This window comes from Salarias fasciatus, chromosome 6 (genome assembly GCF_902148845.1).
Source record: "Salarias fasciatus chromosome 6, fSalaFa1.1, whole genome shotgun sequence".
NCBI lineage: Eukaryota > Metazoa > Chordata > Actinopteri > Blenniiformes > Blenniidae > Salarias > Salarias fasciatus.
This window is the reverse complement of record NC_043750.1, coordinates 11,662,290-11,806,468: the sequence shown is the minus strand read 5'-3', so window position 1 is coordinate 11,806,468 and position 144,179 is coordinate 11,662,290. Positions and strand designations below refer to the sequence as shown.

General features: G+C 41.5%; 2 protein-coding genes across 3 annotated transcripts in view; one reads left to right on the top strand and one right to left on the bottom strand.

The window, feature by feature from the left end:
- Window positions 1-1,744, bottom strand: part of LOC115390601 (uncharacterized) — a 24,851-nt gene extending 23,107 nt beyond the window's left edge. The window contains exon 1 of the mRNA XM_030094516.1: window positions 1,632-1,744. The gene's annotated coding sequence lies outside the window, so the exon portion shown is untranslated. The remainder of the gene's footprint in view (window positions 1-1,631) is intronic.
- A 26,158-nt stretch (window positions 1,745-27,902) lies between these two features.
- On the top strand, window positions 27,903-139,116 carry LOC115389980 (alpha-1,6-mannosylglycoprotein 6-beta-N-acetylglucosaminyltransferase B-like). Of its 2 annotated transcripts, none has more exons than XM_030093600.1 (18): window positions 27,903-28,067; window positions 32,449-32,561; window positions 70,142-70,292; window positions 77,968-78,077; window positions 80,799-80,875; window positions 80,978-81,157; window positions 83,038-83,202; window positions 91,799-91,968; window positions 116,215-116,346; window positions 123,083-123,216; window positions 124,331-124,461; window positions 126,386-126,391; window positions 128,540-128,695; window positions 128,905-129,051; window positions 129,271-129,387; window positions 132,874-132,948; window positions 135,831-136,114; window positions 138,109-139,116. In XM_030093600.1, the coding sequence occupies exons 1-18, from the start codon at window positions 28,000-28,002 to the stop codon at window positions 138,305-138,307; spliced, it is 2,415 nt and encodes an 804-aa protein (XP_029949460.1). In that variant the 5' UTR covers window positions 27,903-27,999; the 3' UTR covers window positions 138,308-139,116. The 2 variants fall into 2 exon arrangements, with proteins under 2 accessions (XP_029949460.1, XP_029949459.1); XM_030093599.1 differs by having other exon boundaries at window positions 128,537-128,695.
- Window positions 139,117-144,179: the final 5,063 nt, after the last annotated feature.

Sequence of the window (144,179 nt, the reverse complement as noted above, 5' to 3'; positions counted from 1 at the left end):
CTTAAGGCACCTTTAAGATTGAATGATTTGAATTGAATGGTTTAAATTACATTAAAAGTCCAACCAGGTCATTACTTGTAATTTATGATTTAATTTAAGATATGATACATGTTCAGTTACCTGTCTTATTGCTAGTGATGCAGGTTTGTGCATCATTAGAAAATGCATACTGTATCATTGAGATAAAAAAGAAAAAATGAGTATAAATATATGTACTTCTAAAGTGCAATAAAGCTGCAGCCAACAGCTATGGCATTACTCTGACCAGAAGTTGCGTTCAGTCAAGAGAAGAGTTTGAAGCCACTTGACCAGCAGACTAAACATCTTCCAAGGCACGAGTCGAGTTGTGATGCTGATTGAATGAGCTGAGGTGGGCGACTGTCTGTCCTTCTGTTTGCTGTATTTCAGACGGGTGATGTGTCCCGTCTGTATCCTGTGTTTATCTGCAGTCAGCCGGGACCAGCTGCACCTCTTAACTCTTATAAATAGACTGAACCGAAGAAGAGAATTATATATAAACTTATGCAGTACATTTTTCTCATGAGAGACTAATGGAGTCAAAGATAGAATGTGGGGAAATGTCACAATGTGTTTGGTCCAAATGTGACGGCAAAAACTTTTACGGTTCACCGAGAAAGATGGATAAGACAGGAGACTCATTCATAATAAACTTCACGCTCTTGTTTATCCAACATAAAATAAATAATTTTCTACCAGAAAATATATTAATATGACTGAATGAAAATGAGGCATTTCAGAAAGCACACACTGGAATTTACTGGAACAAATCTTTTTCATCTCAGGTTTATCTGTGAGACAAAGCTGCTATCTTATTAGCAGGAATAATAGAGTTTACATTTCGAGGGAAAGAGAGGTGGGAAGTTAACAAGAAAGTTGAGCTCAAAGTCACATTCCACATTCACGAAGCGGCTTCCTGTTTCCTGTAAAATCACTTGTTGCCACAGAGGTGCCCGTTTCTATTTCTGTCCGTGTTTGCCAGAGAGGACTTCCAGCCGCTTCGCTTCATGCGGAGCTTCTCCATTTGATCACCTTTTAAAGAAACTTGATGCAAGTCTGGAGCGAATACAAAGCTAAAGTTACCGGCGCATAAAGCCGGAGCGTCCCCTGCTGAGGCAGTCACTTTAGGAAGAGTCCACTATATTGCTTAAGTGTCAAGGGAGTCGTTCTGTAGCAATCTGGGCAAAACAAACCCATCAGCAACATCTTTTTAATCCGGTTGGCAAAAAAAAAAAAATGCTCACAAGGCTTCAGGGCTTAATGAGTTTGCCAACAAACAATATGTAAAGCTTCTCCCACATTGCTGCTGTACTTTAACCCTGGTGCTTCAAACTAAACAACACACTAGAAAATGACAGTTTTGCTGATACTTTTGCCAGTTATGAGATTAAACTGCTGTTTCAAACTAATTAGTTTCTGGTTAACTTTTGACTGCATAAAGTCTTTTCTTCCTTGTAATCCAGTTACATTCCTCCCTTGTATTTTGACTGCTGCCAGTTTTTGAACTTGGCTTGTTACATTTCAATACACTTCAGTCCATATCTTTCTGTCTTCAGTATCTCATCTGCTGCATTGATCGCCTTTTATTATTAAAAAAGTATCTATGCTCTTACCTCCTGCCTCTTCTGTCTGCTGCTTCTTCAGTGATGTCCACCGTTTAAAGCACGTTTCTCTCCTGGACTGTTTATCTCCCCCCACCATCAAGTGATCCACCACTTCAGTCTGGAGCAGCACTGAGGTGGAGTGCTGCTGACTTATTTCCCTTTGTAAAGGAAGAACAAGAAGAAAAAAAAAAGGCTCTTACATACTTGCCTTGACTTTTCATTCTGAGTGTAGAGATAAATTCTAACATTTCTCTGACCTCATGGCTTTACAGAGTTTAGCATTATCCTTTTACTTCTCTTCAGATTACCAAGTTTGTTCTGCTAAAAAGCATCTCTCTCTCTCTCTCTCTCTCTCTCTGTTCATTTTGCAATTTGTTGAAGAAACTACATAATATTGTATAATAATGAAATACACAGCTAGAGCCTGCCCATATTGCAAATCCTTTTTTAATTTTCTTATTATGCATAGCTAAACTGAGGCACTCAGAGGTGTGGACATTTGTTCTCTAGTTCTAAGGTCTTTTTTTTTTTTTTTTTTTTTGCAGAGTTTGCATGTTTTCTTTTTGTGTGCATGACTTTCCTGTAATTTATTTAGATTTACCAAAAATTTCAATAAAAGAAAATATAGAATTTCAAAACTGGGAATTTGACATTTCTATTTTCTATGTCTTTTTTGTTTGTTTTTTTTGTCCACTACTTTAAACAACGCAATAATTAAAAACTGTACTGGACTCAGTGAATCGTTTTTCAATCACAACATGGCGTTTATGTTGACTCTGTCTCTGAGATTTGAACGACACACGCTGAGACCCATTAAGTCTCATTTCCAGACACATTAGCCTCTGAATGGGCTGAGATGTATAGACAAAACTACGCTCGCTGACTTTAATTTCCTGTTGGTCTTGAAAGGTTTTTAAGATTTTCCATTATGCTCGCAACCACACCAACAAGCTCCAGCACCATTTACTTGGCCACAGAGCACTGCTGTTACAGTACGCCTGGAAATATAATGAGCTTTTAATGGGCTTCTGTCAATAACATTTTGCCACAGTTTGTAGCAGAATGACGGAGAGCTGCTCTAATAGCCATGGTGAACTTTGAGGAACATTAAGTACAGATCAACTCTCAGCTATGGCTGATGCAGCATTTTGTAAGCGGTTGACTATAGATTCAGCAAACAATGTTTTTTTTTTTTTTTTTTCTTAATTGATTGGTAACTGAAAGGCTGATTTTTTTTTTTATGTACTAAAACACACCTATGTTGCGATTACTTTTTTATTCCATGGTGGACAGTGTATTGGAATAGATGCTTTGATTTCTTTACATGTGCTATGATCACTTTTAATCACCTATACTTGGCATGTGATGGATGAAATTGGCTTATTTACAATGGATACAAATGTAGTGAGAAAAAGAATTGGCCAACTTCAATCCAAGGACACGAGTGGTCTCCAACAAATCTGCTACCTTTTCAAAGTAAAGGTTTGTGTGAATAATAAAACACAGTGTTGTAATAGAATAAATGTTCCAAGTTCGAGATTCACAAAAAAAAAAACAATGATTTAATATCAGTGGCAGACACTCCTTTTCATTGGTTTGAGCCACATTAGCTGTTCCTTCAGAGCTGTGAGATTCACAAGTAAAATAATTGCACTTACTTTTTAGTTATCTCCTGAATATTTGAAGAATTTGGCGCTGTTGCCCATTAAACGCACTGAGTGACACATCATTTCTGAGATGGAGGAGAGACTGCAGCAGGCGGCCATTTCTCTCCTCTCTCCTCTTACCTTCTGCTCCTCCGACTCTCTCCGGCTGTCTTCAGTCGCCCACATGAGACCTTGTGGCTAAAATGAAGGGATTTCCATGCAAGTTGAGTTTGATGTCATCAATCCCGTTTTCCATGCTTCAGTCCCTGCCTGTCACCCCCTCCCCTCCTCACCCTGTCCATCCATCCTTCAGCACACCCCTTCACATCCATCCCTCCTTTTTTTTTTAGAATTGATTGCTTGGAGCTTTACCAGAGAAAAAAAAAAAGAAGCAGTCCCTGGGGGGTCAAGTGCTGAAGCACCAGTCTGCAAAGACTTCTGTTTTAATGAAAAGTCATGGCAATCATACGTTCATGTGTGGCGCCGCTGACACACGTACATGTGCAAACTGTTCTAAAGCAGTCGGCGGCTCAGGGTACATACTGTAATTACCTCCGCTCTGCATTGAACAACAGAAGCTGCCATCTAATTTTCCTGCTGAAAACGGGATTTATTAATAGTACACCACAGTGATTCTACCTCACCTCGAAAGTAGGCATCAGATTCCATTTCCATTACATACATGTACATAAGTTTATATCAGAGTTTTTTTGTCCTCAGTCTCTCATGTTGACGACGCCTTGGTTTGACAAAACTCTAACATCGCCAGGGTCAGGCAGACTGGGGGACTGAAGAAGAGCCTCATGTCTTACAAGCTGCCGTCTAGGAGCGAATCGATGCATCATATTGATTGTCTCTTAGACAGCAGCTGGGGATAAAGGGTTATTGCTAACGTGTGTTGCATGCACTGTAAAATGGGCCTGTTTTGCTGCAGCAGGTGATCGTGTGTGTGTGTGGATTCACTCGTCACCTCGGTAATGTTTAAAAACTGTGTAATGGTAGTAGTACAAACATACCATGATACAGTGTGCAGCACAAGAACTTGCTCAGTATTTCCTCCTGGAACTCCGATGCAATTCAAAGACATGCATGTTCAGCTGATTGATTTCTCTAAATTGTGAAAGGATGTGTGTGTGTGTCCAGCTGCTGTATCTGTGTCCGGCCCTGTCCAGAACACAGCCCAGCTCAATGGGCTGCGACAGGCTCCAGGCCTCCTTGATAAAGTGAGTATGGAATGAGGACCAGTGGTTGGTAAATACACAAAACAGACAATAAAGCAAATCATATTTACAAATCATTTGATTTTCCTAAAACAGCATAAAAAATAAATAAATAAATAAATTAAATCTCTTGTCTTGTGTAGACCAGCTATTGTTCCTGTTGTGCATCTGTCAACTTGGATTTCTGCATTCTGCATGTTTATTTGAGTAATCTCGTCGATTCAGATTAGATTTTATGAACACAGCAAATTGTTTGCCTCAAACTAAACACACTGCTTTAGCTTTAAAATCATTAAAGACGTGCTGAGACGTTCACTTCTAATAACCCTACATTATGTCAAACTAAAGAATAAACCTTCAGGTTAAAGTCCAAGCATGCATCCTCTCCACTAATTCTAACTTGATTCAGAATGTCTCATTGATCTCTCGTGAGTGATTTCCAATGCAATGCCTGGTCTGATTCAAATTAACTGAGCCTCATCTGACTTTGCTGCAGCCCGGACATTCACCTCCTCAATGAGCTGTGTGGTTTTCCTCACACTCACATGTCTGCAGATGCCTCCCGTCTGTCCAGGAAAATGCTTATTTGTTTGTGTGTGTGTGTGTGTGTGTGTGTGTGTGTGTGTGTGTGTCTGCCCTCACCTGTGCTCCTCCCGTCTTTTTTCTTTCTTGACTGAGAGCCAGTCAGAGAGGGCCTGTTTATTTTAGGAGTTGATTTTTCTTTCTTCCTCATTTTTGCGCTCCTCCCCGGCCTGTCATGCCGCCGCATCCGGCCGATCAATAATGTAATTCTTAACCAGCGCTGCTGCTGTGCGCTGGAGTAATTACCTCCTCCATTATCTGACCACATCTCTCATTATTCTCTAAGCAGCCTTCATTAGGACCACAGGCAGGAAGGCATAAGGGGGGCATGGAGCACACACGCGATCACACACGTGCACAGAGAGGGGCTGCATAAACACCCTCTATGTAACAGTACACTGGAGTGTCGAGGAAGACAAACGGATAGACAGGCCTGTCACCTTTCTGAGCTCTCCACCTTCACTTCCCCGCCCGTCTCCCTCTCTTTGCCCAGTCAATCAGATAGCCATTAGCCAGGATTGGTCCCGAGGGCTGTTCTCTCACACGCCGCACATCTATGGGAGCATTTTCATTCAGCAAGATGGCTCACCTCCTCGCCTCGCTGTGATAGCAGCGCAGCCCAGGGGAAATAAAGACAGTCACAGCCAAATCAAATCCCGAGCACAGTCGGGAAGACGGCGGCACAGATCAGCATGTTACTGGCCTGTTTAGGCTCCTTCTTTGGGACTCCTTGAGCCAGCCCGGGGGACGGTGTAATGCCCTGATATTGTTAATACAGAGAGGCAGCAGATGGTCTTTCCATTCTGGGTAACTGCAGAGAGCTCTTGAAGGGAAAGTGTCAAAAAAAAAAAAAAAAAAGATAATTCGGCGAATATAAAGCATATTTATGCACAATTTATCAACAGGGCACCTTCAGGTACCATCATGCCATCTCATTCTCCTGACTCTCTTGTGATACACATTTTCAGCAAATGTATGCTTGTTGCCCCTCTCGGCAGAGGCAGCAGTCGCAGTGCATTAGCATGGGTCACAGAGATAAAGGCCAGTGCGTGATGGGAGCTCGCAGGTCACTATTTAGTGACCTTTGTAGATAGCAGGGGTCACGGCTTGGTCTGAAGTGCAGCGTTTATCCAGTGGAAGAGCTGAGTTGAACCAGTAAAGGGGTGATCTTGAAGAAGTCAGAAATGTTGAATGAGATGGATAAATGAGTATTAATATTACTGATTTCTGTATAATCAAGTCAAATAAATATTAGATTAGCCTTCCACCTTTTTGATTGGTTATTTGAGATGAATGTTTTCTGTTTCATATATGTTTGGCTTCAAATAATGAACTATATTCTACTGATGTGCTAACCAGGCATAGATAAACAGAATATTACTTTATGTCAACAGAAATAATAGATAGCTCAACAATTGTTTATATTTATGTCCAATTATATGCATTTTAATTTGAAACAAATCTCTTCACATCAGTATATTTAGCTTTTCTAAAGAGACTCGGCTGTGCTTTAATGTCGTGATATGAAAGTCGTCCAAAACACAGGTCCAAAAGCCGCCTCAGTTTTTCATGTGCCTACACATTCCTATGCAAAGCCTACCCATGCTTTTGTTCTCCCTTGTCCTCAATATAAGGTAACCCATATTTCATAATCTCTTGCATTAGCATATGTAAATAAAATGTGTGGGTCTTGTTCTGCAGTGTGAAACGGGTGAGTCTCAACAAACATGACAACGCATGATGGCCACCTGCTGTTAGAGAGTGTCATCAGACAGCGACTCATGTCTGGGTCCAACTTCCAACCCTCACTGCTTAGCTCTGTTTGAATTCTGTTAAACTCCAACCCTTTGACGGATTTTAAGCGTTGGACTGATGTTCGACAAATTGAATATATTAATACTCTGCACCCTGCTGAAGCATTCCATTGTAAGAGAGTTCATGCTTGAATGTATTTGAAATGGAAAATCATTGGTAATATAACATAATAATAATAACAACTGTGTGACTGGGTGCGCTCCATCCTTGCGTGTGCATTCATGCATGTTCCTGCTCGGCTGCCCCTGAACCCGCCCCTCTGCCTTCCTGCTTGTTACGGACTGACATGGTCTGACCTGCGAGAAAGAAATCTCTGTTGTTTTCCTCCGTCAGTTGTCTCTCCGTGCCTTTTCTTGAGCCGTCAGCCTCTTGTTATATGACTGTTTATCAGCCCGATGGCACTTTGCTAATGGTGTCGGCGGACTTCAATTAGCTCTCCGCCACGCTCCGTCGCACCGTCCGTTCTGCTGGAGAGAGACTTTAAATTGTCTGAAATACCAGATGCCATTAAGTGCAAATGGTTAATAGAAGCTAAACCAGAGCGGGGAAAAAAAGACGAAGCGGGAGACGGGGGCACAGCAGCGACATGCAAGTGGGCAGTTTCTGTCGTTCAAGACGATGGTGATGAACTAATTATGTCCACAGAGGGAATGACCTCTTCTGACAGGACAGCGCAAAGTGACTTTCTTCCTACTGTAACTTTTTGACAATAGGCATGTTTTATTTCTGTGCATTTATTAATGTCAAAGTAGTCTGTGGACAAAAACACAAACTAACTCATGCTTCACTGGATTTGATAGTCGACACTTTTTTCTTACATGAAACAGTTGTGGAGCTGCAGAGCTGCCGTGTTTCTCTGTAGAGTTTGCATGTTCTCCCTGTGCGTACATGGATTTCCTCCAATTTTCCTCCCACAGTCCAAAAATAAGCTTGTGTTGGTCATTGATGATGGTGTAAATATGTGTGTGTGTGTATCTGGTTCTCTGTGTCTCTGTGTGTGACCTTGGACCTCTGCATGTTTGCAGTTTATCTAGTGTGTTGTTGCTGTTCCGTCTCTCTCGTTAGTTCTAGTTTCATTCCAGAACTGCTAACATCCAGATTTCAGAGCATCTTCCTAAACGTACCTATGTATCACAGAAATATGACAACAATCTGCAATATGCACATCTTTAGGATGTCCTAATTCAGATGCACTAAAGTAATGCAACAAATAATTCCTCCAGTAACTTTGTGTTTTTAACTAGTAAAATCCATGAACTATTTCAAATAAGTCACTAGTAACTGCAGTCAAACTCCAATTTTCAGTTTGATGCACTTAAAAACAAAACCCTGTCAGTATGAAAACTTCATGGTTCAACTATTTAATACAATCCAGTGGTTCAACAATAGTTTACTACTGAATTTTAACATTGAACTAAAGAATAAATGAATCAGTTAAATGTGTTAGTTTTTATGAGCTCATTAAAATGGTTAATCTTTCTTTCTTTTCTCTTGCTCCTTTAAAGAACAGCAGTAAAACTGGAACATGTTTAAATCTGCACTGACAGCACCATCCATCGAGGGAGATGTCAGACGCAGACGTCTCCTGTGGGAGCATGCGAGACGAACACGAGGACACTTTCTTTCTAATCGCTGAAAGGCAAACTTAAGGTAAGAGGATAACTGTGAGAGAAGAGACTTGCAAAGTCTGTGCAGGGCAGCAGGTGCTATATTCCAACTTCACACACAATGAAAGTCTCTTATGTAAGTGTGTGTAACTGTGTGAGTATTTCTGGCTCAGCTGAAGGACTTTTTTTCAGCCAGACAGAGTGGAAGGTTTTTCCTTAACAGCCTACTTTTTAAAAAAGCCTTTTTCTTCTCTCCCCTTTTGTTTTTTAAACATCATCAAACAAACCAGCTGCATTAAGTGTCTTCCCATGTGTGCTTAAGCACCATTTTTCACGGCCAGTGGACTCTTTCAGCCACAAACGCTGCCTGTGATATGGTGCCACGTCAAGTTATTGGCGTATTTAGGTTGTCTAGACGCAGCAAGTGTCTCAAAATAGAATCCATTTATTTCTGTCTCCTCAAAAGTTTCTGCTTTTCAGCAGACCACTGTTCACTGCCAAACATTACTGAGCCATAAAAGAGACAGTCAAATAAAAAATAAGTGTATTCAAAAAAAAAAAAAAAAAAAAACCTTATGGTTGTTTTCATTGTTGTCTACTTAAATCAAACAAATTATGCATTTAAAATTGATTATATAATCATCTGCAGAATCCAGACAACGTCAGTAAACATGATCAGTTGTTATTGTAGCGAAAACACGGCACACTGTTTCACCTCGTCAGTGTCGGCGTCTGATGGGCGGCCCTACAGTGATCGATCACGGTGTGACAGAGTCCCTCCCCCATAAGGCAGCGAAAAACTGTGTGAAGTGATGGAAAGAATGATCTTGAATGTACAGCTGTTTCCTTAATGCTGCGCTCATGAAGCAAGGCTGGACACAGTGTTGGATTACACAGTTGAATCCATCCATCTTCTGTGCCGTTTTATTTAATTTCCATGTGTAATCCACTTGTCCGTTCAACAAAACTGAATTTCCAAGCAAAAGAACAAAAAAAAAAATAAAAATAAAAAAAAATCACTCCTTGTGCACAAACCTGGACAATAATATATGAGTTAAATCAGAAATGGCTTCATCAACAATCCATCCATCCATCTTCTATAACATTTATTCAATTGTCGTGGAGGGCTGGAGTCGATCCCAACTGCAGGTGAGGCTGGCGAACATCCTGGACAGGACGCCACTCCATCAAACACACACACCTTCTGTCAGACATCTAAACTCCAGACAGGAAGGTTTCCATGCCGGAAAAAGCAGCTGGGATGTTCTCGCTTCTGAGCTGAGCTAACCAGTTGGTTTCTTGGGTCGTCTTTGCCTTTTCAAGCAGGAGGATAAGTTCAGTCGGCTTGAGTTGCAAACTAACGTGATTAAAAAGTAACAAGTTAAATATTTCGCAACAATATAGAATGACCAGCTCTTAATAGCACGAGGAAAATATAAATGCTTTTCATGTTGAGGCGCCAGGCTAGAAACACACAGTCGCTCCTCGGTAATCAACCACATTTTATTAAAATACCATCAGACATGAGCATGAAATCTGAAGTTCTGTCCTGATGCTTTGGCGCTGATATTACTTTAGTTCATATTAATGTAAGGAGTATAAGTTCATTGTCACATTTTCAAACGTATCTGACACATTTAACTCAAAGATGAGAGGTTTTATCATATGGAGCTTTAGCCTATAGAGCTTGTGTGAGGTAATGAGATTTCTGTGGTTAGCAGAAGCCTTCAGAAAAAGCTTCAGCTCAGCAACAATGCTTGAAAGACCAGATTGGCTAAACAGTACCGTGGATCTAAAGTGGTGAATTTCCCTCTATTTCCATAATGACTTTCCTTGATCATGCCCTATTCAGAAACTATTAAAAAGTGCTTAGAGTGCCTGTGAACTTTAAAGAGCAGTCTTGACACACAAACACATGTCAAAACTGTCCAACATCGGCCGCTGGGCTGGACCCTGAAAGGCAAATGTGGGGTGTGGATTGTTTTCATTTTGAGTCTTGAGTAATCAGCTTTGGTTTCATTCCATCAGTCGCTCTGTTCTTCTGCTGCTTTGTGCTTGCCTGCCTTTTATGTTACGACTCCTCTCCAGAAAAATTCACTCATGCTGTTTTCCCTCCACACGACAGCAGCAGGGTCCGAATGTTCCCACAGATATGTCTCCAGTATCTCCGTCCAGTTTGCTTTCATAATAATTGCAAAATCAACAAAGCAGTCGTAACGCTTTTATTTTCACAGTCGTCTATTTTCAAGCTGCTCCGCGGAGCCGTTTGACTGTGATTTTGAGCATCAGGAATACCAGGATGTGGTGCTGAAACAAAATGGGCTTGGCTTCAGTTCACAGCTCAGTTACTCTCTGATCCCCTCTCCTTCTGGGCTTATCATCAAAATAAACTTACAACCTGCCAACAGTCTGATGCCTGTGACCAGTGCTTCCAAGCCACGGCGCAAACTGGTATCTGACCGCGGTCCACAATTCATCACTACAGCTTCTTCGAGGTAATAATTACTCTAATTCAGACATCTAATGGTGAAATATTGAAATGCCCAAACTGGACCCAGATTTAATATTATTCAAAGTGACCTCCACCTGAGCGGTCAGGTCATATTTCATCTGGCTTTTGTTCCACTGCAGTGAGAAATGCTTCAAAATTCTGCAGGAAGGCAAGAAGGCGTTCATACAGTGGACGAAACGCCACATCGCAAAATTCTTCCAGTACAGTAAAGGCTTTCTTTATGATCTCATGCTTTCTTTTTCTTAATTTACTCCCTCACTTAATGATTTGGTCAATATTTTCCTGCTCCAGTCACAATAATGAAGCCATTCGAACATGTAGCGTCCATATTTATGCAGTGTTTGAGGTGGTGCAGCTCGGATGCAAATCGTTGATTTGCTTTGTTTAAGTCAAAATCATCTTTAAAACAACGTGATGGAGAAACTCCTGTACCTGCGCTGCATGTGATTTACCCGTCCGTGGTCACCAGAGGTCAGCTCCCCTGTGTCCGACCGCAGCTGCTGTTAGCTTTGTTATTACTGCCCCGTCAATTAACATCAAGTGTGGTGCTGGTGTGGGGAGCGACTGAGGCGGCTTCATCCATCACTTTTCTTATAGTTAAATATTGCCTCTGACACTTCATCGAATGGAATAAATGATGTAAACAGAGCCGTGAAATGAAAGACAAAGATAAACTGGCTTTAGTTTGAAACAATGTGGCAAACAAAGCAATTGTGCGTTTTTTTTTCCATTAATCCGGAATTTTTGTTGTTTTTTTCTTACAAGATCTGAGTATTATGTTAGTTCAATATATTCTCCAATCTGTTTAGATTTTTGTAGTGTCGGCAGGTGAACAATGTCTCAATTTGTTTCACTTGAAGAAAAATTACCTGAAAAAGCAAAAGTGGACCTAATGGCTGATATTCTAAAACATTACAGTCAATCCAAACTCCTGCAGACACACCCTCAGACACAAACATACAGAAACAGGAGCCTTCAAAGTGAAAGCCACTGGCGATTTTCTCTGCTTTAGACTTTAAAAAAAAAAAAAAAGTCTTTTCATGTCTTTTATCCTTGACATGTGCAAATCGAATTTTAACAAAGAAGATGCAGGCAAGCCGTCGGGCTGCTCTGTGATCCCCGGTGCCCTTCAAGGGGATCCTGGACCCCATGTTGACATCTTTGTTGTATAATACTTGAAACTGGGTTGTAGGGACTGAGAATTGTATTTTATGACAGCGGGCCATCTCAGATCTCAGATCTCACACCAATTAACTTAATGAGTTTCGGGTGACTCATGCGGTATAGTGAGCTGTTTGATTCCCCCGTCTGGCCCTCGCCATATGTCGTGGAACGTGAAAATGTGCTTTATGAATGAAGCTCGTTTGACAGGGAACAAGCAACTTGTTAGCATTTTCACAAAACAACATCGCGCCTTCTGCCAGTGCCTCTTAATAAACAGACATACGCTGCTCTTCTGCCATTAGGACTGATCGACCCTTTTCTGTCGGTCCAGTTGGTTGTGTAACAGGCCACATATTTCCTGTGCTACACACCAATAGAAGCAATCTGCTGCGTTAATTGTTCATTTTGTCTTTGTTGATCACTCAACCACTGTAATCTTGTGGTGAAAAACCCTCTGTTGACCTTTGATGCCTCTTACAAACTAACTGAACTTTAAGCTGAAAAACAGCTTTTCTAATCCTGCTTTCAGCTGGCTTGGACCTAAGATAGCTACTTGGAAGGTATGTTTAACACTTTGCTAGGTTCACAGGACAATATCAAGGCTGCCTCCAGCAGTATCGCTTCTTATTGCTGTCAGAGTCTAAAAAAAGAGACAAATAAGCTCAACGTGGCAAATATCAGCCAAGGTGGGGGATGCCAGGAAGCTCAGGAGGGGTGATCCATTTCCATCTACATTTATGCTCATTTCAGTCATTATTTAATTTTCCGCCGTTGACATTTCGAGTAATCATTATAAAGTTGCTCCTAAGCTCCTTAGCCACTGAAGGAAAGTCTTTGTCAATGTCAAAGTGGTAAAAGTGTACCAGCAAGAATCAGAGTTTGATGATCTGTACATGCTGGATTTAGGACAGAGGTTAAAAAAAATCAAGTTTAAACAAAAAAGGAGAGAAGAAAAGAACATTTTTTTTTTTATCTGAAAAAGCTTTTCTTGTGACGGCGTTCCATGACTTTGCAAATAATTATATTGATGTTTTGATTTGCTTTTAGTTTTACCAGCAGCGAGGAGCTTATATTCGCCTTCGGTTTTGCCACATCTTCTAATTTTGTTTTTGACTTTGGTTCCCAGCAAGCCTTTTGTCACAGCTTCAGTTTATATTTAGAATAAATCAAATAAGACCAAATCTGAGCTGTGTTCAGCATAAAACCAGAAAGACTTTGCTCCACTTGAACACCCACCTGCACCTAACACCTCACCTCATTTGCTGGCAGTGTCACCAAGTGACTGTGGCTCCCCGTGCACATCTGCTTTCTGGATTTATGAGTCCTGTTCCAGCTTGCGCGGAATGGGAATGAAATTGGACACATTTATACAGTGCTGTATAAACAACAGAGTGAAAACCAATGTCTCTTCATCAATACGTCACGTGACTGCGAATCCTTTACTTTCAGCGAGGAATTTCTCTTGCCGCCGACGGGCGCCCCAAAATTACCAAGTTGCGTGTGAAATGACGCCAGCAGCTGAGACCTCCCTGCTGGTGATTCATGGCTTTAATCACTCTGGCTCTCTAACCTCTTACCAACCAGAGCAGGGTTTGACACACCACTGCCTTCTCAGAGCCTCGGCACCATTTGTCCTATTTAGAGCACTGCCTCCATCCCTGTCGACAATTAGATATTGGAGGTGCTGTGTTGGGCCGAGCTGGTAAAACACGGCACAGCTGCTACAGGTTGAATTGCAGTGTGAATTGGTGTCAGGCTTTCCTCAGTCCACCTGAGATGTGGATGTTTTCTGCACACCTTCAAAGTCATTATCCCTTCTTAGCTGTCGCTTGCAAAGCAAAGCTGGAGTGATTATCGCTCCACATTTTGATGTGAAATCTGGTTTGTGTGTCTCTTAAGCTGCCTGTTGGTGTCCCGTTGCTCTGCTTTCATTCAGCTCGGTGGTCATAACATTATATCCACAGCACAGGAGCAACCTTTATAAGCCTCCATTGATTTCACCAATGTCTGCCTTTTTATAGCTGCGCGAGGCGGAAAGTGGATGTGATCAATCAGTCCTCTTTTCTCCATTTGCCACCTAAAGGCAGAGATTGAGACACATCAGTGGATGAAAGATTCCATAATATACCGAATATGTGGCTACTTACTGTGAGGCAACAGTGAAGATTGCAGCCGGGAAGCGAAACCTTATTGTGTACTCAATTCTGTCAAGATTGTGAATCACATAAAGAAATGGGATTTAGTCTGGATAGGGTGCCTCTATTCGGTGATGCCTGTGAGAAACTAAAGGGACAGAAGCCTCACAGATGGCAGTGATTCACTGTCTGCGAGCACACGGGGACACTGACTTGTACTCTATGTGGCAAGAAGGATGATTGTTGGCGGAGGATGTCATCCTGGGACTCGGCTCACACAGAGATAAGAGGTTCATCTAAAGTCAGCTCCAGAATGTGACTTCTCTCTCTCTCACTTCCACTCCTGAAGCTCCTTGTTTGCTCTCTTCACTTTTCTCATTCACTCCAGGTAATCCCTGAATGTCCGGAATCGCTCCTTTCCGCTTGCTTTTATTCAACAAAAAAAAAAAAACAGGAGGACAGTAAACACCGTTGTGGAGCTGGGTTATAATGAGTCTTTGCGCAGCTGCCGAGACGTTTCCCCAGAGGAGCTGAAACTCATTGTAAGTAGGGCAGACAGAGAGGAGTGGCTTCATGTGCACGATGTGGGACATGGATGTTACGCTCCCAGTGTGAGGAGACCAAAGAGGACTCAGTCTCTGCAAAAACCAGCCAGGAAATTCAGTCAAGTCCGGAAAGTTCACTTCCGTCTTCTTGCCGCTTCCTTTCATGCAGTTTCATCCATTCATCTCGTGTGCCTGCTTGCTACAGTAGGGTCACAGAGGCTGGAGCCCATCTCAGCTGACATCTGCAAGAAGCAGGAGCAGCCTGGAAAGATGACAGACCAGAGACTGCCGCACCCGCTACGTGCCACTGTGTCAGTTTCTCCCAGAGACTGAGCCAGAAATGCCGAAGATAGCTGCTCAACCATATGCAAAAAAAAAAAAAAAAAAAAAAAAAAAACCCTCATGATTAATTCAGTAATTAACACAGTGTGACTTTGATAGGTGGCTTCACATTTCTCAAATGGGATTGTACTCATACAGCAATATCATGGTGGAAATGGAATGGGATGAGAAACCGGTACAGACGAAGGCAGAGAGTACTAATGAAAAGGGCCAGGGTCGGATTCAAACCGGAACCTTATCACACTGCCACACTGCCATATGCATTCTCATAATAACCTGAGCAAATAATCCTGATAAATCTTTGGAGTGAGTCTTTGCTGCTGCAAATATCAGGCAGTACCAACCGCCACATGCATCTAACATAGTTTCAAATCTCATTACAGGGCCACGGACCTCAGCATGCTGGGATGAATTTGAAGCTGTCTGCTGGAATTTATACCCCTTCAGATACATGTTTGTGTTGTGTGTTGATGCCAAACACACACTCAGTGTTGTAATACATCCTGAAAGTGGTGATAGTTCAGAATTTTTTCCTGTAACATTCTTTAGTCCATAAATTCAAAGTATTTAATTTGAGTTTTTGTGGAAAGAAATAAAGCACTGAGCCTAAATCAGACTCCAAACTGAAACTAAACTGAGGTAAAAAGAACAGTTCTGCGAACAGCTGCGTTTAATGACAGTTTGTGTGTGAATTCAGTCTTTTAACGTTGAGTTTTATCACTGCTGCATGTTGATGAAGGCCAGAGAGGAATTAGTCAGAGACGTGGCGTGTGTCCAAATACACTTAAGAATCTAATTTAAGTCTGTTATGTACCATCACAAGTCTTTCTGTGATGCGGATCCTTGTCTGTTGTTGAAATGATGGCACAGCCAAAGGTGATGATGATGTTGAGTTGATTTATTTCACCAAACGTAATCCCAAAGTGCAGAAAAACCAAGGAGCTCCAAAAACTATTTACAGAAAAGAATAGGAAGGAAAAAGAAAATTCTTACAAAGTTCACTGGCTTTCTGTCACCTCCACTGTAACAACGCAAAACCAACACTGGCAGGCTCCCACTCTCTCTCAGTCAGAGGGAAGTCTGACTCTCACTCTCTCACAGGTGGAGATGGGCCTCCTTTTAACACCACAGGCCCCTCCCCTCAGGTAATTAACAAGGGAATCACAGTTTTCTTCCACAAAACATAATAAATCCCCATAATAAATTAATGGTAATTTGTTCAGAAATATACAGAAACAAACAGTCGAACCACTGCATCTCAAAATAGGCCCGAAACAAAAATAAATTATTTTCATGCCGAACTTTGCACCTTTCGGTGACGTCATCATGACGTCACTTCCGGGTTTCCCCATCTGACGGCTATAAACAGGAAGTGAACTCGGCGCTCGGTTTGGCTGTGGGAGGACGTGAATGGGACATGAATACTGGTGAAAAAGTTTGCAGGGTGATAGATTATGGCAGGAGGATGATTTGGCAGCGGTCGAGTGTGCACCCACGACTACTGCGGTGAATAACAATGTCCAACTATGCGGGGAACGGAGCCGACAAACGGAGAAAAGACACAGGTGAGTGTAATGTGTGTTTTAATGAGCTCCAGCGCTGCGCCGCGGCCACCGTCAGAGTGACTCCGTCACACTTTCTCTCCAAAACTAAATGTGTGTGTGTGACTGGCTGTGAACTACCCAGTGTGTTTTGTGTGAAACAATCAGAGAGCCAGAAACAATATTTTTTTTTTCCCAACTCAATATGAGGATCAGCTTTTTATTTCTTCGTCCCCAGAAAGAAGCATTTGGGAGCTTGTTGTTGTCTCTGTGTATTTCATCCTTGCCCTGCTGTCACAGCATTAAGCTGCAGGTCTGTCACTCACAGTGTCAGCATTAGGGCCCTCAGTGGCCCCCGAAGCCCTTTCCCCTTCGGCGTGGCTCAGCGACGCTCCACTCAGATGACTGTTAGTTTCAGTCTGAAGCCTGTCAGAACAGCCTGCTCAATGAAAGTCACTGTGTGCAGAGACATGAGTATGTGTGTGTGTGTGTGTGTGTGTGTGTGTGTGTGTGTGTCCTGCCTGCATTGTGGAGACCCAACGCATGAAATAAAGAAAAGCCTTTACATTGTAGTCAAACACATATTTTACTAAATTTATTTGTGACTGAACGTCATACATTTAAGTTTCTCCATCTTCTGAAGCTTTATCTGGAACCTGTTCCGGTCAGTATTAGACATGTTGCATTTGCATCACAGGACTAGCCGAGTGCCGATCGCCCACATTACAGACATTTAAGTAGTGAAAGGACATCTTTGTAACAGAGGCATCAAACACATTTTAGTTCAGGAGCCACATGCAGCCTGATTTTATCTTCAGTGGGTTGGACTGGTAAGAAAGTGTCATCAAAACTTTTGATTTAAACTTATACATTTTTCTTTGTTTCAAATATTTTTGAAAAACCAAAATTAACTTTAATCTCAGCATAAAGCAGATTTTAACGATACCATCTGGTGCATAATACAGTGGAATGTCTTATCGTATTGCAGTTGCACTATACATGCACTGTGCCAGCATGGTTTTGAAGCTAACGCTAGTTTGGTAGAAATACAGTCCCTCGTTTTCATGGCAGCATCAGAAATATCTTAGATCAGGTCAAAACATCTGAGTCAAAAAAATAAATAAATCTTTGAAATTTTTACAACTTAATGGTTTGGGGCCAGATTGAAGCCTCTTGTGAAGCGATTTTGGCCACCTGAACTTATTCCTCCACTGGGAGCAATTTGAGGTTCTGTGTCTTGTTCTAGGACATTTTGACATAAGGACACCCTGAAGCAGTAACGTTAATCACTGCACCACTGTGTCACTCATGTTAATTGGACTGCTATACTGAGTATTGAAAAACTGGCTGGATATTAATGATAACTTCATCTGATGAATTTGTTGTCATGACGTGTGCTCAAAGCAGAATGTAGACTCAAAACCATCGACAGCTTATTGAACGCTTCAGTACTGATGAGCTTCACATGCAAGACAATAAAAAAATGCCATCATTCTACTCATGCTAGTAAACTAACTTTCTTCATTTCCTCTTGAGTTCATGATGAAATCAGGTATGCTTTGATCTCTGCCTGGAAGATCCCAAAGGATTCATCAAGGAGTTCCTACAGGGAGAATCCCACCTTCCACTGGGTCAGGAGGAGGAAAGCTCTCCAGCAGGCAGCGATTGTTAAGTCTGAGCATTATAAACAGAATCAGGATACAGGAAATGGCCGGTTTCCCAAGAAAGTCCCAGAGTCTGGCCAGTGTCTGTTTTTGAAGAAGTCGCAGAAAGTTCTTGATGGTCATCCTGCAGTCCCGGTTTTACTGAAGGAGAGGAGGAAGAGGAAGGAAAAGCCTTCCTCCCCTATATGACCTTCTTCAGCAAACTTTATAAATAAATCGAAGCTTTTTTTTTTCTCCCACAGATGCCTTGCTGCAATATTTTCCAAGTCCCACATTAACTTAGGGAGGTCCGCCGAGCAGATGTCACTGACACAGCAGTGACACCGAGGCTCGGGGAGCGCTGTAATCTCTGCAAGTGTCCATGACTGCAAGTGTGGATATGTGTGCACGTGTGAGCACGTGTGAGTGTCAAACCGCAGGAGAAAGAAGTCAATCTCCGATGTAATGAAAATGCAAATCGTCTCTCCCGTGTCAACCTGCGCTGTCAATCAGCATCACAATACCTCATCGCCTTTCTGCTGCTCACAAAACAGCCAGACGTGACTGGGACAAATCACTCCGCCGAGCCACTTCCATCATTCATTACAGATAAATCAATCTCCCTCATTGTTATCTCCTCTCCTCATGTCTATCCCCCATTCCCTCATTGATTCCTGTCATCCTTTTATTTGTCTCAACTGTTTTGTCTTTATCCCCCTTTTCAGTAGTTTCTATCCCATCCAGAGGGAGTTTTTTTTTTTTTCAATTTGTATTTTAAAATGTTGATTGAATAAAAAAATGATAAAGCAGTAGGTGAAAAGGGATGATTAACAATCAGCAATTAACTCTTGGCTTGGCTTTCAATTACAGTTCAGAGGTAATAGATTTTTTTTTTCTTACCTGACTCAGATTAGTTTGTCTTTGTTTTAGAAGCCTCTGGGAAACAGGGAATGACGATACTGCAAAAAAACCAAGATGGTCTAAATGAACAAAGAGAAGCTTATTTAATGGCTTGGTCTAATTTTATCCCTTTTGTTCCTGTAAATGTCATCCATTAAGTACAGATCAATACTGTTGTGAAACGGCAATCCAAAGCAATTTTCAAATGTATCTCAGTAATTGTCCAGAAGCAGAACCTACATTATAGCAAAGGAGTGAATCCACAGTGTTGGTGTTGTTTTCACTTGTTTGGTCTCTCAGGCTCTGATTCAACAACAATGACAAATCCGTCTTTGATCCAAGAAGGCAGAGTCTGACTGAAAAACTTTCTGAAGTTCTGGGCTTTGAATCCTGTAATAAACTGATTTTTAATGGCCACCTGTGGGCTGCAGAGATGAGCTGCACCCATGATACAAACAAGGCCCAGCTTCCCATCTATGAGGACCTAAAGTGCCAAAATTAAATAAGTAAATACACCATTAGATGTGTTTGAGGGGCGAGTCTCAGAATACAGGATTTCTGGTTGAGGCGGAAGATTATGGCCAATGACTCCGTTCAGAGAGTCAGGAAACAGGACAGAGAGATCAGATTGTCTTCTTCTTTTTTATTCTTTATCCTCCATCCTTAACAGCAGCAGTATGTGTGTTTATGCATGTGTGTATGTGTGTGTATATTTGTATGTGTATGTGGTCTGAAAAAACAAGGAATAATCAGCATGTCACAAAATGATCTAAACAATAGTGAGCAGTGAATCAATTAACAGCTGAACATGGATAACATAAACCAGTCTTGGTCACAATAATAAAAAAGTTGCAATACTGATGTACAATAGCTCACAACAGGCATGTGAACCTGCCTGCAGAATCAACAAATCACAAGCAGGACTAACTTATATTCAAATAGGACTAATTAGCAAAGTCAAACACAACATATGTCCATGAAACAAAAAAAAAACTTCAATAAACATCAAATATTCTTAAGTGAAAAGTGGAAAATGACTTACATTTCATCATGAACACACACAAAAAAATCAGAAAAGCACACATAAAATCCACACAGCTCCATGAAGTCCTCCAGATTCGGCCTGCAGCTGTAGTGTGACTGGGCATGCCCAGGCCAGTTCAGGCTGCATTTATCCAGTCGCCAGCAGGCGGTGCTGTTGGATCTGTAGGGCTTTCTCACAAGATGATTATTTTAAAATGTCATGAATGTATTAAAATAAGTCATTTTAAGTACATATAAACAATCATACTAAATAATGTCATTGTTTATTTAGTCATTCATTTTTTAAAATTTATTAGCAGTGCTTTATGAATTTACTTTATTCATCAAACTCACCCGTCAGAGTTGGAGTCTTTACACCTGATTGGCTGCTCATCAAGTCAAGACAGATCAGTCCGAATAATGAACATAATCCAGTACACCGGGTGGCGCTATTCTCCATATTGCACCTAATTTATGGAGCGTTCTCAGTGAAAACAAGAGCATGAAGTCCCTGCATATGAAGGACGATTAGATTAAAAAAAAAAAAAAATAATTATTGAGGTGAGAAAGATTGTTCCTAATTCTGTTACCTTTGGTTGTTCAAAACAATGAACAAGGGTCGTATTTTCTGTCAGGTCTTTCCAAAGGACAGTAAATGAAGGGATTACAGTCAAGTCGGCATCAAGCCAAGTCGGCCTCGTGGGGGGGCTCTCAAGTGGCCGAATTGGCCGGTGCCGACTTGACTGTAAGCTGCTTACCAACTCGGCCAAAAGCCTCTTTTTTTTTTTTTTTTAATCACGATGCCGGCTGCGGTGCGACGATTTGCACAGTTTTTTGAAGATCTGTTTGAACCGAGTAGCTTAGCTACGAGCGCGCAGCGCGAGCGGCTGTCCGGTCATGTGACCAGATCATGTGACCAGGCGGCGTTTGATCAAACCAGTCGCCTGCATTATAATTATAACTGTGCAAATCCTGGAGCTGATGCCGGCTGCGGCGCGACGATTTGCACAGTTATAATTATAATGCAGGCGACTGGTTTGATCAAACGCCGCCTGGTCACATGATCTGGTCACATGACCAGACAGCTGCTCGCGCTGCGTGCTCGTAGCTAAGCTACTCGGTTCAATCAGAAAGTCAAACATGAAGCTCCAGGTACATTATCCACCTCTAACCTGTCAGTCACCATAATCACACAGTTTGTCCTCCAGTCCCCCGCCTGCTACGTGAGGAGAAGTGGCACAGCCGGCATGAAAAAAACTGTGCAAATCGTTGCGCCACAGCCGGCATCGTGATTAAACAAAAAAAGAGGCAGTCGCGCCACAGCCATCGTGATTTTTTAAAAAAAGAGGCTTTTGGCCGAGTTGGTAGGCAGCTTACAGTCAAGTCGGCACCGACCAACTCAGCCACTTGAGAGAGAGATTGAACAGTCACAATCAATCCTCAGGGAAAAGCTCTGTTTTTATGCACTAAGGTAGTTTATTTCTGTATATCTATATATTTACTGTATATTTATGCTAGAAGTGTTATTGTAACAATTGATTGTGTATTTGTATATGTAACACAACTGTAACAAGAAGCATGCTAATAACTAAAGATCATGAATTTAAACTGAATGGCAGCTGTATAAATTGAAGCAGTTTCAGGGATTTTCTCACACATTACTTATGTTGTACCTGAAAATGGAGCTGCTGAACTGCTGTTTCTCTTTGTTTCGCTTGCCGTTCTGTCGGGTTTAGGGTCAGCTGAAGCTCATAGTTACTGTTTTACTAAGCTCCTGTTTAATGGAGGAGAGCCTCATTCATTCCAAACTAACGCAGTCTTCCCAGCAGCAGCATGTATTATTATTATCTGCTTTCCTCCCACAGTTTGCAAGCATTCGAAGCTCATGAGTTGCAGATGTGAACGTGGCTGTCTGTCTTGGTCTTTGTCCTATGATGGACTTGTGATCCGTCCAGGATTCGCTCTGAGCTGGATCGACTCCCATTTTAGCAAACACTGCAGATTGTACAAGGTGAACTTCTCCAGGTAAAGCCCTGCTTTAGCGTAAGTTAAATCTTTCAAACGAGCTGCTTCTGAGTCCGAAATATTACAGCAGACTGTATTTTTAATGAGTGAAGGAGAAAAAAAGACAACCCTCATTGTTATGTGGTTTATTTCATTGTCCTCATTTGTAAAGCTGCCTTCAAGAGTTCAGAAAATATTCTGTCAAAACTTTGCAGTGATGTGAAAAGCTTGTTTGCATGCATTGTTAGGCTTTCTTGATCTGTTTTTCAGTTTGGTTGCTGTCTTTGTGATTTCTTTTTACTTCTTGAAACATTTAGGACCTACAACAGTAACATTGTTTTCTTTTTTTTTTCCCTCTCCCTGCACTGCCATGAAAATTAAATTACATTGTCCGTCAGGGTTTGTAGCGTGACGCTGATATGTGATTTGTCTACGTGATCGGAGTCCAGAGCTGGATCTGTTGTCCCCGCCTCAACTCCTCCTGCGACATCAACTTACCTGAGTAATTACTCACATAAATCACTTGATTAGAATCGCTTTTTTGGTGATCTAAATCTTCTCTGTTTCAATGAGATGCATTTACAAATGAGAAAGTGACTCTGACCTTTTCCAGATCCCAAAAAAGAAAAATCGATTAATGCTGCTGACTGAATAAACTAGATGAGCTTAGAAAGGACAATAACAACATTTATTATCATGCTTGTTACATCAGTCAGGCAGAGATCTCATTATTGTGTAATGTTCCATATAATTTGTTGATTTTAGTCATAAAAGTCATGCATGGACTTTCCAGTAATAATCCTAGTCAACACCCACCAAAAAGTTTAAGATGTGGCTGATATTTTTTCTTAATGAGGAGTTTACTTGTCATTTCATTACAGAGCTAAAGGATACTATTCACAAATGAATGTCGCAGACTAATGAAGATTAAGTGGGACTCACATTATTTTACATGAGACTGAGTGTTGATTAGTTTTGTAATCACCAATCAAAATGTTTATTTTTTTTTCTTGCACAAATCAAATCTTCAGTATGTTCTGGCTAATCTGATTTGTTTAAAATGATTGTGAAAATTATGCCTGAGATAATCCCTAAGTGCTGTGCTCTGTCATTTTAGAGCAAGGGGATTCTTTAGGCCTCATAAACTACAAGATTATCCGTACCAATCATCCAGTGCATGTCTGCTCAGACTGCCTGGTGCTAAATACAGTTTAGAGGCTTCGGGCAGACGGCCATGCTGCTGGCCTGAGGCATTAACCAGTGGATGTGTTCGTGTATTTGAAAGCCTGGGGTGTCAAAAACATTTTAGCTCAGGATCCACCTCCAGCCCCTTTTGATTTCAGCTGAAAAGAACAAAGAACAACAGCATGCCTTACAAAAACCAGACGTTTCCTTCTGTTTTACAGCAAAATGTGAGAAGCTTCTGAAAATGTTCTTGTTTAATCTGCTTTATTCGTAACTGCTGAATATCTAAAAACAACTTAAAAAATATGCTCTCTCAGTGCATATCTTCATAGAGTCACCCAAATGTTATGGCAAACTAGAGATACATGACGTAAAGGTTTTGGAAAAGCTACTGTATTAAAGAACTATAGATAACACCCAGTTATCGTTAATCAGATTTGCATGTCTTACATCTGCTTTCAGTTGAATCAACAGCTTTTCTGACTTGCTTTCTTTTTTTCTTTTCATTTCAACTCTTTTTTTTCCATTTTTTTTCTGACAGTCTTGATTAAAGCTTGTGTACCGTGACCAGTAACTAACCACATGAAATTCCATTCGAGATGGGTTTACGGTTTTATTTTCAAAGCCACCCCCCCCCCCACCCCCCCACCCTCTCTCTGCGAGAGCTGGTTGAGACAGAAATCTGATAACAACTGCGGCAAAGATGAAAGCGGCTCTTGTGAAATAGTAGAAACAAATGTCCCTGCATGCTGTACTCTCTTTGTCCTTGTCTGTAGATAGACGGATAGTCTTCCCTTTCTAGTTTAGTCATCCATCCCTCAAAAAAAGTTCCTCTCTTTATGAGCGTGTTTGTCTGAGGATTCAGGTTTTACAGCTCTCCTCATAGTCCGCAGGAATAAATTACATGATAATAAAAGCTCATCCTTCACAGACATGAGCAGATTTTAAGTTCCCTTGGACGACCTTGTGGTATAATTTTATGCTGCTATTTAAAGTATTCTTAATAATTTAATTTTTAATTTACTGACACACTGCGGCAAAGGGCAGCCATAATTATAATGTGATGTTCTTGCCATCTTGTGCGGTCAGAAAGGTCACTATAAAACCTTCAGAAACTGGGAACAGTTTTTGCTTTGGGTCGTTAAATTATTGGACACGGATTTTCAAATGTCAGGTTTATCAATATAATTTGTGAATGACAGATAACACAGTGCACATTTAAAATGGATTAGTTTAGTTACAGTAATTTAGCAGGCAGAGAGTATAATTTCTGAGTTAAATGTTAGGATGCATTGAAAGTTTTGTTGTAGACTCTGTTTTCCTGTAAACATGAGTTTTGAAAATTAACTATTTCATGGCATTACTAAGATAAGTTATATATTATATTTATGCAATAACTAAGTGACCTGAAATGGACTTGACAATTATTTTCACATTTTTTTCTATCGATCATTTGCGAATCTCAGTGGGAAAGTCATTTAAAATCTCAACAACTACAATAAATAATGTAAAAATGACTAAAAGTATAGAAATAAAGTCAGATGATAACCATATTGGACTCCTGGATGGTCTTTTGTTTTCAGTAGCGATCGACATCTGTGGCTGTTGTGGCTTTGCAGATGCTTTTGGTTAGCTCAGCCTCAGGCAAATTTGTTTTCCAATGTCGACAGCTCATTAACAATAGTGGCAAGTGCTGCTGGGAAATCTTAACCAACTGAAGGGAAAGAGCAGTGGACTACCAAAAGCTGCATATTATGGCTGTGACAGGGGTTGCAGCACTCTGGAGTTTGACTTAATACTTGTTTTGCTTCCACTGAAACAATTCAGCTTACTGCTGCAGAGAGGGAAGGATTGACTTTTTCAAAATAACCTACAGAATCTATTGTCTGAATGAGTCCCTGAAATTGAGGCAGACATTTGATTCATAAGAGCCTGAAGTGAGGCGAAGCCTCTCCGGGTGTTTTGGTATTCAGATTCTGACAGTCTCCTTTTTAAATTTCACTGATTTATTTTCACTGTTGTGTCTGCATTTATATAAATAAGCGTGTGTGTTCATGAAAATGTATTCTATGGCACGCACGCGCGCAAACACACTCACTCACACACACACACACACACACAAAAGAACAAACAAACAAAAGGTGTAAAAATCCTGTGTTTGCCCAGTGGATTCCCGCTGATAGAGCAGAACTATTCCCACAACCTGCTGTGAGGGACAGCCTGTGTGGGCGGTGGGCTGTCAGTCATATCCACATGTACAAGTGCAAGTGATGCATGAAGGGAGTTGGAGATTTCTCTGTCATCTCCAGTCTGGTCCCCTGCAGATTTCCCCTCTTCTGCCTCTATTTCTGCTCCAATGCTCTGCTGGCCACAAAGACTGTATAATCTGTGCTTCAACTTAAACTGACTGCAAAGTGAACAAATAATGTGGCAGTGAGTTGGAGCTGGAGAACCGCCCCATTTGTTAGAGCCTGCTCTGCATAACACCATAACACCTGCTTGGCCATAAAACGTTGAGCTGTGTTGCTGGTGAAAAGATGCAATCAGTGATGTGCTCTACCATGGCCTGCAAAGGTGTATGTATTTTTTCCCCCCACAACAATATAATAATAGATATCATTGCGACCCTGAGCTGTTGGTGCCTTCGCTGTTGCTGTTCCTCCTGTAGTACCGCGACCTGCCGCTGGATGCCGCTGATGCGCACCAATGGTCTTCGCTGTCCGTGGTGCTGAAATGCTTCCTACTGCGGTCCACGGAGGTACAGAGGTCCATGTCATCCACAGATACACACTTACATCTTAACCTGTCCTTCAAATTATTATTATTATTTTTAAGTCGTTGAACAGTTGCATTACATGAAACCATAGTTGTAACCTAATGTGCCTCTGAAAAAGTTCATTTTGGCAGGTTTTATTAAAAATGTTGGACATTCTAGAAGCCACCTGAGACTGTAAGTGACAGCTCCCCAAAGAAACAACATTTGGAAAGGGCTGCATGCGGGACAGGTGCACTATAGTGAACTGGTTAATGCCTCATTCAGAGTGAAGGACGATCACACAAACTTGAGGTTTTGAGTGCAGCTTGAGTGCTTTTCATGTCACAACAGCGGCTGCAACTTAACAGCCTCAGAAGGCTTCATGCAGAGGTGTGTGCAACTGCGGAGACTCCCGACCCTCAGGATCTGTCTATCACGGTGTCGGCTGGTCCAGAGTCAAGTCAGCCAGAGGGAGCTGGGTGCGTGCAGGAAACCACGGGACTGTGCCTTCCAAATAAAAGTTTGATTTGAGGAGCGCCAATACCAAAGTAGTTATCTCAGTTGATCTTATAAAAATAAATAAATAAAAAAATAAAAAATAAAAATTGTGAAAAAACATTGATCCGGTACATGGGCAATATTGGCAACAAAAAAAGGGGACAAACAAGTCATTCACTGCAAGCAGGTTTTTTCGACTTGGAATATTTTAACATACAGGACACGTGGCCCTTGGAGGCAAGAAAACCTTAGCATGGCCATATTTTCAAAATGAAATGCAAGACACATTTTAATGATAATATTTTGGAGCAAATTCTGTTTATATAACAATATTGTACTAGCAAATCATTACTACTGGAAAGCATTTGAAACATTCTGAAAATATTACAGTAATATCAGTTATTTCTATTGCCCACTTGCAGAAATTAAAAAAAAAAAAAAATCCTGCACTGGGTTGTCCATCTAACAGTGTTTGTTCTGAATTGGCAAGCCTCTGACCAACGACCTTGTGCCGTAAAATGACGTCATATTAAGGAATTATGATTATGAGAAAAGGCAAAAAACTAAATCCATCTACGTGTTTGTTTGTATTTCTAAACACTGCTTCCTCGGACGGTAGTGTCCATCATGTTTGAAATGATTTGACCGGCTGGTATTTGATCCTCGCGGGGTCTTTTGGCGGAAACGTGTCGGTGAAGTGTGTCCGTTGTGAGACTGGCTCGGTGACTTGTACTGTGAAGGGACGCAGCGGACGCGCCGCGCGTCATGAGCGCAGCCAGCCTGTCCTCCGGAGAAGTGAGCGAGCACGAGACACTGCCGGGACTCGCCACAGTCGCGCTGGCTCCTCTGTGAAGTTAAAACGTCCACAAACTCGACTCTCCTCTTAAAATCCTCCGGAGGAAAAAAAACGCCTATTTTACGCGACTCGCACTTTTTACGCACATATGTGAGCAAAACGCGGTTTTTTCCTCATCGGATTTGACTCCAGCGGTCGCCACAACCGGCAGCGACTTCTCCCACCCCGATTCTCTTTTTATTTATCGATGGAATAAGGCTTTAAATGACATTTCCGTGCTTCTGAATGAAACTTTCAGCCTGTTCTCCGGGAGGACCGCAGGAGCGCCAGCGGGAGTCCTCTCCCGTGTGAGACCACCGAGTTGACGGCCGCTGTGGACCGGCTGGATGGGACGCGGATAAAATGTTTGGTCACCTGAAGTTCCGGGGGTTAACAACCATGTCAGGGGTCGCTCGTTTTAGAAAATGATTGCTGGCAGCATCGACGGTAAAATAATGGTCAGAAGATGTCTAGTAACGTTCAAGCCGTTCAGGTAAGAGACAAAGAGCTGATGCAGTTCACACTTTCCCGTCACCCTCCGGCATTGTGGCGGCTTTGTGTGCATGCCCCTTCACTCACTACATCTCCACCAACACACCGAAGCGGATTACTATTGGTAAACTGCATCATATATATATATCTAATGTGTGTATGCACGTGTGCTGTTACTCAACAAAGCACCCACACACACCACATGTTTTGTCTTAGCCTCCCAGATGAATGAGATCCGGATAAAGAGGCAGCGCGCATCTGTAAATGCTGAAAGAGCCATGGTAAATAACTCCACCAGCCAACCGAGCTCTAACTTAGTTTCCCACTGCATGGATGGCTCCATTATCACTGCGCAGCCCTGCTTTGTTTGAGGATATAAATTGGAGACTTTAGGGGATTTCTTACACATGTTAACCACAGTAAGGGCTGATACCTTCCACTCCATTGAGCCATGCTCAGTCAGCCTGCATTATTTGATTTACTGTGACAGAGGAAGAGTAATGGCAGACTTTAAATTATTACTGTAATTAATCTTTTTCCTTTTCCCTGGAGGGCTGAGATTAAATGAGTTGAGGCTGAGATTTTTGCTCCATCCAGAGGACCACTACACCGGTCACCACCAGGTTTCACCTGCTAGCACCACTAGATTTTATAAAGTGTTTTTCTTTCACCTTTTGAAAAGGCTTGTTAATGATTTGACAGCACAAACAAACTTCAAAATGAAGCCAAGTCTCTGGCTTAGAGCTTTGTTTTCACTATATTTACTTTTCATTAAAGAGAAAAACTAAGAGTATTTCCTAGAAATATGTCTGTGCACTTCAAATAACAGCAGAGGTGTTGACTTTTAGGCATTAAACCCAGATAACGATGTACACATTTTTCAACAGGAATGTTAATTAGCACATCTTAAGCCAAAGCACAACACTGCTGAAATGCGGCTTGTTACAGAGCAGAAAAATTCACACTTCGCATGAAGCACATTAGATTAAAATCTTATCCAGAATTTCTGATAGTTTTGGTGCCAGGGAAAAAAAAGAAAAAAAAAGTTTCTTGGAAACACCACAACTAACAGCTAACACCTACACCCGAGCGCCAGTGTGTCTGGCAGTAATACTCTCTCTTCAAAAATCATCTACCTCGAGGCAAAATCAGATAAGTCCATATGTGTGAGGAAGCCAGTTAGCTGATAGCACATCTCTCCCTCTGATCCAATTAGAAGGAGCAGAGCATTTACTTTAAGCCTGTTAATTAAAGACTCGTCAGGCAGGACCGGGGCCTAATCCTCTAATATCACCCACCTAACGCCACTTTGGAAAAACGGCTAAATGATAAGAGAGGAAACGATTGCCCCAGGACAACATCAGGCCAACTTCTACACACCCACACGAGCTGCAAATCTCATTTCCCTCTGTTTCCCTCTCCATCACTCCACTTCGGACTCATATTCCTGCCTCTGCCTCAGTTCTGTGTGTACATAAACACACAAGATTATTAATTCCTTGGTCAGTGAAAAGAAGAGATGAAGTGGATTAAAAATGCTGTAAAATGAACCAGTTTTCTCCTCTGTCCTCTGGGTAACCTCTTTATCTCTTCAAGCCCATCACGGCTGTCTTCCCTTGTTCTTTTCTCCCTGCATTAATACAAGCGATTGAATCAGGCAATGAAATGCAAATAGCGGGTCAGCTCAAGTAAACACTTCCAGATCAGGTCATTGATTTGGATTTTCTTCCTCCTCCTACTTGGCAGGCTGACCAGATGGCTGTACTGTAGTAAGTGAAAAATCTCTGGATCACACTCTCATATTAATGTAAAATAATCCCTCGATCAGGATAATTTCATGTGATTGTATTCACGTTTTGCTACTCTCAGACTATTGAACTGTTTTAGTACAATCCACAATATGCCTGGAACAGATGGAGAGAATATGTAATTTAATAGTATGACATTTTGTCGGAGATACATAGAGGTAAATGAGGAGGAGTGGATGACAGGCGTCACTGTGAAACACTGTGTCTCATGTCTCCATGTTCACTGTAGAAATTGATAGTGCAATGCTGCACACAAGAGCGCTCATTGACAAGTTGGCACCTCATTTTGAAGCCACTTGCAGTAATCCTGATGGTCATAGTAATGCGGAAAATGCTATTTGATTACCGGCTTCTGCCACCAGAGGATGGAGTTATTATGAAGAGTTGAGCAGCCTAATTTCAATACTCACAAATTACTGTTCTCCTTCTTCCAAGTACGTCCTCTACTGTAATTAATTCCATAAAACTATGGCTCAAATTCTAATCTAACCTCTCACTTCAAAAGTGCATCGCAAACAATGATCACGCTTTCCTTTTTGGGGTAATTTCACAGCATTTATCAGTGTAATCTGTTAGACTCAAGCCTTCATTCTGACGATCATCAACGCCGTCTATGTTTGACGTGTTGGGAAATTTCCTCTTCGAGGAGATTTCCTCTATCCTGTTGGCCGTCCTTGAAGCCTCCCGAGTGTATCATGGCTCAGAACAAGACACATTGGCTCTATCCGGGAATATAAACTCACCCTGGGGGCTTGCCAAACCACCATGCTCTATACTTAACAAATTATTCGACATCATCTTGATCCATTTGGGTCAATCACATCAGTTCAACAAATGTCCTTTTAAGTGGCCATTCTTTCTCGCTGTTGATAGAAACTCATTTCTTACGGTTTCATCAATATTAAGAGGTTACATTCAAAAGTGTGCGTGACAGGAGCTACTTACCATTTGAAAAAAGGGCCATCAGATTCCCCACTGGCCAGGCATTCAAGCAAACAACTCCTGCCTTTCCTTTGGAGGGAAAGCAACAGCTATGAATAATTCATTTATTTGTTATGCTAAGATTAAATTTTCCAACCTCTACTCTGCGAGTTAAAACTTTAAAGGTTACCTGCACGGCTGCCTTTAAATCACATTTAGGTGAATTTAGATCATTACATTGTCCCAGAAGGATTTTTTTTTTCATCACATATGCTTTCTGGATATGATGAGAACATCACATGAAAAAAAATCTTTCAGCTGCTTAAATCCGAGTTGGATTGTTTGTTGTCACATACTGTCAGTTTGTCTTTGTGCTGCACTATTTCTCCAAAATGGCTCAGGAAATCTCCTCTGGGAGTGAGCAGGGGAGCAGAAAGCTTTTTGAAAGCAGGACTTGACTTGTTAGTCGTGGAGGCCAACTGGTATTTTGTCCACTGGATGAAAATCACAGGCGACTTTTCCTCCCTGTTTCCTCAAAGAGCCTCGACGTAATAAGATAACCTCTGATCCACATGCACTGAAGATAGGAACTTAACTGGGGCAGGATTTACATGGACACAAAGACCCGATTTTCAACTCTTTTAAGTGAGAGATCTGCCTCTCTCATGACTGTCTAACAAGAGGGAATCGACGCTGAGTCGCTATTTATTTTTTCCCTTTGAGGTATGGTAGCGTCTCAAACATCTGTGCCAGAAAGCAGAAGCACATGTCACAAAACCAGGCCCGCTCTTCACATCTCAGTCTGCTTTCGAGGTGTTTTTCAACATTTAATGACCTAAAACCTCAATGCTGAGTCATCGATTTACACAGAACACAGCTGTGACCCAAGAAGTGCCCTCTGAAAACGTCCGTACTTAATAACTGAGGATGACACAATGTAGACGGTGTTGCATAACCAGCTGACCTGCTTTTATGTGGCTCAGGACAGAGGGGTGACTCGGACTGATCTGCGCTTTCGAAACCATATACTCCACCATTTTCCTCCAAAATGTCTGGATGCTACCTGTCCTCGCTGCACCTTTTCTTATCCCTCAGTGCACCGTCTCATATTACACGTTTCCTTTCACTGTGGCTGCACTCAGGGAGAACTGCTCTGCCGTCTGTTGACACTTGTCCCCCATGTTCGGCAAGTGAAATCATCACAACACGAGTTTGTTTCAAGTGCCCTCTGGCTTCGAGATTCCACTCTTCTATGTGCGATCATTGCTCTATTTATGCTCTGCCTCCAGGAAGTGATACTTCTTGGCTTTTCTTTGCAGTCTTCATTTCTCACCTCTCCACTTTTCTCATCCTCTCATCTTTGCATCTGTATTTTCCCTCTTTTTCCGGCTGTCAATCACTTTGTCTTGCAGAGCCTGTCTTTTTCTATTTCTCATGGTTTTCAACTGCCTGCATTTCTAATTTTGCTTTTCACTTATCACTCATTCATTTATCCACTCCTCTGTCTGCCTCCACCTATCTCCCCTTCTACCTCTCTTCATTTATTCCAGCTACTCACCCGAAGCATCTATTTACCTGCCCTTCCCGATGAATTTGTCTATCCGTCTCAACTCTCCTTTCATCCATAGCCTCTCTCCTCCCTCTGTGTTGCAGGATATTCGTGGTGGGAATAGGCTTTTTCAGCCTGTGCTTTCTAATGACCTCTCTTGGGGGCCAGTTTTCAGCGAAGAGACTCGGGGACTCCCCCTTCACCATCCGCACAGAAGGTACTGACATGTTTTGTGTGTGAGACAGACTGCATCTCCGTCTGTTTGTATGCAAACGCCTCTTCCCCGCGTCTTTAAAGTGCTGTGATGCCACTGTGAATTGCGTTGCTGTAACTCTCCATGGTACGGTGGATTACCTGCCTCTGGAAACCACGTTAGGTTGGTTTGCTGTGTCAAGGTCGAGCACGGAAACTGTAAAGCAGAACTCAAAATAGAATTTAAAAAAAAAAAAAAAAAAAAATCACTTTGTTCTAGCCTTTTCATAAAAAAAAATACTTTGTAAAATAATTAGTTTTGTCAAGTTGATTTTCCATGTTATTGAGTTTTAGTATAAAATATCTAAGTAACAGTTTTTGACCTGCCTGAGGCTCATTAATGGCTCACATCTACTGAAATGACGCCATCAAACATTGAGAGGTCGGGAAAAGTGACCCAGTATTACATCTTAATATTTTGAAAATAATGAGTTCCAAACATGAATGTTGAGATCTTTATTTCAGATAACATTATAGCAGTTTTATTACAGTGCTGGTTAGTCAGTCTATTTTTAAATGCTATTTCAATATCACAGCTTTTCATACTGGAGATATAATATTCTCAATCATAGATAAAAAAACATGACTAATGTGATTGTATTCTAACTGAAGGATTCAGCCTTATTCTATCATGGGGCTTGAGCTGGTTTCCATTATGAGAGGCATTTTGCAGGGAGTTTGCATGTTCTCCATGTGCCTGTGAGGTTTTCTGCAGGAAATCAAGCGTCATGTTTGAATGTGAATGTGGCCGATTGTCTCTGTGTTCACCCAGCGATGAACTGACAGCTTGTCCTTGCTGCAGCTCTTCCCTGTATTTTTGCACTGTGTTGCTGGGACTAGATCTCATCCCGCTGACTGATTTGGATGAAGCAAGTATTGAGAAATAAATGAACGTATTTATGAATGCTCTAATATATTCAAATTGAAGAAATGTTTTTCATATCCAGCTTGATACCTTTGAGGTCCACACTCAATCTGCCAGCAGAGGTGAAGTGTTCATCAACCTTCGACTGTGGCACATTTTCCAAATCCACCCTTCTGCTCTACATCCTTGGTCTTTGCAAGCAATCAATCTGAGAGGCCAACAGGCTCTCAAGCTGCTGCATGCACAGCCCACATGGTCCATCCCACTGGGACCCGCAACCCTTATTATCCGTAGTATTCCACATTGAGGAATCGCATGCTTGACCCATATGAGGGTTCACTATATAATCTCTCCGTCAATAGCTGGAGAAATGCCTGAGGGACTGTATCCAATTAGTATCCCTGGTCATGAGAGCATTTTGTTATTTTTAAAACCTGAATAGGTCGAACCAGTGAGTTTAAAACAGTCTTGTTTGTTTACTCAGGTATTGCAAGAATCACACCGTCTGAATTTAGTGTTGTGAGTAAACTTCTTCAGAGCTTCGATATTCCCTCCTGCAACAGGGACAGAAAAAAAAACAGGAACATCCAGTGGATATTTGTTTTTATCCAGGAGGCATGCAATCCAGCCAGCCCCGCCTTCTCATTCAGTGTTTCCAGCGTCTCTGTGTGAACCCCGCCCCCTGCTGTCTCTCCAAAGATCACAGTGTTGTTGGTGAGGTCCGGCTCGGTGATTGAATGACAGACCCTCCTGCCACGCACTTCATAGTCCAGCCACTATCAAGCGACAGGACCAGCACACGTCTGTGTCTCGCTGCTGTAATATCTGGGAAGAAGTCTGAGATGGTGTCACCACACTTCACATAGAGCCCTCTTCAAAAACAGAAATGAAATGAGATGGCCGAACCGCAGGAGGATCGCATGTTGCCGGAGAAGCCTCCACAGTGTGTTAATACTAACTCAGTTCAATGATCTCCTCAAGTGACTGCAATCAGAAGAGCTTCTCCATTGTCTTGGAAGCCAGATATATATTAAAAACAATACAGAGATGTGGAGTGGAGGGAAAAATAAAGTGAAATAAAATAAAAGCCTGTTATCATTGCCTGGGTTCCCTCACTAAATGTGATCAGGCTTTATTTGAAAGCAGTAAATCTTATCTTTATGGAGGCACCGTGGTTCCTGTAAACACACACACACACCCAGACTTTAGTTTAGTCGACTTCATGAATTCCCTCCAGCCATTAACTCTTCATGTGCTGCTCTTTGTTCCCTCACGGAGCATTTTTCATCCTGTTTTTGGACTCATATTTGTCGAGCGCCAGAGTGAAAGTCCACAGTACTAATGTGTCTCTATTTAGTTCGCCTGTGTGTGTGTGTGTGTGCGTGCGTGCGTGCGTGCGTGCGTGCGTGTGTGTGTGTGTGTGAAATAGAAGAACTTTGCCATTTTTTTTCTGACATGACCCAGTCTTTTTTTTTTTCCATTAATTGTACTTGTTCCCTATTACTTGATTGTTTGATGTAATTAACATCGGCTTTAAAACATTTCTCCGACCTCTGATCTAAATGTGTTAAAAGTTCCCAGATTTAGAACAAAAAGTGGGAATTCTGTCTTCGATAAATCTGATGCCATAATTAATAAATCCCCACGTCGTTGCCCCAGAACATTGGCTGCTGCACGGACACTCACACACGTCTGGGGAAGCCATATCTCACCAGTGAACTGTCATTATTACACTGACCACCCAGCAGTGTCACATGACACAGTGTGTAGGCTGAGCGCCAATGGCAAGGCAGGGGGAAAAGAAAAAAGAAGGCCTTTGTAATCTCCTGCTGTACAAGATGTGAAGATTGAAAGCCAGAGGTCATTTTGCAGAGGCCAACCACTTCCCACTCCCGCTAGAGTTAAAATAAGAAATCCTGTGATGTGAAAGCATTTTCATGTGTGTAGCGTGTGTGTGTGTGTGTGCCAGTCTGTGTGGGTGTGCAAGCAAGTGAATGCCAAAGCATGAGTTACAGGAAGTGTGAATCACTCAGGTGCACAATTGTGGATTTTCCAAAGGGAAAAAATGAGCTTGTGAAAATGGAAAACTTAAATGAAGTAAGAGATACAGAGAGATATAGAGAGTAGAGCTGTGTGTCAGGGATAATGGGGCGGGGAGGGGGTCGTATGAGACCGTGTGTGTGTGATAAATTAGGATTTGTGTGTATGTGTTAGTGTTTCGTAGTAAAATGCACTTGATTAATCAAGTGCTCATGTGCTGCAGCCAGGGAAGACATCTGGAGCAAGCTCATTAAAAACTGTATGGTGTCCAACTGTGCTTACACAGAGGACTTAACTTCGTGTGTGTGTGTGTGTGTGTGTGTGTGTGTGTGTGTCTGTGTGGCTGCATGTCTTTTGCATTGTTTGTATCTTTTATGTGTTTAAATATCTTTCTGCTTGTCTTGCATAAAACACACCCCTATCGCTATCATCTCCGCTAGCTCCACTGGCCTTTCTCCCCTTCATGCACATCTCCCTGCTCCGTTACCTCACACTGTTTTTGCTGCCTATTCCCTCTGTGTGTATTTGTGCACGTGTTTATGTGTGTTTGTGATGAGCTGGCAGGAAATTGGCTGTTAAATGGGGCGACAGCGGCAATGTGGGACAAGATTGAAACCAGAGAGACTGAGAGACCGATCCATCTGCTCTCTGCAAAATCAGCCCCGCAAAACAACTGGCCCTTTCATTAAGCCTCCACTCACCACCTGCAGGGAGCACACGCACGCACGCACACACACACACACACACACACACACACACACACACACACACACACACACACACACACACACACACACACACAGTTTCAGAAAATGTGCAAAGTCGTGAAATTCAAACTTTCCTATTTGATATTGGACACAATTATTTTGAATGCACAGCAGAACTGCTACTATATATTCATGGTGTATTTGGTGGAGGTTATAACATATTACTTTTTATTACTTTTTTAAGGCCTATATAACCATTTCGAGGGTGATTAAAGTTGTTTTGAACCAAATTTGAAAAACTTCAGATGAAAATACTGTGATTTGATTCAAAGACTGCACAGTGATGAAGTAGTGACTCTAAAGTACATGTGCACGGTTTGTCTCTGGTGTTGGCCTTGTAGTTGACTGTTTACCTAATAGTTTCGACATGTGGAGAGTTTAATTAAACGAAAACAAGGAAACACTAACAGAACACTTTTTTAATACTTTCACTGCTCGACTGAATTTTACCCAGCTCTAAATAGTGCTGATATTGTTGAATTCCTTAAATTCTCAGTGATTTAAGAGTATCGAGGAGTAAGCTCAGTTACTTATTTTAGCTCACGTTTGGCTCCTCAGATTTATTGTAGCTGAAGTTTATCGCCAAAAGTTATCAAACGGTACGTGTTAAATAAGTGATGCAGAAAACATGTGGAATTTTTTATGTTACGTGGCAAAACGGATTTCTACAAAACATTTAGAAGTTTAAAATGCAAAAATAATCTGATATTTATAACATTTCACTATTTACATTAAATAGCTAAGAGAATAACAAAAAAAAAAAAACGCTTAATGCAATTCATGAGACGAGTGCCACGGTGCGAGGATGGAAGGACCCACGTGCAGGCAGCCAGGCAGAGTTGAACTTGTTTATTACAGGAACGCAAGGAAACAGGAACACAAGGCAAGCTGAGCTGAGGTGCAGGCAGGGACACAGAGCACACGGACAACCCACAATGCACCGACAAGGACAAGCTAGGGATGCAGGCTTAAATAGGGTAGACACAGGTGAGGCACATTAAGACACTGGGTGCGTTTACATGCAGTCAATAACCCTTTCTTAACCAGAATATTCGCAATAACCCGGTTGCGCACAACCATGTAAACACGTGCAAAAACCTGAATATGCTCATATTCCGGTTTTTAAAAACCTGAATATTACCCCTGGGTTACTCCTTTTCTAACCTGAATTTCTGGTCATATAAACGCGCATCGGAATATCCCGATCGAAAGGGACATGAAGTACTGCTCTGCGCATGTTCTACAAGCAAGGAATCTTGGTCATTTGAGTCCAGGAACGACTTGTGACACAGTTTAACTGCTACTAAGTAAATAAAATGTGCCAAAACTATAGTTCAGTTCTTCTCTTTTACTGAAAAAAAACGGTGCATCGCATTATTAAACATATTACCACGTCTCGCTGGCTTACTTTTATTCTAACATGCAGAGAGAGCCTGCAGCGGCTGCAGCGCCCTTCTTCTTCTGTGGTGTCTCTGTAAAATAAGGTTGAACATGCAAACAGCACACCCAGTGGCATAAAGTGCAAATGCAGTCATGGCATCGTCTGTGCTCCGCGGTTTGAATGGGGATATCCCTGATCATGTAAACAGGAGTAACTCTGTCTGTTTAAGCATGTAAACGGGTTATTCCAAATGATTCAGAAACCGGAATATTGACCATAACCTGAATATTGAGTGCATGTAAACGTAGTCACTGATGAGGGAGGAGACCAGGCAGGAGAACATGAGGAACAGACAATCAGGAGAGACAGGGCATGCAAAAATGAGAAAACAATACCAAAACCAGCCCAGAGCGCCCCCACATGGCCGGAGGGGCACAGGGCGTGACAACGAGAATGAAAGCAAACATAAAAAGGAAAAAGAAGATGATCGGATGAATGAGAGAGCGAGAGAGAGAGAGAGAGATCACCAGAGGCATATATTTTAGGTCTTGAACGCATTTTCTTTTATTTTGCCCAACACAGCTGCAGTAACCAACTGTGCACTGGGCTCTTAGCTTTTCTAAAATGTGGATAAGCTAACGCTCAGTCCCTTCTCTGAACGCCCTGCAGCTGCTGCTGCTCACACTATGATGCTAAAACACTGAGAGGACCTTTCTGCAAAATCACTTCTTCAAATAGACATCTATCAAAGTCTTTGACACTGTCAGTCTTCTTTCGCTGTCACTGTTGCCTGCACAATAAAAGCTTCAAATCTTTACATTTTGCCATTGTGCTTCAGAGATATCTGCCTTTTTCCGACAGTGCATCTATCCTGTTACCGCCTTTCTGTTGGGATATTATGCGAGAGAGTAGGAGAGCGAGGGAGAGTAGGGAGACAGCAAAAGGAAGGAGAATATTGGTATTCCTGTGTTAACTTGGAAAAAATACGGAAAAACAAAAAAGCAAAAAAAAAAGAACAAAAAACCCCATAACACTGGAGAAGTACTTTAAAATCTGATAGTCTGCTAGTAATATTCTGGACATGGCTGCTCTAGAAACCAATACAAACTTTTTAAATTATGTTTGATTTTGATTGTCTGATTGGGTCTTCAGTTTAACCGAATGATGAAGCAGAGCAGCTTTCATGTATCTGCCGTCGTCTCACCATCCTGCAGCGTCGTTACCACAGCAGCAGAGGGATTCATCAGTGTTGATGGCACTGACAATTTTCAATTCTCTAAAGAAGTTCTTTTGAAATGTTTCGATCAGGAAAGCTCTATCCAACTTTCTACAGACCAAGTCATGGTAGAAAGCAAACAGTTCATTCAGCTAATGTCACTTTTGGTACCAAAGACATGCTATATGATGGCACATAATGAATCAAACACACACATTCACAAACTCATTCATGTTTGAGACAGCTGTCATCTAAAGTTAAAGTAAAATCACTGTTTTTTTTTTCCTGTATGAAACAAGCTCAAGAGAACTCATCCTGCTTTGTGTTCCAGTCATCTGTGCACAAAAATTAGCCTTGCTGTTTGCGCACAATAACAGCCCAGATTCATGTAAGTCTTTGTCACCTTCCTGAGAGCTGCACTGATAGCAATTGTTTGGGTATTAGCCGGATTCTAGCACCACCTCTCGCCTTGCGGATTATCAGCTTCCACTGGAGGTTCAGAGCGGAGGGTTTTCACTCAAATCCCCGTCTCCTCAAACTCTCTCTGACTCATCAAGGTCTGAGAGCCAAAGATGGAGGGAGAGTTACGGGCTGCATGGTGAAAATGAAAAATTGGGGGACGGAGTAGGAGGTGAAAGAAGATTAGGGATTTTATGTGCAGTGTGGGGGTCTGATTAAGCAAGAAGAATTAGATTTACAGAGATGGTATTCCTCACCAAAGAAACTGATGAAAAAGGAGGATAAAAAGGTACACAGCCAGCGTTTTGTCCCTCTAGATTAAAATAAATCACAGAAAAGGGGAGGGGAGCTTTATCAAAGGTCCTCCCTGTGGGGTTTGATCATTTTCTTTTTGTCTTTTGCTGTTCGGGGGGATCAGTTACCGTCTTAGTGGGTCCTAAAGCAACAGAGAATGTCACTTAAAACTTCCTCTGTCATTTTTTAATTGTACAGCTTATTTTTTTCCTTTAATGTGTGTGAGTTTAAAAACTGCCTGTTTGAAAAATGTATTTTTTACACCACACAAATGGGACACTTAGAATTGTCTAGAGGAGAGCGCACAGTTTGGAAACGCCGCTGCGCTCAGATCCAAGCAGGGGCCGAGACTAATGGTTGTTTGACTCGCATTAAACTGAGTTCAGTCATGTTTGCCTGAAAGTTTTCAGGCCATCAGTCAGTTAGAAAAAGACTCATCCCAATGTGTCACATTCCCCAAAGATGTTTTTTTTTTTTTTTTTTTTTTCACTTGCGACCTAAAAGGACCTCAGACTTGATTTTTGCCGTTGGAAAAATAACTTCAGCTCGCACCGATATTTGCTCTAATTATGCTAAAGTCTGTGATTCAATGAGTGAATATTTCAGCACATCAGTGCACAGTAGCCGGTGCTAGTTAAGCACATCACACACCCCCGCTCTGCGCGCCCCTTTCATGTTTTTTTTCCTCGTTGGATGTTCGTCTCTATCATACATTCCCTGCAGTTATGTTTCCTTCCCATTGCTTCATGTTGAACAAATCTGGCATGACAATCTTCTGCACGTCGCTGGTGCTAGGTGCAGCTGGGAAATCAGTCAGGGAGTACACTTTATCGCTGCACTCGTAGCCTGTGGAGTTTAAATGGACCGCGTGTGTGTTTGCATGGGTTGGTGAATCTCTCTGGATAACACCATCAAGCAAGTGCCAAAAATATAAAATGCTTTGGAAATGGGTGAGTGAGTGTGTTAGTGACATACTCATTTGATCTGAGTGTGTGCGCCAGTGTGGAATTATTTGCCAGTTTTTATATTTGCAGTCATCCCTGAACATAAAATAATTAATTTAATCAATAGGTTTTCAGGGCGAACTGTCAGCTGCACATGGACACGTCTCTGTATTTGTGTAATTCATGCGCTATATATCAAAACAGGGAGTATCAATATGAAGCATCTGTCCCACTCGTGATTCAACACATTACTTGTCAGCATAAATCTATAAACTCCAAATGTATAAGCAGAAATACTCAGTATCCTGTGGCAGCAGCAAAGTATAAATCACAAGTTTGAAATCAATCTCTTTTATGCAAATTGGTGACTTAACAAATGTGTAAATCCCAATTTTAAGACTACTTAATGCCATCACAGAAGATTTATGAGTGTATTTTTGTGGAACGAGGAACGCCATCCATACACAGAGCTCAGAGAAGCTTCGGTAAATGTTCAGCGTAGACTCAAACTGCACCAAGGGATATGAGAAAGGCAAGCATTGTTTTTTTTTAGTGGTAACGTGGAAAACCAAACAACTGCTTCATATTTAGATAAATGGGATGTTGAAGGGTGAGGACTCGTGGGTTGTGGAGTGGTACAAGAGCATCAAGTACTGTCAGATTATGACTGTGAGGCAGGCGCGTGTCAGGGGGGCCATTCAGGCTCACATGTTGAGCAGTGAGCTAATGTAGGTGTAATAACATACATGTGAGCAGCTGGATGCTGAAGACCGAGGCAGCCAGTGTGATGCACGGTGGTGAAACTGTGATTTGAATCCCGCATGCATGAATTCCTTTGCAGACTTAACTGGATAGAAAACTGGAGAATGGGCGCTTACTAATATCCACCACCTTCTGCAGAGTGTCTTTGAGAAACGCTAAGAACCTGCAGCTGCACTTATAAAACGGCACTGTGGGGAGGAATATGATATTGTGTTTTGTACTCAACGGCTTTGAGGTTTGAATATGACAAATAACTGCGAGTGAAGAAAACTGCTGAAATGGGGGCAAGGGTGCTTGGTTAATATTACAGAGATACACAGAGTTGATTTCAAATAGATAGCATTTTTTGCCATTCACAGTTTTATTGCAGGATGGATAAACAAAGTGGACCAAATAGCTTCCACATCATTATTTTTTATGTTCGACTTGTGACTTGTGAAGGAACTGACCATTCTTCATTGAAAAAAACTTGGTTGAGTGGCTAGCACCAACTGTGATATATATGTGTGTGTGTATATATGAACCCACATCCTTCCCATAATTTTTCATAATATTGAAATTATTATGTTAATAATACTAAGCCATGTGCTTTGCTGCCAACTCTGAAGCATTGGCCAAGAGACTCACGCATTTCATCAGAGTCACACGCTGTCATGCCACCCCCCCTCTGAAGGCCAATGCGTGAGAGTTGGCAGCCGTGCATGTGCACTCTGCAGACATGAATATTCCAGCAGGGTATTATCTGTTCAGTATTTTTAGCCAGAAGCAGAGATTAACACTTGAATTATATTCAAACATCTTCACCGCTGTCAGTTTTGCCACAAAAACACACCCAGAAAACTGGTGAAATATTAGGTTTTCTAGCTGTTTTCATGTATACAATGATAAATGTCATCTTTAACTGAACAGGACACTTGTTTTTACATTTTTATTTCAGAAAAGTTTTGCGTTTACAGGATAGAGATACTTGGAGACAATGTAGTTAGTATGCCAGGCCACAAGGTGGCACAATAGGTTGGTTTGGTAATGAAACCACACATGCATGCATTCAGAGAACAAAACGCTGTAAATGTTAACAATCAAAAGTGGCCAGCGTTCGTATGGACCAATGATGAACTGGATGCTATTAGGCAAGAATCTATAAAACCGCCAGTATGGACTCCAACGCTAGAATGTGGGCGGGGAGTCACGCCACTCCGAGGCCAGCAGCGTTCCTGCTGTCTCTGGTGATCCTCTGGAGGATCTCAGAAAAGTTCCATCTTCAGTGTGTGTTTCAGAAAGTGATGGTTTCAGTGGCTCTGGGCACCGTTGTCATGGAAACAAACAACCAAAGTGCAACAAAAGTTTCGTGTTTTCTTGATCTGTCCATCGACCTAAATCCTTTAATTAAACTGAAAATTTGGCTCTGAATCCATCTCGTTTTGTTCGAAATGTTGAAGTCAGTACAGACAACCGTTTTAAACTTTAATTATCGAGAAAGTTTGAAGAAAGCTTTTTATTATTTGGCTCTATTAAAGCAGTTTCCAAAAGGGCTACTGTATGTTTATCTCAGACAGAACATGGCAGAAGAATAGTTGAGAAGAAACTTTCTCAGTTTTCCTAAAAACGACACAATGCACAGACTACATCTATTCAACATGCAAGCTGCACTGATGAGACCAATGCTCAACTTTGTTTTCTCTTCTCTGCAAACTTCTGGCCGTCCGCTGTTATTCCATCCTCTAACACCAATACATATTAATGAAAACGCCTGTCCAATTTCCAAGTAAAGAGGGCCATTGTTCTGACCTAAGTGCTATTACCCTGCAGTAAATGAGAAATTTCTCTACAGCACATGATATTATGGTTGTATCTCAGGGAAGGTTACTCTGCTGCAATACGCTGTCTCAATTACCCAGCGTGCATCATGCTTTGTCTATAGGTCGCTAGCTCATCATTTCCACTGCCACAGGCTGGTTATTTCCCCAACTCCCGATAATGTCACACTCAAGTGTGCTCATGGTTTCTCTCTGCGGAGTCGCAGCCCCTGTTACCTGACAGTTATGGGAAGATGACCAAATGTATTGTGTGTGTTTTTGACAAGAAAGCCTGCATTTTGTCTCATTTCCTTACTGGTGCAGGCTGATAACAACAAGCATTGTTCAAGATTGCCTCTTAAGAAAATGAGCAAAAACAGAGACGGCTCCATTTTTCTTTCACATTCTCATTCCCTCCCTTCAGAAATGACTGTATTACTTCTTCAGTGTGAGGCTTAATAATTGCATGGCACCTGTAACTTTTTCCATCTTATTTCCACTTCTGCCATTTTTTCAGTCTCCCCATTTCTTCCTGCGCTTGACATGCTTGTGTTGATTGCAGTTAGACTCCTTATCCACAGCCAAAAATAGACTCCCCTATTGTCTGGAAGGTGTCAGTAATGATCCTCTGTGTGCAAAGAAGTTATTCTATTCAATGCAAAGTGTCCTTCAGCCTTTGAGATTTGACTGGAACACCTGTAATTATCTCATTGTGTTTGCAGTTTCTTAACCAGCCTGGAAAATGGGCGGCCCCCGACTATTTATCTTGACAGATCATCTGTTCATGCTTACATAACTCCTACCTTGTGCTGGTAAAATCTCTTCACTGACGTGTTCTCAAGATGAAATAATGGATAAAGGTATTCATTAAAAGTAGATCTTTTTGGAGTCCTGGGCTTTATGTTCCATGTCCAGGAAAATAAAAGCACAATACTATAGATAAGTCCAAATGATTTTTGTTTTTATGCAATTAGGAAGATTAAATGCAACGTGAGGAAGATTAAATATTTTAAGAATACTATGTGCAATTTCAGCATTGCGCTATTTTTCACAATACCTTCTGGTGAACAAAACAGTGAAATGCTTAAAAAATCATGTCCTCCAATTGCATTTCTTTTTCACCATGGTATTGCTTTTTTATGAATCATTTTCTCAGGCAGCCTCTCAGATTTCTGCAGGCTTCATAGAGCATTTTGAAAAAACTTCACCCTCACGGTGGAGCATCAATTGGCTTTAATGAGAAGGGTCAGTTTCATGTGGCTGAGCACACAGTCAACTAGCAATTAAATTACTTTGACAAAAATAACCAGTTTTCGCACTGTTCAAATTATAAACCTTACGAAAAAAACTAGTAGGTGCAAAAATATAAGCAAAGTATATGAATATTAAAATGTAGTATCTAGACTGTAAACAACCTGAATAATTTGTTTATGTTTGTAAAGTCCAGAATTGAAAAGAAGGATGTAAACATTTGGAAAGTTTGTGTATGAATAAAAATGAGGTGCAGTGTTGCAGTGTATGTTTATTCAGGTGAATTAAGGCCCTACAGCTGATAAAAGCTGTTGTTCGCTATTAAAGTAATTCTACTGTTATATTTCGGTATGTCTGCTGCTCTCACTTGAAAAGGGCAATTATTGTTGAATAAATTCATGATGACAGTTCATTTTGTTTCTAAATCACTGTTTTCTTTGTAATTTGTCACATTTTGCACAAGAGCATTGTATATTTAATGTATATTTATTTCTATGAAACAAGGAAAATGTCCGTTTTGGCTGCAATATATAGCTCAGCCTGGAATATCTCGAAGCACACAGCTTCAATGTTTACCTTCTCGTCGGAAACAATCGCTTTAATGGTAATGTTAAAGATAAAGCTACATTAGCAGCGTTGCATACTGGCAGTCATTGTCTACTTTGTCTCACAGGCATTATGGCAACTTCTTAATCTTCAATAATTCAATAATGTCCTGACAGTGTAAAATGCAAACTGTCTGTAAGGGCCAGCAAGAAGGGTAAGTGCTTCATTAATGCACATTATTGTCCTTTTCACAAAATGGAGGAAAAAAAAAAAGCAGCCTTTAAGGGATTCATTGACCTATAATGCTGACATACATGCCACGCTGTAACTTTATGTGAAACAAAGATAAAAGTGGGCCGAGGAGTGGAAATGGGTAGAAAAGCAGAACTAAGCTGATGTGATAAATGCAGGCATAAGCTACCATAAATAAATGATGTGCCCAACACAGATTTTAGATTAGAGGCACAGTAAATCCCACACACTGTATGCACTGTATCTAAAACGCTTTGCTGGGTGCTGTGCCTGTGTAGCAGTTCAACGCCTATCAGGGCACTATTGCTATTTCAGGAACCGCTGCGAGGAGGAAGTGACACGTCTCTCAGGGCAGCAGAGATGCAGTATAGATAGACGGGTGAGGAGAAAACAAAGGGATGAGAGACATTGCTCAAATACCAGCTAACTGGGCTTGCCTCCCCTTGTTTGTTTCGGCATGTAATACACGCTCGTTAGCTTTGCGCCAGTTGTTTGATTCACACGGCGGCGTTCTTTTCATCTCTGCCTCCGTCCCTTTCTTTCTCTCCTTCTTCTTCTTCTTTTTTTTGCTTGCAGTTGGAGAGCATGAGCTGTTAGTCAGCAGCCTGAAATTAGTGTGGAAGTCTGAATAAAAACGTCAGCCGAGGAGATTGATTAAATATAATTAGCTGCAGCGCTTGTCCTCTAAGTTAGTTACCACGAAAATATCGTTGTTTCAAATCAGTAAAGTTTCAGACGGTCAATGGCTTCTTTCCTTTTTTTTGAAACCAGCAACTTTCCCAGAAACATGTCAGATTGGATAACCCAGTGGTGGTGTGGCAGTTTGCATGTTCTCCCTGTGCTTGCATTACTTTTCTGCAGCTATTGTGGTTTTTTGTCACTATCTGAGCACATTTTAGATGTCGATGCCAGTCTTTGTCTCTTTCTGTGTTAACTTTATTTATATTTCGACTAGTGACCTCTCCGTGGTGTTTTCTGACCTTTGATCATTGTTCATTAAAATGGGCTGAAACACTGATTCCAATTATTAAAAATTCTCCATAAATCTGAAAGGTTGGAACAGAGAATGAAGGGGTGGAGCTCGTCTGTTTCTCGCCACACACTCTTGAGGCGGGTCTAACATCAGCCTGATGTCTGTGCATGTGTGTGTGTGTGTGTGTGTGTGTGTGTGTGTGTTCTCGTATTTCTATCCTTGTTGGGGCCAAATGTCCCCACAAGGATAGCAAAACGTGGAACGACGTGCCTTGTGGGGACCTTTTTCCGGTCCTAAGTAGGAGAAACAGTGTTTTCTTGACCATGTTGTTGTTACTGAAAAAAGTAAAAGTGCAAAAACATTTCTTTAGGGTTAGGCTTTGTTGTGGTGTGGGTTAGGGTTAGGGTAAGGGTCAGGGTTAGGGGCTAGACATGAATGGGAGTCAATGGAAGGTCCCCACAAGGATAGAAATACGAGACTGTGTGTGTGTGTGTGTGTGTGTGTTCTCGTATTTCTATCCTTGTTGGGGCCAAATGTCCCCACAAGGATAGCAAAACGTGAAACGACGTGCCTTGTGGGGACCTTTTTCCGGTCCTAAGTAGGAGAAACAGTGTTTTCTTGACCATGTTGTTGTTACTGAAAAAAGTAAAAGTGCAAAAACATTTCTTTAGGGTTAGGCTATGTTGTGGTGTGGGTTAGGGTTAGGGTAAGGGTCAGGGTTAGGGGCTAGACATGAATGGGAGTCAATGGACGGTCCCCACAAGGATAGAAATACAAGACTGTGTGTGTGTGTGTGTGTGTGTGTGTGAAGGCTCTGTGTGCAACTCTGAAACTGATGAACTGTCTGGACTGAGCTGTAAAGCAGAGCTCAAATAAAGAAATAAGAGATGGGGAATGTCAGAGTTGAGGAAAGAAGGCAAACACTGAATGTTTTCTATTTTTAGCATAGATACATCAGGACGATGTCTGCCAACAAACACAAACACGGTGACTGTAAAGGCATTTGTTCTCTTGTTGCAGTTTAAATTACATTCTTCTTCTTTCTTCTGTGCTTCATTCATTTTCTGTTTACCCCAGAACTAGAAGATAAAACGAATCATCCAACCTTTCGGTGGATAATTATGTGCCAGCAACATTTACATCCAGCAGCATTGATATTAAATGTTGCTGCAAAGCGCTCGGCAGTTTAATGTCGTTCAACAAAAACACCAGAAAAAATCCATCCTGATCGTTATCAACATGAGCACCGAGTCGCCGAAGCTCGGCCCAATTTTGTTGAATGTTACACCTTGAAGGAAGAGAAATTTCTACCTTAATTCAGGTATTTTGTCTTTATCTTTTTCTTCTTGTCAGAGCAGAAGATAAGAAATCACCTAAATTCTCTTTTCAAGCCACTGGTTTCATCCCAGGAATCTGGCTGATACTTAACAATACACTCAGAGTAGACTGTCAGCTCCCAAATTTATATCAAAATTAAAAAAAGTATTAGTTAAAAGTGAGAAAATTTAAAAGAAAAAAATGGATAAAGAAAGAATATCTGTCCTTCTAGTCATTGAGTTTACAGGATACGGCTTCATTAGAGCTGAAGGCATCTTCTGTGGAGAAAGAACTGGCGAATGGAATCTTGAAACTGTGCAAGCTGAAGTGGAACCAGTCCAACAAATTCCCTGAGACAGCGTGCAAACCCAAAATGTTTATCCTCAGAGGAAATGAACTCATTGTTACAGAATATAAAAAAAGAAAGTGTATTTCACACATGGTGTGTTATGAGGCGCCTTCAACTTTATATTTTGAAGAGGCACTAATGGCCCGACAGTGAGTTAGTGTCGAGGCCAGTCACTATGTTTCCAACTGATCTGTATCTGAACTGCAGAATGATGTTTTACAGGGGAAACTGGATGCAATACAATCTCATTAACTCAAAGAATACATACAGTTCAACATTCTAATATCAAACACGAAGCGGCTTCGCCTAGCGCGCATGTTTTCTGCTGACAGCTTTCTTCCAGTCAAGTATTTATTTAGAAGCCTACTGTGCAGATTTCGTAGCGTACGTGTTATACTGCCAAGCCTTGGGCTCTTCCCCTCTCTCTGAGAAAGTATAAATGGCATTACCTGTCAGCTCGGATGATAGGGCCCATCCATTTCTCAGTAAATAAAAGACACACTGAAGCACAACAGTAAAAGCAATTTCTAAAAGGTTTTCCCAATTCTCTCATTCTTTGTTTGATGTCATGTAACATTCAGTGGATTTGTCTGCTGAGAAATATATCACGTTTAAATGAGCGCAGCTTCAACAAGCGCATCCATTTTTTTTTTTTTTTTCTTTTCCTGTCGGAAGAGCTCACTCCTGCAATCGATGCAGTTTAGTACAATCTCTTTCCCGGGATTTCTCAGGCGAGCGCTGGAGTTTACTCCTGTTCTCCTGACTTCAAACACAAGATGTTTTGCAGTCAACCAAAGCAATGACACATCAGTTATCTGTGCCATCTTGCTCAGAGTTCTATCCTTTAAAACTTTGTTCGCTGTGAAGAACAAAAAAGTTGAACTGACATTTAAGAATTGGGGGAAAGTTAGCGGAAAACTGGATTTTTCAATGAAGAAAAAAAATCTCAATTCAATCTAATGGAGTAAAATCCTTCTGGACAGTGTATAATAGGTTAATAACCTGGTTTATGTAAAAAATAAACAAAAAAGATACTCATTACAGTACAGCATATTTAAAATGAAAACAATAATAATTACACACAAATGCAAATGTGTTCATTTCTGGTTAAACTGTTCAAGTTTCTTGCCTTGTAACTTACTAATAATTTTATTGTTAAAGTAATTCATTGGTCCAGCAATGCAATTGAAAATCAATCTTTAATAGTTGCATTCTGGGTGCAGTTTCAGAGCCATTTTGTTTGATTGAACTTAAGAAGGTTTCCCTGCATGCAGTTCTTCTGATTACCTTTAAAGATATTATTTGAATCACAGGGAATTCTGAACAAAAGTCTACCGACCTAAACATGATACACTGCAATGTCAGTGTTATTTGGGTCAGTAATGAAAACCCAGCATGATGACAGCCCTCCTGCACAGCTCTCATTGTCTTTTAGGAGCAACTTGGGGTTCAATGTATTGCCCATGGGCACTAATGAATACAGTGGGTGGGTGAAGCCAGGGCTTGAAAACCAACCTCATAAGCAGCCCCTGTTCCACTGGGTTGAAAGTACATCATGGCTTTTGATCAGTCCTCTCATTTCCCTTCTTTAGTAGCTCCAAGCCCTTGATAATTAGCACCATGCTGCTCCAGCCCTGCTGTACTGTGCATGTCTGAATATATAGTGCATGCTATAGGGGAGTGCGGGTATGCATCTAAGAATGCCAGTCCTGATTTGAATTTCTTTACTTGCCTTGCGGCCTGTGACAGAGCGGTGAACCGTCCAGGAGGCGACCCTGCCCTCGCCCGTATGAAGCTGGGATTGGCTCCAGCCCCCCGCGACCCTGGAAAAGGACAAGCGACTCAGAAAGTGAATGAATGAATGAATGAATATTTGCCTTGAGAGATCAAACTGAATTAATCTGTTTTGAGCGATCGCTCTCATTTCGTTAATGGAAGCTCTCAAGGCGGCGCCGGCCTCTGCGGCTCCCACCGGGCCGTCAGTCAGGGAAGAATGAAATGTGTCCGACTCAGCAGCCAGTATACATCTGGCAACTCACAATAACCCCTGGGCCTTATTGCAGCTTGTAAACAGATCCAAAGAATTTCGGCTATGTGCGTTGGATATCTATAAGCAACAGCCACCGCTGTCTTCCTCACACACGTCTAAATGCACCCACAAGCTTTCGTTAACGGCTGCACTCAGACAGTTTAGCAAGTCAGAGGAGAAAATTGCCTCATACTCCTCAGCGCAGTTCTGCTCAAATGAAATCCATGTTACAGCCATATCTGCAATGAATGGCTCCAGCAATTACACGTATTTTACATCTGCATTTAAGGGCACCCAGCTGTCGAGTGGTTTCTACATCTCCTTCCATAATCCCTCGCGATTGTTTTGCCACCAGAAATTATACATCTATTTAATGGTAGCTCCCCCCTCGTGTCCATGAAGTCCGTATTTATTCTCTTAAAAGTCAGTACGAGTCACTTTCATTAAGAGACCTTAACTGTGTAAATGCTTGTCTGGTTCTGCTGCTCTCTTGAAGAATTAGTGCTACATTTTTTTTTAACACAACTTTAACATTTTTTTATCACACAAACCTTGTTGAAGTATCATAAAAATAATCGCACTTATTACAGTGTCTCAAACATTCCTTTTATTTAATCGTTGTTTCTTCCATCACAACGGAGGAGAAAGCTGCGGCTGTGAAGTGGACCAGTGTGTTCTGTCTGCAGCTCAGCAGATCAATACTATACAATCTGTACCAAACCGATCAGTGTCACCGCCCTTAATGACAGAACCATAATTGTTGTCGCGAAGCAGAGTCATGTTTGTCTCAGTCGAACTCATGGTGTGAAAGACATTATCCGCTCAATTTGTGTGTTGGTTTTGTGATGTATTTCAGTAATTTTTGGGGACAGACTGATGCATTTTTTTGTGAGATTATTGTAAAATCAAGGACAAACAACCGAGACAGAGTTGGAACATAGATATACTGTATATGCAGCAGGCCGACAGTGGGGTCATGGTTAGAACTCATAACGATAACGTTGTTCAAGTCAAATCAAGTTTGATTCAACTGGTGAGTGTCACTGTAGCTTGCCAGACACGTTTAGGAGGCCATGGTGACCTTGAGATTGGTGAAGTATCTGTAACGTTGCTGGTTTAAATTCCTGGAACAGCGAGAGATTCTGGTGTGGAAAGTAAAGGCTTTGTCCTCGTCTTAATGCCACTGAGGAACGGAGCAAGGCTCCTAAACCCCCAAATTCTCCCTGAACACCACACAGAGGCTGCTGGCTGCTTTTTTTAGGGATTGGTAAAAGCAGAGGAAAACCTTCACTGTACTACTGTGTACACATGACTTTAAAAAATATATTTTCTTTTCCCTTTCTGCACCAATGAAAGCAAGCCAAACAAAAGCCATGCCTTCCCTTTAATGTCTTCCCTTTACTTTAATGAATTACTACAAGCAGGAGGAGTAAAAAATTAATTCAAGCCTAAGTCACACATGTTATTCTTTGTTTATGTTGTGCAGCAAAAAGAAAAAAAAAATGCAAGCAAAATTTTTTAAATGTGCCACATACAAGAAACTGGTAAGACAATTATATATTTATTGGCCTTTGCCTTTGCACATGTTAGAATAACACAAACTCAGTTGGCACCGTCTCGTTGCTGTCATCAATATTTCAACAGAACATCATCATCGGCACTGGGGAATAAATAAATAATTGATCGGCGGTCCTGTGGGATTTAATATGTGTGTTGTTTTCATGCGTGGTGTCAGAATCCCGCATGCTGTGTTCCGGCCTTGGCTGTGACTGCGCCGTGCACGGTTTCGGTTTTTACACTCGCTCACCGTTTCCTCCCAGTGCCCAGCGCTGGTTGTCAACGTAGGATTATGCTTTGAGTTTCCTCCCTGTGATAACTAACATCGTCTCCCCGCATCACATCATCAGCAATATGAAACACAGCGGCGTCTCAGGTAGCGCCGCCATAATGCAATTAGGGGGCGACCGCAGAGCCTCAGCTGCAAACAGAAGCTTACCCAGGCTGACATGACTGTCAGATTAAGCAGGGAGGGAGACAGATCGGAGGCTGAGCTTCAGTGTGTCTGTGTGTGTGTGTGAGAGACAAAGAGCGAGCGGGCAGACGCTGCAGATTACACAACACAGTGTCAATTGAGAACAGAGGTCAGTCTTGTCGTAGTCGGCTTGAACACACACCTATTAGGGCCTCTGTCATTTGGCCTCATTTCTGCTTCATGGTTTCTTTTGCCTCTTCAGATTTTTTTTTTTTTTCGTTTACTGTGAATGTTTTTGGGTTTTTTTCATGTCCGTACCTGTAACCACAGAGGATGCACTGCAACCCCCGATTAGTTTATTTTACAAATCAGCGAAACATGATGAAGATGAAAAATCAGTCCAATACAAAACCCATTTGAACGCAAGTGCTCACTGGAACCTTTACTTATTAATCAACAGAAAGAGTATTTACAGCCTCAACTGGTCAAATCCTATATTTGTCATGATGGAGTGGAATATAAAGGGATGAGTGTTGGTTCAGCTATGCATGAAATCAGCTTTTGAGACTTTCAGGCTACTGTGAGGCGTGTTTCCTAAAAGTTTAAACAATGTGCTCTGTTTTCTGTTTTACTTGCCTTTGAGAAAAAACATTTGCTGCTTTAAAATTCCATCAGTGACTAAAACATTGGAAGTTGGCGCGAGCAAAAATCAGCCATGGCTGTTTCAGCAGTCTTTATTTTTGGGAGTGCAACGAAAGCTGAGTGTTCACAAGTCGGGTGGGAGCTCTTTAAAAAGAATTTGGGAAGTTCACATAAAAAAGGAGTACAAAATGTGCACTTGGAAAGTCTCTTTCAACCATGAGAGGGAAACAATTAATTTTTAACTTGCATTTCTCCTTTTCTTTTCCTCTCCAGCTGTTTTCCCATAATCCTCAGTTGACTGAAAGCCTTCAACCTTGTGTTGCAGTGTTGACCTGCTCCAGCTGTTCATTTTTGACTGCAAACATTCAAATGTCCCCAGTTTACCACCGAGTATCACAAGGCCAGATGTCCATTCTGGCTGCAAGGGTGGCGTGTCTCCCCCCCCCCTTACACACCATTTCACCAGTCCTTTGCTTCATTACCTGTGAGTCAGAGTAAATAACAGGATGAGCAAAGGTGCCAGGGAAGTGAAGTGTGCCATCCAGCAAGAAAAGGAGAGAGCAGCTTTCTGCCAGAGCCTTGACAGATGCTAATTTATCTGCCGAAGGCTGATATAGAGACAAACATTAAAGGTCCGGAGAGGGAAAGAGTTGTACGCTGTTGGATAAGAATTTAAGGCAGTAAGACGTGAAGGATAGCAGAAGAATGAGAGAGGAAGAGGGAGTCGGAGAGCAGCAAAATGTGAAGGAAAGGGAGAAAATGAAGACAAAGAAGAGGTCACAGTGACATTAGAGAGTGAATATCCTCAAACTATCTGTCCCTCTATTGAATTGTGCAGAATGAAGAGGTTGAATGTGAAACTAATAGGCTTTTTTTAAATAAAAACTGATGCAAGTTGACCAAAATATGTAGTCATGCAGGACAAAGCAGGACCAAAAAGGGAACGAATCACTGTAATTTATTAACATGAAGTCAGAGTTCATCCGCTGGCTGAAAGATTCTGATTAAGACCAATTTTACAGATAATTTTCCGCCTTAGCTGCTTGACAATAGTAAATGTGACATTGTTCTCTCGAATGTTTCTCTTTTTTTTTTTTTTCCTCAAATACCAAAGTCTGACCACTGGAATCCACTCATCCTGGAACGCTCCCACCGCTGTCTTTCTCTTTCTCTTCCATCTTTTCCTTATCCCTCCCTCGGGGCTGCAGAGCAACAATGTTTCACTGTGATGCTGATTGATGGGACGCCTTCAGGTGATGTAGTGAAAGATAATGGAGAGGCCAAGAAGACACAGCTCGTACAATAACTGCCTACGGCTTGGACATCATCTTCTATTGCACAACCGCTGTATACGCCGTGTCCCTAACATGAACAGCTTTACTTTTTTCCTCGCATTTTATTCTTTATTACATCCACTTAATGTGATGATTCCACCTTATGGAGATTTTTTTGCTTCACTTCATGAGGCAAGTAGATGCAACTTTAAATATTTGACTTCGATGGTTTGATGTGTACAATCAGTTGTAGCAAAACTCATATGATGCAGATTCTCACTGAGGGAGTTGGGCAGACCTACCATGGACGAGTTACAGAAGAACAGACGGACTGTGCAGTTTTTAGGAGGGTGTGTTTCTCACTGGGTGTTTTGCAGTGTCGTAAAATGTTCTTTCCTTCCACCCAGCCATGTCTTGGAAGTCAGTTTGATGCAGACCAATGCAGTTACACAATCAAAGTATGAATAGTTTGCCATGTCAGCCATTAGTGTAGGAAGGTAAACACACTCCAAAAATAACTTGCTGAAAGTTTTTTTTAATATTTTATAGAATAATTATATCATTAAAATGCTCGCATTGTTTTCAGTATTGTCTTCAATTTATAAGATAACATGCCACCCAAATCATATGCTTAAAGTAACAGTGATCAGTGGATTTTCTTCCATATACAGAAGTCTGATTAATCTGAATCAAGTAATGTGAAGCTGACTCATGATTATTTCTGCAAAGACACGCAGGACTATAAACACTCACTGAGGACTCAAAACAGCTATCATGAAACAGTTCAGAGCAGTCACTGGGCACATTTTAGCATTTTAGAGCAGCAGTAAGTTTTGATGACAGTTTGCAGTTTGCTAAAGTGACTGTAACTGAGGAGCTCAAGAAAATAAAAGCACCAATTGACTCAAAACAGCACAGCAAAAACCGACACGAACCAGATGTTCCACACTGTCTGGCAGCTCAAAGGAAGCACCCCACAGTTTTGGAAGGATGCGAGTCGCCTCCATTATTTCCTCCTCTGTCTAAAGAAACAGAGGCATCACAACTGTTTTGGAAAATGATGAAACTAGTTTCAATCAAAAAGTGAATTTACCCACAGCCTCCATCGTGTACACCAGTAGCCCCCTCCTTCATGAAATACTTTGAGTGTGTGGCGGCCTGGAGCTGCTGGTCCTGCAGCTGGCCCACAACCTGCTCCATGGACCTCTGCAGACGCAAACCACACATGCATCAACGTCAAGGTTTCAATCTGTGTGAGGTTAACACAGAAAACCCAACTGAGCCAATAAATAATGTCACTGAGTCCAAGAGCAAATGAGCATCAGTTTAAGCCCAACTCTTCTAATTCTATGAGATGTGAAGTGATAAAAAGAGACTGTAAACAGGAAAATCAAGTTCTGAAGAAAGAGAACTGAGCTCAGTATCTTCTGATGTTTGAGCTGCTTGAGGCTCCAGAATATTCAGCAGCTGTACTTCATCCCTTAACAAGTTATTTGTGCCTGAACATGAACAAAATGCTCAGGATTGTCAAACTTGACATAATATAGAATAAGAACTCTTCAGCACCATGATGGGAATCAAGGCTTGCAACAGTGTGTATTCGATTTACTGAGTTAACCAAATACTCAAAATTTTTGAACTGTGTTTTCTTTGGGTGGAATGATGACTGGAAATATGTATTCCAGTACTGTCGCATCGTTTTCATTCCCAACTCACAATTCGCATTTAGTTTCACGTGCATACATCGTTTTTAACCTTCGTTTTCTGATGTTACATAAATACCATAAGCCCAAGTTTTTAATGGTAGATAATCCAGACATAAAATGACTATTTAGGAACAGAATCACTGAGGTTCTAAATTATTTGAAGGCCAATGAATCAACATCCATAGCAGTACTAGTTCTTACTCACAAAACAATGAGAACAGAAGACAAACACACGACCATGTATTTAAAAATGTTTATTTGCATCAATCAGAAAAATCATTGTTAAATCAAAGTAAAATCTTTAGATTTGCTTCAAAAAAACTGTTTTTCTTCACACAGTAATAATGAAAACAACTATAAATTCATTTAATTCTAGAAAATATCACACTGTTTTCAGCTGTTTTGTGTAAATACTAGCATGTGATTTTGCTCTAAATGAACTCTGCTATATATTTTTGTAGTGAACCAGACTTGCTTCATTTGTTCCCTCTCTGTTGCACTGGAGGCATGTTGGGAATGGATCTTTTAATTCCCATTGTGAAAAGGAGGAGTGATCACAGCAATCAAAATGCCCTTCACTGTACCCAGAGGCCGATCATCCTCACATTTTCATGTTGGTTTTATAAACTCATTCTACCTTTTAATTAATGTAGTTTAATTTCAACAGTGTGCTGTCTCTTCAGCCTTTTTTTTTCTTTTTCTCGACCAACTGGGAAGTTTTACATACTTCATCAAATCAAAACGGAGAAACAGGAATCTGGTTTTGTCTGTCCTATGCCCATCCTCCACCGCCGGAATTTTGCAATTAATCTAGTCGACATTCGTAGACACTGTGTAATCAAATATACCCTCGCGGGCATGCAGAAAGAGCTCATGTTGAACATATTTTCCATATAAATTCTATTATGTCTCCTCAGTCACTCGCCCACTGAAAACTGAGCGTCTCCATCTGAGTGCACAGCAGAATGGTCTGTCCCTCTAACACAAATTGACGTGGCGGTGGTGAAAGCGGTCCCCGCAGCTGCATGCATGTGTGCTCCTAACAGCTCCGCCGCGCTGTAACAGGGGGAATCAACAGAGAAATGCTGTCTGGGAGAAAGCGGCTTCGCTCAGGAGTGGAAATGATCAGGAGGGCCGCAGCCTGTGCCCGTCTGGCCGGTGAATGAAGATCGGTGTCGCTGTGGATTTTCAAAGAGTCAGGACTAATTGTTTCAAAACTCACACAATATTTGTTTGTTTACTTTGCTCATTACTTGTTCATGAGGTTGATGAAGCGGATCCGCTTCCAGTGCCGAGATTGGTGGTTTGGTCCCTCCAACTCGCCCTGTCAACATGTCACAGTGCATTTGGGCAAAACACTGAAACCAAAACATCTCCCAGACAGTAGAGGTTGGACACCATGCATGGCAGTCTTCGCCAGACAAATAGTGTGAATAGCTGCAGTGATAGAAATCAAAATTATGTCAATTTATCATTTATTTTAGGCTTCATTTTAGGATGGCACGGATTCTAACCCAAATATCAGTTAGATTTCATGATTATAGGGCATCTGGTCCAATGCCTTCATGCCACAAATGACTGAAACCAACATGAACAATATTTGCAAACTGCTAAAGTTTACTCAAATTTTGAATATAAACTGGATTCATACACAAGTAAAGACTTGCTTGTCATGACTTTGACATTCACAATGAAAAAAAAAAATCAGCTGAAATCTAAGACACAGAAAGCAGAAAGTACAGAGGTGAAAAAACAAAAGAAAAACAACAACCCTAGAACCTAAAATACCAACCCATCTGTCAAACATGGCGGTCATTCACTCTCGGTTTATGCAGCTTTCTGCACGTCGGCATTTATTGACGATCTCGCTGTTCGCAGTTGTAAGATGAATGCAGAAGTATGAAGGAGGTTTCGTGTGCTCTGAGTGAAATGCATCAAAAGTCACCGACCAGCATTTCATCATTCCCCCCCCACACGCACACACACACACAACACACACAGCTAAAACAACCAAACGGCCTTCCAGAGTAAATAGGTGGAATATTTTTCACATTTCAGGCTGATCAGCAGCCGGGATACATCTTACTTGATGTAAACCACTGAAAGCAGAGAAAATCTCAGCTGAAGGTGTTTGTAGGTCTAATATCTAGGTTGAGCTTTATCCACAAAGGATTTTTCATATACCTTTTGCCCATTTCTCCTCTTGTCGAGAAAAACCGACCTATTATTGCACCTTGTATTGAATCTGCTGGAGCACAGAGCCCCAACACAGAAAAACATGCGACTGCCAAACACTTTATGTCTAGACTCTGTTTGCGTGCATGTGTCCTGGAAAAGGAGGTCATCCCTTGACAATGTCACCCTCCAGTCCAGCAGATAAATACGGCATTTTTCCTCTGTAATTTCAGTCACAGTCATGATATCTGATGAAGAAATTCATTGTTTTGTACTTCATTTGAAATTGTGGTCTGAAAAATGGATCCCTATCGCACCATTTCATCGCAGTTTCATCAAGAAACAAATGCATGCGCTCACACACACACGTGCACACACACACACACAGTCTGTCAAAAGATTAGCCTTTCATGCTGCACATACGCGTATGCAATTTAGTCTCTATTCAAATATTGTTTTTCATTTGTCTGTGTGTGTTTGTGTGTGTGCGTGCGTGTGCGTGCACGTGCGTTCTAGCAAGCTCACTCATCCTGTTTTTCATCTTATGTCATCATCATGAGATAAACTACGATAAATCAAGATGACAGAAAGAGGGGGAAAAAAGAGAAAATTAAACAATAGTTAATGCAGAAAGATATGAGAGAGAATGCAACAAAGATGCTGCCAAAGGAAGGGCGGAAAATACAGAGAGACAAAAAGATCTTGTCCACTTTGAATGTGACATCTTCAAAACAAAAAGTGAAAATCAAATGAAACAGCAGCTTACAAACTCTGTGAGGAGATTAAAAAAATGGCGAACAGCGAAGAAGACGAACAAAAGAACTGAGGCCGAACTGTTGAGACACAAAGAGATGGATTGCAGCTATACAGCAAAGTCTTTCTTCATCCTCTCCTTGATCACTTTAAAACAGAGAAGTACTCAAAAGTGAAGTGGCAGAATCTGTCAGTGTTAATAGCATTGTAGCCTATTCCGTCTTTCTTTCTTTCTGTCTTTTAATATCTGTTCAATCTTCCTTCATGAAATCCAATTTGCTTTGACATGGCAAGATAAATGGAGAGAAAATGTCAAAACCAAATGAACAATAAATATTTCAGAAGCTCTACCATGAGGTGGAATTAAAGGGGAGGATAGTATTTTCAGTAATTTATTCCACTATTGCCCATTGGTTTTATTCTATTAAACTCAGTTCTCTTCTGTTCTGTAGGGTACAAAATAGTTTATTGATCATTCCATCATTTGTGGTCTTACATCTTATTAAATTGTCTTTTAGATCATTGGTATTCATTGTGTTTACTTTATTGCCATTGCAATATTTCACTTCCTTCATGCTTCATTTACTGCATTTTCATTTGGCTGAGCTCTGCTTTCACCCTGTACCTCATCGTGCTGCTAAAGGGAAAAAAAAAAAAAAAAGAGCGTCCCACTCCTTTCTGTCCGCACTCAGTCCCAGTGTTCTTTAGCTAATGAACAGTAGATCTTCTACGCCATAATAATTAAACTGCATGTAATTTGTAGTAATTGAATGTGGGTGTGGAAATGCGGAGCGGAGATGGACTGGAAATGGGAGCGGCAGCGGCGCATTAAGCACGAGCCTCGCTGTCTGTCTTTACGTCTGTCTGAGGGAAGTTCGAGGGTCTTCTTTTGGTGACTGTTGTTGTTTTTCCTCCTTCCTGCTGCAGCAGTGGAGACGGAGGGTGCAGCGGAGGGGTGGGTGAAGAATTAAGTGAAGGAGGGAGAGTAAGGCAAGAGGAGGGGGAGGTTTGTGTAAAAAAAAAAAAAAAAACTGATGGAGGAAAAGGTGGAAAGGAATAAAAGAAATGAATGTGCAATAGAAATGAATACTTTATGTATATGCATCACTGAGCATTGTTAGATTTCACTGGTATTGTGTAAAACTGCTCTATACTGTAGTGGTGAGCACGAGGACAGCACAATATATTTAAAATTCATTGTCAACATTCATAATGTACATATCATGCGTCCACGATGCATTCAGGCGCTGCGTGTGAACACACGTGGTCAATCAGATGGAACCTTGCTGCCCTGGACAGCAAGGTCAGCAACTGCTTTTCAAATACGGCTGGTGGGAACTGGAGGCTGCTGTGTGATAGAAAAAATTGAAAAAAAAAATTAAAAGGATCACATCTACATTATACTAGTGGTTTTTTTTTTTCTCCTTTCAAGTCATATATGCTATCATTTGCTATACAGCACATTATCGCAGCTCGCACTGTTTTTAATCAATATCCTGGCGCCCTAGTGAGCATGTTTCCTTCACGGGGAGAAGACCCTGGTGTGAATCCACTCTGGTTGTTTCCTTGTGGAGCAGTTTTCATCAATACATCAGCTTTCTCCCACAATTTAACGACATGTTTTGGTTAAGTAATCTCTCTATATTGGCTGGATATGTCAATGTAACTGCTTTGTGATGCACTTCAGACCTGTCCAGATTGTACAAAGCTAGACTTGATGAAGTGGTCACACTGCCTTGCCCGATCCCATCAGATCTTGGAAGCTAAACGCGGTAAGGCCTGGTCAGTACCTGGGTGAATGCAGTGTGTGGGTGAGTGGTTGGTGGTGGTCGGAGGGTCCGATGGCGAAGATTGGCAGCCTTGCTTCTGTCAGTCTACCCCAGAGCAGCTGTAGCTTACCACTATTGAATATGGAGTGAGTTTTTAATGTAGTTGCAAACAACCTTGAGTACCCTGAAGAAATGCTGCATGCGTTATAAAGAGGATGAATTGATAGCTTAGCGCGTCTTAGTTTCTTCTGTGCAGGTTACGTCTGTGTAACCCCAGGTGTGGAGACAGGCTTTAGCAGTGACGTCGTCTTCAGATGAATCAGGGAGCTGACAGTGAATAATGGGGAACAACAGGCAGGACACAGTCGCGGCACCCATGGCGATGCTGGGATGTGGCTGCTTTCTGAGTCGCAGCTGGACACGCTGTTCTCAAATTATACTCAGTGGGATGGAATATCTCACACGTAGCACTTACCAGGCTGCAAGTTACTTGGCGCTGATGAAATGTCTTCATAATGGATCCTGCATCATCTTTAATTCAGGCCTTAATGCTCTTTTTGTTGTCTTTAAAGATGGGAAACGATAATCTAACTTTGGTTCAAGGTAGATTTTCTTGTTAAAGTCTGTCTTACATGACATACTGTGTGTGTGTGTGTGTGTGTGTGTGTGTGTGTGTGGGTCTGTGACAAAATGACATCGGTTTCCAGTTAATTTAGCTGTGTCAACTCCCATCCAGCAGGCCCCTCTGTCAGCATTCATCAAACCACAAATGCTTTTCTTCTCATGAATATGCAAACACCCCTCGAGCCAATCAAAACGCCATCCCGTTCTGGCACTCATAATTGTGTTTGTGTGTGTGTGTGTGTGTGTGTGTGTCTGTTTATACACAACACATATGTGTGTTTGTGACCATGTGCACTTCAATGTTGAATCAGTCAACTGTTATGAGAAATGAGGGGTTCTCACACTTTCACGGTATTGCGGTATATATGGCACACACACACATGCACGCACGCACGCACGCGATTGCATGACTCACCAAAGGAAGGATGACAGTTCAGAGCTGTCTTCCAGATCCATCACATATTAAATGATGGAGATTTTGTTCAAGACGGTTTAATTTTCAGAAACAAAGCTCAACCATGCTTGAGATGCTGAGATATTTTTACCTCCGCCAGGAGGTTATGTAATCATATTGGTCTGTTGGTTTGTTGGTTGGTTGGTTGGTCTGTTAGCAACATTATGGAAAAAGTAATGGACGGATTGCAATGAAACTTTGTGGAAAGGTGGGTTTTGGGCTAACTCAGAAGCCATTAAATTTTGTTGATGATCCGGATCACTGTCTGGATCCAGGAATTTTTTAAAAGGATTCTTTATCATTGAGAGATAGGGCAGTCTTTCACATAGTTGGGCTGGCCCGCCGACAGGGGGCGCGGCGCAGCTTGGTGACTGATTTGACCTGTGGCGGAGGTCTGCGCTCTCTGACCGCCAAATTCTAGTTCCTTCTGCAACTGATCTAACTGGCTGAAAAACAGATAATGCTCGATTTTATTCGTCGTGAACTCAGCATAGAGCACACATTTCCCTCCCTGTTCTGGTGGATGTTCTGCCTCCACGAGGTGCAGACTTTATTTCTAGCTGCATTCAGTTATCTTCAAGAGAAAAGATAAATCCTCTTCCATGCCCGGCTTCAGAGTGCCCTCTCTATGACCTCTGTCCTTTGTAAAGCATAAACACACACTCATACAGGTGATAGAGCCCCTCGAGGCACAATCATAGTGTTTTAATGGAGGCTGCCCATCTGTTTTCAAAGCGTTTTTCCTTTCGCGCTTCCGTCTGTTTGTGTGTTTTTGCTGAGCGTTCAGCTGTAATTGAGGGCTCCATCGTTTGCTGCCCTGCACTGGTTATAGTGCATGCTTCACTACCTTATTTTTCTGTCAGTGCAGTGATCAGTGCCAGCAATGCCATGACTGTTGTAATTATGGTCCGTGTTGGAATTGGCAATGTGCACGTCTGTGGTACATCTAGGAAAATATTTACAAACACGAGGGTCTATCGAAATGACACATCGTATCGCCGCTTGCTCGAGCTTCATTTTAAAACATTCTTTACAAGGGTAAAAAAAAAAAAAAAAACAGAAAACAACTGTGCGTAGTCGAGTTGACCCAGCCCTGTATCACTTCACACATCCCAGTGTACGTAGTTATCTTTATTAAATCACATGGAAATAACACGAGCTGCTTGCGGTAACTCCAAACAGGTCTACGCGGGTCACACTGCTGTGTTTGAATCAGTATTCTGTCTTCTATCTCTTATTGTTGATAATCCTGCTTGTCACAGTCTTGTTTCCCACTTCCTCCTCTGCATAAATGCACTTCAAGTTTTATTGTTGAAATGCATTATCGTGAAAATGCAGTTGTGACACCTTAAATGATATTTTTTTTGACCGTTAATGGCTTGAGATAAAATAAAAATGAAATGAAATGACTCCATTGTATAAATTACTGCATCAACATTCGTTTCTAATATGATTGTGCACTATCTGCCTCTGGCTGCAGATCTGAGGAGTCGTGTTATCAGTTTGTACCATTCGGCTGCATTCAGACACTAATAAGATTTCCTTGAGAAAGCATTTCCATTTGTTGACTCGTTGTTGTCATAAATCACTGTGATTGGCACAGCTGTCTGAAAGTGATGAGACGAGCCGTGTGACTGGCCAAAACCGAATTTATTACTCACCATGCCATCCAATCTGAATTCTATTTCAGTCAGCTTGTTTTCACTTAGTGCAGCTATATTTACCGAATATGTATCTGTTTAATTAACAAGTGTGTTTGGAGCCTGGGCATGCAAGCAGAGCTTGTAGTGATAAGTGTGATAAGTCAATAAAATAATAACCATGCAGATGTACTTAGTTTTCTTTTACGTCCCAAAAAAGTGATTTTCAGACTGAGGCACGGTTTACATGGCATTTCAAGGTAAAACCACATTGTTCGTGTTTTCGTTTCAGAGCAGTTTCATGTTTATATGGTGACATTTGGAAAATGGTGTCTGTTACGCAGAAAAGACAAATGCTGAAAATTGTGTAGCTTTCATGTTTGGCCAGTAGTGGGTGCCGTTATTTGTTTCTTGTCATGATACCAAAGTCAGCTATAAGCATTAACACTGGAGTATACAGATATATTTACCACAGCTGTGGTGCACTTGTGCTGCAGAATCATTTCAGAAAAGTTTAATTTCCCCCCGTTTCCATGGAGACGGAGTTGGAGCGTGTTCCGCACATGGAACTGTTTTCAATAAGTCCAGTATATGTGATCATCGTCATCGTTCAAACACACACCCAAAACGCAATGAATTTTTCTGTTTTCTCATGAAAAGTTGGTGTTTAAATGTAGCATTGTTGGTGATTCTAAGTTACCCGAAACAGTGAGTGCGTCCGTCCCTTTCTCTGTTTGTACTGTGACACACTGGCAATCTGCTCAGGTAGTTCCTCACGATCACCTATAGCCAGCTGGATAAAGCAGTAAAGAAGATGGATGGACTGATGAAATATTGGCCTTCACAATTAATTTTAAGTCGGATCACAACTCTTTGGTATTCCTCGGTCTTTGTTTTTGTTTTTTTGTTTTTTTTTGGCACCATGTATCAACCTGAGCAGATGTCTCTTAAACAACAATCTGATGCCACAAATAATCAAATGCATAATAAATAATGCACTAATATAACATTAGACCTTCAAAACCTTTCACTGGGGTCAGCTTCTGTTACTCAGTACCTTCTTGTTCTTCCATTATCAAGCAAACTGTTGCTGACAGCATTTCAGGGACTCTGGTAATTACAAAATACAAAGCAGATAAAAGTATGTTGTAAGTAACCAACTAAGTGGAGCATTACAATGATGAAGAATTGCATTATTCATGGAGCTTCTATTGAGACGGTGAGGTCGACCCATATTGACATGATAAAGCGAGTACATCTACAGGCGGCCTTGCTTAATCTTCCAGCAGCATCAGTGCCTCCAAAAATGTGGCGTTCAAGAGCTGCATCTCTACTGCCTGCAGCCTGCCAAGACTCCTCATTGCCGCATCCTCTAGTAACATGGTGTGCTGGTTAAATACTAAGATTAAATGTTTGAACATTGAACTATAATGAATCAGGACATTTTCCAAGCAGTTGCATACTTTTTAGGCTCAATATTTGTATTGTAGCCACTCGGTTTTGTGCAGATATGCGACACAGACGCAACCGCTGTAGTCTGTTTGCAGTTTAAGAAGAAGTTCTGTTTGGGAGCAGTTTAACATCCCAACATTGACTTGATCTTGAAGTCAGCGGCAGCAATTTAACTGATCTTTTATGGACGTATATTTAAATTGACATGCTGGTTCTGTCAGTCGGCTGCCAACAGCCAGTTTTGGCGAACAAAATTACTCACTTGCTCTTCACACTATTCTCGCATACAGCTATTCAAAAAGTAGCTGGCGGACCGCAGGATGCTCACTTACTGATTGTAATCATGCAGTTCTCAGCGTGTCGCAGTCCACTACAAATCCCCTGAACCCCTGTCACTCGGCTGCTCGGTGCAAGGCTCGGCTTTTTCAGTCTGCCGTGAAGTCGCCACATCTCCTCCCTCTGGTTTATTAGCAGACGTGTTGAAGGTTTGTGTCTCGGAATGTGAAGGATGGTCTCAGACTGCCTCATGCTTCCTCCATGGAGAAACAGTGCACGTGTGCTCCTGCAGCCTTGGAAACGATATCAGTCTTTAAGCATGTGAAATTGGAGCGAAGTGGATAGTGGGTGTGAAAAGGGAATATAACTGAATTCTCTGCTTGTTTTCTTTTAGAAGTGAAAAATCTAAGGATTAGTTGATGAAGAGCCAGTTTCTCAGGGGATTTGGGAGAGTGCACATACATATGCACATTTTATTGTTTGCCTCAAATCCACACTGATGTCTGGACGTTGATGTGAAACATTTGACAGTGAATATATTTCACACGTGTGTCATTGCTTTGTTGTGCTTGCAGTCTGTTTTTGTCCTTATAGCTGACAGATTGTTTGTACTCAGTGTGCGTAATGTAGTCAGTGATATATAATATTTCCATCATGGCTGAGAGACAATAGATATCTGAGATTTACAACTACTAAAAAGACACCATGAAGGGGAAGTCAGGTCTATTTTTAACTGTGTGACACTCTCCATGATTCTTATTATCTTTAAATCTGGCAGATAGACGGACAGTGGCTATTTGACCTCATTTAAACAGCAGCCTCCGGGTATTCCTCGTAGCACCCTGCAGAGCTTCCAAGTCAAGTTACAGACTGAATTTTAACTCATCCCAATTTCATGTGCAAAGAAGGTGGAGTTGGTCAGGCTTCACATGCACACATGTAGAACACCGAGCAAGTCTCCATCTTAGTCACTGGTGGGTGTACTATTTAGAGATACTAACAAGGATTGTGTTCATGCTTCACGGATTTCAGTCCTCAGGAGGAATGTGATGTGCTGTGACACTAAATATTCAGCTCAATATGGTGGCTAAAGCAGGGCACGGAGTAGTTGTGTGTGTGTGTGTGTGTGTGTGTGTGTGTTTGTGTATGTGCTGATTTTTTTTCCACCTGACACCCACGAGGGAACAGGGTCAGCATGTAATCTCATGCCACAAACAAAGTCACGTTGGCTAACGAACTGCTTTTAGTATCATTTATTAATCTTCTTCACAAACACGTTTTCAGTTGTTTAATCAAGGTTTTATACATATTTGATCTCTTGTTATTCTGTCATATCAGTTAAATAGATACATAAGTTGTAGCCTGGTAGAAACAAATACCTGATTTGATGCCAGTTTAGGCATCTGCATTTTCTGAATTCTAATTTTCTGTATTCAAGCTTTTAATTGGTGCATCTTTTCTGCATGATTTGAACTGGTATGCAGTGAAACGACATTCAGCTTTTATTAGGTCTGTGCATGCATTGATTAGGTGGCATTTTCATCAGGGTGTCATTCATTTTAAGAATGTCAGGAGTCACGTCAGTCATAACTTGTCCAATTGAAAGATATAATTAACTTACTGCTGCACGCGGTGTTTCCTGTCATTCTTTTCCTGATGCACTTGAGGAATCTCAAAACTGGTTAATATGTGCTATCTAATATAATTTCTGTCAATCTTTGCGTTTGCCTAAAAAACTGAAGTCACAATGTGTAATATTGCAAATGAGATGTTTATCTTCAAATACATTTGTGATTACTGCATGTATTCTTTTCCAAAATTAAGCCCATTGTCTGTTTATTATTCTTATTTGAAATGATTGTGATAATTTCGATGCACTAATCCTTTACACGAAAGGTAAATTATATTTCTTCCCACCACTCCACCAGTCTTAAAGATCTCTGCACTCTTAGTTACGTTCACTCTTTTACTGACATACCAATGGAGACGGCTGATTTGGAAGGTGCTCAGCCTCCATTCAGTATCTTACCTAAAGACACTTTGACACATGGGTAGGGCGTCTCGGGGTATCAAACTACCAACCCACTGAGTCACAGCACTCCATACATACCCTTCTTTAGATTTGAAGGTTTCTTCTGATGATAGATGGCAGCAGGTATAATTGTGCAAGTGACACTGACATTCTTTTTTTTCATTGAGAGGATAATTAGAAAACGTACAGCCTGTTAGATTTGTCAGGCACATTATAAAAAGATATTATAACTCCTATTAGTTCTTTCAATATTAAGAAACCATATAAAGCTGCAACAAGGATTAGGTTTTCCGAGGGAGTCTTAATTTATTCCGCTTGGTCATTTGCCCTCGATGGGAGTGCAACTTGAATGACTATTCCTGACACTGAGATTTGTCAAGAAACAGACTCACTGTGAACAATTAGCCCCCTGACTTGAAATGTCATTTGATGCATTAGACTGTGGGGACGTGTGAAAGATCTATTCATTAACTTTTTTGATCTTTTATACCTTAAGGCTTTGTTGAATCGTTCCCATTTGCTCCCTGTGCAGCGTTGCTGAACGTTCCAGCAATTTGTGGCTAATATCAGAAAGAGCCCCATAATACAGCTTGCTGGAATTTACATGGTCTCATTTTGTATTTCATTACTGGCTAAGACCAAAAGGAATGAGCAATTTAAGACTAATTTACAATAATTTTTGTAATCCAAATCAAGTGGGAGGAGCCTGGATTAACTTATCGAAGCTCTGTCAACACTATAAATGTCTGAGGATTGTTCGATATACAGGCTCTCATTAATTTAAGTCTTATCTTGATTTGGCGTGTGGGATGATGGATCACAGCGATATGGACGTTATCCATTATCAGCCAATCACAAAGATGCCACTAGAGCAACCCCACCAGCAAACTCTGACACGGGAATCTATCATCGGCAGAGGACGTGACACTGTCAGTCTCAGATGAATACATCTGTCGCTGTGACGATAACTCACTGAACTTAAGATTCCTCCTGCTGCTGCGAGAAATCGAGGCAGACAATGACCTTGTGTCTGGGCTTTTTGCGCTGCAGCCCATTGGCTGTAATTGCTTGTCAAGCAGGAGACATGAGGTTTGACAGAGTGGTCGGAGAGCATAATCCAGGTGTTTGCAGCATCAGTGTGAGCTCTGCTAAACACCCTGACTGGAGGCTCGGAGGCGACACGAATACGCCGTGACCTCTGTGCTTTTTCCTTCTTTTTTAAACAAACTGCGTCGTGATTCCTGTCACATTTTAACTTTGCAATACAATTTGTTGAATAGTCGAGTTTTATGCTAGCATGAATGAGCAGTGAAATACTACTGCTCTGTTTTTCATCACCAGAACTCTGATGGTGAATCATTTCTCTCTCAAACAACAGCAACAACAACAACAACAAAAAAGTGTTTTATGCTCGAAAGAATCCGGGGAACCTTTGTTTCATTTTATATTATTTGTAATGCTTTCTTTTTATCCTGACAACATTATTCAGCACACAACTTCAAAACCTGCTAGTTCTACAATTTCAGTTTCTTTAATGCAATTTTTCACCTGACCTTGATTTAGTTTGAGTTTTTGACAGAAATACTCAGTAGGAAGCTTTTCATAAGACCGGAGGCAGTTCGAGACTACATCCTATTTTTTTTAAATGTGATGTCTTAAAAATGCCATGACAGAATTTTTACTGCGTTTTTCACTCAGACATGGACTGATTAGGGTTTGTGACTGATTACAAACTTCCGGTGTCTCATAATTATAAATGTTAAGTCCCAAAACCAAGTAATTTACCTCAGAACACCACAAAAATCACTTTAAATTCAGCACACGTCGTTTATTCAAGACGGCTTTTGTTGTGTTTTGAGGGAAAAAGGTCCTCGTGATTATCCCATTTTTATGAACAACTTGCATGAGATTGAACATATAATGAGACATAGCTGATATACAACAGCGTACAAACATGAGGCGAAAACATCTTCTTGGCCTTCTTGCAGTCTTTTCATTTTTATACTACAAGATAATAAAACCATTTATTGCAATCGTTGAGGGAAAAACGGAAAGTTGTTACCATATTTGAATCCATGAAAGGGGTTGCCATTTACTTTTACTTTTCATTTACAATCATCTTATGACCGTTTACCATAAATGAAGCAAAAACTCCATATTTGGTCATCTTTTCTTCTTTCGTTTGCCCCACAATTGTTTCCTTTTTGTTGAAATACTTCAAGACGATGAGAATAACGAGACACACAAACACACAGGAGCATGAAATGAGCAGAGCTCCATGTGTCTCCAGCTTTCATTTGCAGTTTTCAGACAGTCTGACCAAATTCAAACAGTGACGGTGACACTATCAGAGTAATTATCCTAATGAGGTCTGGTCAAAGTTTTAATGCAGTCAGTCAATATTATACCTCTGCCCTCGCCCTCTGTGTGTGTGGGTGCATGTAGGCGCGTGCCCATTTATCATTGTGTTATGACTCACTTTTCAACACTGACGGCGGGTTATTCACCTTTTTGTACAGGAATTCACATGCACAGGCCCTCCTTTATATTCCCCTCCGACTGTGCGTGCTATAGGTGAAATAAATAAATTGGCCTTCATGCACACACTGCCTGAGAGAGAAGGAGGAAAATAAAAGAGACAGAGCACTGCAGCATAATTAGTTCCTGGCTTTTCATAACTCATATCTTGGTGGAAGGCTCACGCTCGCATCATCATATCAAAGGGTATCAAAGGATATAAAGATAAGTCTGCATTCAGACATCGCACTCCAGAGCGTCTGGGTGTCTGGCCTGAACAAAACCCAGTTAATGACAGGAGATCACAGTACGACGCTAGTTAATGTGCTCTGCTGTAGGCAGAGACGAGAGGATCAAGCTAGAGATATACAGGTTAAAGACTGAGATCATCACAGCGTTGGCTTTCAAACTTTAGTATGAGAAATAACACACAGTCTCCAGTGAAGAGGCAATGCTCTCATAAGACCATGGTATAAGGAGGATGCAGCATGAAATGGATGGGCTTACAGAAAACAAGGGCTGTTAATCTAACGATCACTTTCTCTTTAACACGGAATTGCATATTTGCTGCCTGTAGAGTTAAAAATGACAAAGGGAGGTCTGATTTAATAAGTGAAGTACCACCATAGTCTGCTGTGAACACACAATACATGGTGATAAGCAACAAAGGCAAAAGATCTCAGTGTTATGACACTAATTGACTATTCACTCACCGATTTCCCAATAAACCTGGTGAAGTGGCAAACACGATTCAAGGTTTAGCACAAAACACATCAGGACAGGTGAAATGCTTCCTCACAAATGTAGAACAAGCAGAAGAGTCTTTCCTTTTGATCTTGATGAGTGCACAGAGACAGTCGTCTAAAACAAGGGCGCAGCCAAAATCTTCTGCAGCGTGGAGAGCCCGAAGTGCCGCCGGCTTTCTGATTAATGTGCATGCTGCTCTGCAACTTTCACTCGTCTCTCCGTGTCCGGCTTTCCCCATTCATCCCCTTCATGTTTCTGTCTTCCCGCTCAGTGCTGGGAGGTGTGGAGTCACGCGGCGTGCTGAGGAAGATCAGTGACATGTTGGAGGTGATTCTGAAGAGGATGGACAGCCTGTCCAAACTCGACAACACCTCCTCCACGGACGCCAAGCGCCTGGATGAGCTCAGCTCTGCCATCAACAGGTACGCTGAGAGTTCAGCTGATCTACACTTGTTGGAAGTGTCTTTTCAGTTGTATGTGTTTGTTTGGTTAACCTGATATTTCATGAACTTCTCTTGAAAAAAACGATTGAGGATAAATGACATTGTTGCCACCTAATAGGGATATATTCTATTTTTGTCGGATTTAAGTAGCTGATGTTCTTAAAAGTGCAAAAATATGTATTTGTGTTGGGTGTTTGATGTTACAGTAAGACTGTGAGATTAAAAGAATAGAGTCGCAATTTGTTTTGCATGGAAATATGTATGCAGTTGTATTTATTTATGTGAATTTCCTAAAATACATAATAATCACACTATAGTGGCTTGATTACAGCGTCAGAGTACAATGGCTACACCTGTACAATGATTGCAGTTCTTGATTTTCGCTGAGCCCAAATGGTTCAGATAAAATTCAGACACAAAGCGAAGCATCAAATATGTAGATTGGTATTGAACAATATCAAAAAATAGATTTTTTAACAAGCTTGTTTGATGGGTAACTACCTTTGTAAAAAAATATGATACATTTCATAAGTGAAAATGACTAAATGTTCAATATAGTAACATCCAGTTTGCTTCTGACCTAAATAAAACCTTAAGTATAGACTTTCCCATTTAAACACTTCATCATTTTGCCAAAGAAAAAAGGTTTTCTGACAAGGCATGAGCACATTTGATGATATCTAGCCACATGAGATATTTTTCACCTCTTAAGTAAAAATAAAAAAAAAGTTATAGAGCAGAAAAGCTCAGGTGTGTAAACAGAAAGCCGCTGGTAAAGCTTTGTAACATAACTCTTCTTTTATGGCAGATAACCCTGACGCGCTGTAATGGCACTCCGGGTGAAGATGTGTTGCTCAATGCCATTCCGCCTCTGCGTTACCTTTTCCATCCACACCAAAATCTTTTCTCCTTTTGACTCCTTGCAATATTGTATTTTCCTCTCATCCTCACCCCTTTTCCATCCTTTCCTTTTACACTCGCTTGTGGAAATTGCTGCCTATTACCTCAAAATCGCTGCTGCACACAGACAAGTCTTGTATGACCTTGCTGCTACAGCTTTTATCAAGCTGCTCCTTTCTGCGCCCCTTTAGCACCAAAACATCCAATTTGTCTTTTCTATCCAACCTTCTCTTCATTCAAACTTTCATTTTCAAACAGGACTGACTAAACTCAGCGGGAGTGATGTGATACACACTGACAGAAATCCCCTCACTTCCTCAAACCTTGTTAAATGATCCCAGATAAGCGCTCAGGTTCTGATCTCTGCAGAGGCACTAGAGCGGAAGGATGGAACGATTAATACGGTCTGACGTCGGTGTTAACTGCAATCAATGTCTAGTAATGGGCTCTTTAATGTGGAGGAAGGCGCTCTTCGGCCATTACCGAGGATCGCCCTGCTAAGAGCGTAGCTGTGTTTCATGAATGACTCAAACAGGGATGATGCATTCGTTTACTGCACGGGATTGTTTGTGGGAAGGGGGCATTAAGGATATGGTGAGAGAGCAATTTGCTTTAAACATGAGTCAAAATCTCTTTTTTGTGCCTGCATTCCTATTAAAATGCTGAGTGTACGATTTTCCTTACACCATTACACATGTCAATTCACAGATTTACAAAAGGACGGTAATGAAATGTGCAGCAGTGTCTATTAATTTGAAGTTTCAACATGCATTCATCATTAGATGTTTATGAAATATACAGTAACCGTGATCCTCTGAGCATCATTTAATCTCCATGCTAATAAATGTGACGTGCATGTCGGCAATTAGTGCATATTAGTTCCAGTTTTGTGTTGTTTTGATGGACACTAAGCATTAAAACCTCCAAAATAAGCTCGAATCGAGATCAGAGTTTAGCACGAAAACATTCAGACACAAGCTGTGCACCTTGTTTGTGCCTCCTTTCAGTGGCAGTGCTCAGTGAACAATATGAAATCAAAATCAGAGCACAGTGCAAAAAAAAAAAAAATCCATTTAGTTCTGAGTATGGTGTTCTTTGGTTTGGACTGAATAGATCCTCGGAGCAAAGCTGCCATGATAACCAGGATAAAAGACTTGATTCAGCACACAGAATTAAGGAATGAATGGATACTGACAAAGAGAACTGTGGTGGGGACATAAAAATGCATGCAGGCAGACAAACAGCGAGTCTCCTTAATGATGTTCCCCTGGTGGAGCAAGGAATGTGTTCAACAGCACATGAGTGTGCTGTTTTAAGATGTAATTACACGTGTGTGCGTGTGTGTGTGCGTGTGTGTATGTGAGTGTGTGTGTGTGTGTGTGTGTGTGTGTGTGTAGGTGTGTGTGTGTGTGTGTGTGAGAGAGAGAATCTATGAACATCAGTTCATTCAAGGTGGCACTTCTTACTTCTGGTGTGGGTCTGAGATGAGAACATGTCCCTCTGGTGGAACACATAGCCTGCAGGAATTCAGTACACACACACACACACACACACACACACACACACACACACACACACACACACACACACACACACACACACACACACACACACACACACACACACAGAATGTCATAATGGAGATGACTTCAGTGCCTCTTTGGCAGAGTGATTTTTCCTTTGTCACTATTTCTTCTTTCCCATATTTTTTTTCTCTTTTTTCAATCTCTGTCCCTCTAATTTCTTTTTTGTCTTTTACTCTTTTTCATGCATATATAAACAGAGTGTGAGTGTAAGAGGCAGCAGCGTATGAATGACATGGGGAAGTGTGATTTTTGCCAGTGGGGAGACGAGCAAATGGAAAGAGAGAGCTTTATGAAAACATAACCCAAAATCCAGGCCGGTCATCCACGCATTTACAGAGGGACACACACACACACACACACACACACACACACACACACACACACACACACACACACACACACACACAAACTGGGCGGCAGCCTCATCTCTGTGTGAGCCTCATTGGTGCTGACACACTCCCATGTAGCAGTGAATGGGACTTGATGTCTGAGGCCCCGGCCTGCGATTCGCCCACGAGGCAGCCACTCGTTAGAGCAGAAAACGGAGGGAAATAACAAGGGAAGGAGAGAGAGGGACGGCAAAGCCCAAGAAAATGAGAGGGCGAGTTGAGGGAGGGGAAGAACGATGCAGAGTTGATTCACCCCGTTTTACTGTGCTGTGGATAAGAGAGGAGATTGGTAAGTCTCCCCCGAAGGCATATGCTCTCTGAAGATCAGTGCTCTGCCTTGGCTTTACCTATTTCTCCTCCCTTAAGCACCCATCTAAGCTCTGTCAGGAACAACACTTATCCCAGGGGTCCTTCTTTCCACAGTCAATGTCATCGCCTTCCTGAAAGCAGGCAGTGCAGGATACATGTAGATTCTTATTTTATGTCTTTTATGTGTGTTTTTTTTAGAACTGTGTTGCACTGTGGAGAGTAATATGCGGCAATGAAAATGCTCTTCTAAGTGGAAATGTGTTTGTACGGTGTGATGAAATATTCTGCAGGTAACAATAACAACAGCAGTTTCGTTTTACTGTGATTGCTTTCATCACGAGCGTAGTGCAGGCCTCCTGTGTTATTGAGTAGCCAGAAGAGAAGGAGAAGAAGAGAGTGCCCGTGTGTTGGTCAAGCAGCCACAAAACAAAATGAGTAGACAGGAGAAAGCTGGAGAGGAGAAAATAGCCAGAAAGAAGATTTCATTTGGTCATCTCTGCCTATTTTCACTTTCAGTCATTGGTCAGCTCCTGATTTATATAAATACTCAGGTTTGTTTGAGTGTTTTAATGGAGTTTGCTCATTTTCCCGGATTGTTAGTTTTCTTCAAGTTTATAGCTTTAACCACAACCCCAAGTCAGATAGAGCCGCTGTGTGGGATGGATGGACGGCCGATCCTGTCTGTGCCGATCACTCCTTATTTTATTCAAGCCAGATTTCAGTAGAAGATGAATTCATTACATTCTTCCTCCATAAATGTCAACTGTCTTCTGATTGGCCTAACGGGTTTTATAACACACTGCGTGGGAGGGAAGGTCTACATCTGGGCAGTTTGAAAAAAATAAAATAAATTAAAAAAAATCCACCAACTGAAAATATGAAAGTTTTGAGTGTGAACATTTCTCCAGAAGCCATTACTTTAACTTGTGGGTGTGTGTAATTTTGTGCGCTTCTGTTGCTCTGTGACGAACACGTGAGCTGTCCGAGGTGTGCAGTCGATCGGCTGGACCCCGGTCTGCTCCAGTGCCCTTCTGCTGATTAAAGCTGTATGGAAAATGGATAGATTCCCCAATTCAATTCGATTTTATTTATATAGCACCATTTACAACAAAGCACTGCTGAGGCACTTTGACAAAAACAAACAAAAACTTTCTTTCTGATTTTCAATATTATGATGGAAATGTTCATATTTTCATCAACATGATGAAAAGTGTGTATATAAAGTGTGAGTATTGGGAATAACTGTTGGAAAGCTAAATATGTGACCTTGGTGTATGTGACTTGGTGGAATGAGTCACACATGAAAGAAACAGAGAAGCTCTCACATTGACACCTTGCAGTGTGCTTCTCTTACACACTTAGCTTTGGTTGATTGAAATCTACCAAAGCTCTCCTCTTCCTGAAAGAGGATGAATTCATTAAGAAAAGGGGAGAGAGAAGTAAAAACATGAAAACACATTTTTATTTGTATCCTTAGAAAGTCTTCCCCTCGTTATCACTGATTTTCTCTGACTGCTTCTTTTCAAAGCGCTCCACTTCCATTTGGCTTCTGTCTGTGGGTTTCCTCTTGTTCTTTCTTCACCCTCCACATTTCCCTCCCATTTTGTCTTCTCTTTGCTCTCCCTCGCTTCTGTTTTGTTCCTCTGGTTTGTAAAAGAGCCAACTGTCGACATTCATCAAAAGGGAGGAAGCTTCATTGTGAGCAGCCCGCAACAGTAGACCATCAAATATGTATATCCTTGTACTTCTTTGATCATAATCATCGTTTAATGTTTTAGTCAAGCTGTTTTGTTGGCTTCTACAAGAATGTAGAGGAACTCTTTATCCCGTCGGTAATGCTGAGGTCCCCCACGGTACACTTGGGATGTTCTTCTTTCTATTCTGTATTTCCTGACTGTTTGCATTCCAGTTTTTCCCGAAGCTTTCCAGTGGGTGTTTCTCCTCATCTCAATATTTGAACTTCGCTGTGCAATCCCTCCGTCTTCCATACATCTCCGCCTTCTGTCGTTCTGTCTTTCTCTGAACGTCTCCTTTCTCCTTCCCTATAGGCTCGTCTCTGGGGATGAGTTCACATTGTATCAGGCATTAAAGCTGAGATTAGAAGCTGGAGCTCTATAGAACGCAGCCCTCATACAGGAGGCTTTACCGTGCCGGGGGTGACTCACATGATGAAGGAAAAAATGTCCTTGTTGCCAAATGCAGTTCAACTTTTTTTTTTTAGACCATTTTCATAGAGGTACTGATCCTCTGAAATGTGAACTACGCTCCATGTTATGATGTTAATGTTTTAATGGAAATTCATTGCCTAATATGATGCTGGCTCTAATTATCAGACAACACAAAGTAATAGGTCTCCCTGATGCGCAGGCTGCATTTGCCTCAAGTCCATGCTTAGATGAGAAGTTCTAATTAGGTTGTATGTTTTTATTGAGATAACAGTTTTAGGGTGCTTGCACAGCCAGCGCATTCAAAGTGCTTTATTTACATGGAAGAGATAGTATTTTTATTTTTTGTTCCATGTAGTTTTGCCAGTCGAATGAAGGATATTTATGTCATTAAATAACCTGACAGGGATTAAAAAAAAAAATCATGACTGAACAGTGAAATGACGTCAATGTGTAAAGGTGCAAATAACTTCTCTTATTTGATAGAAAGTCTTGGAAACAAAACAGTGAAACACTTTCCAGCCTATTGGTTTAAAATTATAGCTTATTTTTGGAGTTTTCGCTTCAAGTTGAGGAGTATGAGGTGAGAGCTCGCTGACTGGCACTGCTGATTTGCTGTTAACCCTCTCGACTCGCGGTGAGAAGAGCTTTTTCTGTTATTGAGAGGTTTCGTGGAAATCGTTGCCTTTCTCTGCGCGTTAGCGCTGTACTCTGCAGCGTTGGGACGTAAAGCCCCCAGAGTCTTGACTTGTGAAGAAGACGGATGGAGGCATTGTTGAATTAGCTCCTTTGTAGGAACAGTGTTGATATGCGATACTGTCGGAATATGAACATCTTTATTTTTCAAAAGAAAAACAGCCATGTTGAACAAAGCTTGATCTTCATTATGTTCCGGATCAGTCTTTCTCCAGTCTGGGAACAGCTGTTAGCCCTGAAATCAACACGCACTTGAGAATAATGTCTCTGGTGTCGTAAACATATTAAAGAGGATGCAAACACATGTAGAAAAGCTTGCAAGCGACGCTCACAAGCTGCTAATGGAGCATGGGGACCTCCTCAATACGCAATATGTTGTTTACACGCTGTAAAGCAACTGAAACCGTTTCTCCGTGCATTTCTTCAGTCTTCCTTTTATTCATGTTTTTCTTTTTGTTTTTTTGTTTTTAATTTGTTTTCATGCAGCTGCTGTTCGCATTTAGCTCGCTGGACACACACACATGCAAACACTCACAATCAATATTTGTGATCGTCCTCTGTGATCCGTGTTTTTGTGCTGCATGCCTCTGGCTCTGATGGGGGTTAAAACTATGTGCTGATTAGACAATATGGTGAGACAGGAGGGCACACACACACACACACACACACACTCACACACATACGGAGGGTCGCAATGCACACAGAAATGGACTCATTTAAATGGACATAATGGGCACAGCAGCATTAGTCAGTGTGTGCAGCTTTGGTTCTGCGTTGCATGATGTGCACCCATGCACTCTGGTATTCACCACAGTGAATGCATGAACACACACACACACACACTTTCCTGGAACGCTGCATTAACTTACATCAACTTAATATAAATTCAGATTTTACTTCTACTACATAATGTTAATTGTGACCGAACCATAAACTTAGTTTGACATGTTTATTTTTAAAAATGTCCCTAATAGAGTCCAACGTTTTGTCCTCACAAAGATAGAAATTCCTTATGATGTGAGAGTGTAAACATATCTGGATCCCACACACACACACACACACACACACACACACACACACACACAACTTATTATGTGAACGGGAAGTCTCTCACCCCGGAGAGGAAGTGGTATTAACAGTGCAGGTCTTTTTCTATTTCACGCTCCAACCAAGTGTCTACCAATTTGCATCTCCTACTAACACTTCTACATCTGTTGAGAAGTAAAAGGGGGAGGAAGGCAGAGCAGAGCAAAAGAGGCAATGAGGAGGAGTTTGGGAGAAGAAGAAAAAGACACAGAATGAGGCACAAGTGGAAGCGAGGGAGCAACAGAAAAGGAGAAATGAGGACAGGGAGGTAGAGTTTTGACAAGGAAAATAAGCCTAAAAAAATCCCATAAAGAGCAGGGAGGAGACACCATCAGGAAAAATGTCAATTGTTGCTTAAGAGATTTTGTTGGTAAAAGGCTTGAATCCCCGATGTGTTTGTATGCAACAGAGATCTGAGGTGCTGGCTTTTTTTTTTTTTAATCCAGACTACTTTTGTTTATTTTTTTGACTTTTATATCATTCCTTCTCTCTTTTGTGTGTGTGTTTTGTGTTTTATGTGCAGGTTTCAACCAGCAGGCCTGGTGGAGAGGATCCAAGCTATCGCCCAAAATGTCTCAAACATGGCCGTCAGGGTGGAGCAGATACTGCAGAACAGCATGGTGCAAGGCAGAGGTACAGAATCATTTCTGTGGTGTGGTCGAAACCTGAAACCAAGACCAGAAACACACACTGCATTAACAGAATCCTGATACACACTATCCAACACTTTGAATCATCTACATGAGCTGTGATAAAGATACCTGACGCAGGCTGGGACCTGTGTCAGATTATATCCTCTGACACAGGCGCAACACTTCAATACACCAATTCCAGCAGTGAATAAAAGTCAACAGTACTGCTTATTGAAGTGGACAAAAGCTTAGTACAAAAAACACATTTTAGTTTAAATCTCCGCAGAAGAAACTCAGAAAAGCGACTAACTGTTCAGTGATGATAAACACAAGGCGCAGCTGGACTCATGCACGGCTGTCAGCTTGTGTTGGAGTGAAATGTTAAGTAGTTAAGAAAGAACAGAGGCGGAAAAACACAACAGATCTGCAGACGCACACATACGACAGCGTGAGAGACAGACAGACAGACAGACGCGCTGTCGCAGGTTTGTGTTATCAGACTGATTTCCTGACACAAATCACTTCTGATCCCTTGTCAAAAAGCAGCGTTTCTGTTTGACATCCTTTTTTCACACAAAAGCCAGCAAATCGTGAAAAACAATGTTAGAACAGTGTGTCATTGTAGCACTCCAGTTAAAAATAGGCTATCAAAAGCATCAACCTAAAATTTGAAACCATGTGAAGAAACTTTGACTCATGTGAAAACTTGAGAATTGACATCGTTCCAGATATCAGAGTGATTTCGCCTTATTTTCAGTCACTCCTCTCTACATCTTATCTTTGTCCAGCGATGTTGCTTCCTGTTGTCGTTTTGCCGCACATTTTTAATCAAAACCTAAATAATACCCAGCATTGTTTTCCTCCTAACTCTCCTTATTCGCTCCAAGTCCTTACACAGAACAAATGAGTGTCTTCTTTTGTTTTTTCGCCGCACTGCATCTGCAGGGACAATGGCACGCGCCAAAATGAAAACATTGCCGCTCTCTCTAATCACAGATGAATTGAAACACTGCCGGCAGACTTTATTATCATACGGCTCGGTGGCGGTTTATTTATCTCGTGGTCAGGCATGTGCGGGAGGAGGCGACAGGAGACAAAGAGTCGGGAAACGTGATTAGAATTTCCTTCCCTTGGAGCTCTGACGAAGCTTTCATGTTCTGTCTTGCGGGCGACAGGAGTCAAGTTTTTATCCAGTTAGATGACCACATTCCCAATTGTTGCTGTAGCACTTGCTCTTATAATCACATTTGTACGCGATGTGTGTCCTCAGTCAATGGAGAGAAGCCCCAGGGAAGAGTTATGTGGAGAAATGTCTCTTTTTCATTAGGCAAATGGAAGCAGACGGGCTCCGAGAGACGGCAAAGTCGCTGGTCCAGAGAGAAAAAGAGAGGGAGAGACGAGGAGGGGATTTAAAAGACGGCAAAACTGCATTGGTTTCCTTATCAGACAGTATGACTCCGGTTCTCCCTCCCTCCGTCACTCTTCTCACTTCAGCAGCGGAGAGGCAGTTAACTAAGTCAGTGGAGCAATTAATGCACTGAGCGCAGCCTAAGTGAGCAGACGTACTCGGCGGTGTAACCCCGGCCGGTTCGGGGCAGCGGGAGACGGACTGCGGAGCTCCGTCGGGCCCGGTCGGTCGTGTGGACTGCAGCGCGGCAGAGGGCGGGGGGGGGGGGGCGACAGGGATCTATGAGCTGCACGCCGTCAGGCGGCGCCTGCGACATGCAGGGTCGTGTAAGTGACATGGTTCGGGGGGGGGGAAAATGGAATTCACTGTCAAGTGACCGCCACTGAATATATATGAAAAAAAAAAAAAAAAAACAGCTGATAATTTCACTGATACTGTTTTCAACTCAGAAGTCATATAAGATCAGGCCTGGACTCATTTTATGTTAATGGACTGATTAAAAAACATAAAATGTGAATTTCGAAGTGACTTTTGTCAGCACCATGTGGTGTTAAATGAGCTGATGGATCAGATTACTGTGTGTGATTGGTAGAATTGTTGGTGGAATTGTGATATTCACTGAGGAGTAAATATCTATATTACATGCAGCTGATTGGAATCGGCTGTGAGCCAGCGTGGCTGGAGCGAGGGCATTAAACTTATATTACTACAAGACTCGCCTGCAAGCTTTATGATCAAAACAACCATTTACCTTCACCTCCAACTGAGAACAGAACATCTGACTTTTTTACCAACTTTTATCATTCATAGTTTGTTTTTGAACATCCATTGGTTGGTTTAGATGTTTTTAGTTATTCTATTTTTCAGCGATTTTAAAGTGGGTTTTGGAATTATTATTTTTCAACTGTTGTAACTTCAGCCAGAATGAAATGCAATGAAACTCTCTACTCTCTGTTTAAAAAAAAAAATCTTCCTTTATTTGAAATGAATCATGGTCCGCTTGCCAAGAGGTTCATTTAGAAACAACACTCATCAACTAGAGTGAAAGGTAGACGACATACAAGGAGCTGACATATAATTTAGTTGACAAACTATTCAGCCATTGCTTGATTCGAACGTCACATTTGTTTCCTTGAACTATAATGTAAGAGCGCTTTGATAAGATTGTTTTGTGGAAGCTTCACGAAGCCAATAAGAGATGTTAAATCGCCGCGTGCGCCCCACCGGTCGCAGACTCCTTCACCCGAACACCGGGCCGTTCATCCATTAACGATTTAAACCACGTCTAAATTTACACTCACTGTCTGTTTTCAGCAATGAGAGACGGGACATCCAGCCAGTGTGAAGTACCCAGAGACCCTCGCTATCCAGAGTGTCCAGGAAAAGTCGATGTGAGTGCTTGCTTTGTTTTTACGGTGAATGAGACGTGCAGGAAAGGTGGAATATTTTAGCAACAGCTGCTCACTAACGCAGTGACTCTGGTTATCTTCCAGTGGATGCGCGCACGCTGGACATCGGACCCTTGCTATGCCTTTTACGGTGTTGACGGCTCTGACTGCTCCTTCCTCATTTACCTGAGTGAGGTTGAGTGGTTCTGCCCTCCACTGGTCTGGAGGAACCACAGCAGTCCCCCCACCCAACACACACACCAGGCGAAGCCCACCAAGAGACAAGTGAGTGCCGCTGCAACAAATTAAAACCAGTTTACTTTGCTGTGTTCCAGGTTATTAATAACTGATGATCTTCAATGAGATTTTTTAGAAATTGGCACCTTGTATTGTTTTCCTGTTACTTTTCTAAGTGACTGCAAACTTCTGAATTTGTAACTGCATTTCTCATTTTAGAATAATCATCAGTCACTGCTACACGGCCAAAAGATGTGGCGCTGCAGTAAATGGTTCCTTCTTAACGTTTCGGTCCGACCACTGATAGTGGAAATACGGTGATAGATGTTCTATTGTGAATGAAATATGGGTTTGCCATATTTGTATTCATTGTCCGATCCTTCTTGAAAGTCGGGTTCGTAATTCTGCTGAGCAAATGCTGCATTGAAATGGTGATTACAGATCTCTTTGTTAAATTTAAAGGGGAGAAAGTTTAAGTTAAGAAGTTAAATAATAGAACGTCAGGGAGGAAAAATGAATTGAATAGAAAACCGTTTTTTATTGGAACTCCAGCTGATACTCAGGAGACATTTGAATTATAATTCTAGTCTTTTCGCTATTAAAAATGTTTTTCCTGCTGTCATTTCCCCGAGTTTGTATAACAGTTTTAAGCAGCATTTAACAACAATGACAGAGAATTAATAGCTGAAGATGGCTGGCAGAGGCCCTCGAGGTGTCAATCAAACCCAGACTGGCAATCAAAAAGAGAAGAACAGTTTGTTTCTCAGAAAATGCTGTTGAGAAGCAGCAGTGTGAGCTGGTAGCCTCCATTTAACTACATCATTTTTAACCTTCACCCGACTCTCTTTGCTTCCTGTTAATTAAAACAGACTTGATCCTCCCCATAATGATCCTCTTTTCTTGACATTGATTTTAAGGTCATAGAGTGGTCCACAAATTATCCTTCTACAGACAGCGTTACACACTGATAGTGTGAGCCCGGCATGACCATCTCTCTGAGCCTAACGGAGGAAAACTCCTCACAGTCTGGCTTTGAGTTCTTAAATATAGTTGATAACTTCTTCGAGAGAAATAAGTCAGGCCTTGACAGCACATGTCTGCTGAATATAAAGGTTACATTAACTGGTCCGAGATTTAGTCTGTAATCTGGAGCGCTCTACAAAGAGGTGCAGACAGAGTCCCACACCAACTTCACCTTTTCTTAATGCTAAAACACCTTTCTTCGTTTTGTTTTTCTACTTTTAATTCTTTTACGTTTAATCGGTTTTTGATGCAGCAGCGGTTGATGGATCGGGTGAAGTAAATTAAGAACAGTTTAAGTAGAGTGACTGCTTGCAACCCTTAATGCAACACAACTGAGCTTTGATGGTTAGGTTTAATATAAGGGGCTTCATGGGAAGACTCAGCAAAGACAGACCTGTGCATGTGCATGTGCATGTTCGTGTGCACGTGCGTGCATTCACCTTGCCTTTATTCCTTTAATAGCCTGAGTAGCAGCAAAACTTTTAGAAGGCAAAGCAGAATGTCAGTGTGGAGGATGACCGATATCTCGATCTTAATATGATTTTATTCTTCCATATTTAATAAAAATAAGAGCAAACCAAGGTGATTTGCCCAGAAGAAAATCCTTGGTGCTCAGAGCATTTGTAAGGAAATACATTACATTTCAAAGTAGCTCCTTTGCTCATATTTCATTTACAGGTAAACCTGGAGATGTGGTTCACTGATGAAACATTTCATTAAATAATTCACAAAATGTGGAAATTATTTTTGCCTTTGACTCGTTGTCTTTGCTTAAATAATACAGATTTTCTTACAGTTTCGGTAGCCTTGTTAGCACTGGTGCCTTACAAACACTGGTGGAGACGGTTCAAGGCTGCTGACCTTCCATCTTTTCCCATGTTTCCCTTCGTCCTTTGCTTTTCCAGGCTGCCTTTCGCACAGACCTCTCTGTGCTGCTCGACCAGGTGGGAACAGGAAAAGAGTCTCTCAGTTTCATGAAGCGTCGCATTCGCCGACTCGCGCTGCAGTGGGGAACGGCTGCCAACCGCCTCGATGCCAAACTGGGACAGCGATGGAGGGACCAAAAGAAGGTGAGGACACTGGGGGATGTTGGATTAAAAATGTGCATTTAGCAAATGAGAAGCATGTTTTGGGTTAGCGTTTAGGACTCCATCACTGTTATCAAGCCCTGATTTAATGGTGAGTCTGAATTGCTCATAGTTGTGTTTGGTGGTGCTCTGATGGGCTGAAGATAGACAGAACATAACCATAACCATCGGTGCTACAACATTTCTTGGCAACACCTCAAGCAAGTTGCAGTCGGTAAACGCTTGAGAGCAAAAGTTTAAAGATAAGATGGTTTAAAATACACAAAGCAATTGGAGAAGAAAAGGGGCAGCAGGAGAACTGTAGGAATACACCAGTACAAACGAACCCTGCAGCAGAGGAGAAGCAAACAAAAGAGCAGCACCTTCATGTGGCAGGCAGTTCGCAGAAATATTCAGGGTCCAAACAGCTTGAGAGTGTAACAATAATGCACAACAGTCAAAGTGAATGTATTTTTTTTTTCTCAAGTAGTTATGCATAAAAACAGGCTTCTTACTGCTGGATCTTGAAGGTTCTCTAGCTGAGTGATAATAGCCGGTGGGAGACAAATGATAGACGATGTAATGATAGGCTGTCGTCCGTCACTGCGATCTGTGTTGTACATCTATAATTGGTATGCATCAGCCTTTATGTGTTTTGAACGCCGTGCTACTGTATTTTTATTGTCATCGGCTGCGCCATACTGTAAAAGTGATGTAGTTTTATCATGTGTTAAAGCCGTCTTCCGCACGCATCTTTGTTTTCTGGGTGCTTTGCATGGGTAAATGTGATAAAAGAATAATAATAAAGGGGTGATTGTAATGGCTGATTGAGATTAAAGCTCACTGTGAAACATGTGCCAATGCAAGAGGGAGAAGAATAAAGTTAGGGAGCCGAGGGGGGGGATGGATCGCACTGTGGAATATGGATTAGGAACAAAAGAGAGAGATTAGAAGCGAATGAAGCACCACTGAGACGACTGAGACATGGCCAAGGTGTGGTTGCAGAGGCACTTATCTAAAAAGTGGTTTACTTTTTCAAATTTCAAAGAAAAGTACAAAAAAAAAATCAAGAGTATGAGAAAACTTGCTGCAGGTTAACGTGTTTGGATTGCTGTGTGAGCCTGCCCACCCTCATCTGAGCAGATACCCACATCTTTCTGCTCAGAAAGTAACAATAAATGAATATTTTAATCTGGGGAGGCAGATTGAACCCAAATTCTGTCTCTGCTTTTCAAAAATATTCTTATTTTCCCTCATCGCTTTCTAAAATAAGTTAACAAGGGCGGAAATAGTCCTCTGTCACGGTGATTGATGTTCCCTTTTCTTGTACTGCGCTGAGGGGATTTGTTATCCTCTATCGTGGTTTCGTGGCTGCTTGAACTGCCTATATAAGCTGTACAAAGTGCTGCTGCCGCTATCTCAACAGCAGATGTCCCGGTGTTTGTAAGTGTTAGCCTTGGCTGTCTAAAGCTGTTTATCACAATAATTAGAAACGGAAGTGGAAACGTGTGTGTTTGTGTTCTCTGTGTCACTGTGAGTGCTTCAGTGTGTATGTTCCACTGCTAATTGCAGACCGTAGCAGCAAACACCAACATTTTTTTAAATTATTATTATTATCTTTTTTTTTAATGAACTCTCGCTCCATACATTATAATTATTGAAAACTACAGTTCAGTTTCCAAAAATTGTTCTGGCACTGATTTCACTCCAGTAATACTCATTTCTTTGTGTTATAGAAATTTCATTCGGTTTGCGAATGCCTTCAAGCAGCTTAAATATTACTACACCTTTGCCTTTATTACCTGCTATCTCTAAATATGTAAACAAGCCTTACATCCACTTCACTGCTCACTTGCAGCCCAGACTTCCTTGAGGCTGGCTCAGTGGCTGTTGAATCACATTCTTTATATATTCTAATATATCAGTCCGTGCAACACCAGAAAAAAAAAATGCAACTGCAGCAAAATACTGTACACCCTGAGACCTGGGCTCAGAGAGGTTTTCACCCTGCATGTTGATTTTATCGGCCTTCCTTTGCGACTTCTTGTGTCAGTTAGCTGAACTGGTGGATTGGGAACGAGGGGATCACAGCCTCCTGCCATCAGGAGATCAGGAGATGCTCTAGGTTGTGTTCTAGTACAGGCAGCTTGACTTATGTTGTTTGTGTGATCTGTCAACTAGAAAAACATTCAGTCATTGTGTTACGATACAGGGTAACATTGATCCATCCATCCATCTTCTGTACCGCTCATATCCTGTTCAGGGTCGTGGGTTTGCCGGAGCCAATCCCTGCTGACTATGTTCGAGGGCAGGATACACCCTGGACAGTTCTCCAGTCCATCGCAGGACAAACACAGAAAGACAGACAACCACACACACTCACATTCACGCCTGGGGGCAATTTAGGGTCAACAATACAACATTTTACACTGAAGTATAATGGACCGCTTGTGTACAAACACTAGAATAGGTGGGGCATCAGTCATTCCAGACAGCGTGGAGTTATTCAAATGAGCATCAGGAGTGATATGCAGTAGAACAGTCCCAGCTAAGCTGAGGAACAACGTGTACAGGTTTAGGTTTAGGGGGGATTTTACAGAACAGAGAGCCAGAGGATGAACTGGATGTTGAGTTTTTACTTTCAAGTGGATGTGTGTATTAGAGGGACGCCTCATGTTGGACAATTTTGGGAGAAAGTGAGAGAGACGAGGTCATATATATAAGGAAGATGACAGCTATGAAACGAAGAGGAGGCTGCAGGTAGAACTAGAAGAGGAGACGAGGAAGTGCGGGAGACTGGAGTAAGGAAAGCGAATTTCAGAGGTGGAGGGTATGGGAACAAAATGACGGCAAATCCAAATTCTGAATGCAAAATGCCTGAACCTGTGTTTTGACTGTCATCACTTCCAAAGAAGTAATACTAGATTGTTACGCTGACCTCTTATTTCATTCCAGACACACTTACTGCTTTATAAAAACAATAAGTAGACACAGTAACCACCCTAAAAACTTAATTTTCTGGAAAGGAGGACTTTAAGATAAGCTTACAGCATAGAGAAGAAGACCAGTGTTTGATCTTAATTAAACCTGACCCCAGAAAAAAAAAACATTGTCTGATGTGAATCGACTAGAATCCTGCACTCACCTAACCTCTGTCTTTGACACAATCCCTGCTTCAAACAACAACTTTAGTATTCTGCTTGAGTGTGCAGTATTTGCCATTCCAATGGGGTTCTGTTGATTTAGTTCTGTTTCCTTGTTTGGCTTTCCCTTTGATTGTAAGCACACTGGATGTTTACTCTGAAAACGAATAAATTACAAGAACAAAAAGTAACAGTGAAGGGAGGAAAGATCAAGAGGAGCAGGAAATGAGGCATAAGCCTTGAATTTTTTTTTATTTTATTTTTTGCTGTCATGGGTCACTACAAGGACACAAATGTGTGTGTGCATCTGTCACGGGGAGCAGAGACACTTAAGAAGTGCTGTTCTCAAGGATTTTACCTGAAAGTCACAGCAAAAGGGATTTCTTTCAGATAAGTATATTTGCAGGTGAGGGATATTTTATATCTGAGTGAATAATGAAGCACTGCCTTGACTTCGATATCCTACAAAATCTCCTGTACTTTGTGGCTAATCTATCAATTTCTTCAGTGCTTGTGAGGTTCAGAAAGAATACAGTCAACCTTTTTTGCTGCACTTCACTTTCAAAGCAGTAATACATTTGGGAGAACCTCTTTTTTTTTTTTTTTCTGGCAACACTATTATCAAACTCAATCAAAAGCCAGGGTCAGCTCATTCAGGCACTGTAACGAAGCGATTTTTCATGAAACAAATTGCTGTTTTCCTTTTTATCCGGACATCAAAGGGAAAAAAAAAAAAAGATATTCAGCCCAGTTGAGGTGGATGGAAAGCTTTTTTTTTTTAAAGGTGATTGTGCAGATTGAAAGAGGCTGACCTTATCCTGTTGACCTGTTACAGTGTATTCACAGCTTGTCTGGTGTCAGTTCTACTATCTGAGCAAGTACCGTAACTCCCTGCCTCTCGGTGTGCGTTCCGGCATGCACATTTAGTGGATTTGTCAGCATATGCTGAAATGTTAATTTCCCTTCTCCCTGGTGTCTGCCCTCTCGAGAGTTAATTGACCTCTGACTGATGAAGTGCAGACAGTGTCGGAGACTAATCGGATATGGGAAGTGAAGTGACGACTGAGGAATCAAAGGTGGGGGCGGGGGGGGGGGGGGGGGGGGGCTGGGTGAAAGAAGGGAAATGAAAAGGGATGTGTTGGAGGTATATGGAAACAAAGAGGGCTATTTTAAATGGAATTTTGATAAAAAAGGACAAAGTATCCTGTGGAGAAGGAGAACGTGAAAATCAGGGGAGAGTCGTGGTCGTTGTCAGCGCCAGCTTGTCTCGCCTCCCGTGGCCCTCCACCGGACAGCTGCGACCTTCTCGAGGGCCACAACGCATGAGAGAGCAGGGTCACACACTCAGACACACATGCTTTCATGAGACGTCGAGCGCTAACAGATGCTGAGGCGAGCATTAGCATTCTTCTGTCGTTAGCCTGTTAGTGACGAGTGGAGCAGAGCAGAGTACAGGAAGCAGTGAGACACACTCGAGAGCCTCTTCTATCCTCCTGCTCTGATATATACGCACCAAGGACTTTCCAAGGATTTCACTTCTATACGCACTCAAAGGATTCCTGATGTCGGTGCTCAAAAGGCAATTGATTGCATTTCCCAAAGTTGGTCCCAAGTTTTTACATCCCTGTTCGGCTGTCTAGGGAACTAAAGGGTGTAACAGAATGGGGAAAAAAAAAATCTATGAAGAAAAGTCACAAACACAAAAAAAGTGACTTTCAAAACTTTGTCAAACCACAAGTAAAGTAAATTTACATTGAGCAATATCCAAGAGAAATCTGCTTAAAAAGAGCAAAGATATAAGAAGCTTTCAGTTGAAAACAATAAATCACTGGGCGAACATTCAATCATGTATACATTCAGCAACTCATTATCGTAGGTCTTTATTCTGTGGGAAGCCTCTGACGTACCTGACAATAACTTTACAGAAACATTACAGTGTCACACCAGAGAGGGAGGGGACTCGCCTCAAAACCAGGAATGAAAGAGAGCAATGGCCTCATTCTCAACATGTCAAAGTGAGCAGGTGTAAGACACATTTAGCCATTTGACAGTATTCAAAACATGAATTATGTGGAAATGTCTCAATTCGCAGTCGATTGAGAGTTTAATGATGTGAGTGATGCATAGCCAGATGTGTGAGCACCTGCAACACTGCAAAGGTGAGTCAGTGATTGTAATCTCTGTTTGGCTCTCTGTGGGATTGGTGAGTATTTATGTTGAGTCCCTGTGGGACGGTAACCGTAGAGAGGAGCTTCAGATCTCCTCCAGGATCCCCGCGCTCGCAGTAACTCAGCGAGCGTTTCTGCAGAACACACACTGAGGATTCTGTCTGGAGTTCATCGACGTGTCAGTGTGACATAAACGCACACAAGCAAACGAAACCAAACAAATTTCAAAATCCATAAGCACATGCACTCTCACACACACACGCGCACGTGCGCACACACACCATCTGGGAGTGCCATACGTCCACTGCATAAAGAGTTACACTCCCTTGTGTGTGTGATCAAACTCCTGAGGGAGGCAGCTGGCCGTGACACCGGAGTTTATGAAGGAGCAGAGCTTTTGCTTGAGATTTAGGGTTCAGTCTGCTGTGTGCTGAACTTTTTTCTTCCTGTTTTGTTACATTTTGGAGCAAGTGTAAGAGCAAAAACACAAGATTGTGTATTTGTGTGTATGAGTGGGTGTGTGTGATTTTCACTAAACCTCCTGAAACACTTGAATCCCCATCATCGATACTTTTAATTGAACTAAAATCACTGCAAAATTCCCACTTATGAAATCAAGTAAATGCTCCCTATTAGAAGGGAAGTGAACTCTGCCCTTGGTAGGTTTGGATCATGAGTATGTTCTCAAAGCAGCGAAGCATTACTTTACTTCTTGACATCTCTGGATTCACATGTCGATCCACCTTTACAGAATCCATTCCACAGTTTCCGCCTCAGTTGCGTCGGTGTGATATCCCTCGTCTTCATTTAGCAGTTCTACTGTGCTGCCAGTACGCCACTTTCTGCTCCTTCTGTCCCCATTTTTTTCATGGTTGCCAGTGTTTGTGTGATACGCCGTATAACCAACACCACCAACATCGTGCCAAGAGAGTGAACAGTATTGGAGCCATGTATTTTCACTCTAGCCATCTGCCACCCAAAACTGTAATTAAATTTCACTTATCTTCTTTTTTATGAAGCCAAAGTTAATAGAGCAGGTTTATTTAATCAGGGGATTTTTCACACCAGCTGGAATCTTACTGAAGCTTGACTCTGCTGCACACGCATCACTCCCCTCTTTCTTATACATACTCTTTACATGTGGCAATTAGCCTGGCGGTTGAACTCAATACCTCGTCGTGTCATGCATGCATTTTGCAACCCTAACCCTAACCTAAGACATTCAAGTAATACAAAATACAATAAATATATTAAAATTCAAGCTGATGAGATATGGACAGCGAACAGTCATGTGCTTTAAAGAAGATACAGTGACGCTCCCCTCCATCCCACTCCCATCCCCCCAACAGAGAGCAAGACATCTCAAACAGACGAGTTTGAGTTTTGATTGAAAGTGACAAGCCAGTCAGTGGTGTAAAGGTCAGGAGGGAATAAATTTTCAGAGTTAGGGGGCAGGATACCTCAACGTTCTGCCCCTCATGGCAGTGACAGTCTGGTCAAAAGATATCGAAGATCTGAGAACGGTTTTGTCATTTTGTAGTGGAAACATACAGGAGTGTTTCCCAACCTTGATTCTGACACCCACTTAGGGGGCTCCGGAGATCACAGGGAGGCCCAAGGCTTCGCCTGCTTTGCGGTTGTCAAAAATAATTTGGTGTCAAAGAGACCCAGAGTGACAATCTACAGCAGAAACCTGAGAAACGGGCTCCTGTACGTTCATAAGGGTGGGTGTGTCTGCCAATGTTTGTCTTCACTTTTTATTTTGAAAAAATCCAAGGGGTTGGTCAGCCAGTCATGAAAAGAATATTATTAAAAGGGAAGATTTAAAGAAGACAGTATGTGGTTCCACTGAAAACTTTCTGGCCAACTTCTCAGTCTTTGGTTTAAGCTCATTATGTATGTTGCTTGGTCGAAGCTGTTGGTTCCATTTGCCAGCAAAAAGCAGCTGGAGGTGTTCATGCTGTGTTAGTTAATCAGGATTACTCAGCAGAGCAACGTTTGGACATGGAAATGTCTAATCCGCTGCGAAAAGTCGTGTGTTGCTCATTTCTCGGTGGGCTATGTGAAATATGATGTAGCTCGGTGGACATGCATGGCAGGACGGTGGCCTCCGTGTTCAAATTTGTATAACAGTACTGCATAGAAACTGCTATAATACCTTTGCGTGTCTCATATGATGTTTTAAGAACAAGAATATTTTCCCATTGGATTTTCCAAAGGAATTTGTTAGAGGGAGTTATCAGTACAGGCATACGGCACACATGAAATTAGTAATGCAATAAAGTGCATAATGCAGGATTGTTTCGTGTGCCCGCTATTCCAGTGGAGCATAGGGGATAACTCAGAGGGGATTTCAAAGAATTACTTTTCAGTTGCTATAATTTCCTTCTTGTAGAGTCTGAAATTGTAATGATTCTAATCCTCAAAGTCATTAAAATGTTTTGCACAGCAGAAGCTTAAATTTCAAAGAGCTTAACTTTATCCAGTCACCTATATAGACAGAGTATACTGTACATCAGATTATGGTAAAATTGCTTTCTAATGTTGCATTTTTTTTTATATGTTCCTGTAAATTACTCCACCATCAATTTACTTATTGCCTGTGAAGTATGTTATTCAGGTAATATGGAGCAGGATAGCGCTCGCGTCTCATAGTGAGAATATTCCTGGATGGCTGTTATTGGCTAAACCATCTGAAAGTCCAGGTCGATTACTTCCTCATGAGTTTAACACTGCCTGATTATATTCATAAGATGTTTTCAGTACACTTTATCAGTAGTTTATTATCAGATTTTAAATACCAGCATGGAATAATAAAAGTGAACATACACATAGATACATGGAAAACTTCCTTTAACACGAAGAAAGAGGAGTCCAGCAACAGATGGTTCATCGCCCACAGAGCTCTGATATCAAAATCATGGAGTCACTTGAAAGAAATTTGGACACTAGGAGATGGAAAAACCCACAAGATTAATGTGGTCTGTTCCCCAAAAGACCAGAACCAGAATGTCAGCCAAAACATGCACAAGTTTGACGGTTTGGGCTGTTTAAAGGCAGCATGGGGGGGTCCTGATAATATTAATTGGTTTGGCTGTTCATCACGTTCAGCATTTTAACTCAGATATCAAAAAAACTCAGACTCATTTATTATCGTCTTTTCAGAGTTGCAACACATTTGAGCAGATAGCTCAAGATAATAAATGTCCTGGTTTCATCTTATATTCACATATTTTTGCAGATATTAATTTGAACTTTTTATGTCAATGTGACTTTGTCCTGTTGCAGATCCTGGTCCATGTCGGCTTCCTAACAGAAGAGTCTGGAGATGTTTTCAGTCCCAAGGTGCTGAAGGGCGGGCCCCTGGGGGAGATGGTCCAGTGGGCCGACATTCTGACGGCTCTTCATGTTCTGGGACACAACCTCAAGATTTCCATGTCTGTCAAGGAGCTTCAGGGGTGAGTTTCTTGTTTGCACAGCCTGACTGTATTGAATGTTTAACTTGCTGTCGGTCCAGAGGAATTTAAAATCCTCATTAACGTCATTCCCGATTCTCCGTTCATCGCATCATCTCTGTGTCTCTCTTCCAATTAGCTGCCTCCTGCTTGCATGCAAACCAAACTGTGCCTGACTTTATAGTCTAGACTGATTTATAAAAGAGGCTACAAGCCTGAAATTGATGAAGGTACGTTTCAGTTATTTAGCTTACCAACAACAATGTGTGGTTACCTTTTTCAGCCTTTTAGCTCTCTGTTCTTCACATTCAACCAAACAGAAACACACACACACACACCAGTGGGGACAGGACAGTATTTTCCCTTAATTTACAAGTTATTTTCAGTTTGGTGCCTTGCCCAAAGACACCTTGACACATGTATAAATGGATTTAGGAATAGAAACATAATGTATAGTGAGGGCCAAAGACTTGGGGATTGTTGGATAATATGGTCTGTTTTCTGAGCCACGGCTGAATAAACATAATTATTTTGAAAATCAAAGGTCACTGACTTGCAAATCAACAGTTAGATTATTTCAACAAAACTGATCTTTGAAACAGCTTCTTTTGTTCTCTGTCTCGTCAGTAACTTGATTAGGTTGAAATCAAAATACTCGCCACACTTTGACCCTTGATGCCAACGTTAAACCCAAACGCGCGACCTTCCGCAATCCTCCTGTGAGCGTCAGGTTTTCCGACATGGAGGAGTTGCGCACTCTGATTATAGCTTGTTCCCACTTAACCTAAAGATTAGACACGAGGGCACTTAGGTCCCGTTGATTTATTTGCTACGGTATCGATCCCGTATTGGCGTGCCCCACCGTTTCCTGTCAGTGGGATTGCGTTGGTGTGTCTTTTTATCCTGTGTCAGCATGCCTGCGTGTTTCTGCTGACAAATGCAACTATAGAGCCAACAAACACACACACAAACACACTCATGCACACACATATACACACACACAGGTGGATGGATGTAAATCTGCCGTGTTGAGAAAGATCCCTTCAGGCTTGTTCTGACCAGTCTCTGCTATCGACTCCTCGGTGGAAACTGTGTAAATCACAATGCTTGTCATCTTTGGAGACGATGAACGGTTAACGTTGTGCCAGAGATCATGAATAGGCATGTTGGGAAGAGACAGCCGAATCATGCGGGGCGATGTCTCTGTTCAGCCTTGATTGGGCCGATGGTCTTTGTCTTCCTGCCGTCGTTGATCACTGCGATGACAGCGGTACAGAATATAGATCAATGTAATGATGCCCACAGAGACCCCCGCTGTTCCCTCCATTTCAGGCGGCGCTCTCGCCGCGACAACTCGCACAAATCATAAAAGAAGTATTGTATTGACGCCCAGCCTTTGGCAGTCATTTTGTAGACATATAACACTTTCACAGGGGGGCGGGAGGGAGTGGAAAAATCCAGAGGAATTCTAAACTTAAAAAATGACTTTGGAGATGGCAGGGACATCCACAAGGCTGACATCGCTTGTCAGATATAAAATGGATGGTGGGATCATTTTTACTACAGATGTGTCATGGTGGCGTTTGGCCAGTCACAATTTGAAAATAGGAGCTCTCCCCACGGATTAGGTGACTGTGCAATCTCCTCAAACATGGATACAGGCATGAACAACCACATTATCCAGCAGGTCACACATGAATTGGCTTTGAAAGGAATAGAAATGTTTGCGTCTCACTGCTTTAAGAGCACTTTGTGAGAAATCAACTTTGGCTCCCGATGTTCATCTTTGCACATGAATCGTTGCAGCAAAACGAAACAGGGAAGGATTATGCAGTTATCATTTTTTTGTTGATGTATCGCACTTTGTTCTCACATTTTTCATTTCCCTCGGTCCCTGCTTCCACCGAGACAAAAAAACATTGAGAGTTAAGGTTGCACTGAGGCGATAAGGCTGTCACAGAGATGTACTGTGAAAATAAAAACGCTCTCCTATACTTTGTAATGCCTCGTACATTTCTTTCAAACCTGGTAATAGTTTTATTGATCTGTGGTTTATCATTCTGTGTGGAAAGGTTTATAGCTACAGTGGGAAGTTTATAGTTTTCTAAGTGAACCTGCTGCTAATATATTACAAATGATAATGTAATTGTAAAGAGTCCATGTTGTTAAACTATCAGGTGAAAATCAATTCCAGTCAAATAAAATCCACTCATAAAGGATGCTTTGTTTGAGCTATGCTGCTAATATGGTGCTGTACCGATACAGAACACTTTACACTGAGCCACCATTTAATACAAGTCATGGCTGAAACAAACAAAACTACACAACAACTCGTGGTTTGAAAATTTGATTATTGATTTTCTGCTTGTTGGCGCTATGGAATACCCATAGATTGAAAACAGTATTTGTAAAAGAATGTCTTTCAAGTAAACTCAAATGTATTTCAGTCTTGTTTCCCTGCTTTCAGATTTGGTGAGATGCCACGATGATGTAAAAAATGGCATATTGTATCTGTATATTTGAATTTCAACATTTTCCATATAGGTAATAGGTCTTCCTGGCGTTACCTTTTACTCTAGCTTTGTGTGTATATTGTCGAAAGGCGCTTCATTTGATTATTTAAATAAATTAGATTTAGCATCTCATGTTTCATCCTTTGATAGACCGTTGGCTAACATGGACAAAACAAGACAGCTGCTCAAGTAAGCCACGTGAGACACTAATAAATAAATCTCGTGAAATGTTTGCTCAGTCCAGACGATCGAGCTGATTGAGGCAAAGGGAAAAGCAACCATTTGGACAACAGTTACCCCAAAGAGGCTGCCGAGTCAAAGTTAAGTCTAAACACAGATTTGGAAACAGCTTTGCTTTCCTTTGGGCAGAATGCTGAGCAAATTTAAAACAAACAAGAACAAAAAAGAAGTGCCCAGGGTCATCCATCTTCCTACTTCTTCAACTCCACCATGGATTCTGTGTGCTCAGGATATGTACACCGCTCAGATAACCACATCAGAGGGCCGTGATTGGCTCAAGAAGAAGCCGGGAGTGGCTGTAATTGGCCACTGTGGGCATGATTAGGTCTGGAGTTGTGTTGCTGTGTATAACATACACCCTGGTTTACAGCTTCTAGTCAGCTCTGCAGCCAGGTGCCGAGACATTATTCACCAGAGACAGACGAGAGAGCGAGAGCGCAGCGAGACTCACAATGGACAAGAACGGCTTCACGCCGGCATAACTCTGGGTGCAATAAAGAGCGCTCCCCTGATATTTAGTGGCCTTCGTCTTGTGGCCCTGGGGTCATAATGCTATAGGACTCGTCCATTTAATTCCGCTCACTGACATCCAGATGTGTCAGTCCAAGGTTGTCATTGTGCCCGTGACAGGATGAAGAGGAAATGTTCATCTCGGGGACTCTCAGGGAAAAAAAAAAAAAAAAAAAAAATAAGTACAGGAAGCACATCAAAGTGCTGAGCTTGTTTCTATTGAATGAGGGCCTCTTTGTATTCAAATATGCAATCATTTTTTGAAGGCTCCCTGATAAATGCCATCCTTTTGTTTTGAATCATGCGCCGCCCTTCATTTATGCATGAAGCTGATTTTTTAGCACCTTTCATTTGCCTACACAGCAGCACACGAACCTGACAGGTTTCTGCATTTCACCTTCTCTGCTGAATGCGCACTCCTCACAATGTATGCCTGCGAAGTTGCTTGTTGGAAATAAAGTTGAAGTTGGAGCCAACTATGCTGGTGAGTTACTGGAAATGTGCGATATGGAGAAAAGACTGGAGACGACGCTGCAGTCAGAGCAGAGTCAGACGGTCAGTGTCACTGTTGATTGTGTTGAGTGATGAATAGAAAGTTTAATAATACTGTAAGATGAAAGAATCCGGCAGAGGTTAGGCAGTAATGGCCTTTTTCAGTGCACAACCTGCAATGCAAGGACAGATTGAATAGTTATTTTACAGTTAAGTTGTCTGAAATCAATGCTGCTTTTCTTGAGCATTATAGAGTTTTGGTATAAAACAACTTGTGTGAGTGTTACAGGAGCGTTGACAGAGGTGACATGCATAAAGGAAGCAAGCTGTAAAAAAAAAAGAAAAAAAAAGAGAAGAATATATATTTCTATGTTTGAAATACACGGGTGCTGCTGTTCAAGAGGTGTTACATTCATCAGATGTCACCGAGTTGTTTCTGAACATCTGTCACTTTGAATTTTCCAGCCTTTCTGCTTTGTGCACTGAAGGGTGCAAAACCACACTGAAGGCTGGCTGCAGGGTCCTTGCTGGTGCTGTTTATTTTATTTCTTACTGAAAAAAAAAAACATTTCAACGAAGGGAAAAAAAAAAAAGAAAAAAGAAAAGAAAACCAAGTTAGTAGTTGGCTGAACGGGTGCAGTGGTGCATATCAATAGGAAATCCAGGTCAAAATAATTCAGTCTTCTTTGACGGTGTTTGTCCTTTTTTTTTGTTTTGTTTGAAATATTAAAGCAAAAAATACGGTGAGCAAAATAGAAAAAAAGGATGTGCACGTTCTCATGAACTTACATTTAGTTCATAGAGCAGAGCCATCATATGAGATGTTAAAAGGAAGACTTACCATTTGTTTGTGTGTCTTTCATTTTTTTAGTTAACAATATCTACACATTAACATTTATTTCCCTCTGTAGCCCACAGGAGTAGCATTTTATATATTATCCCAACCTCTATTAAAACCACTTTGATGTATTCCAGAGTTTTGGTGAGTGGGCAAATGGGTGTTGAATATAAATATATTTTCTTCGAGATATGACTTTCACAATATCTTTAGGTTTGTGCAGTTACATTTGACTCATGATGATATCCACTTGGATTTTATATCAAAGCATATACTGATTTACTACCTCGCCAGAGGCAATAGTCCTCTTCCTACCTCCATCGAACCCAGTTGTCATGAGTGGTTAGGAATCATATTACACTCTGTAGCTGAAGCTTCTCTGGTTTGATTGCAGTCAAGGATCATTATTCTGTGTCATTGCCTCTTTTTCTGCCCATTTGCTTCCTGAAAATTGGTGAATATGATTAGTTATAATAACCAGAAAACTAGCTTCCAATTTTTTTTTTTTTTTTAATCTCCTCACATGTTCATACTTATTTTTCCACATTTGTTATTCAAACTTGAGGCATCAAATCTCATGGTCTTGTCCTAGTTGATGTTTGTTCTTGGAGATCAGGCCGTTGGACTAACTGACGTAGGTGAAAAACACAAATGATCAACATTTCCAGAGCAATAAAGAAGTGATTAGTGTCGCATGTGAATGTTCAACACACAACAAGATAAACAATGAAATCCGGTTCACACTGCAGTCAATGTTTTGTTTGTATAGTTTCTATTGTGTTCATATATATTTATTGGCACCACATTTTGAGCATATCTGTTTCAGAGTCACAGTAAAGCTACCGTGTTTCCTACAGTCTCACAGCTCACTGCTGCTTGATGCGTTTTATCGGGATTCAGTGTTGCTGTTATAAGTTGGTGCTGATGCCATGATTTGATGTTATGAGTCTTATGCTCTTACCTAATCACATTTGTGTTTTACAATATTCTTTAAAGCTGATCTGTCAAGCGGTCCTCTGCCAACAGGAGACGACATAATTGTCACTTTTACTGACAGTTAACAGTTTCTACACCAGCCAGCTGTTCACTAATATTTCACACTTTAAAATCCAGCTGTGCCATAAAACCTCTGTTAGATTTTATGTATGAGTGCAATGCCAGATACATTATGTCTGTATTTAAGTGATTTTTACTTCCATTGTGCTTAGTTTTTGCCTATTCATCCAGATTGAGAAGTCAACTAATCTGGGTATTTTTCACTAGTAGAATACATGATTCTGGTACGAGTAGTGACCGCGCCCTTCATTTGATATTAAGCACAGTTTAAAACAGAAAACTTCATGCAGATAGTGTTATTCAGTGTGGACCGGCTTGTGTGAATGTAAGCTTCTTTGCTGCTTCATCCATTCCCACTGGGACCCCAGTCTTTGAATGTCTCATTTCATCAGCCCTGCTGGTTAGCAACTTTTGACTTTTAGGCTATTAATATTGATGACCTGAACAGGTCATCAATATTAATAAATCTATAAATCCTCTGGTGACAAGTTAAAGTGAACAGGGCAACAAGAACTCACTTTAGGACTCTCACCTTTTAACTCTTCTGCAGGGTGAGTTTTCCCCCACTGTTTGCAGGATGACTTTTAATATCTGTAAGACCTCTAATATTACAATGTGTGTCTTATAGTGTGTCTTATAGTACATTTATGTGTGTGTGTATATATATATATATATATATATATATATATATATATATATATATATATATATATATATATATATATATGTATGTATGTATGTGTATATATATATATGTATGTATGTATGTGTATATATATATATGTATGTATGTGTATATATATATATATATATATATATATATATATATATATATATATATATATATATATATATATATATATATATATATATACAGGGACAGCTGGTATAAATATGCGCTAGTAGGGCTAAGCCCTCCCAGCACTAAAAGACAGCAAATACAAAAAAAGATGAGATAATTATTTTTTAAATAACTTACAACAGATTGTTTAAAGTTTAGATAAATCCAAAGGTAGCAACAGCACCAATCAATCAAAAGGGAAACATAGAATATCTCTAAATTGGCTGATTTTTTTACAGCCCCAGCAGATACATTCATTTTGTTCTTGTAAGTGATTGACAGGTGCCATGGTGCCAAAATAGCCATTCCACTGTTTTTGTAAAAATTAACAGGGGGTTTCTACACATTGATGAATTCCAATATGCTGTCCATGGAACTGATATAGCCAATTGACTGTTGTGGTAAAGATTAATATTCAGTAATTGTTTACAGATAAATCCAAGGAACTGTCCATGATGCTGAAATCGGCAATCCACAATTGTGGTGCAAAGTATCAGTTGGTAACTGTATCATTAAAAATCCAAGGCGCTGTCCATGGCCCTGAAATAGCCAATTGAAAATCGTGGTGCAGATTATCAGCCAGTCAGTCTTTCATGAAAAATTCAAGGCGCTGTCCATGGTGCTGAAATAGCCAATCCACCGTTTTGGTAGAGATGAACAGGGGGTCACTGTTTTGATAAGTCCAAGACGCTGTCCATGGTTCTGAAATATTCAATCCACCATTATGGTGCATAGTGTCAGTTGGTCACTGTATCATGTAAAATCGAAGGCACTTTCCACAGTGCTGAAATAGCCAATCCACCATTGTGGTGTATAGTATCAGTTGGCCACTGTTTTAACACGTTCAAGGCGCTGTCCATGGTGCTGAAATATTCAATCCACCATTATGGTGCATCGTGTCAGTTAGTCACTTTATCATTTAAAATCGAAGGCGCTATCCATGGTGCTGAAATAGCCAATCCACCATTGTGGTGCACAGTATCAGTTGGCCAGTGTTTTAATAAGTCCAAGGCGCTGTCCATGGTGCTGAAATATTCATTCCACCATTATCGTGCATAGTGTCAGTTGGTCACTGTATCACGTAAAATCGAAGGCGCCAGGGACGGCTGGTATAAATGGGCTAGCAGGGCTAAGCCCTCCCAGCACAAAAAGACAGCTAATACAAAAAAGATGAGAAAATTATTTTTTAAATAACTTACAACAGATTGTTTAAAGTTTAGATAAATCCAAAGGTAGCAACAGCACCAATCAGTCAAAAGGGAAACATAGAATATCTCTAAATTGGCTGATTTTTTTACAGCCCCAGCAGATACATTCATTTTGTTCTTATAAGTGATTGACAGGTGTCATGTCCCATTGAAGTTGGGTTGGAACACGTCTGTACTGCGTAAATGTGTGCGCGTGTGTGTGTGACAGAGAGAGAGAGAGACAGAGAGAGAGAGAGAGAGAGTTGATGTAGAGCACTAAAAAATATACTGTACCTGTAATTGATGTAACTGTGTGTCATAGCTGATGTTGCTTTTGCGACTCTGTTAACTATTTAATCTGTAGTATGCAAGCATATATATATGTATATATACTATACATATACATATATATATATATATATATATATATATATATATATATATATATATATATATATATATATATATATACACACACACATTGTTAGTGTAATAGTTGAGGATATGCATGTCAGATCCCAGCAGCCATTACAGTATAGGGAAAAAACCAAAAAACTACCAGTTTGCATCATAAGCTCATGACTCTAAGTCCAGCATTTCAGATCAGAGACGACTTGCATAACAGAAGAGATTATTGCAAACCGTGCTGTCCACTGACGTTACACAACATTTAATAAAACTGGATGGTCCTTCACTTGTGTACTTGTTTGTACTTCTTTCTGCCTTGTGTTTGCTCTTATATGAACATTGTGGTTCAGCGGTCTCTGTGGTTGTTTCACCTTCTTTTAATCAATTTCTTGATCAGATTCGCGTCATTCTTGACCAGGTTGCCGGCAGCAAGAATTTGATAGGTGAAGCTGTGAGAGAAAAGATGTGTTTTTGTGTAAAAGTGATTGTTGTGAGATGTTTTTCCTTTTCCATAAAAGGGTCACGGGGAGTCGCAGTGTTGCTCTGGGTGTCTCTTCCTCGCATCCCGTCTTGATTTCCTCTCTTTCACTTTGTTTCTCTTCATGTGCGACTGTCTCTGCGTGTCTCTCCGTCTTCCGTTGCCCCCCCATCAGCTCCACTCCCTCGCCTTCCTCCATCATTAAGGTGCAGCCTGTAGAGAGACTGAAGTCGGTGACCTCGGTTCAACTCTTCCTCCTTCACAGGCTGACTCTGAACCTCCTGATTACACCTGCCTCCAGCAGATGAGAGTGAGCGCGTGCCCACACGGCCTCTTTGAATCCTCACTCTTGTTTTACTTGCCTCTGTCTCGCAATTAGGCTGTTACCTCTTTCCTTAGATGGCTGCTTTCTCTTATTTTTCATTACCTTTCTGGGTTTTTTTTTATTCCCTCTGACTTTGTTGTGCAAGCAAGACAACTTGTAAAGTCGCTGACTCGAAACTTTATTATACAATAAGCTGGAAATGTAGGGGAGAAGCATTTCCCATTAAAAATATCCAAAGTTTGAGATCTGAAGGGAGCGTGTGTGCCATCTCTTTATTCAAGAGAAGCTGCTGAGGTGACTGAAAATCCTACAGAGACTTTGAATTTGCTTCCTTTTTAAGTGAAACTGTAGCGTATTAACATTAATCAGCTGTGGGAGACCAGATTTTGCATGTGGCGTGTGTTAGAGTGAGCGTCAGCTTGTCTCTTTGTTAAAAAAACTAGAGCGTATAAATGACTGGTGCGCTTCTCTCCGCATCATTTTGTCTGCTAAGTGACCGAGTTAGCAAAAAGAAACTCCTACCTCTCATTCCTTTTCTTTACTCCTTCATCCTATACTCTCCCCTCCTCTCGTGTTTTGTGTCCTCAAGCTTTTCTTCCTTAAACTTGCAGTCTGTATCAGTTGTCGCTCTCTCCCACTGTCTCTTTATCTCTCTGTTTCTTGTCTTTCTCCCTACAGCCGTTCCCCTTTAAACTCAAGTCAATGTGCTTGTTAGCAGCTTCGCAGATTTTTTTTTTTTTTTTTTTTGTGTGTATTTCATCACGTTTACTTGTACATCTGACCCCTAACAGACACACACATCACAGAAACATGCACAGTTGGCAATGATTTCCCATTTTCACTGGCTCAATTCACCAAAACTGAAAAAAAAGAAAGGGAAAAAATACAAAAAAACAATCATGGCCCAAGGGTGACTTCTGTTATTGGTGTAGCTTTGACTCACATCTCATGACATTACCTCTAATTGGTCTGCATGACACAACTGGGGCAGAGTTAAACCAATAAGACAAACTGCCTCTCATGCTTCTTCAGCTGCTTTGGCACCATCCTCGGTGTTTTTACATGAATGTGGGTACACTTATCCTTGTAAAATTGTATTTTTGGAACCACAGCATGGGGACAGTTTTATAACATGAAAAAAAAAAAGAAAGCCTCCCTCTTAAGTCGTGCTTCAAACCGAATGTTGTGATGTGAGGATGAAAATCCTGAAAAATCCTCTCATGTTTCACAAAAACACTCCAACATATAGCAGAAGCGGCTCACGGTCTGCAAAAAGAAGAGTACATTGTTATTTAATCCTGTGAATATACTATTTTATCATTGTTAGATTGTTAAAAAGTATACCATTAACACAGTGAATTGGACGAACTCAGCTGGAGGCCAGTCTCTGTTGGCTGCAGAGCCAAAGCAGTTTGCTGTGGTCGAATAAAGTGAAGAGCAGGACGGACGGATCAGTGTGAGACGAGGTGTGTGTTTGTTCATCCAGACTCAGTCACCGAGGGCTTCTTATTCACTCGTGCTGGGGCATGGGAGCAGAAGAGGAGTGTTCTTCCTCTGAATAGTCTCTACGGCCCGGGGACACATTGAACCCAGCTTCAATAAAAACCCTTCGCCGTCAGCCATTTATCAGCAGCCCGTTCTGCACAGGGCTTTATTCCTCACAAGACATTACCTCAGGCCAGGAGAGACACAAACGAGAAGTTGGACGAAGTGTACTCTCGTTTTATGTACTTATAAATTACGGTAACCTGATCCTGGTGTCTGTCTGACCCATCAGCTCGCTGACACTTAGCCAGGATGACGGTGTTCTCAGAGCTGAGTGGAGGAAATGTTGAGGTTTTTTGTGTCATAATGAGCTCAAACCTTGATAAAAGTGAGGCCAGCATTTAAATATAAACATCTTTGGGTGGCAAATTTTAATGATGAAGATGAATTTGGTGACTTTTCCTTGTAGACTTAAACTGTCCTAAAACAATGTGATCTCGAGAACTGACAGGTAATAATAATTGAAACTACTATAAATCTTACTTGAAATTCATCATGTGTATTTATTTTTTCATGCAGCGCTATATGATCCAACAGTATTAAAGCATTATTAGATGTTAGAAGCTTTTTTCCTACAGTGAACTTTAGTTTCGAAGTTTAATATTGCAAAAGAATATGCATATAAGTGAAAGGTTCTATCTTAGACAGCCTCACATGCATCTTGTATAAGCACACACACACACACACACACACACACCCCCCTTGCCAGACCGACTCTTTTTTAGAGACATGATTAAAATAACATTGTGATACAGCATCGGCTGAAAAATGAAAATGTCCTCGGTGTCGTAGATAGTGTGGGTGCAGCAGAAGAAAAAAAAGTCATTCCATTCTTGGGTTCAGAGAAATAATGAACCTTGGCTTGAAAGATTACGAACCTACGTAATGATTACTAATTGGTTCTCGGTGCAATGGTGCAGCACCGTTGCTGATAAATACGTATGCAGCACCTGCTGGGCAAGCACATAATAATCATCCATTCTGATGTTGGGACAACATGCAGTCATCCATTAAAAAAGTATCAGCAGTTTCTTCATCAGGTATGAACATCATAAAGACTGCATGCTTGTTGGTGTCTCATCGATCATCCCACTCTGTGCACTTCTTATTGTCCTTCATGGAAGTTATTTTATCATGTTCATGCTCACTTGTTCTCTATTCTGGGTCAGCTCTTTATTCTTTACTGATCCATAGAAGATCTTTTATCATTGTTTAAACTTATGCCGAATGACCACAGACACTGATTTATCACATCTTTGCCACGTACTGCTACAATAAGGTCAGGAAGCTTATTTATTTGTTTTATTTTTTTCTGAACATGGCTTGTTAGTTACAGTAAACCCTTTATTGTCTCTGCTTTTGTGCAGAAGCGTGAGGCATGTCCTGAGTTGTTTAGAGTTAACAGGAGAAGTTGATGCTGTCTGTCTCTTCGTTCTAACGTCTTTGGATGTGACGGAAGTGTCACATTCTAGCTCAGACTGCCGTCAGTGCGTCTGATATGTCTGTGCCCTTCTGCAGACAGAAATTGGGCCATTTTAAGGCAGCCAGCCAGCCTTGAAATTAAGATGAGTGAGGGAAGGTGTTGATTTCGCAAAATCTAAATAGATTGCTATCTCTTTCCTCACCTTTACTTTTGTCTTCGATTTTCCACTTTATCTCACTTAAGCCCTTTTTCCTCTAACTTTATCTGTGGTTTATGCAGGAAATTCAAGGTAATAACTGAAGTCAAGGACGGAAAATCACATATAAAATACAGAGACAGGTCTCTTTGTGACTGCAGACGGTGTCACGGCAGACAAATGCTGCTCTAACAGCTTCTTTACTGCTCCAGAAACCGCCATTGTGCTCCGGCTCCATTTGTCTGACGGAGATTTCAGAGTCGAATCTCTATCCTGCAAAACCACTGAAAGACAAATTCATGCATGAAGCCTTAAAACACAAAAAAAATAGTAAAAAATTAATGTGAAGATACTTAATGTTCTGCTGATTGATTAGAAATGGGTTTATTAACTAACCCACCTGATATTATTGAACTATTTGCTCATACCTCGATCATGAATACGTGACAGTTTATTTGTCTCATCTGTGTGACGAATGATCAACCATCTCACAGATGATTGTTGATCAGGAACAGTTAAAAGGTTGATGGAGTCTCCCTCTTCCTGCAATGTATGTAAATACACACAGTGAACCTACAGTATGTGCGTTAAAACATGCCTCTGAATTGTGTAGCTGTCCAACTCTACATAATCAATTTCAGTTCAGCTTTATTTATATCGCGCCAAGTACAACACAGTCATTTCTTGGCACTTTTACAGAGAAAAAACCAACTGTTCCACATGAGCGAGCATAAGCGACCATGGACCGGGAAAATGGAAGAAACCTGCAGAACCAGGCTCAGAGGCGGAGGCGTTCTGCTATTCCGGCTGGATTGAGGAGATAGAAGGAGAGGACAGACAGATCGATTCTCAGATAACGTCAAACAACTTCATAGGACTGAAAACATTTTAGCACATTAGTGCCTTATATTTAATATTTTACTGGTAAAATTTGAAGTTGATAAATAAAAAAAGCACAAACAGCTCCTCATCATGCTGAGTGGTTGTGAATTGATCCAGTTCCTAATCAAGCTTGATGAACTATTCCTCTGTGCTGCGTTGTCAGTGGCTTCTGTATTATCGACAGTACAGTCATTCCTAGTTTCAGTTTACATCACTCTCTTTTTTTGTTCTCATTTTCACAAATAACCAACACTTTTTTTTTTCCCATCATATATGGTAAGCTCTCCTGTTGTCTTTTTACTGTGCGATGTGAGCAGTGGTCTGGTGTTGAGACTTGCTTTCCTACCATCCTGTATAAAATATGCTAAATGTCTTCCTCAAGTAAATAGATGCTTGCATTTTCAAAAACGTTCAAAACAGATGGAATCACAAATAACACAGCATTTTCAGATGTGATGAATTCCACTGCACATTGGAAGTTAATCAAATCATAAACTCCTCCCAGTGTTTTTCTCATTCTGGTACACACACTCGCTATTCTATATTCATTAAAATGCAGCAATAGCAAGTTCTATCCCCACACCTTTAGTGGATCAAGCCACTCGTCAGCTTTTTCACCAATACCTTGTATATTTACAAGTGAAATCTTCATCCTATTTGATGTGAGGCTTGTTCAGGTACGGAGAGAGTCTGAGTGGGAGCCACAGAGAAGTTGCCAACACTAAATTAAGCACAACCGTGCTTAAAGCTAAATGTTAATGCTGCAACGTACAAAGTGAGAATACTAATAAGGGAATGTTCAAGCATGTATAATTGCTTTTGTTACATGCTTATTAGTGTTTCATCCAAAACACAGTGAAAATTGTGACACCGTTGGGATGTTTGAGAGTTGTTGATCAGAGATAGAGAAAAGAAACAAATAAAGCATGACAAACCTGGTACTTACTCATTAAACCACTATAATTTAATCCTCATGGAGGCTTTCAGCTTCACAACAACGGCGCATTTTCTCCTCATTTATAGCTGATAGACAAGAGCAACAATTTCCTTAAATGTAACTTTTTCTGCAAAAGTTCTCTATATAATTTCAGCGTCATTTCATTTCTGTATTCATTTTTCACCCCTGTTTGGCCGTCAGCATCACACCTGTGATACTTGGCCAGCTTCTTATCATACGAGCTTCTCACGTGAGCAAACCAGTCATCAATTAAGGCCCAGATATAGTTAATGAAGAAAAGCGGAGGGACTGGAAGGCTCCCGTCTCTGGTGGCGGTGTGTGTTCGACGGTCTAATTTCAGGTGTGAGCTGGAAGTCAATTCAGGCTGCTGAGTGCTGCTTTAGTTGGTCGATGGCCTCCAACACACTCCGATGAAAATTAGTTCTCAGTCGGTGCTCTGCCCTGTCAGTGGGGTAATACTAATGAGTTCACTTACACTGTGTGTGCGTGTGTGTGTGTGTATAGTGTGATGTGGGATGGCACTCGAAGCCACACTTGACTTGAGATGATTTGTGTGAGAGTTTGTTCCTACGTCTTCATCCGTATGCGCGTGTTCGCCTCACACTTGAGCAAAAAGACATCTGCCTGCTGTATCACTTCAGCGGCTCTCTGCCACCGCCTGATTCCTTCCTGCCTGCCGGTGGCAGGTTGCAAAGTGGATTTATCTGATCTGAGCCATGTGTGAGAGCGTAATTACGTGTACATCAGCAAAAAGTATCTGTTTACACACCCATATCCAGCCATATGCATTTTCATACCGTTGTGTCTGTGCGCGTAAACCTGCCGTGCATTTTCAATTCCCCCGACTTCCTCCATCACAGCCAACGCCGGCGCTTATTCTTCTTGATTTAGTGGGATTAGATCAGAAGTTGCTGACGTTAGGAAAAACAGCGAGCCGCCTGATGTCTTGGGAGACAAAGCAAAAGTGGGCTTTATTAGCAATGGATGCATGAGCATTTTGGGTGCGTGTATGTGCATGCGTGTGTGTGTGTGTGTGTGTGTGTGTGTGTGTGTATGTGCATGTGTGTGTGTGCGTGCGTAAATACATTGATCTGTCAGACCTTGGAGGTCTATTTTCCATTCTACTCGTAAACAACCTCACTGGGACGTCTGAGCGTGCAGAGATACTCAAACTTACACACGTATTCTCCAACACACCCACACACACACACACACACACACACACACACACACACACGCTATCATGACTTACTATACATTTTAGATCAACTGGAGCTACAAGTCAATCTCTGAGCAAACAGGGAAACAATCAGTCACATTCACACTTACAGGAATATTAGAACCACCAAATGCATGTTTTTGGACTGTGGAAGAAACTCAAATAAAGGAGAAAACCCAGGTCCACACAGCCAGAATAAATACTCTGTACATACAGACACTTAAGCATTAATATCTGTTACTCTAAAAACCTGCTGTTAACCAGTGTCGGCATCTTTATCTTTCCATCTACACATGCTCATGTGGTATTGTTGGGTTTTCCTCTGTATAAGCGTCTAGAGATGACTGTGTTGTATTTTGGGTTATCAATAAAATAGTGCTGGGCAACGATTAAATTTCTTAATCGTGATTAATCGCATAATTTTTCTGCGATTAATCGCAAAATACAATAATGAATTCAAAAGTACTCTGTAATGATCATCCTGCCTCCAGTCAGGGACAGGGACTTTGTTTTTGTTTGTTTTTTTTGCTTTTTTTTGCAATGATTCTGTAAGAAGCATGATTCTACAATAATAATTTACAATTCATCGAATGGCAAAACACGCGATTTAAGTTTCACTTTCATTTTTGTCATATTGGCGGTCAATATTTCAGTTTGTGCCTTATACCAGCCTTTTCCTCGTGATTTTTCTGATCATTCGGCCAAGTTCAATATGGCAAATAATGAAGAAAGGACCGTGTTTCACCACTAAAAGTGCTGTGGCCAGTGTGCTTTTTTGGCGCTCGGCTGGAGCGCGGGGTTGAGGGGGTTCCTTAACGCCTGATAAAATGTTTGTCAGCGTTATGGAAGCAGTGCGTTAACGCGTTAATAACGCATTAACGTGCCCAACCCTTAAAATAACGTTTCATTGAAGTGAATTGAATCTAGCATTACCAAGTTGCTCTCCAGCCCACTCTTTCTTCGTTCCTCTCTTCATCTCTCCTCTTGCACACAGCTTTACCTCTTCCTCCCTTTGAATGCCCCGAATGTGATGAACTTATCACTTTTTTCTTCACCTTGCATCCTCATCTCTTCCCCTCTCTCTCTCTCTCTCTCTCCCCCATGTCTCTGATTCTCCCTCCCTTTGCGGAAGCTCTTCATCTGAGAATTTTATCACCTCCGACAAGAGTGTTGAATTTTCCTTCTTCCCTCTTTCATCTCTGATTCATCCTCCCTCTCGCTCTCCCTCTCTCTCCCAGTATTGGTGTTTATGATGCCTTGCGGCGTCCTTATCTCGCGCGCCCTGCATTGGCTGATAAGTAAGGCCTGTCAGCTGTCGCTCCAGTAGCCGCACATGCATGTGTGTTTTGGTGCACATGTGTGTTTGCGAGCAAGATCGTGCTCTTGTGCACGTTGATGTGCACGGGGGGAAGAGATTGAGGAGAAACTTCGCCAACGTGCACACAGATTTTCCATTCCTTGGGTGTAATCAGAAGGAAATGTGGAAAGGAATGTGGAAATAGATGATTACATGGATATTTGAGTGTTTGATTTTGGCATGTGTATGTGTGTGTGTGTGCATGTGCGTGAAAGGCCAGATATTTGCTTTTCAATTTCAGTGTGACACTATCACATGAACGCACAAACCCATGCATTCTCACAGCACAAAGGTAACTTCCTCACATGTAAGTCGTCTTGTCTTTCTGAAATGAGAGTATTCTTCAGCCCACAGCTGCCTCCAGGGGCCACACATAAGAGGATCAGGCTGGTGTTGCGAAATTTTGTCATCATGTCACAGTGATAAACTTAAGGAAATTCAGCCCTGCAAGTTTTGTAAGGCTGAAACTTTTTGATGTCACCTTATGCAACACCAGCGCAACACTCTCATGACGTTCAGTGCTGTGATTTCTTCACAATTTACTATTTTCATTGCCCTGATTTAAAATTGTTTACATGTGGTTACAAACATGCTCACAGTTTCCATACCGAGTGGATTTCTTTGCAAGCTTTGTGTTCATAATACAGGGTACACCAGTACCCAGAGAACTTCCCCACAGACAGAGGGAGAACATGCAAACTCCATGCAGAGCGACTGTGAACCCATCTTCCTATTTGGATTCTCAGTGTTGCACACAGCACCGATCTTCTTTTGTTTATATTTCAGTACATATACGATCTGTATGATCTGTTACATGATATAACAGATCGTAGTCATGATGCCAAACCTGACCATCAGTCAGTTTTTCTTTGTTTGTTTGTTTGTTTGTTTGTTTTCCAAGTTTTCTGAATGTTTTTTGTGTTAGCCTACACATGCTGACACACAAACGCTGCGCACTGCTTCTCTTGGTCTCAGCTGCTACCGACTCTTTGTCACCGCTGACCCTTCCTCGCCCTCTGTCAGCCGGGACAGCGGGGATGGCATTAGCTGACAGCACAGACTGTAATGCCCTTCAACTGCTGTGGCGTGCCGATAAACACACACGCACAGATTGCCGACACACATGAGTACCCTGAAAATGCATGTATCTTCGCAAATTGTATTCACACAGATATGCACACAGTCGGTCTTACATCCCCATAGTCTGTGTGGATGATCTGTTCTCTCAGCTCAGCGCCGGCCGGCTGGGAGGCGTAGTTTCACCTCGATGGGTGCATTCCCATCCAGCTGGTTTCCTACACATTGTAATAGAAACAAACTGAGAATGTTGCACGGAACATTTTGATGCTCGAGTGAGCCGGAAAAGTTTGTGCATCATTTGAAATAGAGTGCAATGGAAGCAGACTGAGTGAATATATTGTGATGTTTAGGTGACTTACTGACGCTTCCACTGCACTGAGCAGACAAAGAAAAACAGCAGATCGATTTGACGTATTGAAGCACGACAACATTGTACCAGTTTCAGTGTGTGTGTGCATGGATAGACAGATAGATGGGTGGTTAGACCGATAGATAGGATATGTATTTCTGTTAATAGAGACAATGTTCTGAACTTTTGTTTTGCTCCCTCAAAAAATAAATAACTTTAGTTCACTACCAAAAACTAGTTTCACATGTTTGATAGATAGTATACGGTATTTTAGTCTGTAATGATGCACAAATCAAATCTTCTACTTTTATTACATTTAATTTTTAATTTTTTTTTTAAGTAGATATTTGGAAATGCTGTCCCTTCATTTTGTTGATTTTTTTCACAGTAATCATGTCATCTCCTTCTATCATCTAATGACACCCAGCTGAAGAAATGAATGGGGATTCTCCTCAGCTGGTTAACACAAAGTTGATGATATTGGCTGTCGCCTCAATGCAGGCGGAGAAGCAGTTTCACCTATACTCTCAAAGGACTGAACCCAAGACAAAAGATATCAGCTGTGACAAAGAGCAGAGATGAAAAGAATGAAATCTTTCTGCTCCACTTGTCTGAGACCTATTGGCCAAATGACAGGCATTAGTTTTCCACAAGCCATACGCAGCGTTACTGCTCACTTTGTGCTTTTGTGCATCTAATAACACCCTCCCAAATTGCTCCTTTGGAGATCAATACAGGCATTTAGTATTGAGCGAAATAACTATATAGCCCCATGCTCAGGAAAACAAAACCAGTAACACCCTCACAGACAAACACGTACACAGAAATTGCACCATGCAGAATTCTCACATATTGAATGAGGATGTTTGAAGGTTTTAAAGCTTTTGATAGATGGGTGGAAAGAAAGCAAGTATTTGGCTATTTGGTGAAATACATGCTGATTTAAAACCACCATTAAGGCCTTTTGTTATATTTGAAACTCCGAAAGGTACAGAAATGAACCCAAGGAAGAAGACTTTCTCATTTTCAGACATGCAAACTCATATTGTTTTGATTCACACTTGATTGTTACAGTTAAAATCTGATCTGAAACAGATGTTGCATTATCAAGTTTATTTTCTAATGTGACTAAATGATTCAGCACAGGTAAAAGGAACCATTGCTTTTTTTTTTTCCAATTTGAAAAATAGCTGCATTTCCCAAGTCTCCCACATGGTCTTGTTTTCACAGGCTTTTCACCTCAATAAAAATGTCTAACAAGTACTGACCTTTGTCACAGTCAAACTGCAGTATGTATTCAACAAAAGCATGAGAAACACTTACGAGGATGAGTCTTTCCTATCTTTATTCATCAATGCAGACTTTGTAGCTCCAGAATACAGTTTGAAACTATCACAGTGTTGCTCTCCTACCTCACCCCCTCTTTGTATGTTAATGCAGGTGTGTATGCGGATGTCCATGCTGTCGGGCATGTATGTGTGTGTTTGTTTGTGTGTGTCGTCATTCAGAGTGCTTGTTGACTACATGCCAGTCCGGAGACAAGAAAACCTTGGGTAATTGGACTCCTGTGTAGCCGTACATGGCAGTAGAATAGTGTCTGGGATGACTGCCATCTCGTGAGTGTGCGTGTGTGTGTGTGTGTGTGTGTGTGTGTGTGTGTGTGTGTGTGTGTGTGTGTGTGTGTGTGTGTGTGTGTGTGTGTGTGTGTGTGTGTGTGTGTGTGTGTGTGTGTGTGTGTGTGTGTGCGGGCACACTGCTTATGTTTGCTTAAAATCAGTGTATTGGGTAATTTGAGGATGTGAAGACTTTCCGAGGTTGGCTGTGATTCTGAAAGTCAAGATCAGGTTTTCTGAAACCTTTTTAACATGAAGTGCTTGTTTTATTTTCTTGTGCCAATTAGGGTGCCGTAATCACCAGCACACGGTAACCCAAAAGCTGGATTGGATTGCTGTATTGCTTATTTTTTGTTTTTTTAAATTACTTTATGAGTTATTAAAAAGTTTGTCTATTGTTTTGCTTTACCCTGCTCATATTAATTTGCTCATGTAGCTGTTGTTGTTTAGGATGTTGATGTGGGTGGTGTTTCTTTTTAAGTTGCAGCTATTTTATTTCTCGCAACATTTTTGAACTTTTTTTTTCACTAGTAGTTTTACCGTCGTACCTCTCTCGCTCTCTCTCGCTCTCTCTCCCTCCCAGTCATGTCAAACAGCAACAGTAGAATCTCAGCCTTCTCTGCCCAGCAAAACTCTTATGAACCTGTAAGCTAATAGTATATACATATATTGTGAAGTAAGTTGCTCTGCAGGGCTTGTGATTGGTCAGATGCTGCAAACCCCGCCCCTTTTATGTATCATACTAAACCACTGTCACACCTTATATAAGCTGTGCCATGAGCAGAAAACTTTGTTTGACTTGGTCTGTTTGTTCTGTGCAAACTGTCACATTCGAGATGAGGAGAGAAGCTTTATAGTTCACCACCTTCCTTCAAAGGGCAGCTTTAATGGACAGCGGCTTCAGTGGAGGTTTGTGAAAACGGAGCAGCCACAGGTCAGGTTTTCTCAGCAACAAAATTTGGCCCTGTGTTCCTAAACAAAAAGAGTGAAAAATTACCCAATCACAAGGATAAATAAATCATTCTCTCTCTTGGCCGATGTGCTGTGGTTCAATAGCTGCCAAAGGAAAGGGATTAAAGGAAAAAGAATGGGAGAAACAGGCTGCTGATGGGAAATGAGGAACCAAGGAGCAGGTTGCATTGTGAGATGCTGCTGTTTTCTCAGCTGCTACATTACGACGCATGTTTTTCTTTCATGTTTCCCCACGATTTCTGACTTTACTTTTCCTCTTTTCATTTGAGTTCCCGCAAGCTTCACTATCTAATCAATTTCCCGGCGCTTCCATTGTCCCTTTTTACTACATTGTGATAGACAGACTGGTAAATGGAGGAGGCTGATAGACATCTGGATGCAAACAAAATCACTGCGTGAGTTTCAGCACTGCTTAATGAAAATGGAGTCTACATATTATCATAATGCTGACTTTCCACAAGGAATAATGTGGTTTGGTATAGAAGTCATCATGATCATCGTGAGTTACAGCTTTTCCAGCTTTTTATGGAACATTAAGTACATTTTGCTACAGTGAGCGTGATGCATTGGCAGAGCTGGATTTCCATTTTGATAGTAGTGACATTAAAAAACTGTGACTGAACCTTTTCTCATTGTCACACTTTGTAACTTTTCAGATCCGGATCATGAGGTTTGAGGACTCTGTGACTGCAGGAGTGTTACTGTCAGAGAGGAGATTTGAGAACAGCCAATCTGTTGAATTTGTCAGTGACACCGATAACAAACCCTCAGCTGCATGTACAGAAACTTTGAAAAACAATTCCTTTATCCAAACTGTAAATCAGTCATTTTCTTTTTTGAGGGATGCAAAGTGGTGTAGTGGTTCACACTGCTTCCTCACTGCAGGACGATCCCAGTCCAGTCCAAGCGTGGGTCTCTCTCTCTCTCTCTCTCTCTCTCTCTCTCTCTCTCTCTCTCTCTCTCTCTCTCTCTCTCTCTCTCTCTCTCTCTCTCTCTCTAGAGTGCATCTTCTCCAATTACATGCATGAGGATTTGTACGGATACTCAGATTTCCTCCCACTCTCAAAAAAAAAAATGGATATGAAGCCAACTGACAACACTATGAGTGACTCTGAGTATGTGTGTGTGTGTGTGTGTGTGTGTGTGTGCGTGTGTGTGTGTGTGAGAGAGAGAGAGAGAGAGAGAGCGAGAGAGAGACTGTCTGCATGTGATGGACTGTTGACCTCTCCAGTGTATAATCTGCCTTTGCCTCAAGTCAGCTGTGATCAGCTCCAATGCATCGCTGGTTGGATAAAGCTGTAAAGAAGACGGATGGATGGATGTTTTGTTTTGTTTTTTTGTTGTTTAACATTGTGACTGAAAGCACATTTAGTGAGGCTGACTCTGAAAACTCACAAATGCCAGAGTGGATGCAACAGACTCGAAGCAGAAACACTAGTCCTGCTACTCTAAATCCGTCTCTTTATTTGAGCCGACTTCTAAAAGTGGAGAAGGATTAAATGATGTGAAACATGGAGGAGCACACTGCAATGTAAAAACGTAAAACCTTTGCAATAAGTGAAAACATTGTTTTGGAGGATTCACTTTTGGGAATGTTGATTGGTTCTAATGAATGGACTCGCGGTCCATTATCCATAAGGACAAAAGTAGACGCATCACTAATGGAAACGGGACTAATTAAGGCTGCCACACTACAGATGGAGTGCACACTTGAATTCCCATCATGCCTTTCTGTAATGTGTTGCCACAGATGATGGGTGCCTGCTTGAATGCCAGCAGTGTTACCTTTGTAATTTTACAAAGTTTTACAAAGGCTTCATCCGCTGCGGCACCTGATAAATGCGACTGACGTGAATTCTTGAAATACTCATGGTTTATTTTCTTGACCTACAACATACCAGACAGGCACATTTATCAACTGCTGAACAATTTTGACTCAACTACAATGCATAACATATATAATTCAAATTTGTACTACAGTTAAACCTCTCAATCAATGCAGGATTCATTTTAACAAATAAAACTGCCCGATTAAAAAAATAACCTTTTGAAAATCTGCTTTAACATTCACGGCTCTTCGATAGTGATCAGGGTCAAAACCACAGCAGGAGTGAGCCTCGTTTTATAGCTTTAAGTCTCATTTAAAGAAAAATCCTGAAAAAAAAAGCTCTTGGCTGATTCAGCCTGCATGGTGGTTTTATTTTTGAATGTATTCAGGCGAAGCACTCCCAACCTATAACACCATGTCACAGCTGCTGCTTTACAGCACGAGTTCCTCTTTCATATTAGTTCAATCACTCCATCAAGCCCTTTCATCTGTGTGTTTTCACTCCTGTCTGATTGTGGTTCGCAGCTGCCAACAAAGCTCCTGCAGCACGATCCAATTACTCTTTAGATAAGCAGCGCAGCCACCGAGACTCCGATGTAAAACCAGCATAGCACCATGAAATTCACTGGGGGTACAAATTGTATTAGAGCATCCATTAGCCTTTAGCGTCATGTGTCACAGAAAGAAGAGCTAAGTAAGAGCAAGCGGACCACTCACAGGTCAGATCTCCAATAGGCAGTCTGTCAGCGTGGCAGAGGAGAGGGCCACAGCTAATCGATGAGCTGAAAAAGAGTCAAACAAGGATGTGAAAGCAGACACACCACACACTTTGATATAATACCTGCAGACCTTAATGTTTACTTGTTACAACTGACTCCTGCAGTTTTGATAATTACCGATAATGGATTCGTTTTTGTTAATGCATGTATGGACAATGTGACGTGTCCTTTACTAAGATACTTTTTACATTTCTAATTCATCATTACGCACTTTAAAATGTGGATTGACTGTTTTTTAATGAAAATGTTCCTTGATTTGCTGTATTGGGGTTGGAGGACATGCTTCTCTGGGCTCAGAGGATGCAAACGGGATGTTTTGTAGTACATTTACCAGATGTGCAGGTAATCCGTGAATCACACCAGGCGGCTGCAGCGCTCTCGGTACGATCCACAGTCGTTCTAAAACAATGTTCGCCTTTCCACCAGATGCCCCGAGGCGTGTTTCTGACTGCTGATTGGTTGACTTTGTGGAACAAATATAACACAGTGCTGCATTGATCAAGTGGGAAAACTGAGGCAGAGAGATGTTTTTACCCTGGACTGATATGCATGATAGAAAGCACAATTTTGATTTTTGTTAATTTAAGTGGTATTGGGGTTTTTTTTTCACCAATAACTTATCCACATAATTTAGTATTATATCATTTCAAAAATGTAATTTATGTTTTGCCAGATGCCTCCCTGGTCCCTCATACCTACGCTTTTCTCAGGACTGCTGTTGGAATATTATACGATAAACAAAGACATATTTTAATTCACATAGCAAGGAGTATTTTAAGATATTGGCTATTATAGGCACCAAAATGTAACTCCTCTGTTGTAGATATGAACTCCTGATGCAGTTTTCATTCAGAAATACTGAATTAGCTCACCGCAACTTAATCCTTTAAAACGACTTTATTTGAAAACAAAACAGCTTTCATCATAAGTAAATAAATGTATGGAAGAAGCATCTTTAAATCACGTTGGTATTCAGACTTCACTCTGAATTAATTTTAACCACTAGCCAACACAAGAAGGATCGTACCCCTTTCCAGCCTGTTACTGTCTACAACATAAAACAAGAACAATATTTCTGTTTGCCTTAATAATGAGCAGAGGAATGCTCGGCTAAGAGCTCTGCCTGTATGAACCGGGTGTTTTGTATGTGTGTGTTGCAGATTCCTCGGCGTGCCTCCAGGCAGAGGCAGTTGCCCACTCACCGGTCCATTGCCCTTTGACCTCATCTACACCGACTACCACGGCCTGCAGCAGATGAAGCAACACATGGGACTCTCGCTGAAGAAACACAAGTGAGTGGCTGAGCGTTGTGTTCGAGAGCTTCTAGGTGTGTGTGTGGCTGTGAGCTGAGGTAGCTACGTAATTAACTGCGTGTGTTGTGTGTTGGTGCGTTAGTGCGTGCGTACCTGTGCGTGCGTGTGTGTGCGTCAGCAATTTTCCAGGCAGTCAATTCAGTTAGTTTATTGGCTGTGTTTATGGATTAATTATTGCTGGTAATAAGGTGTAGATGTCTCCATCCAGATGTCCCACTGTAACTCATTCAGCCTGTAAAATCACACTCTCATTTTGTTGCGCAAACTCATTGTTACACACACACACACACACACACACACACACACACACACACACACACACACACACAGTGCATTAAAATGCCACTAAATACATATGATGTCGAACATGCATGATATTGCTGTTAGGTTGTAATGGGGTTTTGTTACCTGAACACACACCGCCTGCCATGCATCATTACTCTTCACATCAAAAATAAGTGTAATAATAAAAACTACTCCTATTACATGATTGAAGGCATATGAGTTATTGACATCTTAAGATGCTTGCATGTTTTCACACATGTTCTTATCACCTTTCTCAACCCCGTTACCTGCTCAAACACACACACACACACACACACACACACACACACACACACACACACACACACACACACACACACACACACACACACACACACACACACACACACACATCTTCATCCTGTTAAGACCGTACTCCAGCAGCCTGTTATTACTGTTTGAATGCACTCAGAGACTCGCCGCCATCAGAAGCAAGGCGGTTAAATACCGAAATGAAGAAAAACATAAAGGGACAAAACAGAAAACATCTGCCACATGAAAACAAAAAAGGGTTAGGGTTTTTATTTTCCTTTTTTTCCCTGCTGGTACAAAAGTGTGCTTAATGGCCTTTGGCATTGCTACAAAGCTTCAACCACCCTGGAAACTAGGCCATGACAGTCATGAGACCGAGGCAACATAAAATGAAGTAAAAGTCACAAAACAAATTTAAAATACCACAATGCACCTGGAAAAAAAAAAATCAACTATATATTCCTGCAGAAAACGGCAGCATAAACTCATATTATCTGAAGAGGACTTTTTTTTTGTTGTTTTCTCAGAAACAAATAAGGCTGGAACTTCAGCCCTGTGCTCTTCATCCCCTCAAAAACAGCTTGGCACAGCCCCCCTACGTCCCACTTTCATGTTTCCTGGTCCAGTAAATTGGCAGCTTTGTCTGCCGCCCTGTGTGTGATGACATCCATTGACATTTTGCTTTCCTTGTTCCGACTCCCAGCAAAAAACAAAACACAATGAAAGATAAAGGAAGAGGGGGCATGTGTGAGCAGGAGGCCAAATGAAAGTGAAACAGATAGAGGGAAAGAGTAAGCACGAGATAAAACGGTGGCCGTGGCAACAAAGGAGAACGGAGCGAACACAGATTCCGCACAGCGGCCCAGCAGAAGGGATCCGGAGTCAGCCCGACACCACATATAAAGGGCCACTGCGCGTATTTTTAAAATCCAATTATGAGCGAGAGAAATGCATTACTGGTGGGCCAGGGAGCTATTTCCACTGCGCACACACAACATGCCTGCCTGTCTTTCTGTTTCTCACGATTTGTCTCCGTCGCGCACACACACAAGCTCACGTTTCCACCAGACAGTCGGCGGCTAATTGCTCGCTGAGGTCAGCAGTTCTGGGTTCTGTCATTACCCAGCCAAGTCTTGATTTCTGCTTTACCTAACAGGATGCGACTTTTAGTGTTTATAGGCAGCGGGTCTTCGGTTGAAAGTGTTATCAGGATGTTTCAGCAGCGCAGATGAAACTAGGAACATCTATCTTCGCTTCCTCGAGTGGATGCGCTTTAGTGATCTCAGATATATGAAGAAGGATGTTCAGGACGTCCTTTTCCTGCATGGAGCCAGGTGCACGTCTGTTATCAGACCATCAGCTTTAGACTATTCCTTCAAATTTACAGTCAGATTCATCAAATATAACGTGCGCTATTAATTTACATCACTGTGAATATAGAAAAATAGATTGGGTTTTATCTTTCAGCTCTCCTGTTTCCCCCTGAATGCTTAGTTCTTTCATTTGAACCCTCTAATTCCACTTTTCCCCAGAGGATCGGGATAGGTCAATGACTTGCCTATTTCTCTCATCCCTCTCTCTCTCTCTCTCTCTTTCTCTCTCTCTCTCTCTCTCTCTCTCTGTTGCTCTCTCTCCCTCCCACCTTGCCTGCTCTGGTTTAGTCGTATGTGCTGAAAGGAATCATTAATCAACTGCTCTGAGCTTTGGGGCCCTTCATCTCCCTTTAATTACTTTTGTTTTATGTTCCCACCGACATCCACAATCATTTATTATGCCTGAACAACACGACGACGTCCTGTTCGCTGTGTTGCCGTGTTGTGTTACACGTATACCGTGTGCGCACACCTTCGTCTAGATGTCCATGTGAGGTGTGTATCGGTGCGAATGCGCTCCTGCTCAGAGCTGATAGGGAATCCGTCTTAAATCACATGCACGCGTCTCATAATAGGACTAGCATATTGATTTTCTCTGCATACTGAATTTACGGCTTTGATTGAGGCAGACGGGAGGAGCGAGGCCTGCAATGAAACAGAAACGCCCCACAGTAACGGAGCAATGGGAGCTAACGTGGCAGATGGACACGGCTGTGACGTGCACGTCTAAAAGCCTTCGAACACTGAGTTGCAATGGGTGATATATAAAGATTAAAAAAAAAAAAACAAAAGCAAATATCTGTATTTTTCTCTCATCTTTTTATATGAAGTTTACCAAAAAAATCTTCAAGAAACGCTCATGGTTTTTCACTGTGTGTTGTTGCATGTATACCATAACTACGAGGACGAGGCGCTGAAAGAAATGTTAAAACTGTGCACAACAGTTAAAATCATGCATAATTTGTTGACAGGATGTGTTTTGTTTTGAAAATGTGTGTTTACACATGAATTAATGTGATCATGCACATAGAAAAGGTGCAGCTGACAATTGGATACTTTATTTCCTTTGGCAGGGAGCAGTCCAGTATAACATAGAAATGGCCGTGACTGTGTGTTTCTGGGTCGTAAACAAAGAGCGAGGGAGGACAGGCGCTTTGCTGCTGCCATGTTTACCGAACAGCAAATAACTCGCAATGCAAAATGTTCACTCAGGCAGCGATGTGATATCTCCAATGTGACCTTATTCCTGCGTTGGGTGTGGCGTGCAGTTGTGGGCAAATGTGTGATAAATTGTTTGCTGACAAAATGCAGTGCTTCTGTTTTTTTGTTGTTTTTTTTTTTACCACTTTAATCAGGCAAAGAGCCAACTGAACGTTGATGAAAAAAAATGTATTTTAAGTGGAGACATGGAAATATATAGCTCGGCGTGGCGTGCAGCACTGAGAGTGTGTGTGAAGCAGTGGCTTGGTGCAATCGTGACGTGTCAATATTTTATAAGATGGAGGCATTAATTTCAAAACCTGCTTTTTATGCTCGACTCACAAAGAAGCCAGGTCAGAGGTGCTGTGGTTCACTCACATGATCATCAGATCGAGGAGAATCTGCTTTATTCTGTTGCATTTGAACAAAGAGACTGTTTATTTCTAAGTGTCTCAAGGCATCAGGTAACAGCAGCTGAAAATTGAAGTTTAGATTTTTATGCTATTCACAGAAATGTGTTTTCCTCCAAGCCCCCACATTTACATGTCACGATTGCAGATGACAACGCGCCACCCCGCCATATTCCCTTCGCCCCGGAGGAGTGTGGAGTCTCGCTGAGCAGCCGTTTAACCCAGATTAGCCCCGCACTCTGATCTTCCGATAGATATTCAGCTGAGCTACTCCTCCGCTTATCCCCTCTTCCTCCACTTTCTCCCCTCCCTTCGGGACCTCTTATCTGGTTGGCGAAACATTTTCTCTGTTTTACAGCAGGCAATAAGTGATAGCGCACGCAGACAGGGCGAATGTAGCATTTTCTTATTATTAATTCCCTGTCAGTTTCTGTGGCCCTCAAAAAAAGAAAGGACTACACAACATTTTGTGCAGAGCTCATCCTGGAAGACTCTAATAAACACTGCTCTGATAAGTGCCTGTGTTGTTGTCTTCCAGATAAGTCCTTCTTTTAGATGTATCACTGTCACTTTATTGCTTGGCCTCTTGGAGACAGCAGTGACTGACTGAAATATCTGAAAAGTGTCAAACAGGATTGGGGCGTCACCTTGTCTCCAACAAATATGAAATTCCATCAGCAGTGCCTTCTTTTTATTTCCTCCTGCAGTATTAAAAAGCTTCTGAAATGTAATTAATTGCTTGAGTTTTTGCTCAACTGAAGGAATAAGAACGTATCAGACTTTGAATCTGGTGAATGAAACATTAGTGCTCTGTATGTTGACCGAGGGACAGCAGTGGTCAGTGCTTCTAGAAGTAAATATATCCCAGGTTCTAGTCCAATCCTGGGGTCTTTTCTGTGTGAAGTTTGCATGTTCAACAGTGTCATAGGAGATAATGTGGAGCAATGGATATTCACAGGGTCACTGCTGCAAACGATCTGGCAAAATTACATATACTTGAAATGTGCTTGCAGTATTTGCAGAAAAAAACAGATATATCCAAATGCATGAAAACAATGGCAAAACAGGCAGCGGTGGCTTTAAGGATCGGAGAAGTCCATTGTACCTGGAATTGTGCTTGTTTGATACATTTACTTTAGTTTTTCCAAAGCATATATGCAATTTCTTAAATGTTTGACATTCATGTAAAAATGTGAGAACAAAAATCCCTCAACGAGTGTGAGCGGCTCCTATTGACTAGCAAGCAAAGTCAAAATAAATCAAGTTGATTTGAATGGGAAATATGGCTGAAAGCGTTGTTTCATTGGACGGCTGTCCTCGGGCGGCGAGGTGTGAAAGGCAGCGCTCATTCGACAGCTGGAGGCAATACCAGCGTGGCTTTCTGCAGGTAACCTTTCCTGAAACGTTGTTCTTGTTGAAAGCTGTAACAGCGGTCACAGTAAAGCGATCGTGTATTGACAGCATTTTATTTCCTCATCATTTGGCAAAGTCAGCGTTGAGAGTCTGTGTGCAGCTCTGTTGGCCAGAGGAATGTCTAGAAATGAGATGAGCACAGGCATTACCCTTTGAGTGCTCTTCAGATGCTCCCAATGTTTTTATAGGACTGTCTCTTTCACTTCTACACACACACACACACACACACACACAAACACACACACACACTGTTATCTGGGTGGGGTGAGTGTCAGAGCTGAGGATGCTGCCTCTCCCACCTCTCAGTGTTGTTAATCCCCCCTCGGCTCGCAGGCCGGACCGACCGATCGCAGCCGTCAGGTGCAGATGAGCTGAAGCGAGCATGCATGTGTCGGCGTCGCAGATGCTCTTATTTATCTCACAAACCGTTCAGCTATGAACTGTATCAGCGCTGTGCTGTATGTATCTCCAACCTCCGGCTCCAGCATGGAGACCGGGGCCAGCCGGCACAGCGGCCCCGGGCGACCTTTAGCCCTCAGGCGCTGTGTGAGGATCCCAAAGCAGAAGGTTGCGGGGAAGGTGGTTGGTGCAAACGACATGGCTTGAATGTGTAATTGTGTTTAATGATGCAGGACAGGGCTCATGTTGTGTGTTGGAGCAAACTATTTTCATTCACATTAATATGGTGTACACTGCTTTGCTCTATAATGTGTTTTTGTCAAATAATTCCACATCTTTATCTCACAGTCCATCATTTTTGTTTTGTGCTTTTCTGTTATGATGCTTCAAAGCTTAAATCACTCAGTGATACAGAAACGGACCACATGGTGTCCCTATGTATGGAGTATCAGCTTAGAGCCTTTCTGTGTGGGGTTTGCATGTTCTCCTTGTCAACATGAGTTTTTCTTTAGGAACTTTTTTTTCCACCTATAGTTAAAAAAAAACATGCATTTTAAGTTTGTTAGTGTTAATAAAGTTTCCTGTCGGTGTGAATGTGGGTGTGATTCTCTTCACATTTGTGTGTTTTGGCCTTTATTGTGGACCAAACCCTCACCTCCAGCAGTCCTCAACATAAGTGGGCTGAATCAGTGGAGAAGGTAGAGTGATGGATGTAGACAAAAAAAAAAAGAATTCACAAAATTATCATACATAAAAGAGTAAGTTTATGACTGCATTTATTTAGTATTCATAGTAAACTTGCAGTGGATTTGCTATTTGTAATAATACACAAAGGATTTAGCGAGCAATGTAATGTTTAAATTAGACACCAAACTAAGAAGAAATGAAGATAAAATCCAAATTTAAGATGTATCATTTACTTTTTCTTGACTTATATCAGAAGAAATTAGGCCACTGTTTATGAAACTAGACAATTTTACATGTTTCTTTTAGTTATTATTTTTTTTTAAACACTATTGAAATTCCAGAAACGCGCTTAATGATAGCTTCTAAAATCACTGGGTGATACAAATCAGCATTTTATTCTCATGTTTACTATCTACTTTAAGTAGTTAAGCATCCATCACACGTCTGCCAGGACTTTTCACTGTTTACGTGTCACATGCTTCACCACACAGCGTCTTGCCCTGGCAGGCCTGTAGACTGCGATGAGACAGACATATTTTCTGAGCGGTGTGTAAATCTGTCGGCAGCACCTTTGTGATTTACCGCAGCACTGATGTAGATCTTGTGATAAACCATAAAAAAAAAAATCAAGCCTTTGTGTTGTGTGTGTTTTTACAGATGTCACATCCGAGTGATCGACACGTTTGGAACGGAGCCGGCGTACAACCACGAGGAGTACGCCACTCTGCACGGCTACCGCACCAACTGGGGCTACTGGAACCTGAACGCCCGGCAGTACATGACCATGTTCCGTAAGCGCCGACGCACCCTCGCCCGTCACGCCGCTGTACACCGCGTCAGCGTTGCTGTCATCTTTCAGAAACGGGTCACACGTTTCTATTTTCTCCGTTAAAGACATTCACACTTTCAAACACACACACACGCACACACACACACACACACACACACACACACACACACACACACACACACATACACACACAGACTCAGACTTGTCATCGATTGACAGCCAGTCAAAATATGATAAAATGTCTTTGGCTCAGTTTCTTTGACAGGTTTGACTGCATGTTCTCATTAATTTAGAGCAATTTGTTTAAAGCTGCTATTTTCAGCAGCAGCACAGCTTCCAGCTTCCCTTCAAGTCGTATCTGTTCCTCATCTCCTCTGTATTACCTTATTCTTTTATATGCTACACAATATGCCTGATCTGCTTTTTTTCAAAGCCTCACTGCCGTCTGTCTCACTTCCTGGCTGAAACATTGACTACTTAACTCTCTTGTGCTCTCACAGCGAGCTCTCAGCGGTGTCACACTCATTCAGCTATTGTTAGCGCTCAACAGCAGTATCATTATACCATCAATATGCGGCCCGCTGTATTCGCCCACATTTCACTCTGTCCGAAGCGGTAACGAGTGACTCAACCTTTCAGCTGCATCCCGCTTGACGGAGAGCAACGGGAGCTGTTGTTCATCGCACTCCTGCGCCACATGAGAAAGTGCGCCAGTACAAAGTTAAAGAAAGAAATTAGCCGCGACTGCGTGGCAACAGAAATCCTGGTTTGGATATTTCTGCGACATTTCTCATCAGCGTTTATTTCTAACCAAATGGCGTACCTGAATTCACAGCAAGCGCCTCAAAACTGCTTCCAGAAATACTTTTATCAACCGTCTCAGCCAAACGCGGCCACCAGCAGCTGGCTCTGGGACGTTCACTATTTATAATACTTAGAGAAGCAATATTCACGCTGACAGGCCCATTGAGCCGAAACACACAAAGATGTTGGTCTTTTTCTCTGCTTCTTCACTTACAGTGAAACTTTCTTTCTTCCTTCTCTCTTTTTGCATCATTTTCCTCTTCTTTTCATCCTCCCTTTCCGCTCATGCATGCACACAAACACCTATTCAGCTCACACACCAGACAACTCGTTCATGGGCTTCGTATCGGAGGAGCTGAACGAGACGGAGAAGAGAATCATCCAGCAGAATAAAGTCAACAACATGGCTGTAGTTTACGGGAAAGAGGCCAGCATGTGGAAGGTACAGCCGACGGTTCACACACATCAGCTGGTGCTTCACATCCTGTATTTGTCTGTTAAAAAAAAAAAAATCTGTGTTGATACATTATAGCCTGTGAAACTCTTTACATTCAGGTGAAAAGACATCAGATAAAGAAATACCTGTCTTCTATGTGTGTGTATGCAGGGTGCGGTTTGTAATGAAAACTGAAGGAGATCGGTTACTTTTTATCCATTAATGCACGTACCTGAGGTCCACAGTATAATGTGCACAAATATAGCTGCAACAGCCTCAATTAACATTTCCAAACAGCATCCACCCACACATTTTCACACTCTTACGCACTTGGTTAACACACACACACACACCTCCGCTGATGTTGGCTACTAGCAGCTAACTTATACTGGAAATCAAACCATGAGTCGTGCAGTCATGGGTCGCTGTTATACCTTCATACACACTGGTTACTCTCGGTATTTCACTTTTTTTTTTTTTCTAATCAAAGACACATACATACGATCATCCTCGTGCGCTGTAACGTAGCAAATTTCACCTGAAACAAAGAGACAGAGGGACAATGTTAAGCCACCAGTGCATGGGCTGATGTCTGAGGTACACAGAATAATGTGCTGCAGGTGTCTCAGCAGTATCTCAGCTGTGCTTCATGACAGCGTCTGTCCACGGATACATTGTTATTAAAGGTGCAGACAGTGAACAATAAACAACTACAAACATTGATTTTACTTTTTTTTTCTTCCATTCTCCTGGTGACTTAACTATAATGACAATCCATCCCCCCTTTTGGTAAAAGTAAGCAAGCAGAAGTGGGGATATGCAGACACAGTAAATCTATGGATGTGTGTGTGTGTGTGTGTGTGTGTGTGTGTGTGTGTGTGTGTGTGTGTGTGTGTGTGTGTACATACATATGTTGCCATAAAGGATATGTTTACAATGCATCTGCATGCCTTCTCATAAACCAGCAGATAATAAAAAAAGAAAAGAAAACTGCTGTGTGCTGTGCCAATGTTTGAGGCAGCACATTTAAGTAAAGATTCTGTTGTACTGTATTCAGAGAAAACATTTTGGATTACATTCCGCGTCGCCACCTCTTGACTATGAAGCGGCACAGTTGTTTTTTTTATGGTCCTTGACATATATATGCGTTGTTTGGAATGATTTGAAAGACCTCGTCAGATCTTTTGTGGATTTAGACTTTTCTCTGATGCGGCTCTGTCTTGCTGTAATCCCCGGCTGACTCGATGTGGAGATCACGGCTGCGTGGGGGACGAACCATCTGCTGCAAAACTCCTTCATGTGGCTGATGAGAGTTCTTCCTAATTCTAGCTATATATATCTGTTTGTTTCCTTCCCAGCGTATTCAGATCACATAATTCCCTGGTGGCGCTTGGTTGAAGATGAGAATTCAGACATTTTTTTTTTAAGACCTGTACCAAGTACAGAGTAAAACTTTTGCACGGCGCCGGGGTTGACGCTCGCCTTCTGCAGATGAAACCTGTGAGAGCGCTATGGTGCAATTTACTGTTTGCATAAATACAGATTATCGTCATGTGTCTCTACAGACATACTTGCAGTGTTAGAGCTTTAATTTACAGATTTACAGATCTGTTTAATGGTCCAGTGGTGCCTTTATTGATAAAATAACTATAGAGATGGTGTTCAGTGCTCGTCTGTGTTCTGTTTGTTCAGTTCCTTTTTAGCTGTTCCTTTTCAAAGATGTAACCTCAAAGGAGTGATGATGGGTTTAAAAGTACAAAGCATGAATCTTTAAAATCTAAGTGCAAAATTCAAAGTGTTATTTTGTTTTTTTCAGTCGCATTCACCTGTTGCTGTGTTGTTGTTTGTTGAGCTGCGGTTCCGTTTGGATTCATCTTCTTTCTATGTTTCTTTCTTTTGTGCGTCGCCATTAAATCTGGATGCTGTTTAGCTTCAGGTAAGAACCTACTACTTTCACAAAATACTGCTCTTTTGTACATTTCGCAGCCTTTTCATTAGTGAGGAAAAAAAAAAATCCTTGCTATTAACATGCCAAAGTTAAGTGCAGGCTAAATGGGCTAAGCTGCTGCTGGCCTTCTCACCAGTTGGACTTCGTCATTTCCCTGCTGTTCTTTCAACAATTCCAGGCTATTTTCACCGCAGCTATTCAGTAATCGGCAAGTCTTTCAAAGGAATATATAAGCACACTTATTCTCAGAATTGAACATATTCTGAAGTTCTGCATCAAAACAATTATGTTTTAATTTATTGTATAAAAAGTAAATGTCAGGAAGTACAAGGACTGATCAGACATTTGAGGAACTTACTTATCTAACAGAATATTCATTTTCTTCTTGAGTATTTAGATTTAAACATGTACTGAGTGCAAAATTTGTTGCTACTGCAGCAAAAATAAAAAAAAATCCCCTTGGATAATATGTTCACTGAACTCAAGAGTCAATTTTCAAACGTATCATTTTACGTCTGGTATTAATTTGCTCAGGATGCAAACACCTTCAGAATGGTGAATGAGGTTCAGCAGCAATGCTTTGTTTCATTGTATTTTTGTTGTTGTTGTTGTTGTTTTTTACATTACCCTGCAAACAGGAATTGACATGTTAATATCCTGAAAATCCTTTTTAATTCCGCAATATGAAAAATGAGGCGAGGGAGAGAAGCCGGCACAGCAGAACACATTTATTACCGTTCGTAATCGAATACATGTTGAGAGAGGTAGCTCGGGCCCACACACACACACACACACACACACACACACACACACACACACACACACACACACACACACACACACACACACACACACACACACACACACACACACACACACACACACAGTGCCAGACAGCCTTGGAAGTGCAGGTTATGGAATCTGCACTCCTCCACGCCTCTGTTTCTCCTGCTAATTCATTGTCGTTGTCTGCTGCACTTAGCGCTTGAGCTAATCTCCTAATTGGCTGGGAAAATCCTCACAGAGGAAGCTATCGATTGCTACAGCCTCCAATTATGGCCCTGCAGGGCGGGCGTTGACACGGCAGCAGAGGGATACAGTAAGCTGCTTAACACCCACAGGTCAATACTCTGGGCAGGGTTACGCTCTCTTCACATTATTACGTTTTCGTTGTTAACTAATACCAGTTGGTTTTTGTTCCCTCAATTCGCGAGGCTCAACTTTGCCTTTGAGAGTTGAGACACTCACACACAGAACGATCTGTATGATTTTCTCTGGGAAAACAAGCAGAGATGAATGTATAAATGTGTTAGTAATGCCCTTGAGAGCCTCACTGCAGTCATTTTGTAAAGGAGACAACCTTTTATTACAAGCTGCACTGCATTAAAGGCATTTTATTTATCCATTTAAATTGTTGTTTTTTTTTTTTTTTTATATATCTTTTTACAAATAATCTTTTGATTTCATGAATTGATTTTTTTCTCTTCAAATAGATTTTTTAGTTCCGAAGCTATACTTCAGGTCATGAAAGCCTTTTCACGGGTGAAACATAATTTACTGTTGATGGGAAAACAATCTACGTAAAAGCATTTTTTCTTTTTTTTTTTTTTTCTTTTTCTTTTTTGACTGAGCGTCGACATGGAAAATAACAACATCAAAAGCAAACTAACTAATGAAACATATGTTCCACGTTCATATTAAAATGCTTCCTCGTGATCATACATACTCATAAAAGGACCACTTAACACACATTAATTCTCTGGTGCTTTTCAGCTGTACAGGAGCATCAAATCACCTGTACAAACGGTTTGAGTTGACATGAATTACAACTGTTTTCTCCCACCTGATTTGGTGTCAAAAGAACCATACACTGTGCCTATAATGTCAATTTCAGGCAGCATAAATTATTGTATTAGTGTGTTGTATGTATTTATACACACACGTGCTGAAAGACACACACTGTAGCAGCTCACACACAGAAGAGAAAGAAATGTAATTTGCCCCTCAGTGCTCAGATATTAAATCGTTATCTATATTCCAGTCCGTGCTGCTCTCCTCCGGCTCATCCCTCTTCCTCACCACATCCCACGTTCACCCTCGATCTCGCCGACCCATCTTTGCCCCCTCTTCCAGCAGGGCAAGGAGGGCTTCCTGGAGATTCTCCACGGGTACATGGAAGTCCACGGCACGGTGTACTACGAGACCCAGAGACCTCCAGAGGTCCCGGCCTTCGTGAAGAACCACGGCTTGCTGCCGCAGCATGAGCTGCAGCAGCTGCTGCGCAAGGCCAAGGCAAGAGATTGAAAAATATATAAGCTACACGGGAGCTTTGTCTTCTTCACGTCGAGAGCCCACAGGCTCCCCACCCACACCTCAACTCGCTTTTGCTTCAACTCACTGCTTTCTTTTTTTTTTTTTGCAAAGTTTGCTCCTATAAATGGTTGAATTTAAAGCAATGCTGATGTGAATTTCAGTCAATCTGATTTCTTTATTTTCTCCAGCTCTTCATTGGGTTTGGGTTTCCTTATGAAGGCCCGGCGCCTCTCGAAGCAATCGCCAACGGCTGCATCTACCTGCAGCCCAAGTTCAGCCCTCCTCACAGCTCACTCAATCATGAGTTTTTCAGGGGCAAGCCCACATCAAGAGAGGCGAGTTCATGATTTTTCACAAACTTATTGATCTATGTGTTTTGTTTGAGTCATTAGATGATTAGACTTTCAGTCTAGACAGCGGCATTCGTGGGATAAAGAACCATCAAAGACAGCATTCTTGTATTTATGAAGCGATGCTAAAAAACACTAAGTTCCTGTTTGATTGGCAGATGCGGCTGTGTCTCACTCTACTCTTCGCTGGTGTGTGTGTTGCAGGTCTTCTCTCAGCACCCGTATGCAGAGCAATACATCGGCAGGCCTCACGTTATGACTGTGGACTATAACAACTCCCTGGAGTTCGATACCGCGATCAGAGAAATCATGAGGACAAAGGTACGTTCAGCTTATGTGACAACAAGTAATAAGCTTTATATACTGTGGCTTTTAAACATCGGAGCTTTTCGTGCTTGTAGCATCAGCAGTGCGGGAGCAGCAGCTGCTGCTGTGAACTTCAGCATGTCTTCACCACCACGGCTCACAATTCCCTTTCCCTCTCCAGTTTCCAAAACTCACTTTAAGGTTATTTATCTGGTTGGAGTAACATTTATCCCTGAAATGCTTTTGTTGATAACAGTTAAATTGTTACTAATCTTTAATTTCTGTATTGTTTCATGCGTTCAGGAATAATTTATTCCTGGCTCGGTAACATTCCTATAAATCTGGCCCTCTTTGAGACCTTTTTTCATTTTTCGGTATCCACCCTGGATAAACATGTCCACAAGTGCGACTCAGTGCGAGTTCACTCATCTAAAATTATCATGAGAGTTTAGCAATCAGTGAAGTTGTACACATATATTTACATTCAAATGCAGGCCATGATTCCAGACGCATTTTATTCAGCTACTTACAACTATTTAAATAGCATTTATGTTTTACAATAAGATGTCACAAGTTGATTGTTCAGAAAACAACCCCACTCTAACATAACACACAGAGGCTCAAGTCAACAAGTCCACTGAGTTGTGCAGCAACACCATTTGGTGAGTTGGTGGATGTTAATGTTAAATGACTACCAAGAAATCTAAATCCATGTCAAAATGTAGAATGAATGTACAAAGAATGAACAATTCCAGAAGGTAGACTGATGGGCAAAGAGGATTCAAGCAGCTCAATGAGTCAGGGCCTAAATGTTATTTCCTTAAATGAATTCCTACCATCAGAGAGGAAATTAGCAGCTTCAGGAAAGTAAGATCTTGAATCAAGGGATTAGTCAGTGGAACATTAAGTCATTGCATACGCCACATCCCTAATGGATTCAGTGTGTATTGCTGAAGTTATTTTTAGATGTGGTGAAGTGATATATTCACAGCTGAAGACAGCATGCTTAGTGCGCTCTGTATTGTCTTTAAATGTAAAACAGCCCAACATGTCTTTCATATAAAATTCTGTTTCTGTCTGACAACACATCAGTCTGAACTGCATGAAGGGAACCGACAACATGAAGGCAGTTTCCTGCAGGATCCTCTAAACAGTCTGTATAGGGGGTTTGACAAAAGATTAGACAAAGGGTACATTTTCAAAATGCATATGTGTGTGTGTGTGTGTGTGTGTGTGCGTGCGTGGCAGCGTGCATGCATTGTCAACTGTTCATCTAGTCCGCTTTGTCTGACAGACTCCCATTCAGCAGCGCTGTCTCCATCTGCTCTGACAGACCACTGAGAAAGAGCTGATGGACCACTTCACCCTTCACTGGTGGCACAGTGCCGCAGTTAGCAAGCAATGCACTCGGAAAACACACACACACACACACACACACACACACACACACACACACACACACACACACACACAGCGAAAGAGAGAGAGTCAGATAATATCATTCATTTGTCTGAGCAAACACACAACTGAGACACTAAAATTGCATGGATCAGGCATATCAGCTCATAGCCATTTACCTCAAAACACACAAACACACACATTGTGTGTGTGTGTGTGTGTGTGTGTGTGTGTGTGTGTGTGTGTGTGGGTGTGGGTGTGTGTGTGTGTGTGTGTGTGGCAGCGGATCATGCTCACTCATGCAGGACAAAGCAATCTCTGGCTGGCTGACAAGTCCTCATGTTCCAATAAATCCATTCTCCCAGTCTTCTTTCTTCTCTTTCTTTCTCTTCTTTCTTCAAATGCATTAGTATTGTTCTTTGAGAAATGCAGTCACAGGACTAGATTCGACCAGCCGTCAGAAAAGTCTTGATGTGGTTGATCAGAAAGCGAAGTCAAACATCCAGAGAGGAGAAAGCGAGAGAGAGTTAATAAAAACCCAGAGAGAGTCGCAGTCGATGTATGAGGGGAAATTTAAACGGTATTGTGATGATTATTCAGATGTTTTGAGTCTGAAAGCTTATTTTTCCTGGTAGCTAAAGTGTTTCATTATATACATCATCATCTGTCAATTTGAGAAAAACATTTGCAGCAGCAAGAAAATCATGCATTCAACCGTTAAAGAAAGCAAGCTCAGATATAAAGCATGGAGCATCACCATGTTTTCTTCCCACTGTTTGTGAACACTGGGAAACAAGCTGCATTTCACACCATATTCACCATAAAAGTCCAAACCACTAATTAGAAATAAATTGACTACATAAATGTTCATGAAATTTATCATGTTTTTTTTTATTTCTTTAATCTATCCTTACCCCCTCTGTAGAAAAAGCTTCAATAATTTGTTGCGGAACAAATCCGTATTTTCTGTTTTCCAGCTCACTGTGGTAAACAAGTCATCTAAGATCGAGTTCGCCGCTGCACTCATGTCACTCCCTCTGAAGCACATACGCAACACGTCCTTTTAATCCTGGAGGTCATCCTCTGGCTTCCTGCCTACACATTCTGCACGCCTGAAAGCCAAACCGCCACCCGCTGTATTCGAAAAGCTCCGCTCAAAGCCACACCTGTAAATCAGGACGTGCCCTGGGTCACCTTGCCTGGTTAAGTAAAGCTGAACACGTAAAGTGGCAGAAAGGAAAACACTTGTGTACCGAAGTTATTTTTGCGGGGAGTTGTGTGTCTGTCCCTCCTGTTCAAATGTTTACCTTCCATTCAGGCTTACACAGTAGATTAGCATGGGCTTTGATCAGATTTGCAATGTGTGTAACTTTTTTTAAATTGCATCATCTCTGCATACTTGCTTCTCAGCCGTTCCCTCTTGAAATGGGCCAAGTCTGATTTCACACATGGGTGAACATTGGGCGGCTCTGATTTCAGATCGGAAGTGCAATTTAGTGAGTCGTGTATCAGTTACAGAGGTGGGTCTTTTGCGCTGGGGGCATGCCGACAATCCACTTCCATCTACCCAAAGTCTTGTCCCTCTGTGATATGTTGTTGTAGCACAATCCTTCAAGTAAATTTGGAATTAGATCTCAGCAATATAAAACCAGTTTATTAAATCAGCGAATTAATTTTTGATGAATCCTCGCATTGGAACTGAACCCGTCCTAAATGCACTCGGTTTTCTGTCAGACAGTCTGTATTGAACATGTTGGTATTAGTGAGCTGCACAAAAAGATATATGATGTCTTCAGCTCATCTCTAATTAGGCCAATCAAAAGTGTGCTTTAGTTATAAAAGCGGCGTATCACTGCAGGGGGATGATCTATTGGTATGCAAATAAAGCCTAATGAGTTTCCAAGTAATGACATACTGTGATTAGGCCTCGCAGAAACCTGACAATAGAAACATTCATCTGCTGAAATTAACAAGAAGAGACAATTTACTGCAATTAATGTGAAACAATGAACCAAAACACACATGCATTCTCGAATGTGGGGAAAAAAAGTGAGAATAATCCCTTTAATGGGGGTTTTGTGTGGTTGTGTGTGTGATTTTCAGGTTGAGCCGTACCTGCCTTATGAGTACACCTGTGAGGGGATGCTGGAGAGAGTCCATGCCTACATCCAGAATCAGGTGAGGTCAAGTGTATATCAGTAATCCACCAAACACACATTCAAAAACTGTGCCCTTCAGTCTTTCGTCTTCTTCTCAGAAGCTCTCACATCTCCGACACCTCTTAATATTTCATGACTGTGTGCATTGAGCAGCCAGAACAGCATGTATTTCAGCTTGTGTCTGCGAGTGTGAGCCAGAGAGTCGGTGTCTCTGTACTCCATGTGTGGATTTGTGATTAATCTACATGATCGCTCTGGTTACGAGCCACATATCTGCCCGCCGGCTTTAAAACAGAAGGTCTCCTGACACTAATGAGAAGGGATGAGTAAGGAGAAGCAGCACAAGTGTGAAGATGATGATGACAGAAGACCGGGCTGAAAGAAAGTTTTTTTTTTCTTTTTTTTTTTTTTTTTTTTAATGATCCCATCCTAGAAAAACTGCAGAGGGCCTAAACAACTTCCTGCCTCTGACCTGCAGCTGGTTTGTACACTGAGGTTGTTTTCAAGGCTTATCACAACACAGCATAGCATCTCGAACAGCTGTTCCCTAATGACGACTCCACCTCGATGAGCTGGAGCATTTTTTCCCACAAAGAAAAAATTAAACCAGTGTTGTTCGTGCAGGGCCACAGTGACTGGATTAATGGAGTTATCGAGGTAGTATGGGCTTCTCACTGCACCATTCACAGTGTTGGACAGTTCTGTATTGACTACACACACCTGAACACACTAACAACACCACCACCGAAGGCTCGTCTCTCCTAAATGGTCCTGGAGTTGAGCATCATTCATCATCCGGTTCCACAGGACTCTGTTCACACTGAAGTGGTAATCAGTGATGTGACCAAAGGACGTCCACTTCTGTGTTTTTCTGCGACTCTTTTTGTCTGTATCTCTGTTTCAACCTGTTGAGGACGCTCTGTGACACTCAGCTCAGTGGCCACTTCATCTGAGAACATCCTGTGTGAAGCCTTGCAATGGAGAGGAACTGCTGATCAAATGTTAGACATAATCCTGATCTCATAATGTCACAATGTGAAGAGCATAATGATGACTGTCTGAATACCAATTCTTTCTTAGTCAGTTCAAGGATCAAACTGAATTTTGCTGATAAACTCCTCGTCAGAGAACAGCAAGTTGTGCAAAAATGACTGAAACAATAAACAGTTTAACATAACTTTAGAGAATGTCACAATAACAGTTATTGACTAACCTGACCTGTAAAGGTTGTAGTGCGTTTTAGGTTCATTCTGGAATTTGACGAAAACATTCAAAGACAGCCTTTCTCCAAATGGGTGTGTTGGTTCTTGTCTGGCGACCATTTTCCCCTTGGGTGGTGTGAGATCATCCTAATGTTGCAGAGACATGGAAATAAATCTCCCACCGAATAGCGAACTCCTCTTTTTTAGTGAAAATCCTCTTTTTTGTGCGACCCAGCCAGAACGCAGGCTTGAGTTCCGTGGAGGTGCTGTTCAATGACCTCAAGAGAGCCATTCACACTAAACACTCTGGATCAGCCGAAGCATTTCTGTCAGGAACAATTGCCAACATTTCCTCCTGAGTATTGTGCACCTCTGATCAGCAGCAGCCTGAAATGCTGTGTTTGCCACCCAAAGAAGGATCTACTTATTAAAGACAAGGATTGTCTGAGTGGTATTAGGGCCATGATTTCGCTTTTGTGCGTGTGCGTGCGTGTGTGTGTGCGTTACTTGTTACTTCAGTGGAAACTGGATCACATTTAATTGCCAATTAATACAAAAAAATAGAATAAAATACATTGCAATAGATTGCCTTTACAGTACGATGATTCTCGTGTGTTAAATTTCTCAAACATTTGCTCCAGATAAAAATAGCTTCATACCTTGACGGGTAACGGAAATATACTATTATTAGTTTCCGTTATACCTCAGATGGAGAAAGGGCATCTGTACTTTTTTCGATGTATTTTGGTTTACCACCATGAAATGCCAAGGCGATCAACTGTTACCATGACAACCACAACAATCAAACCAAAGCACGCTGTGTGGAGGGAAAGTTTCACAGTTATTTGAGGTTTCTTGGTTATGTGTTGCTTCCACCTCCACACCAGCAGCGGATAAACTTAACATGATGGTTCTGGTCAAAGTGCAGGTCATTCAAACTGAATAAAACACTCACAGTAGGCTTTTTCTTCACCGCTACAGTTTCAATTGCGGTACTACTTTCAGACTGGTGAATTTCTTTTCAGATGCAATTCACTCTGCCTTAATTCAGCCGTGTTTCTGTTACCTGTCTCTCTTCTCTGACGAGTTCACACGTTTTGGTTTCATATTTAATTATGTGCAGTATTTCTGCTACATTTGGGAGGTTTGCATGTCAGTTACCTGTCACTCTGATTATAACCTTCTGAAATTATAACCTGTCTCTCCAGAGATGCATAAATCTGCATTTACTTGCACGTTTCACCACAAGTCAGTTCAGCTCGGTTTTACACATGTTACTGCATGTTACAACATTGTGTGTTGACTGAAGCAGATGTCTGAATGCCTTTGGGCGTCGTACTGAGTGACCCACTCCCAACACTGTGCCTGCAGGCATCTTGGTGAGACACAAAAGAAGGGTTGAAACCAACGCCGCTCCACTAATGAGCTGCTTATGCTTTATTTATGGTATGGGCACAGTTTTAATGCAGTTGGTTTGTAACTGCAACCTACAGCATAATGATGCACCTGCTGGTTATGGCCTGGAGCGTATTGGGTCGCAAATTTAAAAGCCTTGAGCTTCTCCAGAATCCAGGAGGTAGAAGATTGCTTTGCTGTTGAAAGGAATTGCAGTGGGACCTGTCACTAGCCGTGCAAAGACGGCGCTGGATATTCGAGTAATGCACAAAAACTAACTTCAACAATGAATTTCACTTTTCAGGATTTCTGTGCCCCAGAGCCTCCCTTCATCGCAGCCAACCTCTCCAGACAGGGGTCTGCCGGTGGCAGCAGGATGACAGGCCCTCTCTTTGTGCCCCTGCCCAACTCCACAGCTCTTGGCTGGGCATCCAACGTGACGGCTCCAGCTGCCTGGCCCCCGCTCAGCTCCCTCAGGCTGCTCGTATCTCAGGAGGGCCAGTCGTGTGTGGACGCCTGTCAGTCAGCCGGCTTCATCTGCGAACCTGCACACTTCCGCTTCATCAACAACAAGGAGGCGCTGCGCTGGTAGGTCAGCCAAACGTAAAGAAATGGGATGAAACTGCAGGCTTAATGCCTGCCGACCAGAGGCAGAAGGCAGCATGTTATATGTAATACTGCTCAAAGCCTCAGTACAGATTTGCAGTGTTCGTCTTTCTGTCTGCTCGCCACTTTAGATTCAGCCCAACATCACATGCTGATCTGATCTAGTCTGATCGAGTCTAAAGTCTCTATCAAAAAACCAGATCTGAAGGTGATCCACCGTAGACACAGAGTCAAAGGGGTTTTTGAAGTTATCAGTCTTTAAATTGAGAAACAGAGTCTGCAGATCCATACATTCCTAAAACATCTGCACTTTTACCCAGTGTACTCAGTCTGCATTTCAGTCAGCAATGCAGCCAGCTTTATCCTTATTTTCTTTTTCAACACAGTCCACTCCTGGAACTTCACTAAGCGGCGTCCCCTGTGAGCTCTGTGTGTTTGAATCAGTCTTTCATGTTATGACATGAAAAATACCGAACTGGAAATTAATGAGCAACATGTTGAGGTTTTTTTTTTTTTTTCTTTCAGATCTGAAATATAAACTATATACAAAAAGAAAGGAAGTTTTCTTTCTTTTTTCTTTTTCTTTTTTACTATAAGAATGCTTCCTGGCAATAAGTTTTGTACCCATGGGAAGTCTGATCATTTGCCTTGTAAATGATGCCATATTTGCATGAAATATGCATCTCTGGGATAAACAGCTGAGCCAAATTTGTGGTTTGTTCCCATTAAAAATGGCCATATTCTCTCTGCCAACGCTGGACAGCTTTTCTCTAATGTTCACTCTCGCTTGGTATTCATTGATGGATTGAGTGATTGAAGTGTGATGAAACAAGACATATTGGCAATTTAATAATCCCTTTAGCGAACAAATAGGAACCTCAGGAAAACATCCCAACAGCCTGGCACCTCCTCCTCATGGAGGTCACCAGCCTGCTCACAGACGACTCTGGGACAGAATGTCATTCCTCAAACAGTATTTGTCGCAGGTCGTTCTGACACCATGTGATCAACGGTCATTCCACCGTTTCCTCTCTAAACATCTGGAGGTGAACTCTGATAAACCCCGCTCTGTGGGGGTGAGGGTCTTCCTCTTGGAGGGTAAATTTTGATCCCAGCCTTTGGAGATATGGGATTTACTACGAGTTTCAAAATGTCATCTCAACATCTCTTTTTTTTTTTTTTTTGAGATCTGAAAATCACATGTCTGATTGTTAACACCAGGAGAAACCAGAAGCTCAAAACAAAGTCAATGGCAGCAACAAATAAAAGGTGAACTCAACGTAATCGCCTGATGTTCATCCCACAAATGCTTGTCCTGAGAATTGTGGCCAAAAATGTAAAAGAAAAGGAGAGCATATTGTAATCCAGTGTGGAAGTGAGTCTAACGGCTCCAGGTGTTTCGTGCGCTGTGCCAGCTTCTGGTTGTTTACTCTGAATCTTCAGTTTGTTTTTCTGAAGCACTGAGACTTCCAGCCTGCTGCTGCTGGAGTTTCCTCTCCAAACAGCCCACTGCTGAATTATCTTTAGGTTTGCCTCCCGTTCTTTGCTCTTAATCTATCTTCAAGTATCTGTTGTGCTGTACTTTTTTCTGTCTCTCTCTCAGTTTACAGTCCCGCTTTCCTTTGTTTCTGTTCTGTTAATCCCTCCTCGCAGCTCTATTCTCTGACAAAAGTTATCCTTTTCATGCTGACATCTTATGCCTGTCTCATAATTTTTCAAACTTCCCCGTTGCTTCTGCTCCCTCACCGGTTCCGCACTTCACTCATTCTTTTCTCAAATTGGGATTTGTAGCGATAAGAAAGCATCGACATATCTCCCTTTTCCTCGCCTACACTTTTCAGTTTTTCAGGGGAATCTGTGCCGATTCCCTTTCCTTTCACTTTCCTGTAAATGAAATATAGATGTGATCACAGCAGTTTTGCTACAATGAAACCCAGGAAGCTGTTATTTTACGGTGCTCTGCTTTCACCCTTCAGGTTGGAGGTGCAGTGCGAGGTGGTCGACTCGGAGATCAACCACATCCTCCCGGCCTTCTCCGTGATGCGGCGGGAGTGCGGCCTTCAGCGGGAGCCGCTGCTCTTCAGCTGTGCAGGACACTCCCCTAAATACAGGCGTCTGTGCCCCTGCAGGGACTTCCGCCGTGGACAGGTGGCACTGTGCAGAGACTGTCTATAATGACGGGACGACTGAAGGACGGAAGGAGAAACCGACACAGATTGGTGGGGAGGAAAGGGACACTGGAAGGCAGCCACAGGCCACAACAAGCGCAGGGTTGTGACAAATTACACAATGGTGAAAAGGCAGTCCCTCCCCCAAAACAGTAAATGTAGACTGAGGAGGAACAGGCATGCATGAATATGGAGAGCTAAGACATGTATAAGTGAGAACTGCGAATGATTGTAGATTGATGTAACAGCTGCACGAAGCTGGAGACGCAAATCGGTCCGATTTTCTGCCCCGATCCCCTCTGGGGGTCATATTGGTGACCACAAGACGGTTTTCTTGAGATTTTGACAGGTGACGATGTCCACAATATTCCAGGTTTTAAACTGCGGTCCCCCCAAAACTGGTTTTAAGTTCGGAATCACACACTTTAAAAACCGTGACTGCAGAGAAAGAGAGTATTGGGTTTCCAGAGTCATTTCATGATAGAGTCTTCAAATATCTTGGTTTGGAGAAGGCAACCTTGGGTCAATATCCAATCTCCTCCCTGCACTTGGACAAAGGATGATGGACAACCAGGTTATCTCCTGAGCTTTTTCTCCCCTCCTCCAATGATGGACAGAGTCATTTATCAGACTGAAACCCAAGTCTGAGGTAACATCAGTCAATGCAATCATCTTTGGTCAAAGAAGGAAAGAGGAGACGAGAGGACAAAGATAAAGGGCACAAGATTATTTTTCAATAAATAAGCCTTTAGAGTGCTCAACCTGATTTTTAAAGAGTCCTCTGGGCTTTGTGATGGAAAAATCATGAAATAAAAAAAAATCTGAATGGTTCAAAGTGTCTGATCTTAAGTCAGTTTCTTATCATCTTTTTAGGTTTGAGAATTGCTCCTATTCCTGTCTGTTAAAATACTCCCACTTTTCACATTCATCTATATTTCTATCAATCTCGCCACCTCCGGGGAGAGACATTTGATCTTTTTCACATGGAGTTGACAGGCAGCACCGCTCGAAGCTGTCGAAATGAAGTGAGGTTAAAAGTGACAGGAGTGCTGGGGGGGGGGGGGGGGGGGGGGGGGGGGACTGAATTTAAGTCAGTTTGCTTGATTAATTCAAGAATGAAATAATGATAGCGTCAATTTGGCAACAGTTGAAGTATATGTGAGGCAGTGTACCAACGCCGACATGTCTCACACATACTGCACAGAAGTTTATTCAGCATCAACTAGTACACTAGTTAAGCTGCAACCACTTCCATGAAATACAAGAACAGAGTAATGGTATCATCAGTTCTGGCACAGCGAGACTCAGAATCAAATGTTATTAATTGACCGTTTTTCAATATGCTGTGAGCAACAGCAATCGACACACGACACAAGCACTTTTCCAAACAGCAGCAGGGATCAGTGAAGCAGCGACCGCTCTGCCGAGGAGTTGGTGTTGTGCCGCCTGTCGCCTGGAGCTCATCTAACAGCTCACAGTAGCTGCCATTTGATTCCAGGGCTCCCTGCGATATTGAGAGACGATCTGCAAAGAAAAAAAGAAAAAAGGACGGTTCTCCTATTTGATAGAGCCATTTTGAGCGACAGATACTCACTTGAAAAAATGTGCAAACATGTAAATTTCCTTAATTTTCTGCATCAGGTAGTCATTAGCTTGATCATATTTCCATGAAATTCCTGCTGAAACTGTCTTGTTTCCTCACATTTTTTTTTATTTTCAATTAGAGAAATTTGAAGTTGAAACATGATTTACAAATAGCTTTGTGAACCACAGCTTCTCACATGTCAACTTCAACTCAGCCGCACTTCTGGGACGCCGCTGAGTCTCGCTTTAAGCCATTCAGACGCATCCCCGTCGGGTTAAGGTCAGGTGTCTGACTGGGCTGCTCCACAAGCTGAGTTTTCTTTGAAGCTCCTCTGCTGCAGATTAACTTTGATGTTTAGGGTCAGTTTCCACTGCGGCCACTGAACAGCCGCCTCCACATTATCCTGTAATGCACCTCGATATACTTAGAAACTCATTTTCACTTCATTGATGGGAGGCAGACAGCAAAACCGCCCCAAATCAAATTTTCCTCACTGTATTTCACCAGATTTTCAAATTATAACCCGGTGCTCAGTCAAGGTTAGAGGTGCTACAAAGCAAGAATGCAGTGTTCACAGCTTATACGTTCCTCCTTGTGCATGTGTGCATACATTTTTTTTTTTTACGTTTACAAATTGAATTGATCAGCATTCCCAGGTGTTAATCTACTTTCAGACAAGACAAGGACTTGGAAAAAAAAAAGTCTTTGCATAATCACATTGTATCACCTACGCACTAACAGCTGTTTGCTGTTTAGAGGTTGTGCCTGATAACAAAGAGCGGCAACAGATTGCTGCCAATAAATTTTCTAACTGATCAGTCTCAGCACAAGAAACTTGATGTCTTGTTCCAAATCGAATTTGACCAAACTAATTGATATTCAATACATGATATTCTCCAGCATTAATCAGAAGTTTGTGGCAGAGAAACGGATCCAAGCATCTGTCAATGAGTCAGCGTGTATTAAGTCAACAACTTGGCATTTAATGCACAACTTTCTTTTCTTTTTTTTATTGTCCAAACTTGTCTTGAATTTTTTTCCCAGTGGATACATTTTTCTTTCCGTTTATGTCTCCATTCTTCCACTCATCAGATTCAAAACATCAAAACAATGGGTCAGTATCAAGCATCTGCAGAGCCTGATAGAGACTCATCCATCCATCCATCGCACCACAGGGAGCTGGAGCTTATCCGAGCTGCCACAGATCACCAGTCCATCACAGGGCTACACACACACACACACACACACACACACACACACACACACACACACACACACACACACACACACACACACACATCCAATTCAATTATAAAGGAGGCTGTTGTGGGAGCAGGTTGGAGTACATGAAGACAATACAGACAAATAGGGAATACATAAAGTTTGCAAACTTTGGCCTTTTCAGTGATTTTTCAGCAAACGTTTATTTCACTAATAGCAGAAGCAGGGAAACATGAACATGGAAGACCGGCGTTCAGAGCTTTCGGATTATCCGTTGCCCATGACAACTCGAGAAATCCAGGAACTCTTAATCTTGAGTGCAGTGAGTTTTAGTGGAACATGTGTTGAGGTTATTGATTAGACCTCAGTTTTACAAGTACTTGACTCCAAGAAGGTTTCTTAAAAATGACACTTTCCAGCTGAAACAAGTTTCTCACATGAAATCTTAAACATGGATAAGATTTGGTTCTCTTTCTGCCTCTATACGTTGGATTTCCTGAAAAGGTTGTTGTCGTTTCAGCTGAATGACTTTAATGTGTAGCAGCACCGGGGAATATTTGTGTCTGAATGTCAGGGAGATAAAATTCTGCACAGTAACACTAGATTACATGCATGCATCATTTCCTGTGAATCCCCTGTGAGTTAGTAGGCAATTTCCATTCGCTGCGGAATGAGTGGACTCAGCAACCAACAATGAAAACTACTGCACCATATCAAGAGGTAATTACTAAATGTAAATACACTGAATGGCTGCTGCAGTAAAAGAAAAAAAAAATCATTCGTACTTTTTTTTTTTTTAAGTATTATGATGACCAGGAAATGCAGCTCAATCATGAAAATTAAGAGAATTTAAGTTTTCATGATTTTCATGCATTTAAGTTTTTGGTGAGGGGGTTAGTGCTGTTGCCCCAGATCAAGTCTGGTTGTGCACCTATCTATGTGGAGTTTTCATGTTCTCTCTGTGCTTGCATAGGTTTTCTCCAGATATTCTTGTGTCCTCATATTCCATAAACACCTGATTGAACTGATCATTTTAAATTGTTGTTGATATGATTGCAAGTGTGTGAGAGATGGTCTGTCTCTGGGACGAACTGGTGAACTGTTCACGGTGTGCCCACTGGTATCTGGTCCAGTCCCTGAAACCCTGATTTGGATAAAGTCGCAAATACACATGGTTTTAAAGAATTTATTTCAGAATAAACAGCTGTAAAAAAAAAAAAGCTGCTGAAAGTCATGAGCGTGTGGTTTCAAAATAAGTTTGACTGCACCAAGTCCAGTGAAAGAGAGGTGAGCTTCTATACACAATAACAACTTTACACCACAAATTTTAATCTTAGCTGTGATCACAAGTATTTTTGTGATCACTCATGTTTCGTTTAGGACAAGACAAAGTCAAACACATGCTTCAAACTGAACAGATTTACTTACGCTATGGAAATTTCATGCCTTTTAATAAGTTTAAATAACCATCAGTGATTAGTTCAGTTTAAAAACCATTCATGTTTAGTGTTTTTAAATCCATTTATTTACTTGCATCAGTAATATCAGAACCTGACGCTTTTGCACTTTTTCAATTCAGATCGAACTAATCAGAAAAATGGAGCTTATTGATTAACAATGAGATGATAACTTTCAGTCAGACATAAACAGTGTGAGATTGGAGATACACAGCAGTGTTGTCGGTCTGAATCCCAGCGGTTAATACTGGGTTCAATGAATGATAAATCAAAGGTGTGGATGCCAAAGCGTATTCATCAAATCCTCATTGACCTGCGATAGCATGAAGAAATAATGTCACCCCATTCACCGCTTCGCTGTGATTTAAATTTAACAACAGAGTCGCTTTAAATTGCAATGAATACTTTTCATCACAGCAACTCATTCATCTTCTTGACTGAAATATTTACAATGATCATAAAAAAGCACTTAGGCCCCGTGCAGAAAATCTGTTCCCCCTCTCTCCGTGGACACATATGCATATGGGCCACGGCCAGTGGAAGGCTTCCAGTCACATCTCCGAGCGTAATGCTGGATGATGCCGCATCATAAATTCATTCATTCACATGAAGTATGAGCAGAGCGCCGGTGCTGAAAACAGTTTGCACTGGGCAAAACTGTTTGGAGGAAAACAATGCTGCATCTATTAGGTTTTGTTCTCTCTCTCTCTTTTTTTTTTTTCATTATTATTCAGCCCTCTCGTAATGAAACATGGCAAGCAAACTATGTGTGGATAAATAATGTGTTGACTTGCTTATTTCTTCATCAGGGTTTTAAGGCAGTGCGCCCAGGCTTTGTTAATGAGATCACACCCACCTTCCAATGCCAAAGTTTTCCAGTTCATGCACGTTTGTGGCCTTGCTGTTTTGTAGTTTGTGTTTTATGGCTTCACGGTTAGAATACATCCTGTTTGAAAGAATTTGCTTGTTCACAAACTACATCTGTCCTTTCCCGTTTCCTTTCTCAGTACAACATACATACCTAAGCAGGTTTTTTTACTGTGTCTAAATGGATTGTTTGAGTCTCTCCATCCATCCGCTCATCCATTCATGACCCTGATTTGGATCAAATCCTGTTCGTTACATGGATGAATGCTGCGTCTTCTTTGTTTAATCCAGTAGTTTTCAAGCGTGAAGTGGGCAGAGAGCATTGTGGGCCAGCAGCAGAAGAAATGGCTTTTGTGAGCAAGATTCACCCCCGTATGCCTCATTAATTCCTGAGAAATAATGGCAATAAATAAACATTTAACACTTATTAGATTAAAACACATTTCTATTATTGAATATGATGTAGGTGTAATGGTATTAAGTGATTTCCTGAAATAGGCTTTACAAAAACATTGATGTAGAAACAATTGCTGACTGCATCTGAAATCTAACCAAAAAAAAAAAAAAAAAAGCTCAAACTAGCATGAGAGGAGTTGTTCATTTTGTTTCCTGTGGATCTCAACAGAAATAACTAGTTAAAACAAGCATTCGACTGTGATGATCCTGCGATGATCGACCTGTTAGACTTTCCTTTCCATTTTTTTTTAAATGGCTCTTTGATCAAGAAAAACAGACAGACAGTACAGTTT

Coding starts and splice junctions, on each gene's coding strand:
- LOC115389980 (XM_030093599.1), top strand. CDS start 28,000: ATGATTGCTGGCAGCATCGACGGTAAAATAATGGTCAGAAGATGTCTA. Junction 28,068..32,448: donor GTAACGTTCAAGCCGTTCAG/GTAAGAGACAAA, acceptor TCTGTGTTGCAG/GATATTCGTGGTGGGAATAG. Junction 136,115..138,108: donor AACAAGGAGGCGCTGCGCTG/GTAGGTCAGCCA, acceptor TTCACCCTTCAG/GTTGGAGGTGCAGTGCGAGG.